Source organism: Malus sylvestris, chromosome 5, assembly GCF_916048215.2.
Source record: "Malus sylvestris chromosome 5, drMalSylv7.2, whole genome shotgun sequence".
NCBI classification, from domain to species: domain Eukaryota; kingdom Viridiplantae; phylum Streptophyta; class Magnoliopsida; order Rosales; family Rosaceae; genus Malus; species Malus sylvestris.
Window position 1 is genome coordinate 32625359 of NC_062264.1, and position 144179 is coordinate 32769537.

Here is a 144179-nt window from a genome sequence, read left to right on the forward strand (position 1 = left end):
TAAATGTTGTCTAAAATCTAATGAGTGAAGGGAACAAGAGGTATCAAGCAATTGAGTGTAATAATTAAATGAATTGAAGCATGAAATTAGAAATTATGTAGGGGACAAGAGTGATCAAGCATGGCATGGAATCCAAAGGGAATTCTATGTGGTTTGCATGGCAAGGAATGCAAGTTGGGGTGACAGATTTTTGGGCTGTTTTCTTCATCTTTTGGACCATAATTCTTCATATTCTTGGCCTCTTTAGTTCTCAAATTCGTCCATCCACTTGGCCCATGCATTTGCTATCCATTCCAAGCCCGAAACATGCTCCAAAGGCCTCCAAAATGCATCTTCTTGCATACTTTGTACTTAGAGTCTGAAAACACACGAAAATTACTTTAAACATTAAAATAACTAAGGAAACACGACATAAATGCACAAGAACAAGCCAACTAAGTCGCATAAATATGCTCCTATCAATACCTTCATTTCTAAAATAATAAAGTATAATTATGATAGCAGAATTAAAACCAAAATCAGAATGGTGCATAAGTATGCAATGCAAATGCCTTAATTATACCCGTTAATCCACATAACTAAACACCCAGACCTTGTACGTCCCATTCCGTACTTATACCATTTGATCCCGAGTGTTTAAATATATGAACTAACCCCCATCCCTAAACATCCCCGAACTCCCCTTTTTGTTAGTCATCTTGCCTAAACTCTTCGTCTCCAGTCCCGAATTACCCTTAAAGAATCTGTGCACTGTGGGCTCGCCTGAGACCTGGTACCTACTAAGAGTTTGGCTCAACTACACAAAACTAATAGTCACCACCTTAGATTCCCGAAGTTCTTTCCAACAATCCCACTTTACTCCCACATCATGGACCCAAATTTCATTTCGAACATTCATTATACTCAAATATCCAATAGAAACATGTATATCAAACTTGTATATATACTTAAGTAAGAAATATTTAAATTCATATATATATATATATATATATATATATATAGAAGGTTTCCCAGAACCCCCTACCTTGAATTCGATTAATTTTGCTTCTCTGAAGAACCCTTCAAATCTCTGAATCCTTCCTTCACAATCACGTTCTCTAACTCTCAATTTCTCTACCCCTTTTTGATTTCTGATGCTTTCCCACTTCTCTGCAACCCCTTTTATAGTTTCTCTAATCCTACTAACTCCTATCAGAGTCCTGATAAAAACCTAGCTTCCTAGGTCGTCCACCTCCTGCTTATAGACCTCTGTGTCTCTTCTCCGTTCACCCTCCGCTGAACACACTCCTTGGTGAAATAGGAGATGAACAACTATCTATGACACACTCCTTTGATCAATCAAAGGTCGACCTATCACAAGGTGTCCTAATCTCTATCTGATTTTTGGATATGAAGAAAGAAGATTTTTTTTTTCCTAAAGGTATGGAAGGCCACCTCCTCCCTACTTCCTTGTTTCCATCGTACAGAAAGGAAAGGTATGAAAGGATGGTCCTTTCCTTTCTTTTGTAGAATATTATTTTATTATTATTATCATTATTATTATTTTTTTTTTAAACAATAATAGGAAATCTAATAAATAAAAAGTATATTATTAAAAGCTATTAAACAAAATAAACACTAAGTAGACTAAAATTTTGTATAAAAACAATTATAATCACACTTCACTCTTAATTTAAACGAGGGATATTACAATGCATGCAGTGGAACCTAGAGGGATTGGTGGTGGTTTGTGCTTGTTTTGGAAAGATGATTCACAAGTGCTTTTGGTGAAATACGCGGACTTTGTGATTGACGTTAAAATATGTGATTGACGTTAAAATATGAAATGATAGTAAACAATGTTATTGGTGTTTATTTGCTATTTATGCTAGTACTAATGAGAAAAAACGGCGGGACCAATGGATGATGCTAAGTAAACAGACAGAGAATGAAAGTGATAGGTACCTCCTGAGAGAGGATTTTAATGACATACTGAGCAACAAAGAAAAATAAGGTGGGAACTACATAACAGCGGCTAGTATAAGGGACTTTAAAGAGTTTGTGGCACAGAACGAACTTATAGACCTGGGCTACGAAGGTTATCCGTTTACTTGGAGGAATAATAGAGAGTCTAAGCCAATTGAACAAAGGCTCGATCGTGGGTTGGCGAGCATCGGGTGGCATGATCTTTATCTGGGTACTAAAATCCTGCATGTGGTGTTAGAAGGATCCGATCACGCAATGCTTGTTCTTTCCACGGAGAAGATGAGGGCTTGGAGGGAAAGAAGATTCACGTATGATGCATGATGGGGAAAGCTAGTTGAATGTCGTGACTTGGTGGTTGGGGAATGACGTGACAATTATGGTGGTTAACATGCTTTTCGGTTTTGCGAAAAACTGAAAACTCTTAGGCGGAGTCTTAAGGTTTGGTATAAAGGGAGAAGCAGGAACTAGAAAGCTATTGACCAATTGAAATGAGAGATTAGGATGGCATATAAGTCAAATGGATTTGCCATGAATGAGGTGCACCTAAAGGAGATGGAGCTTAGGAAAGCGCATAAGGAAGAAGAGACTTTTTGGCGAGTGACGTCGAGGGTGTTAGCATAAACACAACACCATGATCATGCAAAGCAAGTTACCGTGATTAAAACACAGAACCATAAACCATAAAGCAATGCACAGAGAGAAAACATACCTGCAGAAGAGTTCGAAGCTACTGCCATGTCTGATTTCTGCAGCAAAGTCGTGGTGCATCTTCTCCTCTCTTCAGTGAACGAGACTCTCAACTAGTAATAGGTCTTACTCTTATATTGAGTACACACTGCAAGAGCAGAGGCCACCATATATATACTATACAATCTTAGCCAAATTCTATAAGGATTCCCCTATTAAAATCTATATAGAATACTAATTTATCCTAAATAGCAGTCCAGTTACAACATGGATTTACAAATCCATTCCCAACAAGACTTCCTACTCAATCTCTAATCCTACAACCAAGTTTACCAATTCATACTCATGCTCATATTCTAACAGAGGATCCAAAGGTACAATGAGGGAGACAATAATACAAAGTTTTTTCATGCGCAAACAATGAAATGGCAGAGGTTTAACCAGATCTAGGGGTTGAAGGATTCGCATGGGGTGTGGCGTGAGAGTGAAACCAAAATATGTTCGATTGAGGTGTCCTATTTTTCATACTTATTTCAGTCTAGTTGGCCGATTCAAATTGAGGAGATTATGAGTTGTTTGGATAATCGGGTGACACACGAGGACAATATGTTTCTGACGGCTCCAGTGACGGATAGAGAAATACAGGAGGCGGCATTTCAAATTCCTCCTACGATAGCTCCAAGACTAGATGGGTTCTCCGGTAGCTTTTATCAGGACCATTGGGAGGTGGTGGGGAAGGATATGGTGAATATTGTCAAGGCTTTCTGGCATTCCGACATGGTTTTACAGAAACTAAATCATACAGATTTGGTACTCATTCCAAAGGTGACATGTCCGAAGAACATGACGCGGTATCGGCCTAGTGCTTTATGCAACACAAGCTATAAGGTCCTCGCTAAGTTTCTTACAAATAGATTTAAAAGTTTGATGCCGAAGGTGATAAGTGACAATCAATCGGCTTTTGTGGTTGGGAAGCATATTCAGGATAATATCCTAGTTGTGCATGAGATCTTGCATTCCCTTATGCATCAAACAAAGGAGGACCAGACGGGTATGGCAATAAAATTGGATATGACGAAGGCATATGATCCTGTAGAATGGGAGTTCCTATTAGCTATGATGGCTAAATTGGGTTTTGTGCTGATGTTTTGTAGGTGGGTAAAGGAATGCACTTCCACTGCTTCCTTTAGTATTTTAGTGAATGGAAACCTAATGGGGTATATTTTGCCGAAGAGGGGGCTGAGGCAGGGGGATCCATTATCTCCGTACTTATTTCTTCTCTGTACCGAAGGGTTCTCTTCTTGACTTCAGAATGGTATGGAGAGATGAGCTCTACATGGATTCAGGGTGACACCTAATGGGGTGCCGATATAATTTTTTTTTTTTGGCGGATGACTCAAAGTTGTTTTGTAATGCAACAGTTGAGGAAGCGCAAGGTGTGGTGGATGTGTTGAAGGTTTATGCATCCGGGTCAGGTCAGGAAATTAATATGTTAAAAAGCTCGATTTTCTTTGGTTCCAAGGCTACGAAACGAAATAAGAAAAAAATTGAACGAACTTTGAATATTCAAAGAAATGAAGGCTTTGGGAAGTACTTAGGACTACAAGCAGATTTTGATCATTAAAAAAAAAAGTCTTTAAGGAGGTGCATGAAAGGATTGAGACATGTGTGGCGGGGATAGGCAGAGCAGCTCCTATCTCAAGTGGGGAAGGAAATCCTTATAAAGGCAGTGGCCATGGCTATGCCAAATCATGCCATGGGATGTTTCAAGTTACCTATTGGGGTATGCAGAGACATAGAGAAAGCTAATAGGAATTATTGGTGTAGGGGAAACGATTATTGGAAGGGTGTTCACTGGGTTTCTTGGGAACAGTTAATGAAGCAAAAGCGATATGGTGGTTTGGGTTTTAAAGATATTCAATGCTTTAATCTTGCCCTTCTGCCAAAGATCAGGTGGTGACTGATCCATAACCTGGAGTTTCTCCTAGCTAGAGTGTTGAGAGACAAATATTTTCCAGGAAAGACATTTAAGGAGGCGAGTGGTGGGAGGATAACGTCTTGGGGTTGGAAGGGTATCGTTGAAGCACGTAAGGTGCTAGATTATGGTATTCGGTGGCGGGTTGGTAATGGAACTTGTATCAATATTAGAGAGGACCCGTGGTTTCCTAAACCCACTACTTTCAAAGTACGGCCTTGGGAGGGCCTGCTGATAAGAGATCCAACGGCTAGAATGGCATGATAGATCAAGTCAGTTTTTCAATGGTTAGATAGCTGCCAGCTCAAATAGAAAGTCAGTTAGTTAGTTAGTGAGATAGCTTCCTAGCTAAGATGAGATCCCGTGTATAAAGTCTGAAATACAACACAGTTTGTAATAATTCATTCTCTCTCTAAAGATCAATACACAGAATATTTTTCATTCTTTCTCTCTCTCTTTTCGCATTCATTCTTCAGTTTGTTGTTCTTCATAGAACCATTCCTTAGTTCTGTTAACATGGTATCAATCGCTCAGGACGATCTGTTTGGTGTTTTCCGCTGAAGCTGCATACTCTGAGGGCGTTGTTACAACTAAGATTTCGGGGTTCTTGCTGATGAATTCATTTTCATTTCTGGGTTGCTGGTATTCTCGATCTTTGATTCATATTGGTGCTTGAAATTTGTTGCATATGATGTGTTTGATATATTGCCTCAGTGAAATGTACAAGTGATATGAAGGCCGATGCCAATTGTTTGAATCTGATAGTTGTTTGCTTAAGAAAGTTTGATGTTCGAAGTCTGATTGTTTGATAAAGATTGGAAGGTTGATACATTGAAAAGTTGAAAGATTGTAATTGTGTCACTTCATAGAAAGGCCAAAGCCATTAGTATACTATTTTGTTCTTTGATAATCAAGTTTCAGAAGTAGTTTTTTGTCTATTACTCCGTGCGTTACAATGGCTGCAAATTTTGTCAAGATTGAAGGGTTACTTGGACTGATTACTGTAAAGTTGCAAGAAGATAATTTTGTCAAATGGAGCTATCAATTCTCATCTGTTTTAAAGGGTTATGATTTGTTTGATTTCTTCAATGGAGAGTCACAGTGTCCGCCAAAATATTGTATTACATCTGAAGGTGGGGTTACAAATGAGATCTCAATGGCCTACAAACAGTGGGTTCAAAAAGATTTGGCTTTGCTCAGTTTACTTGTTGCTACATTAAGTGATGAGGTTATGGATCATGTAATCGGATGCAAGACTGCTCAAGAAGCATGGGAAAATTTGCAGGAAAGATTTGCTTCTGTTTCTGTTGTGCGAATAAATCAGTTGAAAACTGAATTTCATACTGCACAGAAAGGGAATGATTCTGTTGACAAGTTTCTGTTAAGGCTGAAGGTGATCAAAGATCAACTAATTTCTGCAGGGGAGAGAATTACTGAGAATGATTTAATGATTGCTGTTTTGTCAGGTCTACCATCAGAGTTTGAAGTTATCAAGACTGTAATTCTTGCAAGAGATACTTTCATTTCTCTAAAAGATTTTCGAGCTCAGTTGATGGGTGTTGAAGCTGCACTTGAAACAAAGATGAATACTCTTGCTGGAACAATGTCAGCAATGTATATGAATGGTGAATCGTCAAATGCAAGAGGACCTCAAGGTAGTTTTCAGAATTTCGAGCAAGGAGAAAGTTCTAATTCACAAAGATATCAAGGAGGTTTTAATGGTGGTTCTGGTTTTGCTGGGAATGGAGGTAGATCTTTTCAACAGAGATCTGGTTTTAATAATAACAGAAGGTTTAATGGAAATAACAACAGCAGCAATTCAAGATCTTATTCCAACTTTGGTAACAAATCTTATGGCTCTAATGGTTTGACTGATAACAACAAGGGATCTCAGAATTACTATAGTGGTTCAAACAACTTTTCTGGTGAAAATGGTTTCAAGCAAGGAAGTGGATGGACTGGTAACACAAACTACAAGTCTGCTGTGTCTCCAGAGTGTCAAATATGTTCTAGAAGAGGGCATACTGCACCAAATTGTTACTACAGGACTGATAATGGTCAAGCTAATCCTAGAGGGCCAATCTTTTGTCAAATCTGTGGCAAGAAAGGTCACACTGCACTCCAATGCTATCACAGGAACAACTACTCGTATCAAGGACCTCCTCCACCTCAAACCTTGAATCAATCACCTATGGGAATGTCTGCTCAGACTTCAACTACAATGCAAGAGGCTCAAAGTGTCCATGGGTTTTCAAATGCAGATACATGGGTGGTGGACACAGGTGCAACTCATCACATGACAGCCAATCTTGATCACATCAATCATGTCACTCCTTATAATGGTGAAGCTAAAATCACTATAGGCAATGGAGCAGGTTTGAGTGTCAAGAATATTGGTGCATCTAAACTCATTACTGATACACATACATTTTTGTTGAATAATGTGTTGCATGTCCCACTAATTACAATGAATCTGTTATCAGTTAAGAAGCTATGTAGAGATAATGGATGCTGGTTTATTTGTGATGATTTGGTATTTTTTATACAGGACAAGGCAACTCGGGTGATTCTGTACCAAGGAAAGAGTGATGATGGAGAATTATTCAAGATACCAGTCTCAGTTTTCAGAAGTTCCTTTGCTGCAAAATTAGAGAATTGTGCTGCATTTCTTGGGAAGAAAGTAAGGATTTCAGTGTGGCATAGAAGGCTGGGACATCCATCTGAGGAAGTGTTGTCTACAATGTTGAAGCATGCAGGAATATTAATGAATAATGATTCTTCTCAATCTCTTTGTTCAGCTTGTATTTCTGGAAAAATGTGTCAGTTACCATTTTCTGTAAAACAAGTTAGAACTACTTCTATGTTTGAAAAGATACACTCTGATGTTTGGGGTCCATCTCCTCATAAGTCCATAGAAGGGTATAGATATTATGTGAGTTTTATAGATGATTACTCAAGGTTTGTATGGATTTTTCCTATGATGAATAAATCAGATGTGTTCCAAATCTTTGTCAAATTTCATGCCTTTGTTCATACTCAGTTTCATAGTTCAATCAAATGCTTACAAACAGATGGTGGTGGAGAATATGTGAATAGAATGATGAAGAGTTTCTTAGATCAAAAAGGTGTTATACATCAGGTGTCATGTCCTTATACACCTCAACAGAATGGCATTGCTGAGAGGAAACATAGGCACTTGGTTGAAACAGCCTTAAGCTTAATGACAGATGCTTCCATTCCGGCTAGTTTTTGGTATCATGCTTGTTCATATGCTGCATTCTTAATCAACAGAATGTCATGTAAAAGTCTTGACAATAGATCACCTTATCAACTGCTTTTTGGTGAAAATCCTACAATTCACAATCTTAAAATATTTGGAACTGCAGTATATCCATATCTAAGACCTTACAATGCAAATAAGCTGCAGAATAGATCAAGTCAGTTTGTTTTTCTTGGTTTTGCAGTAGGATATAAAGGAGTGATTTGCTATGATATACATACTGGGAAATTTATAATATCAAGGCATGTTATACATGATGAAGATACATATCCTTTCAAACGACAGTCTGTCAACAAGGATATTGATCATAGTCGTTCTCAACAGTCCACTCAAGGTCATGTAGTTATTCAGGTTCCTATTCCCAGTTCTAGACATCTTGATGTACATGATGGTGAATATAGAATACAAGAAGAAAACACAGTGTTATCAGATTCTCAAAGTACTGAAAGTCAGTCTACAATTCCAAGTTTGTCTACATCACACAGATATAGTGATAGTACAGATCAGTCAAGGGAATCACATGACAATTCACAGCAAAACACAGTACCCAGTTCAACAGTTCCAAATTCTCCTCATCATCACTCTGGTACATCATCAATGTTGCCTGTCCAATCAGCTTCTCAACTTCAGGTAACTTTACCAATATCATCACAAATTGAAACAAATGTTCATACTGACAATTCTACTGGTGTGAATAATTCTTGTTCGATGCATCAAATGGTTACAAGATTGAAGAGTGGCACCATTCAAAGACGGAATTATAATGCTTTTATAGCATCATTTCCTGAGTTACAAACTCTGCAAATAACTACAGAAGATCAGTTCGTGGGAGGCTATAGTTTTTTGTCTACAATAGCTGATGTATCAGAACCAACTACATTTCGGAAAGCTGCTTCAATGCCTCAATGGCAACAAGCGATGCAAGATGAGTATGACTCTCTTAGGAGTCAAGGCACATGGATTTTGGTACCTCCTCCCAATGACAGATCCATTGTTGGTAGCAAGTGGGTGTATAAAGTGAAGAAAAATTCAAATGGAAGTGTTTCAAGATACAAGGCCAGACTGGTGGCTCAAGGATATTCTCAAGAGCAAGGTGTGGATTACTTAGAGACTTTTAGTCCCGTAGTGAGACACACTACTGTGAGGATAGTATTAGCCTTAGCTGCAACCAATAATTGGAAGCTTAGGCAACTTGACATCAAAAATGCTTTTCTGCATGGTGACTTACAAGAAGACATTTATATGAAGCAACCACAGGGATTTGTTGATGCATCTCATCCTACATATGTGTGTAAACTAATCAAGTCCCTGTACGGATTAAAGCAGGCCCCAAGAGCATGGAATTCGAAGTTCACTTCCTATCTGGCAGCAATGAATTTTCAGCCTTCTGCTTCTGATACAAGCCTATTCACTAAGAAAGATGGCAATGATATTGTCATTCTTCTCCTATATGTCGATGATATAATCCTTACAGGCTCAAATTCTCTTAACGTACAGAAAGTGATTGATGAATTGTCTGAAGTATTTGAGCTCAAGGACATGGGACAATTGACATATTTTCTGGGATTGCAGATTGCTTACAAGTCAAATGGGGACATTTTTGTGAATCAAGCCAAATATATAAAGGATTTGATTCATAAGGCAGGTATGGACTCATGTAAGCCTGCTAATACTCCCTGTAAACCACATGATCAAATGCTTATTTCAGATGGTCTTCTCATGACCGATCCCTCTCTTTATAGAAGTCTTGTTGGTTCATTACAATACCTGACCTTCACTAGGCCAGATATTGCATATGCTGTTAACACAGTATGTCAATTCATGAATTCCCCTACAGAAATGCACTATGGAGCAGTGAAACGCATACTAAGATACCTACAAGGGACTTTGACTTATGGAATACTATATTCTGCTGACACAGTGACAACATTAACTGCATTTTCAGATGCAGATTGGGCAGCAGATCTTAACACTCGCCGTTCAATCACAGGTTATGTGGTATATTTGGGCAATAATCCTGTGTCTTGGCAATCCAAGAAGCAAAGTTCAGTGTCAAGAAGCTCCACGGAAGCAGAATATAAGGCCCTTGCTCACACTGCCGCTGATGTTGCTTGGGTGAGGGGAATATTGAAGGATTTGGAAGTATTTTTGCCATTGCCACCTACGATTTATTGTGATAATTTGTCCACCATTGCACTCAGTGCAAATCCAGTGTTTCATTCTCGAATTAAACATCTTGACACGGATTTTCACTTTATAAGGGAGAGAGTTCAACAAGGGGATTTGGAGGTTGTTTACATCCCAACAGAAGATCAAACAGCCGATGTACTTACAAAAGGCCTGCATAGTCCAACATTTCTCAAACATTGTTACAATCTTAGGCTTGGTGCCCAAGCCACGATTGAGGGGGAATGATAAGAGATCCAACGGCTAGAATGGCATGATAGATCAAGTCAGTTTTTCAATGGTTAGATAGCTGCCAGCTCAAATAGAAAGTCAGTTAGTTAGTTAGTGAGATAGCTTCCTAGCTAAGATGAGATCCCGTGTATAAAGTCTGAAATACAACACAGTTTGTAATAATTCATTCTCTCTCTAAAGATCAATACACAGAATATTTTTCATTCTTTCTCTCTCTCTTTTCGCATTCATTCTTCAGTTTGTTGTTCTTCATAGAACCATTCCTTAGTTCTGTTAACACCTGCAAGCAACAATGGCGAGTGAACTGATTGATTCGAACTCAAAGACTTGGAATGCAGACGTGATCTTGGCGGGCTTTAATCAGGACGATGTGGCACCGATTTTAAGCATTCCGTTTAAGCAGGAAATGTTGTAGTGACAGGTTGGTGTGGCACCACACTACGAATGGGGTGTACACGGTTAAATCCGGCTAGGGGGTGGCGTTGGGTCTTATGGAAAATGGAGCACTGTGGAGGAAAGGGCCGGGATCGGCGAGAAAACAAATCACAATCAGGTGTGGAATAGGATATGGAGTTTGGAGGTCCCTAATAAAATGAAATTTTTTGTATGGAGGTGTTGCAAAAATGCTTTGGCGGTTAGACAAAATCTGCAGAGACGACATATGAAGACTGATAATGTATGCGGGGTGTGTAGCCTATGTGATGAAACGGAAAACCATTTGGTTTTCCACTGCGAACTCAGCCACCTATTTTGGTTATGTTCGCCGCTTCAACTTAATTCCTTTGATTTGGAATGCGCTGACTTCTTAGAAAGCTAGGAGAAATTCTGTAACCGTGTTAAGGGAATGGAAAATGCAGCTGAGATCATGCAAGAATTTGTCTTCGGGTTATGGAGACTATGGAAAAACAGAAATGAGGTGGTTTTAAATGGAGTGCACTGATGGCCTTTAGAGGTTTTGGAGGTATGGAAGAGGAACATCTCTGAATTCAGAGATGCGAAGGCACATGGGGTAGCGGGAGTGAGTCCAAATACGGGGACGACGACCTTGGCATTGAAACGACAGAACGAACAATGGCAGAAATTGGGGTTTGGGACAATTAAGATTAATACCGATGCGGCTTGGTGCAAGTATACGTTGCGTGCGAGAGTGGGCTGGGTTGTTCGAGATTTTGCAGGTTTGCTGCAAGCAGCGGGAGGCTTGGGAGTTATGCATTGTCATAATGCAGCAGAGGCTGAAGCTACAACAATCTGTGAAGCTTTGGAGTTTTGCATTGAGCTGGAGTTGACAACTTGATTATTGAATCCGATGAAAAGGTGATTATTCAAATGACTGACTCATGATTATAGCCTTGAATGTATCCTTGGTGACATTGAGACTCTAGCGCAAAGTTTGAGGTCGGTAACGTTTGACTTTGTGTCTAGAGAGAGTAACCGTGCTGCTCACTCGGTGGTTAAGTTTGTGTTTAAGGAGGGTCATTCCTTTGTATGAGATTGTATTGGTCATGAGTTCTTGTTTAATATTAATTAGTGCAAGATATTAACTTTTCTATTCGATTATAATAAATTCTATATTTTGGAAAGAAAAAAAAATTGAACTCATAATCTTCTCCAAAAAAAAAAGGGAAATCTAGAGCCGCTAACCCAGAGCTCTTAAAAGAAACCAAACTAGGGAAGATTGTTTAGAGAATTGGCTAGAGTTGTTGCTTTTTTATTTATGAGTCGAGCGACAATGTTAGTAAATTAAATGTTAGATTAGCTACCAACGAGGTTTGAATTTATGTCATCATGTAAGGGCACAACACTTTCCACTACTGTGGTAAAGGGCTAAAATTTTAATAATAGATAATTAGGTGAATGATTTTCTGATTACTCTATGTCAACAATAACATATACACACACACACACACATACAAATTCAACATCCAATTACGCCTATTTCTAAGGCTAGGAATCCGTGATCCACCTTTGATCTAGACTAAAACAGGAAATTAAGGTAAATCTTGCAAATATATTACAAAGATAATTCTCAACACAAAACGATAATGAGCAAAGAAAGTGTAATAAATATTGTTGTAGAAAAATTAAGAGAAGGTGCTGTATTTAGTAACCCATACACGAAAATTTTGGTAGAAATAATTCGACCCCAAAAGAAACTTTGAAATAGGAATTGAGGAGTAGTGCTACAAATAGCACAAGAAAGTTTGAATGTTTGTAGTATTTGGGTATGCAAACCTTTACACGACCTTATCTATACTCAAAAAGTTGAATTATGTATTATGTATTATATGGAGAGTAACTTAGTGTCTTGAAGAATATAAATTATGGTTTAAAAAGTCCTCGTTGTAAATTTTGAAAATTTGTTGGATATGATCACATGTAGTTACAATTCAAGTGTTGTCTTCTTTTTTTATTTTTATTTTTTTGTCAAAGCTTGAGGTATCTCACATCCCAAAAGGTAGACTAATTTTTAGTGGAGCTTGGAAAGGCTAACAGTCCAGCCTATCCCTGGCCACAATTAAATACCACATTTCCTCCCAAGATTTTTAATCAGATAATCACTTGTATTTTTGCCAACTTTGTGCCTACCACAGAGCATACTGAACTTGAAATTCTAACGTGTTTCTACTGCACCACTTGCAGTGGTTATTGTTTATACTATCAAGAGGACAGACTTTGTCATAATTTTTGTGAAAATACCATTTATGTCCACACATCTTTTTATCCTTAGTTGCGATAAATAACCTTTATATAATAAGATTAAAATAGGAATTTTGTGGATTTAAATTATTAAATTAAATTAGAGTTCTTCCACGTTTTTCTCCATCTTTTTTCAATATGTTTCTCCCACGTGCATAGAACGATTGAATGTTTGTAATATGCGAACCTTTTACACGACGTGACTTATACTCGGACAAAAAAATTGAATTTTATCGTTGGCCGCTAAAGTCCCATTTGACCTTGACATAATTTATCATGCATTATTTGGAGAGAGAATAAAGTGTCTTTAACGAATATAAATTATGATTAATAAATCCTCGTTGTAAAATTTCAAAAATCATAAGGTATTACTAATATAAGTGTTGTATATACTATTATTTTATTTTTTTTGTCAAATCTGGAGGTATCTCACATCCCGAAGAATAAGATTAATTCTCAGTGAGGCCTGTCAAGGCTAAGGCATTACACCTAGGCCTGACAATTCCTGACACGACTCGATAATCCAACACGACACGACACGAAATTAACAAGTGTTCGGGTCGACACGATAACGAAACGGGTCGTTATCGGGTAACCCGATAAGCACCTGTTAAGATAACGCGTTGGTTCGGGTATACACGTGGGTAACACGATACACGATAAGCAGAATATTAATTTAATAATTTTATAACCCTAAAAAACTATTATAATAATTATATATATTAATTTAACAATTTTATACCCCTAAAAACTATAATAATTATATATATATATATATATATTAAATTAACTATAATAATTATACCCCAAAAATATTAACTATAATAGTTATATATATATATATATATATTAAATTTTATACCCCCTAAAAACTATAATAATTATACATACAAAATAAATAGATTTAAATCTACTTAATAAATAAATAAATATATATATACATACACACACCATTGAAGTTCATGGGATACGAATTATACGAAACTAATTTCAACGATCTAACCGTCAAACTTGTTTGTATATGCTTCGAGATTGCATCAGCAAAAAATTACAAAAAAAAAACATTCACAGATCAAGTAACGAGACAAAACTTTCCGACAGTTATAAACGAAAAAATCACGATTTAACGGTTATTTTAACTCCGATTTTGATGATTTTTTACAGCTACACTCCTTGACCCTATATGAATACAATGAATAAATTTGATCTTCAATTTAAAATATTTACACTAGTGGATACCACAAAATCTTATGTTATATTTGATGAAAGTATGAATAAACTCTTAAGTGTTAGTGAATCAATTGTTTTGATGGGATACGCATTCTACGAAACTAGTTTCAACGATCCAACCGTCAAACATGTTTGTATATACTTCGAGATCACATACGCCAAAAATTGCAAAAAAAAAAAAACATTCAGAGATCAAGTAACGAGACAAAACTTTTCGACGGTTATAAACGAAAAATCACGATTTAACGGTTATTTTAACTCCAATTTTGATAATTGTTTACAGCTACACTCCTTGACCCTATATGAATACAATGAATGAATTCGATCTTCAATTTAAAATATTTACACTAGTGGATACCACAAAATCTTATGTTATACTTAATGAAAATATGAATAAACTCTTAAGCGTTAGTGAATCTATTGTTTTGATGAGATACGCATTTTGCGAAACTAGTTTCAACGATCCAACTGTCAAACTTGTTTGTATATGCTTCGAGATCGCATACGCCAAAAATTGCAAAAAACAAACATTCAGAGATCAAGTAACGGGACAAAACTTTTCAACGGTTATAAACGAAAAATCACGATTTAACGGTTATTTGAACTTCGATTTTGATGATTTTTTACATCTACACTCCTTGACCCTATATGAATACAATGAATGAATTCGATCTTCAATTTAAAATATTCACACTAGTGGATACCACAAAATCTTATGTTATACTTGTTAAAAGTATGAATAAACTCTTAAGTGTTAGTGAATCTATTGTTTTGATGGGATACACATTCTACGAAACTAGTTTCAACGATCTAACCGTCAAACATGTTTGTATATACTTCGAGATCGCATACGCCAAAAATTGCAATAAAAACAAACATTCAGAGATCAAGTAATAGGACAAAACTTTTTTACGGTTATAAACAAAAAATCACAATTTAACGGTTATTTTAACTCCGATTTTGAAACTTTTTTACAGCTACACTCCTTGACCCTATATGAATACAATGAATGAATTCGATCTTCAATTTAAAATATTTACACTAGTGGATACCATAAAATCTTATGTTATACTTAGCGAAAATATGAATAAACTCTTTAGTGTTAGTGAATCTATTGTTTTGATGAGATACGCATTTTGCGAAACTAGTTTCAACGATCCAACCGTCAAACTTGTTTGTATATGCTTCGAAATCGCATATGCCAAAAATTGCAAAAAATAAACATTCAGAGATCAAGTAACGGGACAAAACTTTTCGACGGTTATAAACGAAAAATCACGATTTAACGGTTATTTTGACTCCGATTTTGATGATTTTTTACAGCTACACTCCCTGACCCTATATAAATACAATGAATGAATTCGATCTTCAATTTAAAATATTTACACTAGTGCATACCACAAAATCTTATATTATACTTGAAAGTATGAATAAACTCTTAAGTGTTAGTGAATCTATTGTTTTGATGGGATACGCATTCTACGAAACTAGTTTCAACGATCCAACCGTCAAACATGTTTGTATATACTTCAAGATTGCATATGCCAAAAATTGCAAAAAACAAACATTCAGAGATCAAGTAACGAGACAAAACTTTTCGACGATTATAAACGAAAAATCACGATTTAACGGTTATTTTAACTCCGATTTTGATGATTTTTTACAGCTACATTCATTGACTCTATATGAATACAATGAATGAATTCGATCTTCAATTTAAAATATTTACACTAGTGGATACCACAAAATCTTATGTTATACTTAATGAAAGTAAGAATAAACTTTTAAGTGTTAGTGAATCTATTGTTTTGATGGGATACACATTCTACAAAACTAGTTTCAACGATCTAACCGTCATACTTGTTTGTATATGCTTCGAGATCGCATACGCCAAAAATTGCAAAAAACAAACATTTAAAGATTAAGTAACGGGACAAAACTTTTAGACGGTTATAAACGAAAAATCACAATTTAACTGTTATTTTAACTCCAATTTTGATAATTTTTTACAACTACACTCCTTGACCCTATATGAATACAATGATTGAATTCGATCTTCAATTTAAAATATTTACACTAGTGGATACCACAAAATCTTATGTTATACTTAATGAAAGTACGAATAAACACACTAGTGGGTCACTTTCATTAAGCTTTGAGTTCCATTGGCAAGGTTTAAATTTTTGAGAAAGGCTTCACAACCTTGAAAACAAAAACGCTTTCATTTTGCATATCCTTGCACATTTAATATTTGTAATAGATTAGTAGTGTATTTTTTATGAGGCTCTTATTTTCGAGTGTAGATGTAGTACTGAAGCGAAAAATGTGTTTTAATGTTTTGAAGTAATATTTATGTGACAATGTGTGGTATGTGCAAATTTAAGAAGAAAAAAAATATTTTTCTTAATGGGTCATAACGGGTCGGGTCACTTTACCCATTGGGTAAAGTGACCCGACCTGTTCAGGACCCGTTAAGATAACAGGTGTGACACGACACGACCCGTTAAGATAACAGGTGTTACATAAAAACGACACGAACACGACTGACACGACCTGTTTGCCAGGCCTAATTACACTCCACTTTTGGCTATGGTCAAATGGCACACATCTTCTTAAAACTTTCAACTAAAAAATCATATGTATTTTTGCCAACTTCGTACCTCGAACTCAAAGGCCACAAAGTATACATGGTTTGGAATTTTACTGCATTTCTACTAGACCATTTACCGTGATTGTTGTCTATAATATTATTTAGAGAACACACTCTCTCTGACTTTTCTTCAAATACCATTTATGTCCCCACAGGTCCCCTTTTTTATCCTTAGTTGCAATAAATAACCTTAATATAATAAGATTAAAATAGACTTTTATTTAAAATTCTTCCACATTTTTCTCCAGCTTCTCTTTCGATATGTTTCTCCTACATGCATAGCATGTGTGAGATTGCTATTATAACAAAAGAGTTGATTAATAATACATATCAGGTGATGATATTACAACTTACACTTAAAGAGTTTCTCAATAATTTCGGGTAATATATTGTGACAACTTTTTTTTAAATGAAAATAATAATATACTACTCTAAGTTTACGTACACTTAGAAAAGGAAAAGAGTTTAATCCGTAACACAATAAATTGAAGAGAAAGACTCTATTCACCAAAGCAAATCCATCACTTGCATTGTGACATCTTTCTGACATGCAACTTTTCTTTAGGGGTGTGATATCCACACACCCCATTTTACTTCTCACACACCTTTTTAATTTTCGGCTGTCAGATCGGATGAATTGAAGAAGATCAACAGACAGAAATTATCAAGGGGTGTGTGAGAAGTAAAATGAGGTGTGTGGATAGCACACCCCTTTCTTTATTTCATTACATATCATATCTTTTGCATGTAAATTTTCTTGATGATTTCCAAATTTTAAAACGATGCAAAACAACATTAATTAGTTTAAACTCAAACTAGCTCAATGGGGAGGAGTATATGAATTGAATTCAATTAGTGCACGCCAAGTGTTTGATATATATTTTGATGCTCCAGAGTCCACAGGCATATCGTTCATGATATTGCATGCCATTGTAAAAAGAAAACGTTCATTATTACATGACTCACGTCAATGCATATTAATTTAGATATCACGTATAATTAAAAAGGTTTTACTATACCGATTGAGTCATTTTTTCGATGTGACAGTTACATTGTCATGTGATGTTTGTGGATGCAAATTCTTTTGCTCCTTGTTCTTGGACAAAATTACATCTACAAAACAAATAACACCTTAGGTCAAGGCCAAAAGCCTCACGCGCCCACAATGAATGGGGGGGGCTTTGGCCGAAGAACCTCTGATGTCAAAGTTAGAATTTAGAGAGAAAAGTGTTTGGAGAGTTTTTGGAAGTTTTGCAAGAGTGTCGAACCTAGGTTTTTAGAGAAAATGGGGTGATATATATAGGGCATGGCCGGTCCCCTTTGGAGAAAAGGTGGCCGGCCCTTTGGGGTATTTTTGTGTGAGATGGGTGATTTAATTGGCAATTAATAGATTAATTAGGTAATAAATCCATTAATTAGCCAATTAACTCAATTTATATGGAATTTGAAGATTATGGAACAAATACCTCATGGAGAATATAGGATGAAGATAGATGAAATAATTTTGAATTTGTTACCTATTTTGGGCACTTTTGGCTTGATTGAAGAATGGTTGTCCACTGCTCGATCGTAGGAAATCCGGTGTGCCTCAAGGGTAAGTTTGTCCTTTTCATCAAAAATTCACGTGTCACCTTATGATTAGTTTTGGCTCCACAATATTATTTATCCATCAAATTATAACGTGCGAAGTACTAACACCAAGTGACAGTGGAGCCGTCTCAATCCAAGGTTGGCATCAAAGGTGCCTTTTAAACCAGATGTAGAGTCCTCACTATGCACACACACATATATATGGTATAATAGGCATCTCTGCAAACATTGTCAGAGGTTTTGTGGAGCAGGTAATAAATTTTCGCAATTCTGCAGTTTAACTTCTTGTCAATAAAATGGCAGTTGCTCTTAAACTCACTGTTAAATTAAGGATGGTGCTATATACACATCATTTTTTTTACCTCTCACACATTTTTCTTAATTTTAGCCATCAGATTGAATGAATTAAAAAAATTAATAGACAAAATTACCAATGATGTGTTAGAGGTAAAAAGAGGTGTGTGAATAGCACTACCTTAAATTAGAAGAAAACTAATGAAAAGAGCTTGAAAACTTTGAGTTTTAACGATAAGGACAAAATAAAGGGTAAAGTAAATAGTACCAGGTTTGACTTTTTAGTGTAAAAATGTGGTTTTTCGTTAAGGTAAACAGTACCGTGGGCTTTTTGTTAAAACTTCATAAATTAAAAGGTAAATAAACTCATGCTAGAGCTAAAGATGCATACATGCCCAAAAAGAAATAGTAAATAAAGAATTTATTCTATACTTCGTCATATTCAGTCAACTTCTTCATATACATTGTAAAGCTAATACACTTTAATTTTACATGTAAGGAAAAAAAAAACCTAGACTGCAGGCATTTTCCTGTGCTTATTCACTGCTAGGAAAATATATAAAATGTTTAATTTGATTTAAAATTAATTCTGCTAATGCTTTTCGTTGATGGTTGCACTTCGATGTAGAATCTTTGGAATTGGTACTACTTCAAGGTGTGGTCGGATTTGGACCTCCGGAAGGGGTAGTGCTCCTAAGTATTTGCCTGATCAAAGGGAAGAAGGGACGATCCATCTGATGCATAAACTTTTCTTCCCCATGCAACACTCTGCAGGCCTCGGACGATTGCATGTTCATAAGAAAAACCATTAAAAACACTGCCACCAAAAATATTTTTAGAAACTTCATTTTGTTGGGCAAACAAAGACTATTTTGCATCTAATTTTCTGCGGAAGAAGAAATGAAGGAATGAATGAAGATAAAGTTAAAGGTTTGTTGCGAAAACAAAGATTTTGCTTCTTTTATCTGTCTGTGAAAAACAGAAAGGATTGAAGGAATTAAGGAATGAATGAATAGATGGGGAACATGGGGCTTTTTACATGCATCAATTAAGACCAACTTTCATATGACTTTGATTTTTTAATATAAATCTATTTGTTTCGTTGTTTTGACTATTAAATGATGATTATATGCTAAGGACTTAGAATTGAATGGGTAGTCATATCCGCAAGGGTTTTGGTTTTAGGGTTTCACTGTATTGTGGACCTGTAAAAAATCAAAGCTAATTAATTATAGGCTTAGATGTCAAAATTGTCCTTGTGTTATAACTATATATGGTCAATTTAGTCCACATGTTTTCGATTTGGCTAATTTAGTCCTTATGTTAGTCTCCTTTAGTCAATTAAGGACATTTTATTCAGTCTTGTTAAAAAAAATCATAAGAAAAATTATAAGATATATGATTACCCTTTCTCTTTACAGAAAAATGCAAATCAATGAGAAATAACACATATAAGAGATAAAACTTCCAATCTGAAAAATGATTAAGGTTGTGACATAGAAAATAGAGCGGGTAACGTTAGGAAGGAGACTTCGGGGAGTTGGGAGGACATTAATTTTTCTTTTAATTTTTAATTTTTATTTCATTTTAAAATCAAATAAATAATTTTATAATAATTATAATTTTTTGTAATAATTTAATAATTAAGTTATAATAGTTTATACAGAAATTAGATGGAAATATCCTTAATTGGCTAAAGGAGATAAACACAAGGACCAAATTGGTCAAATTAAAAACATATGGACTAAATTGACTTAATGACTAAAACACATGGATCTTTTTAACATTTAAGCCTTAATTATATAATAACACAATCCTTTCTTGATGCCCAAAAATAGCACATTTTTTCTACTCTTAAGTTCCTGCAAGAAACATTTTACGCCTAATTTAAGTTGAGCTGCCACTCAGTACTATGGTCTAGTGGTATTCCTCTTCACTTGAATGTGGCTGGACGATCGTCCGACGCCCCAAAAAATTGGGGGCACCAAAATTATTAAAGTGTTATGTTATATTGATATATATTTTTTATAAGAGTATAGATTTTAATTTGGTTAATTGACAAAGAAATTTAACTATAATTGGTGGTTTTTTTTTTTTGTTAAAATTAATGAGGAGGTCTTGGGTTCAAAGCACCATGTGTGTTTATTTTATTTTCAATTTTTACAAATTTCTTTTCATATGAGTATAAATGTATAAAATTTGGTAAGTAGTTGTTTATTTTATTTAAAATAAACAAGGAGGTCCCGGGTTCAAAACAATATATGTCTCTTTTACTTTTCAACTTTTACGAATTTCTTTTCATGGGTTTAAAGTTATGAAAATTGGCTAAATGATCTAGAGGTTAATCAAAAGTAATGGTTTTTGTTGCTAAAATTAATGAGAGATCTTGAGTTCGAAATGTTGTGTGCATGTTTGTTCTTTTCAATTTTTACGAGTTTCTATTTGGTTGTTAATTTCTTTTTAATTATTAGCTATTAGATATGTGGGTTGCAATTTTAAAACATTTGTGTCAATTCAAGTCTAAATTTAAACAAAGAGTAATGCATAGACCAAATTTGCAAATCATATGATGTGTCACCAATAAGTTTAATTTAGTATCATTTATTCCTTATACATATCAATTAAAGACTCGAAAGCATCATTATTTTTATAGACCCATATTGACAAGATTAGTAAATAAGAAAAAACACATCACGATTTATATAAAAACTTTCAGGTAGAAAAACAAGACTCATCATCCATCTACTTGTAAGCCCGAGGTTTTTTCGTTCCTGTACAAAAGAAATTAATTTTTCCGTGCTTCTAAATTATTGAGCTTGAAGTGCTTTTGTAAGTAATAACTTTATTGAAGTTTTACGTGCGAAAACAATAATTTTCTTATATAAAGTTAGGTCACATTTTTTTGGGTCGCCCAGGGCCTTAAAAATCTCAAGACCGACCCTGCTTTAAGCAGGTTATTACTTAATAAAGGTGCAGCTAAAAAAATAGTATTATTGTTTACTTAGTTATCCTCAATAAAAATTGTATAGATACAAAGAACTATTGACCAAAAAAAAAAAAAAGATAAGAAGAACTATTAGTGGAGTACGTTGGTTTCCAAGATGTAAAATCTGAAAAAAAAAAAAAATACACTCAACCTTTAAAATCTATTGCATATATGTACGTATGTAGTACTTTCTTTAAGTTAAATGCCTATCTATAAACATGCTTGTGAAGCTAAAAACAGTATGGCTTCAACAATAAATTGTTCATATTGACGAGGTATTACGTACTCGTAAGTTCAAAGGCGTGATATTAACTCTAAAAAATAAAATATTGTCTCAAATAATTATAGAGAAATATTTTAGTTCATCTTAAATGTTTACTTGTGACATTGCATATTTTTGTACTTATGGACAATTATTATTATATGGAGGTGATTTTCCTTAATACGGGACATATGACAATTATAACTTATTACAATGTAGAGTTTATTTATATACATAACTAGCTCCAATTTTTGACCATAAATTTTTATGACTATAAAGAAGGTTATTCTTAAATAGAGCATTCTTATAAAGATGTTTTACTATATATTTTTAGGCCTATTTTTTTATTAAGTTGTCCTGATTCAATTATGTTTTCTTTTAGTTTTATTAACAATTACTAATACTATAGAGGTAATTTGACCAACTCTTGTAGAGTTTTTGTTACTACTAGCAATTGAGGCCCGCGCGATGCTGTGGGTTTCAAAATGATCTTAAACGTGTACAAAGTAGGGCTTATATACATGAGAAAATATGTGCCAAAGTAAGGGATATACATATATTACATTCTTATATTACACGACAAAAATTGGGATGGTCGTACGCCATAGCCAGAGAGTTCTATTTACATTTATATATTACATGCAAAAAGTTGAGGATGTTAGTATATCATCCTCAGAGATTGTTTTTCAAAAGCTATGGTCCTATCCCAGGGAGACTTTTACATCTAAAACTGTACACAACTCAAAAAGTAAGATTTGTTTCACTAAAGACACCCATATACGTAACTCCTCACGTTAATGGTGCCTCCTCCATCTTGCATGACAACGATGAACTGAAGAAAAAAAAACATTGACATAAGAATTGAATGACTCTAAATTGCATATATTTTGCAGCCATAATAAATAAACTCTCTAGATTTTCCAGTTGGTCTCATCGACAACCCAAATAAAATATTTATATCTATATTATGCAATATTTATAAGATATAGTTCTGTGTTAGAGAAACTACTCATTGAAGATGGGAAAAAAAATTGTTAAGAAAATTGATTTATGAGTGTTGGGATCCATACTCTATTCACTGGGAGTTATATCTGTGTTTGCTACATTCTCGTCATCGGTCTCTTCAAATGCATAGGTCTCTTCACTGTATCCACTTGTGGTATCACTTGGATCATGTAAAATGAAGAGAGATTAAAGCATCAGTGCACATCTAGTAATGGAAAAAAGGTTTATGTCAATTATTTATTTTTTTATAAAGACTAACCTTTTAGATTTTTTTTGTTGGTGTAGAGGTGAAAAGACTCTTTTTGACTGGCTCCCTTTGTCGTTTCTTTGAACTTGAACTGCTCTCAGTTGGAGATGAAGGTAGAGATTTCTTGAGTGAGAGTGGTGGTGTGCATGGTAACATTTCATGAACCATATGTTTCTTCCCAAGGTTACTTATTGCTTCATCATCTTTGTTGTTGTTTGAAGGGTGAATTTGTGCTTGATCCTTGAAAACAGTTTGGATGAGCAAGTCATTTCTGCTTGTGTCACTTTTAACTTTCCCAAGTCTGAGTTGGAAAAGTTTGATTTGACCTTTTACTCGGAGTATTTGTTGTGGTAATTCCTTTTGGTCACAGAAACTTTTGTTGATTACTAATTCTTCACATGTGATTCCAAATAGTTCTTCGGCTGATTTACCTATAATGATGGCATTGGTTTCGTCATTGGCATCTTCAAGAATTAAACTAACTTTGAACCTGCGTTGAAATTGATGTGATTATTTATAAAGAAGTATAATTAAGTTTATGTTTTATATAGTAATAGATTCAGAGTAATTTTGTATTACCAAGCAATAGGGTTTTGAATATCATCAGTTGGACAAACCAGCATGTCACTTTGAGGCTTTGGTTTTAGTTGTTTGAAGCAGATTAGACATGCCTTGTACCACCAGCCGTTACTCAAATCAAACCGTGCAACTGCTGCTCTGCACAGAAATGGAGTGTTCTGCAATATTTGTTAAAGAATGATGAGTATAATTTGAACAGACACGAACCTACATTCTTATACTCTTCATCCAGTTTTCAGGAAATGTTTTAGACATCAATGAAAACTGTATGTGCAATCAAAACAGAATTTCTATTATACTAATTGCATGGATACAAAAGCTGACAACCCAGAAAAACGAATTTTGAGACCAATATAACACTGTTAAATATACAACATTGTTAAATTTGGAATGCATTCCATTTTACCTGATAAAGATTTAGATCCAAGATATTCAATTGCCCTACTGATAGTTTTTCAGCGGCATCCAATTGATCTGGTGTCATTAGTTGTGCTGAGGTTGGAATCATTTTCAAAGCATGACTGGAACTGGCAAAGTTTTTGCACATTTTTGTGTTAAGTGGTAACACAATGAGATTGAATTTTAATATTATTTGAGTGATATATATATATATATATATATTGTTCAGAAAATGGTAAAAAAAACTTACATTGATTTGTAATTTGCTGCTTCTGGTATTTTTGGGTTTATGAAAAACAAAGTGCATCCGGTACTGCTAAGCATTGTGTTTCCTGTGGGTTTGCAGATATGGAAGCATGTTATTTTTTGTAATACAATGTAAACATTGGAAAGAAGTAAAGTTAAGTTGTATACCTAGGAACCGTTTTACTTTGAGACTTGTGAACACAGCCACAATTGGTGATGGTTGTTGTGTTACAACTTCAATATCAAAGGTCCTGGCGCAGTCTCCCCAAAGTGTAACTCTCACTTCTTCGTTTCTGACCAAAGAAGTTAGAGCAAAATATTACGAAACATTTCCAACTCGTTTACTTTTGGAGTCCATATATGTGTGTGTGAAAACCATTTTGCAGAACACTCCATTTCTGTGCACAGCATTTCCAACTTGTTTACTTTCAGATTTTCACCAACCTAGCAACCTTCAGTTCTTCGACAATCAACATTCACATATCAAAAGAAGAAAAAATTAAAAACAGAACTTGATTACTCATTAATGAAATCACCTTAAATTGCATATGGATCACCATAGGTTCAGGTTCCTGCATCAATAGTTTTTGTATTCCACCCATCTAAATACAATTGCCTATTCTTTCCCATAATGTCAGTCATGTTATAGTTGAATATACGCTTGACACGTATTCAATGTCTAATGAACGATTACCACATGATAAAATGATTACCTGGTGTTTTGAAGGTGAACGTCACATTTTGTTTCCAGTCTTTCTTTGTTAACCATTCTGTCTTCCAATGGTTGCACTGATGTGATATGTCCCATAACATCTTGCAATTTGGCAATCCAATATCCTAAGATTATAGCATGAAAAAATGTTGACAAACAAAAATGGCATATAGATGTAGGTTTATAAATGTATTTAATTACCTGTGAGAATTTCAACTTTATCTACACGGGATAACAATTCACTGCAATCCACTAAATAAAAGCGGTGCTCAGGAATGTGTGGAGGTCTTTCTGGTATTTGTTTGAAAGTTGTTTTCCCATTGAAGTATAGTTGTACAGTGTGTGGTACGACCTTGTACGTTTGTTTACTGGAACGGCTATGCAACCGTGTGATCTCATATATACAACCAAATTTAATTTTTGGAGCTACTATCTCATAGTCTGCTTCTAAGACCGAGGCTTCAATGGCATCATTCTGCATTACAAAAATTATAAAGAGTTATTTATAGCTTTCTCTTCTTTTTGAAATTATAGTTTTAACTATATTACATTTAAACAAAATGGTTTTCTCACCAGTTCATCAACCAGTACACATTGTAAGCCATTGAATTGGTTTTGGCGTCCAAACATTTTGGGTCTCCACAACCGGCATATTCTAACTTTGATCTTCATATCGTTTCTAAAAGGCTTTAATTCACAGATTGGTACGATGCTCATTGTTTTGTAAGTCTGCAGACAAAGTATATATATTGTTAGAAAGAAAGTGTGTTTATATATCAAAATCTATGTTGGCAATATGTAAATGTTTACAAACTTGCAGTGAAAAAAAATTACACAAAAGCTATCAAAAGCTATCAAAATGATACATCGAAGCACACCATCTGCCCAACCTTGGATACAGTGGAAAAAGAGAATTCATAAGATTTGCTATGGTATAAGATTCACAAATTTGCAATAATAAAGTAAGTATTAAAAGAATATGCAACATGCTATCTAATAATGCTTTAAAATAGTAACAAACATAACATGTGTAATGCATATATCCTATCAGTACACAAATTATTACATACATTTACATATCAATATGCTTGTGAGCAAGATAAAGAACAAAAGGACCTCCAGCAATTTACAATGGTAAGGCAAACACATTCGAAATAAGAACTCATCAAACATTGTTCCAAAAGGATGGTCATCAAGTTAGAGGAGGGAAGCGGTGGAATTATTTTCCTTATGTTAACATCTATCTGACTTCCTAATTTTCTTTGTATCCAAGCACTAAGTTTTGTTTTTCATTCTTTTTAAGGTATCATAAACGATCATGCCCCCCAGCTGTTGATTACAATCTTCATTGTCTCTATTTCTCTTGTTTCTTCATTAAAAAGGTTTTTGTAATAGTTGATGCCTATTGTAGGCAACATCTCACCTCCTCAACAATAAAATGTATCTAAAGACCCAATTAATGAAATTACAAACGAAGAACAACCCAATTGATAAATTGATGAATTCGTACTTACACAGACAACAAACAGAGGAACGGGGAAAATATATATATACAACAGACTGGTTCGAACAATTCAACAATTAGCATGAAGAGAACAGTGCTTCCACCGAAAATTAAAGGGGAAAATGGTGATAATTCTGAGCACCATTTAAAAAAAAATTAACCATTATGCACTTGATAATCACAAATGAGATCATAAGGTCCAAAAAATTAACCGCTCAACTCCAAACTATGAAATACCAAATTAAACACAGAAATATCACAACCCCAAACCCAAACAGAACCCCAAATCAATTAAAAAAAAAGCCTCAACCCGTATTAAAAAAAAAATGCTCCAATCCATGTCTCTCTCATTTTTCCCTTCCCTTGCTCTATACTCTTTGCCAGGAAAATCCTAACAGAGGACCTGTTAACCATTTTTTTCCCCAAAATAAAAAATAAAAATAAAAACCTTCAAAACACCCCATACGATCCCAAATTCTCAAATCCGTTCAAAGATACTTAGCATGAAATCACAGCAACTTCACAAATCCTCTTCATATCTGCATCAAAAATAACGAAAAAGAAGTGCAATCAACCCAAGAAACAAAAGATCAGTAGAAGTCGAGATGTTTCGTAGAAAAATTATCCATCAGCATTTCTCCTTTTTACCTGAGGACTCGAGCTGGGCTCTGAGAGAGAAGTCGAGATGTTTCGTAGTTTCTCCAAAATAGAGCTTGTGGTTGCTGCGCGAGAGAGAGCTCGTTGTTTCTGGAAGCAAATGGATAAAGGTCGGCTTTTCCGCCTTCTTCTTTCAAGATTACGAACACGTGTACATTACCAACAACACGTGTAAATCAGGAGTGGCGCCAAAGACGGGCACCAACTGCGATTTTGGCAGAAAGGAAATAAAAGAACCAAAGCAAGGGCAAAATCGTCAGTGCACTGTGCTATGAACAGTGTTTTAGGCTTTTTTCTCTTTTAGTATATACTAGCAACGGTGCCCGCGCGATGCTGCGGGTTCAAAACTGTATAAAACATGTAGAAAGTTATAAATACACACGATATGCAATAATATGTAATATTTACATATATGTTCAAATCTATTTACAACTATATGGCTTGATGGTTCTATCACCATTGTTAATATTCATATCTTTTACAAATTGATGTCCTAACTGTCTTTAACTAAAAGAAAAGATAAAAGTTTATTTCTTACCGAAATCTACCAATTTGAATCAAATCTACCAAAGAATAGATTGTAGCATACCTTGTCATTTCTGCAAACTGGACACCTGTAATAACAATAGCGATATAATTTCTTCCAAAGCCATTGGAAAAACCAAATTTGAACAGAACTTCCTCCCCCCTCCTCTGACCAAATAAATAAAAAGTTATGTTTCTCTTTTAGAACCTCGAATCACATGAAACTCCAATCACATGACACAAAACCATATAGAACAGAAATTAGAAAAAATGAAACTAAACACATTAACTCTTGACAAAAACTTATTACCCATTCTTAAAATCACTGAAAATACGAATCACCAATGAAGAAATGAGGAAACAGATCAGTAACCTAACTTATATACCATTAGGATGAACAAATCAGTAACCTAACTTATATAGCATTAGGATGAACCATGCTAATTTGTTCATATAACAGACCTGTCTCCCTACATTTCCTTTTTTCTCAGCGAACAAAAAGACCTATCCTCCTTTTTTAAAACTTGCAACTACTTAGAATATTATAACAGAATGATCAAACAAAACAAATTATCTCTTTGAGCACACATTAACTCTCGAGCATGGAAAGACTTTGGTTTATTGCAAAAGAAAAAATGGATAATAAAATAAGAAACCCATTGGAAAACTTGGCGATAGATTGGTTAAAGAACAATTTAAAATACTTTTTGTACCACTTGGTGATGATAAATACTATTTGTTTCCGGATGACATTAAGCATCGTGAAGAAACAAAACAAATAAACTTTAGATAAAAGTTCATATCACCTGCCCCAAATCAGCTGAAGAATTCATAATAGAATTTATACCTTGCAACACTACACAGTAACACAATAAATATAATCAGTCTCATAATTATTAATCTGCGAAACAATAAGAAATTAATATAAATCAAAAAATGACAAACCTATTACTTTGCATTCTCATTATTGCAGATATCTGATAATTCCCATCACCAGAAACTCTTACTTTGTATAAACCATATGTATGTAACCAGCAAGAAAGTAGTAAGAAAATAACTAAACTATCACTCGAAAAGAAGTTAGACAAAAGTGTGGAGAATAAAAAACAGATATCTACTTCCAATCTATCAAGATGTTAAAGTTTAGAGTTGCATCATCTTCAATGCCTAAACGAAGAGTAGAAATAAATTCATCCACGAAATAAGATGTTATTTATAAGAATCATAACACAAATGTAATGTGCACAACTGTCAACCCAATCTACCCATCCTGGTATAACTCCAATACCGCCAGAAGCATGTTAATAAAATATTAGTCCCAATACATCATATTTTCTCCTATCATTTTCAGAAGTCATGTGGTTTTCCACAAATTGTAAAGCATGTATATACAATGTGAGGTTTGCCTAACTCCAGCTATTTCCGAGTGTGCACTGGTGTGTTTTTTCCTCTGAAAGATGAACCGCTATTATTCCCACCATAACCAAAAAGGAAGGAAAATTTGACAAAAGAAGCTATCTTAATACCTTTCAGGAAAATTGTGAACCACAAAATAAGCATTGCATTTCAAGTACCATTTGCACTTCGAGCTTATGAAAAGAAGAATAACCCAAAATATATTCACCCAAAATATATTCACGATTATTATCTGAAGCTTTCTAGCTTTCTCTAATAGCTTTCTCTAAAGCTTTCTGCTTTGTCAATTCCTTTTCTGTTGCTAGCCTAAATACAAAAAAAAAAATTAAATCAATTTCTTTCGAAAATTCAAAAATTCATTTAATTATGTAAAAGAGCATCTGATTATTTTGAAAGCAGTTAAGGTGGGTTCCATACCAAGGTATAACTTGATAAATTATTACCTGAAGCTTTCTAGCTTTCACTGAAGCTTTCTAGCTTTCACTAAAGCTTTCTGCTTTGTCAATTTCTTTTCTCTCGCCTGCCTAAATATAAAAAAAATATAAAAATTAAAAATTAAATCAATTTCTTTTGAAATTTCAATAATTCAAAGGAATATCTGATTATTTTGAAAGCAGTTGAGGTGGATTCTATACCAAGGAATAACTTGAAGCATATCAAAGTTAATAAGCTTTAAGAGGGGTGAAAAAACTTTGCAAAGAGAGAAGGTATTGAATGATCAATGATAAGAATTTGGTCACCTTATTTGATCAATGCCAATGATTCTGAAGTAAGTATCAAGTGCATTAAAATTTGAATATAACAAAGCTTGAAAAGCACACATCTGTAAATGATAAAAATAATGCTAAGTATTGATACGTAACTGAAACAACTCAAACTACGGGATCAAAATGATTGTTTCCACATAAAATAAATTCAATTGTTAGAAGGTCTTACAATTAGACAAAAGAAGAACAAAATGACAGACCACCACCCTCCAATGCCAACACAACACACATACAAACAGTAAATGATGAACATGAAAATGAAGTTGAAATGAAAGAAAAGTAGAGCCTAAGCTAAAATGAATTCAAAGGAAGATTTTTGCACCAGAAGAACAACATCATTACCATTCAAATACAAACATATAACACAATAACATATGTTTTAACTCTTCTTCCAGCCTTGAAATAGATTTAGCAAGCAAACCATTTGCATGACTAAGAACTCCTACTCTCAAGCCTTTGGTGCTACTAAAGAACCATATATTTCTTCCTAGATGATCAATTGAAACACCCCAGACATCAATTAATTCTAATCATAATTAAATTCTAATAGTGGTTTAAAAGAGTAAGGGCGTGTTATATGTATAGATGAACAAACAGATTCAACCTATCATATATACGGGATGTCAACTTGTTTAGTCATAGATTCAGAACAGATAGAAAAAATATTCATAGATCAGATACCTTAATGGTGTTCACGTTAATATGTCATATTTTGCCTTTTTCTGGATAACTCTTCTCATGTATTGGATTGCAAACTTCACCTAAATAAGCTAAAAAATAAAAATAAATAAAAAATAAATAAAAAGGTGAAGGTTAGAGGTTATAGCAGTCATGACTTAGTATGCCACTACAACTGATAAACAAAAAATAATAATTGCCCAATATAGGCGAGTATTGGTAGCAACCATCAGAAAAGCTCTAATTAAAAGCAATCTATTCGCCAATATGCACCAAAAAACAGTTACAATATCCCAGACAATCAGACATATAGGATATGCTTACACTGAACTTCAACTAATTTTGTAGGTGTCCACCAATTCTGTCATTAAATCAACCAAATGAGAGAATATAGGAACTAACATTGGGTGTCAAGAATTCGTACCGTGGGTGTAAAGAATTTGTACCCGTATTGCGCCGATTCATAACGATGAACTGGAACCGCGGTTGAGTATTCCTTAACAATACAACAATAATAAGATTAGGTATATTAAGCAAGCTTGAGAGGTAAGTAAGAGAACAACAATGTCGCACTGGAGTAATCTGAAGCAATAACGTATAACTATTCAAGATGACACATAAAAGCCTAACTTTGTGGATGAAAAAAGTTCAAATGGTGGTTTGATTATGAAATACTGAGAGTGTTACCTTAACTATAGCTACATTGAAGAATGCCAAGTAAAATTGCATACGACAGAGAGACTAAAACATGAGCAAGCCCACGTTCTCACCCAGACGTTAACAATTCTCTGTCTAAGCAGAGATACAATCAAAACATACTGATGTGCCAACAAAATGACACATTATTAAGAATACTCCACTTAAGACAAAATTTAGAGCTGTAATTGGCATTTAGAAAACTAATTAGTAATATTGTTATTCGAAAACTACCTGAGTGTTATTCAAAAACTGAGCCGTATACTATTGACACTAAGTTGTATACTGTTGAAACAAATTATTTCCTCCTTGCCTGATGCAAAACAACAATTAAATCGGAAAATTATGTAAGTTTTAGTTATATTATGACACTGTTTACGTAAAAATGCTTCAGACCTAACTTTCCCTATCTAAAACTAAACAAAAATCGAGATGGATTCCATTTCAAGGGACATTCAGTCATCCCATATTTCCGACTGTACACTAAAAACATTTTCGATAAAATTTTCTCTGCCTTTGAAACTACTTTACCTCATCCTCACTAAATCTGCCAGCACTGATTATTCTCTCGAAGAGTTCTCCCCCAGTTACTCCATCACAATGGCTAGATGAGTTGGTGTCAGCAGGACCTGCAAGAAAGAGACCCCACTACTCTCAAGTCTTAAACACAAACCTCCTAACAGAGGACAACAACTAATCCAAAACAAAATTATTAGAACTTCATCCAAATTAACAAAAACACAGAACCAAAAGTGAAACACAACAGTTATGAAATATACCTCAGTTGTAATAAATTTATTCTCCAACGATCTAAAGACAGTCGTCGCTTAACAACCGAAAGGCAGCCGTCGTTCAAACAGAGAAAAAAAACAGGGAACAGATCCGGCCAAAATTCGTCAATCGCAGATGAAAACAAACGCAAAAACACCAAAATCTTCAACCCCCAATCACAACTCCACAAATCTGGCAAACCTCGAAACCGATTTCCTTCCAAGTCTATTACCAAAATTGCATGCTTGGATAAGCAAGCTAGAAAATTCTCAAACTCAAAACATAATCTAATTAAAATTTCACCCAAGAAAACTCCCCACCTCTCGCATTAAATCAAAACTCCCAAACCAAGTCAATGGTTGATCACAACCCATAACACAATCTAATTAAAAATTTTACCCAAAAACTATTCAATTTTTAACACTTCAAATTGAACAAAACAAAATCGATAGATTTGGTTAAAAAAGCTCCCAGATGCAAGATTCGAATAACTCACCGAAAAACTATCCAGTCTGAGAGCGAGTGAGACCGAGAAAGAAGATAGCGACACAGAGCCACGGACAGCAAAACCGAAAACAATGAAAGAGCAGTTCGAGACAAAACAATGAAAAGCAATAGAAGCATGAAGAGGATGCAGCAATGGCTAACACCTGGAAAGCAAGGGTATAAGCGTCATTTCAGTGTAGAAAAGCTGAAACAAAGCGCAAAGAGGAAAAAATTTGGAGGGGCAAAATCGTCCCACCACTGGTCATCCACAGTACCACCCTGATTGGGTTTTAGTATATAAAGATATAATTTTCTTGCATCGCAATTTTTAACTGAGATTGGAGTTTGGCATGCAAGTAAAAGCGTGTATAAGACCTTTGAAGTTTGAACGTTGACTATTTTAATTGAAGTTTTAGTACGCTGAGGTATAGTATCGGTGTGTGCTAACCTTTTACACGACATGAATACTTTAACACACATACACACACAAAAATTGAATCATATTGTGATGACTCAAGTCTTATTTGACTTGAAATGTGTCCAAGCGTGTTTATTAAATTAACTAAGACAACTCAAAACTAATTAAGACCTCTCTAATCCACTAGCCAGACCTTAGTATTGTTTTTTCTTATTTTTATAGGATAAATTGAATAAGAATAAGTCATGATGTCTAGAAAGGTTGTCTAAAATGATTCCCTGTGAAATTTGAACTTATAATCTTCTTCGAAAAAATGAAAATCAGGTGTCGCTAATCCAAAACGATAATAAGCGAACAAAGTGTATTAAAATATTATTGGAGGAAAATGAAGAGAATGTGTTGTACTTAATTAAACGTGCAAGAAAATTTTGGTAGAAATTAGTTAATTTGACCTCAAAAGAAACGTTGAAAGAGGAATTGAGGAATAGTTTGGATCAAATGATATCATTGCTGACAACTTTGGATCATATTCTCTATTTTGTCTTTCTCTTTCTATATAAAATCAATCTAATATATGTTGACGTGGCTTAACCGTAACTGTTCAAATAGGAGGGAAGGGAAGGAGAGGGAAAAAAAGAGGGGAGATACACACACACACACACACTTAAATTTAACCCTTAAGCTCACAAGACATATGCTCAAATTGTCATTCAAAGTGTTTGGGGTTAAAGTGTATACGCTCAAAAGATCATTATATGAATGCTCTACCATAAGCATGCAGATTGATCTCATCTCCACACATAAAAAATTACCTTCTTTGGATCAAGTAGGTCTTTGTGAAGGGTTGTAAAGGCGCTTCAATGACTTGGTTAATCAAATGAAGCATATGGGAAACACAAAGTCTAAGAAACTAATAGAGTAGTTGGAAATGAAACCGAGAGAGACGTGCGACAATTAACCAAGGCAATAAATTGAGCAGTTTGATGAACGACACATAACTGCACAATGAATATCTGATGATGGCAGCTCACTTGTGACTCATAATGATTTATTTTCCTCTTTTCTTCTTTTGTTCTTCATTAGTAGTTGGGCTTTCTTTATAAAATTTTCATCTTCAACTTTTAATAACCTTGAACTCTCTCTCCTTTTAAAAAACGTACTCTACTAGCTTCTTAGTAGGGTAGGGAATTTTTAATATAAGAGGCTAGGTAAGGAAAATGTAGGTTTAAGAACAAAAGGCTTACATATAGGCTCATAAGAACTGAATAGGGGAAAAACATATATAAGGCCTTGGCATATATGGCAATGGTGGTAAAGTTCTAATACCTACTATCGTCTCCAAAATAAAGTAATATATGATACAAAGTTTTGAGAGATCTCAAGGCAAATTCTAGAGATGCAAAACACTTTAGATCGCACACATGAATTAAAAAGAGTATAAAAAATGCATACACTATATTTAGGCACAAAAGCTCACATGGGTGCGGGTTTTACTCAAGCTAAACATGTTCAACTCATTAACATTCATATATTATCAATAAGAGGCTATTGTCCACAACAGGTCAAACATATCATGCTAGGGTCATGCTATCAAGTGAACAAAGCTAGAACTCATATGAAATCATACTTTTCCATTTTACCTCATATATATATATTTTTTTAACAAGAAGACAGAAAAATGCAGTATCAATGCTATATGAACATGCAAGCATACATAAATGAAAGCATTTGCAAAGAGAGAGCTCAGTCAATATAAACAATTTGAAGGTGGAGAGGAATTGACAAATACACCACTTTGATTCTCTTTTATTCTCCAAACTTGTTGCACTTTTGGAACAACCGTACTCGGAACATATATAATTCTTGCAATCCGATTAATCTCTTTCAAATAAGTCACAAATTGTTTCTTAAGATTTGCTTTTTTAGAGTTCATTGAAACATTTTTCTTGAGAAAAATTTTTCTTCCTAAGCTTATTGCACTTAGGCCGGATGTGACCAGGAATCCCACAAAAATGACATATAGGAATGAACTTCCTAGATTGTTTGGGTTTGTTAGGATTAACTGAAGTCTTGGTAGGATTTGACACATTTGCAAAGATTGTAGAAGTTTCAGAAGTAAGACCTAAAACTTGATTGACAGCTACTTTCAAGCTAGGAAATATCAAACGCTTCGACAAATCTTGTGATGGAAGAATAACTAATAGTCTTTTCAAACTCAAATCCTAAACCTTTTTTATCTCCAAAATTCTTTCCATAGCTAAGCATCTTGTCAAATTTTCCCGAACATGCTTAATTCCTGAACTTTGTTTTTTATCTCAACTAGTTCATCCTAAAGAACTTTCTTATCAAACGTGAGAGTGCTTTTTGTGGTTTGAAGAATATGTATCTTCTCTAACAATGACTCTCACAGTTTCTCTCTATTGTCTAACTAAGATTGATGCTCAACTTTAGCTTCCTTCTTTTCACTTTCAGCTAATGCAAGTTTCTTTTTCGAGTTAGAGTTATCCTTCTTTTCTTTACTTGCACACTGATGTCTTAAAGATTAGAATATTTTCTCAAGACTTCTTTCAAGTCAGGTTCTTCAACAAATGAACCTTCTGTGTCATATCCATCAATAGTTCCTATAAAGGCAGTTGTATCCTTCTCATTTTCAGAGGAAGATGCATCTCCTGAATCATTATCTCTCCAAGTAACATTCATTGCCTTATTCTTCTTCTCCTTCTTCTTGATAGTAATTGCACACTCATAAGCAATATGTCCATACCCTTGGCATTCATGACATTGCGCTCTATTGTTAGAACTCTTACACTTACTAGTTCTAGAAGATTTAGATGCTTTGTCATGTGAGACATCTAGAGAACGAAAGTTTCTAGAGTTTGAACCTAAGTTAGTTCGTTGCTCATGACCCTTGGAATTCTGAGAGTTGAGAAACCTTCTAATTTGCATGGTTAATGCAACCAATTCATCTTCGAACAAGTCATCCATTGAGCCATCGCTTTCTTCTTCTTTGATAGCTTTGAGAGCAATGTTTTTCATCTTATTGGAATTAGGAAACTCTAATTCATGTTTGCAGAGGGCCAATCAGTTGTTCGAGCTTGTAGGTGTTTAGATCTTTCGATTCCTCAATTGTAGTCCTTTTAATATGAAACCTCTAGGAAGTGATCTTAAGATCTTTTTCACAATTCTATATTCTGGAATACTGTCACCAAGATTGTGGCAGCCATTGACAATTACGCTAAGCTTAGCATATAAGTCAAAGAAACTCTCATCATCAAACATTGTGATATTTTCAAATTTTGTGATGAGATGTTGAAACTTGGATTCTTTAATAGTTTAGTAACTTCAAGAATGTCCCAAACTTCTTTCGCCATTGTACACTTGCTTATGTAATCGAATTGTTCAGGCGAAACGGCTGTGAATAAAGTATTCAAAGCCTTTTGGCTAAAAGTGCTAGAGCTACGCTCATCATTGCTCCATTCTTTCCTAGGCTTGAGCTTAGATATAGAATCAAAGGACTTTCCTTCACCTTTTGTTTCTTTGATCGTCAGAGGTTCCCAACCTTCTTCAACAGCAAGCCACACCTTGTCATCTTGCGCCCACAAATATGATTTCATTTTTGCCTTCCATGCAGCATAGTTGTCACCATCAAAGTGTGGTGGATGAGAAATTGAACCCATAGCATGATTCATCCTAGACTACCCATGAATCTCACTAAGTATTTTTAGTGACCTGCTCTGGTACCAAATGAAAGTTTCTAGGATGGTACTAGTTTAACCTAGAGGGGGGGTGATTAGGTTCCAATTTAAAAAATTCAATTTAATTTTCAATTCTCAAATTAATTCCACATTCACATTACATATAAATTATCCTACACATGTGCAATTATAAAGATAAATAAAATGTGCACACATGATGTAGGATTTAACGAGGCAAAACCCACCATTGGGAAAATCCTCGGGCTCCCAAGCCAGGACAAGCACTTAGAGAAATGAGTACAAAAAGACTTACAAAACTCATCAACTAGACACGCATGCTAGTATGAAGTTTTGTCTCCGCGCTTTGCTACTCGATCTCTCTTCTACCTTCTAGTGGAAGTGGCACGATGCTAACGCGGTCGTCAATCACCTTATCCTCGAACTTTGCAGGATACTATAACGCGATCATGCAGAATGAATATATGATAAAATAATTTTTGAAAAACAATAAATTACGAAAATCACAATGTACATTTTCATAATTGATCTCAATTTAAAGCACAATGAAACATCAGTGATTAAAACTAAATAAACTTTCTCCTTAAAAACACTTGGCAATAAAGCTACTGATTTTTCTGGAATGAAAATAGCTCTCTGTGCACTTGGGGCTGCTAACATACTTTTGATCTCCGATGATATTTCATGCAGCGATACAGAGTATACTACAAATATCAATGCTTACGGTAGCAAAAACCAAAACCAAAAGCATGTTCTAATACATGCAGCAGCAAAAATTATGATAGATGATGACTTGTAAAAAACCTAACGCATGGAGCAATACTCTAAAAAAACAATGAAGAAAATATGGTTTTCTTTTCTTCCTAATGCATGGCTGCAGACCAACATATAAAGGATGCTGCAAAAATCTCTTTTACCAATGCATGTATATGACCGCAATTGAAAAGCAGAATCTGTATATTAAACGCATGCGGCAGCAGCAGCCAAAGCCCTAATCTAATGCATCTATAAATAGGCTGCAGTAAGAGAAGTCAACATGACTTAAAACTCCACGAGATTAAGATGAAAAAGGAAGAAATATGACTATCAAACTAATTCCAGATTATCAACACGTTTTTCTCAGCAAGTGATAAACATCAAATAAGGTCCGAGTTTTCATCAGATAAAACCTATTCAGCTAACAATATCTCCCAATTAGCCACAACAACTAAATGGGCTGTTAGTTAAGTCCAAACTAAAATAACCAAATTAATCAGTTCGTATGCAGCCAAAAACTAAATGAAATTGAACCAAAACAAACCTAACTATATGTAATGTATCTGCATGACAAACTTACTTGAGTGGATATCTCTAAAACGCTTATTATTTTTGTGATCAAAAGCATGAGAGACATACTTAGACTAAAGCAATTACAATTGAGACATGCGCTAGTCCAAGACATTACAGACTTAGGCGTTTTGTTTAGGAATAGCAAATTTTACCCTAACACAGTCTCTGGAACCGGCAAACTGCTTTCCCTTGTTTACCATCTGCTTTTCAGTTTCCATGACTCTGATCTTCATCTGGAGATCGGTGATATAGGTAATGGCATCACCAAGAAGAGAGGCTTTATCCATCTTCGATATGTTAGGAACAACAGCTCTTAGTGGATAGAATCTCTGGTTAAGCTTCTTGCGCCTTTGCCGCTCTGCTTCCACATTATTTAATGGTTCTTCTCTCCCATTGTCAGGTTTTCTCCCTCTCTTTCTGGGTTTCCGCTCATCAATTTGTGTGGAGGACTCATCTTTGAGCAGCTCCGAACTTGAAACTCTTGTCTGGACATTGAAACCATCAACCATTATTTGGTTCATTTGAGGAAACAGTTTTACTTCACTATCCTCACTTCGACATCCATTTGAAGTGCCTATCAGGGCCGGTCTAGAGATTTTTGAAGCCTGAGGCGACGCCAACAAATGTGTCCTCACTTTATATAATAAAATTATTTGTTTTCATACGTAAAACATCGATAAAATTATACTTAGAAAAACACTTTAAACTTAATAATTTATAAACACGGAAAAACTAATTTATTTTGTATCGTGAGAAGGCAACAAAAAAACTCCGGGTTAGAAGTAGATAGATTTGAGTTTTGTTTTGTATTTGAACTTTTAAAGTGTTTTTGTATAAATCGTGAGGTGTTTTTTTCTTATTTACTAACCTTGTCAATATGGGACTAAAAAATAATGATGTTATTGAGTCTTTAATTGATATGTATAGTAATAAATGGGTACTAAAATTTGGTCAACGCATAACTCTTTGTTGAAGATTGGACTTGAATTGGAACAAATGTTTAAAAATAATAACCCACATAGCTACTAGCTACTAATTAAAAATAAATGAACAACCAAACAAAATTCGTAAAAATTGAAAATAATAAACTAGCACTTAGCATTTTGAACTTATGACCTCTCGTTAATTTTAAACAACAAAAACCATTGATTCTAATTAAACTTCTTGATTATTTAGTCAAATCTTATATATTTATACTCTTACGATGAAAAGAAAATTGTAAAAATTGAAAAATAAATAAGCACACATGGTGTTTTGAATCCAAGACATCCTCATTAATTTCAAACAACAAAACCACCAGTTATAGTTCAATTTCTTTGTCATTGAACCAAATTTTATAAATTTATACTCTTATGAAAACATATATAAATATATTACCCTAATAATTTTAGTGCCCCCAATTATTTTGGGTCCTGGACGGTCGCCCTGCCAGCACTGGGCCTGAGCCGGCCCTGGTGCCTATTGATTGTAATTCAAACGATTCCAGCGACTGGATTTGATCAGCCACCTCTGTGTCTATGTGGAGACATGATGTGCCGAGAAAATTCCCTGACCTGAAGATTTCGACCTTCCCCGTAAAGATCATTTTTTGGCACCTTCGTCTTTACGTGAAGACATGTTTTGCTGAGAAAATTCCTTGACCAGAAGATTTTGACCTTCCTCGTAAAAACCATTTTCTGGCACCTCCGTCTCTACATGAAGACATGTTGTGCCGAGAAAATTCCTTGATGAGTAGATTTCGACTTTTCCCGTAAAGATCACTTTTCAGCACCTTCGTGTCTATGTAGAAACTTGTTGCGCCAAGAAGATTCTTGACGAGTAAATCCGAGCCACTGAAGATGAACAACTTGGAGGAGTTCTTCTTGGATTGATATACTTTGCAGAACGGCACAATCATCTTTTCCAAAGTTAACAACGATCCTCTTCTCAGGAAAATAGCGGCACCATTTTGGTGCACTTTGTGCATAAGTGCAGAAGTCTTATCCAACGCCGGCAACATTTTTTATGGTTAACTTGATTATAAGCAGTAATCATCTCTTTATCCTTTGCGTAAGCAGCAAAATGAAGCTCATAAATGGCCCGCTCAAGATCTTGAATATGAGGTATATAACTTCCAATCTCATTCTCTGCACTTTCATACTTAAATTGGATCGCATCAAGCCTAGTCTTCAAGTCAACGACTCTTGGCTAGTGGTCTCAAGTTACAGAGAAGTAAGGGCAGAGATATTAGACCCTTTCAAAGCGACAAGCTCAGACTCCAACTTTCTGATCTTCTTGGCAGAAGAATAAGCTTCAACTGCCATAGTCTTTGCTATCTCCTTGGTAGCCTTGGCATTCTCTTGGACAAGGAGCATAAACTCAGCTGCCAGAATCACCATTTACTGCATCATAGCAAGCAGAACAGTTCTTCTATATTGGGTCGTATGCTTCGCAAAGAAACTTAGGCAAATAACCTCTCTAACACCATCAATAAGCTTGGCACACATGTCTATTTGGCTTTAAAAGCGCACAGATCTCAGCAACCTCTCCAAAAATAGGTTTGGTGGATTTCTCACAACTGCCCACGCTAGCAATCTATTCTTTCTCAGCAGGCGAACCAGTATCAGTAGCAAGAGGAATAGGCCTTAACGCCACCTTATCGTTCTTTATAGTAGCAAACATCTCCAAAGGTGAAATAGACTTAGCTCTCAACGGACCTCTTGGTATAGACTTCGGCACTAGGGGCATGACAGAACCTCTATGTTGAGCAATCCTATCAGCAATCATACTAGCCATTTTCAGCATGGCAGACATCACAAGTTCAGATCTAGCAGCCTCATTTTTCTTCCCATTAGAAGAAGTCAAGTCAATCATAGGCCTCTCGACAGCAGGCAAACCCTTACAAGCAGCAAATGAAGTCTTCAGTTTTTCCTCAACCGGCATCTCTTGAGCAGGTGGGGAATATATCTTCTTTCCACCTTCATTCATAGTAAGCTCCACGACAACGATCAGACGAGCCAATGCATCTGCCTTGATCCTCTTTATCTCATTTGTCGGGAGCAGCCTACATTTTTCCTGGCGAAGAGGACTAAGCAGCCAACGTTATTCACGGTACTCAGCAGGGGAGCTCAACCCATACTGGCTTTTCCCTCATTTTTTTCTCTCGAACCAGTAGGCAGGAAGCCTACATGCTCAGCATTCCAGCAACCCATGAGGCCCGCGACCTCTTCAATTCTCTCAATAACCGACCTGGCCCGTGACCTCCTCAATTCTCTCAAAGGACATGAGCCATACAGCTCACCTAGCACTGCGCCCCAACACCTCAAGCCGAGGCCCCAGCCTCACAATTGACTTTGGCTTTAGCCAATTTGAGCAACCTAAGTAATGGTCCCTACCATAACACCTCATCGGCCCATGCCGAGCCAACTCCTGGCCCCTGCTAGCCGACGTGCCGCACCACCCCGACGGCTGCCCAACAACAGCACTATCCAAGAAGAAGACAAGGAAAATTAATTGTTTCTTAGCTCGGTGTGGCGCAGAGAATACGAAGAAAGTATCGAAAAACGGTCTTTTGCAAGAGCAAGTATAGAAGATTGATAGGGGACGGGGAACAAATATCCTTTAACTTTCTCTCTACTTAAGGTACATTTAAATAGACTTTGGGATAAATTTATTTCCCTTTCCTAGACGGACCTAATTTCCAATTAAATAGGGAATCTACATCAAAATAGGAAGCAATCCTATGTTTCCTAAAGCAAGAAGATTTCTACACCTGTTGCGATTTCCTACGAGCAGCCCAATAGGTGTGGAGGCATTTGTGGAGCAAAAAATAATCAAGAAAAATATGGAGGCGACACATGGATCTTTGGGTGAAAAAGACAAAATTACCCTCAAGGCACATCGGAACTCCCACGAGCAAGCAGTGGGTAATAACAGCTCAATCAAGATCCAAGGTGATCAAAATAGGTATTTATTCAAAACCTATTTCATCAATCCTCATCAAATCCTCCCCACAAGGTAACCCCTAATTATCCTTTTAAGTTTGGATTGATTACCAAAATTAATTGATTAATTTTCTAATTAATTTCCTAATTGATTGCAACATATTTTTTTGGCATAATATCTTGCAATTAGAGCCAAAAACCACCATAAGTGGCCAGATCCCTTTTCTCCAAAAAGGGCCGGCCACACCCCTATAAATAACCCTCATTTCTCCAAAAAACCTAAGTCCAATTCTCTTCTAAAATTCTCCAAAATTCTCAAACATTTTCCCCTCAAATTCTAACTTTGGCATCAGAGGTTCTTCAGACAAAACCCCTTCCATTCATCGTAGGCGTGTGAGACTCTTGGTCTTGACCTAAGGTGTTAATTGTTTTGCAAGTGCATTTTTGTCCAAGAAGAAGATAGAAATTTGCATCCACAGTTAGCATCCATCACCTTTTTTTCTTCTTCTTTTTGATCGGAGAGAGAATATTTCCAGCGACTAGATTTGATCAGCCACCTCCTTTTGACGGAAAACATAATTAAATTGGACATTTTTTGGATCTCACGAAATTATATATGATCATAGTAAACCGGGTGAGAAAAATGAGAATTGATCAATTCATTTGCTTGCTCCGCAAACTGATCGATCAGAACTGAGAAGTAAAGCATGGTGGGGAAGCGTTTATAAGGATCTTGAAAGTTTGAATGTTTGTGGTATTTGGGTATGCAAACACGACATGATCTATACTCGGACAAAAAGTTGAATTTTATCTTTGTTCACTAAAGTCCCATTTGACCTTGAAATAATGTATCATGCATTATTAGGAGAATAACTTAGTGCCGTAAAGAACATAAATTATGGTGTAAAAAGTCCTCGTTATAAATTTTGAAAATTTGTTAATATGATCTTAAGTAGTTACTAATTTTAGTGTTGTCTAATTTTTTTTTTGGCCAAAGCTTGAGATATCTCACATTCCAAAAGGTAGGACTAATTTTTACTGGAGCCCGAAAAGGCTAAAGGCAGTCCAACCTATCCCCCGTCACAGTTAAATACCATAGTTCCTCCCAAAGCTTTCAATTAATCAGAAAATCATTCGTGTTTTTTCCAACTTTGTGTCTTGAACCAGAGACCACAGAGCATACCTGACTTGGAATTCTACCGTGTTTCTACTAGACCACTTGCCGTGGTTGTTGTTTATACTATTATCAAGAGAACAAGCTTGGTCATAATTTTTTTTTTAAATACCATTTATGTCCCCACATTTTATTCTATTTTTCCTTATTGCGATAAATAACCTTTATATAACAAGACTAAAATAGGAATTTTGTGGATTTAAATTATTAAATTAAATTAGAATTCTTCCATGTTTTTCTCCATCTTTTTTCAATATGTATGTTTCTCCCATATGCATAGAACGTTTGAATGTTTGTAGTATGCAAACCTTTTTAAACGACATGACATATACTCAGACAAAAAAATTGAATCTTATCGTTGCTCACTAAAGTCCCATGTGACCTTAAAATAATTTATCATGCTTTATTAGGAGAGAGAATAAGGTGTCTTAATGAATATAAATTATGATTTAATAAATCCTCGTTGTAAAATTTGGAAAATCATAAGGTGTTACTAATTTAAGTGTTGTCTATACTTTTTTTTGTTTTTTTTGTCAAATTCAAAGGTATCTCACATCCTAAAGGATAAGATTAATCCTTAATGAGGCCCGTAAAGACTAAGGCATTTCACTTAACCTCTTACTTCAGTCAAATAGCACACATCGTCTTAAAGCTTTCAACCAAAAAATCATTTGTGTTTTTGCCAACTTCGTGCCTCAAACTCAAGACCGCGAAGTGTACATGGTTTTGAATTTTACGACGTTTCTACTAGACCATTGATCGTGATAGTTGTCTATACTATTATTTAGAGCACACGTTCTATAAGACTTTTTTTAAAATACCATTTATGTCCCCACAGTCCCATTTTTTATCCTTAGTTGCAATAAATAACCTTAATATAATAAGATTAAAATAGGATTTTATTTAAAATTCTTCCATATTTTTCTCCCACTTCTCTTTCGATATGTTTCTCCTACATGCATAGCATGTGTGAGATTGCTATTATAACAAAGAGTTGATTAGTAATTCATAACAGGTGGTGATATAACAGTTACACTAAAGAGTCTCAATAATTTCAAGTAATGTATTGTGACAACTTTTTTTTAAATGAAAATGATAATATACCACTTTAAGCTATGTACGCTTAGAAAAGGAAAAGAGTTTGACCTGAAACACAATGAATTGAAGAGAAAGATTATTCACCAAAGCAAATCCATCACTTGCATTGTTATAACTTTTCTGACACGCAAACTTTTCTTTATTTCATTACATATCATCTCTTTTCCATGTAAATTTTCTTAATGATTTCCAAATTTTAAAACGATGCAAAACAACATTAACTAGTTTAAACTCAAGCTAGCTCGATGGGGAGCAAGGGCAAAGCTACATAGGAGCAAGGAGGGGTGGCTGACCCCTCCCCTGGTCGGAAATCATGCCTAGAAACGGTGGTTCTACCCCTCTGGTCCCTTCAGAAGTTCTGGGTTCTTGTAGTTCTTCTGGTTCTGGGTTTTCCTTCCCTGATGCTGCGCAATTGGGGCGCAGCATATGAATTGTATTCGATTAGTGCATGCCAAATGTTTAATATATATTTTGATTGTCCACAGTCTACATGCTTATCGTTCATGATATTGCATGCCATTGTAAAAAGAAAACGTTCGCATGACTCACGTCGATGCATATTAATTTAGATATCATGCATAATTAAAGGGGTTTTACTATACCGAATGAGTCATTTTTTCGATGTGATGAAAGTTACATTGTCACGTGTGTTACTTATCCATCAAGTTATAACGTGCGACGTACTAACACCAAGCGACGGTGGAGCCATCTCACTCCAAGATTGGCCTCAAAGGTGCCTTTTAAACCAGATGCAGAATCTTCACTATGCGCACACACACACATATGGTATAATACGTATCTCTCTGCAAACATTGTTAGAGGTTTTTGCAGAGCAGGTAATATATTTTCGCAATTCTGCAGTTTAATTTTTTGTCATTAAAATAGCAAATTTTAAACTCACTGTTAAATTAAGGACAATGATATTCACACATTTTTTTACCTCTCTCACAAATCTTTTTTAATTCTGGCCGTCGGATTAAAATGAATTGAAGAAGATTAATGGACAAACAATAACAATGATGTGTTAGAGGTAAAAACGGTGTGTGAATAGCACTACCCTAAATTAAAAGGTAAATAAACTCATGCTAGAGCTACAGATGCATACATGCCCAAAAAAAAATTAGTAAATAAAGAATTTATTCAATACTTCGTATTATTCTGTCAACTTCATATGCATTGTGAAGCATACGCTTTATTTTTACATGTAAGGAAAAAAAAAAACCTATAGCTAGACTGCAGGCATTCTCCTACTTATTCACTGCTAAGAAAATATATAAAGTGTTTAATTTGATTTAAAGTTAATTCTGCTAGTGCTTTTCGTTGATGATTGCACTTCGATGTAGAATCTTTGGAATTGGTACTACGTACTTCAAGGTGTGAACGGATTAGGACCTCCGGACGGGGTACTGCCCTTAAGTATTTGCCTGATCAAAGGGAAGAAGGGACGATCGATCTGATGCAAAACATCATTCTTCATCTGATGCATAAACTTTTCTTCCCCATGCAACATTCTGCAGGCTTCGGAAGATTGCATGTTCATAAGAAAAACCACTAAAAACACTGCCACCAAAAATATTTTTAGAAACTTCATTTTGTTGGGCAAACAAAGATTATTTTGCTTCTTTTTAATTTCGGTAGAAGAAGGAAGGAATGAATGAATGAAGATACAGAAAAGGTTTTGTAAGGAAAGCAAAGATTTTGCTTCTTTTTTCTGTCTGTCAAAAACCGAAGGGATTGAAGGAATGAATGAATGAATAGATGGGGAATATGGGGCTTTTTATATGCATCAATTAAGATCAGCTTTCATATGACTGATTTTTCAATATAAATCTTTTTGTTTCGTTGTTTTGACTGTTAATTGATGATTATATGCTAAAGACTTGGAATTGAATGGGTCGTCATATCCGCAAGGGTTTTGGTTTTAGGGTTTCACTATATTGTGGACCAAATGTCATACAATGGTTCAACTCTTTTTCATCACTGTGTAAAAAGCCACTTGCCATCTATAGCTTTTTATTTTTATTTTTTATTTTTTAAGAAAATCTCAACGGTACGAGAGAAATTTATTGATATGAAAAAAAAAAGTTACACCTAGTCAGGGAGACAAAAACCTTACATCTCATAAAGCAAGAAAAACAAAATACAAGAAAACTAACCACTTGTTAGAGGTTATTCTAGTACAGTAAAACCCTTATATTGTCATAATGTTGGAACCAAATTGATTTTAAAACTTTAGGGAGGTTATTACTTACTAGAGGTGTAGCTATAAATATTATTATTTTTTACTTCGTTATCCTTAATAAAAAATGTGAGATAAAAAGAACTATTAGTGGAGTATGTCAATTTCCAAGGTGTAGCAATGGAAAAAAAAAAACACCCAATCTTTAAAATATAGTGCATGTATGTATGTAGTCTCTTTAAGTTTAATGTGTGGGGGCGTGAAGCTATAGAAACAAAAAGGCTACTTACTAGCTTTGCCTGCTTGGTTGTACACAGCTACTAAAGCAAAGCTATTTTGCTGTTCTACAGAAGGTAGAAAAATTAGGGCTTCAAGAAATTGTTCATGTTGACGAGTTATTACGTACTCGTAACCTCAAAAACGTGATATCAACTGTAAAAATCAAACATTGACTCAAACAATTATTGAGAAATATTTTAGTTCATCTTAAACTTTTATTTGTGGCGTTGCATATTTTTATACTTATTGAAAATTATTATGATAAGGAGGCAAGTTTCCTTAATACGAGACTTATAAAAATTATAATTTATTACAATCCGGAGTTTATTAATATACATAATTGGTCTCAAGTTGAGACTAAATTTTTTTTGAGTATAAGAAGGTTATTTCTATATAGAGTATTATTATAAGGAGGTTTTACTATATATTTTTTTAATTAAGTTGCCCTGATTCAATTTTTTGTTTTTCTTTTCTATTAACATTACAAATACTATAAAGGTATTTTGACCAATTCTTATCGAGTTTTTGTTACTATTTTTTTCATCGCAATTTTGAACTGAGATTTGGAGTTAGGCATGCAAGTAAAAGCGTGTACAAGGCCTTTGATGTTTGAACGTTGACTATTTTAATTGAAGTTTTAGTCGTAGCTATAGTATTTGTATCGGTGTGTGCTAACGTTTTACACGACATGAATACTTTGTCATACACACACACAATTGAACCATATTGTGATGACTCAAGTCTTATTTGACCTGAAATGTGTCCAACCGTGTTTGTTTAATTAACCAAAACATCTCAAAACTAATTAAGTCCTCTCTAATGCACTAGCCATGACCTAAGTATTGTTTTTCCTCTTAGTTTTACTGGACAAAATTGAATAAGAATAAGTCTTGATGTCTAGAAATAACTGTCTCTTTTATAAAAAATGATCGACTATAAAATTTGAACTTGTATCTTCTCCGAAAAAATGAAAATCAGGTTCCGCTAATCCAAAACGATAATGAGCAAACCAAGTGTATTAAAATGTTATTGGAGGAAAATGAAGAAGAGGTGTTGTACTCAGTACCACATGCTAGAAAATTTTGGTAGAAATTAGTTAATTCGGCCTCAAAAGAAACATTGAAATAGGAATTGAGGAATCACTGCTAACAACTTTTTATCATGCAGTAGTTTCAAAATCTTCAATAGTTTGAATCACCGTCCAGAGAGAGAGAGAGAGAGAGAGATATTAAGATGTTTTATCTTGCATTTTGTGTAGAGAATTAACTTCCCTGCTTACACCCAATCACGGGTGGACACGTGTCCAAGTTTTGATTAAAATTTGGACACGTGTCTATTGAACTAAACATGGTAAATACCAAAAATATATATGACAATATTTGAGAATTTCTTATATATTCATTAATCTCCAAAGTGGAGTATATATAGGAGTTACAATTGGTATTACATATGTACTTCACCAATGTGAGACAATAAACTACTATTTACACTCTAACTAATATATAACTCGCAACACTCTCTCTCAAGTTGGTGCAAAGATGTCACGCATGCCCAACTTGTCAAGCGAGTTGGAAAACACACTATGAGACATAGCCTTAGTAAGAGCATCAACAAGTTGATCTTCAGATCTCACAAACGGAAACATAATAATTTCAGCATCCAATTTTTCCTTAATGAAATGTCGATCAATCTTCACATGTTTTGTTCGATCATGTTGCACTGGAATATGAGCAATCTCAATAGCAGCCTTGTTATCACAATGAAGTTTCATAGCACCTTTAGGGTTAAACCCAAGATCTCTCAACAATTTTTTTCAACAACAACAACTCACATACACCATGCGACATACCACGACACTCAGCTTCTGCACTTGACCTAGCCACCACTTTTTGTTTCTTGCTTCTCCAAGTAACTAAATTACCACCCATAAACGTAAAGTATCCAGATGTAGATCGCCGATTAGTGATAGAACCTGCCCAATCTGCATCTGTATACCCTTCAACATTTAAATGACCATTCTTGGAGAAAAACAGGCATCTGCCAGGAGCCATCTTCAAGTACCTCAAAATACGGGTTACTGCATCCATATGAGCTTCACTAGGTAAGTACATAAACTGACTTACCACACTAACTGCATAAGCAATGTCAGGGCGAGTGTGAGACAAATAAATTAATCTCCCCGCAAGCCTCTGATACCGTTCCTTATGAGTAGGAACTTGATCTGGAAATAAGCCCAGACGATGATTCTGCTCAATCGGAGTATCAACAGGTTTGCAATCTAACATACTTGTTTCAGCTAACAAATCAAGAACATATTTCCGTTGAGACACAAAAATACTATGCTTGGATCGTGCAACCTCGATTCCAAGAAAATACTTAAATTCACCCAATTCTTTCATCTCAACCTCAGTAGCTAGGTATTTTTGAAGACGTTGTATCTCCTTCTGATCATCACCAGTCACTATCATGTCATCAACATAAATAATCAATGCAGTTAGCTTACCATTTTGTCGCTTTAGAAACAAAGTATGATTTGAATGACTCTGGATATACCCAAACTTCTTCATTGAACTTGTAAACCTCCCAAACCACGCTCTAGGAGATTGTTTCAAACCATACAAGGCCTTTCGTAACCTGCATACAACACCTTTTCCAGGAGATGTTCCAATACCAGGTGGGAGATCCATATACACTTCCTCCTTAAGATCACCATGAAGGAAAACATTCTTAACATCAAACTGCAACAGAGGCCAATCCTGGTTTGCTGCTAAGGACAGAAGAACACGCACAGTATTAAGTTTGGCAACATGAGCAAATGTCTCCTAATAGTCCACCCCATAGGTTTGAGTATAACTCTTAGCAACTAATCTAGCTTTATACCAGTCAATAGAACCATCCGCTTTGTGCTTAATAGTAAACACCCATCTACATCCAACGACTTTTTTTTCCGTTTGGTAAAGGAACCAAATCCCAAGTAGAATTCTTTTCCAAAGCTTCCATCTCAACTTGCATGGCATTAACCCACTTAGGGTCAGACAAAGCATCTTGCAATTTTGTTGGAATTAATACACTAGATAGCTGACATATGTAAGATGCATATGGTTTGGATAAACGATGAGTAGACACATAATTGTTGATAGGATATTTGGCTTTGGCATGCATATCAGGCTCATATTGTACTTTAGGTTTTCCACGATTAGCTCGTGGAGGCAACTGATAAGTAGAAGAATCGTTAAAATTTACCTTATGTATGCCACCATCTTGTACCAAACTGTTAGAAGAATCATCACTGGACGAACCATCATCAGGCAACTCGTTAGATATATCAGCAGCAGGCAACCGATCATTAGAAGGTAATTCGTCAGACATACTAACAGGCAACTCGCTGGGCATATCTGATCTATCGTCAGTAGAAATAGTTTTGGGAATAACAGTTGACCGATCACTATCTGTAGTCGACTGATCAGTATCACGCAACATAATAGGTTCTGTTCCCAACTCTACCTGTAACACATCATCCATACCATCTCTTCGAATCTGCACTTCACTCCCCCTCTCCCCCTGAAGTGGAGAGTCGGAAGAGGGCTTCACAAAATACGAAACTTCCTCATAGAAGGTGACATCCATGGTAATATAAGTTTTTTGAGTCGGAGGATGATAACACTTATAGCCTTTCTGATTGTTAGCATACCCAATAAAGACACACCAGAGAGCACATGCATCAAGTTTACTCCGCTGATGAGAGTAGACATGCACATACGCAATACACCCAAATACTTTCGGAGGAAGCTTTGATACATAAACAAGAGAAACATGGTTTTGTAGCACATTGAACGGTGTTTGAAAATCAAGAACCCTACTTGGAACACGATTGATCAAATACACAGCAGCCAAAACAGCATGACCCCATAAATGATTAGGAACACATTTATCCAACATCAAGGAGCGAGCAACTTCCATTATTTGACGATTCTTCCGTTTGGACACACCATTTTGTTGGGGTGTAAATGGAGTAGTCGTCTGGTGAATAATACCATGATCACGAAAAAAACATGCCAAAGTGTGATTCACATATTCTCCCCCGTTATCAGACCTGAAGACCATAACTTTGGTCTGAAACTGAGTAAACACCATTGTACAAAATTCTTGAAGAAGTAACGGAACATCACTCTTATTCTTCATCAAGAAGACCCAAGTTAACCGAGTACAACCATCAATAAAAGTAACAAACCAACAGAATCCATTAGAAGTAACTTTCGCTGGACCCCACACATCAGAATGTATCAAATCAAATGGCAAAGCAGCTTTAGAATCACTTACAGGAAATGAAGCACGATGACTCTTAGCCATGACACATGTTTCACACTTGAACTCTGAATCACTACAAGTGCGAAACAAAGAAGGAAATAGATGTTTCATATAACTGAATGATGGATGTCCCAATCGTCGATGCCACAACCAAATTTGATGTCTGTCATCCACTTTAGCACTTAAAACTTGATGATTATTTGAACCAGAAACAACAGTATCCTCCATAGTCAAGATGTACAAACCCTTTATTCTTTTACCATAACCAATTATCTTCTGAGTTTGAATATTTTGAAAATAACAATACGTATGGTAGAAGTGAGCAGAACAATATAAGGTATCAAGAAGTTTTCCTACCGACAAAAGATTGCACTTAAGATCAGTAACAAGTAAAGCACGGACCAATGATAAGGTTGGGGTCAGAGAGATAGTGTCTTCACCCTTCATAGGGGAATGTGCTCCATTTACACTAGTAACATACGGATCACGAACATAGTCACATAACTCATCAAACACTCTAGAGTCACTAGTCACATGATCAATGGCCCCAGTATCTATTATCCATTTATTTGTTCCACCAAGATGCATAACAACACTATGATTATATTGAGCCATTGAACAAAAATCACGAACAATAAAGGCACAAAAGATACGCAAACAATTTACCAGATACTGTAGTAACGCACTGTTCATGGCACTGTAGCAGAGCACTATTCACGGCAATGTAGCAAGCATTGTTTACGGCACTGTAGAGGACCACTATTCACAAAGCAGATCACTGTTCAGGCACTGTACTGTAGAGCGCCACTATTCACTTCTTTTTTTTTTTTTTTTTTTTTTACGAAGGAAATCACAAAAAATGTGAGCACAAAATTAAAGCACATAGGTCATCAAGAGCGAACTGCTCTGATGCCATATTGAACTAAACATGGTAAATACCAAAAATATATATGACAATATTTGAGAATTTTTTATACATTCATTAATCTCCAAAGTGGAGTATATATAGGAGTTACAATTGGTATTACATATATACTTCACCAATGTGGGACAATAAACTACTATTTACACTCTAACTAATATATAACTCGCAACAGTGTCCACCTGGGATTTGGTGTAAGCAGGGATTCCTGCTGAAATGTTCAGCAGGGAAGTCTTGTTATTTGTGTAGCAGATACAACATCACCAATCTGTGGGATTTTACTGTTTTAGCAGTTGATTTATAACATGACATTTAAAAACTGAGATTTGTTCATCCATCTCCTCAAAATAAATAAATAACAAATAAAATGAGTTCAATTAATATATAAAAAAAAGAACTTTAACGAAAAACTCTCGGTACTGTTTACGTTAACAAAAAACCACATTTTTATACCAAAAAGTCAATCATGGTACTATTCACTTTACCCTTTATTTTGTCCTTATCGTTAAAACTCAAAATTTTCAAGTCATTTTCATTAGTTTTTTCTAATAGTCTCCTGGGTTACAATTACAACCAAAACTTTTTAGCCAATTGACCAACAAAAATAATGAAAAAAAATAGGTTATTATACATGACTTGTACCGCAGGGATACTAAACTAGCTAAACAATATACACATTTTGAACTTTTTAACATCTGTTGCTCCCGTTTCTGAGTCTCAATAGCACCGGCCGGAACGTTAATTCTCGACATTAGTAGAGTGAGGAATGCATGGCTAAGAAGGCTTCATGCAGAGTGGTAAGCTACATTCATCTCATTCAGGTGCAAATACCCGAGCTGCGGCCGGGGATGTGGGTGCAGGGATTAGGGCCGGTTTGGGGGTGGGGGGGGGGGGGGCGGCGGCGACCCCTCTGGAGGTACTGAAACGCAAGTCAACACCATGGTTCTTAGCCCATTGCTCTGCCTTCAATTGCCTCATTTCTCCAACTTGAAGACAAGAAAACAGAACAACAACAACAAAAAGAGTTGAGAATAAAGTCCTCCTGTAACAGAACCTCATCTTAATTTGACACTCAAATGGAACTTTAGGTTCGAGCACGGAGCTAGAAATTTCTTCTAGTCGGGGCAACCCGAAAATCAACTAAGGAAACCTTATTATAGTATGGCTTATACCCAATATGATAATAGGGATGATTTCAAATGATGATGGATCACAATTCCAATATTACAAAAAATTCATTTAGTAGTGGAAAGTGGCAAAGTGATAAGAAAAATATTAATACATGATTATGCAGAAGAGAGGTTTTTCGGTCTAAATGACAGAACAAGAGCACTTTTCCTCATATAATATTTGATATGAAGTATATGCAGTATGAAGGTATGTTAGATATTAGTTACATATATTTTCTTCAAAGATAACGCGTGTATATTATATAATTGTAGTTTGCAACTTAACAAACGAATAACTTGAGTATGGGCATATGCTCCCTGTGAGCCTTCATTGGCTCCTTCCATGTTCATGTGGTAACGTTTTACAGACCCATTTTCGGGAAAATTGCTTTGGAAAGTGAAAATGAGTTTTCACAGTAGTTTGTAATAAGGAAATGAAATCTGAGATGAAGTGTGGTGGAGGTGAGACCTGTTATATACGGCCCTATAAATTTCAAATTGCTCATGCCCTTGACTAGTACATAAGCTATAATGTTAATTCGGAGCTTGAAATTGACTTGGGCCAATGGAACTTGAAGGTTCAACCATGGCATGCTGGTCCATATGTAATTAATCAATACACGCTAACTTGAATGCCAAACAGTGACACACTATAGTTTGGGTGCAAAGCAATAGTTTAAATTTTAATAGTCTTCTATGAGAAAGACGTGATGAGCTTTATACTCAGGTGGGGAAATACACCTGACAAGGACACGATGAGTGTTATACTCAGACAGGAATATATCATATAGCCGCCGTGACATATGCAAGAATCCGCCTTGAATTACAAGGCATATAGAAGAAGGATTAAAAAGTAAACTTTTTGGTGGTTGATGCAAGCCCTGAGGAAAGCATAACGCAGAGAGTCAAATTCAAACAATATTTTTAACACAGTAGGGGAATAGGTGTCACTCCTCAGCTGGTTTTAACACGACTGAACAAATTTCCTTTTTCTTGATTTTGATTGAGTCGTTTACGAGTCTTGACTGGCAGAGAAGCCATGACCAAAGGTTCCCAGCATCCCCCAAAAAAGGGGTACATATTTATCAGTCAAACTCAATACCCTTTAAATTATGGAGTTGGAATAAGCAAATCGTATGACCAGAAAAACTTGGGTGTAACTAGGATATATCCACATCACCGTGTAGCACTCATCACGTGGCCAAGTCACGTGTAGGAATCTCCCCTTACTTGAGGGCTGGCTCTGGCCAATTCATCTAAACATGCATGCATAAACTGTAAAACAGTAACTCATAGCATCCATTTTGGTTCCGAACATGTTCAAAATTACAAAGAGCTCTTTTTCATACATAAACTAAACAACTCGTACAATAATATCAATCTGAAGTTATATAACAAATCATCACGAGGTGAAGACACTCATCAGTTATGGAAACGTTAGACTCTTGAGCTACAATTTAATGTTCCCTAAGTGTTCTGAAGACTTCAGAAACCGGGTGAGAATCCAATGGGCAGTTCATCCTCACAACTGCATCCTCGAGGCGTTCCTGAAAATCAATCTCTGGAACCGGCAACTGCTTTCCCTTGTTGTTTACCATCTGCTTTTCAGTTTCCATGACTCTCATCTTCTTCTGGAGATCGGTGATATAGGTAATGGCATCACCAAGAAGAGAGGCTTTATCCATCTTCGATATGTTAGGAACAACAGCTCTTAGTGCATAGAACCTCTGGTTAAGCTTCTCGCGCCTCTGCCGTTCTGCTTCCACGTGATTCAATGGTTCTTCTCTCCCATTGGCAGGCTTTCTCCCTCTCTTTCTGGGTTTCCCCTCATCAATTTGTGCCGAGGACTCATCCTTGAGCAGCTCCGAACTTGAGACTCTTGTCTGAACATTGAAACCGTCAACCATCATTCGGTTCATTTGCGGAAACAGTTTTACTTCACTATCCTCACTTCGACATCTACTGATTGTAATTCAAACGATTCTGGAGGAGATGTAAAATTATATTATATATTTATATATACTAAAAGAGAAAATGAACCGAAACACTGTTAATAAGCACAGTGGATTTCCGATTTTACCCCCAATTATTTTATGGTATTCCGAGTTTGGCCTTTTGTCTTGTTGTCAAATTGGGATGAATTATGTGATACGTGGGACTCCCAGCTTCCTCCACCTTTTCCGTCGCTCACCGCTTTTTCCACCTTTCAAGTTTCAACCACCGCTACCCTCCCACGCCTCAGCTCTCTTTCCTATTCATACATCAACCCAACTTTGGTTCTTCTTCTTCTTCTTCTTCTTCTTCTTCTTCTTCTTCTTCTCTAAAAGTTTCCAATTTCCCCAAAACCCTCCCCTCCAAATCCCCCACTACCTTATTCTCCCTCGCAAAATCAGATTCCCCCAAATCCTTCCAACCCAACAGTCCAATTTTTCAATCTTTACTCCAAGAACTAGCCGTGAGCATCCATTTCCCATTTCGAATTTCGATCCTTTAGGTCAAGTTTTGAACCTTTACTTATTGTCATTGCTTAATGTAGTTGTAATTTAAAGTTTGATTTTTTTTCGGTTTTGTTATTTCCTGTGCAGGACAGCTTTGATCTTTCGGATGACTACTTGGCGCAGCTTCCGAATGATTTCCGTCTCGATGTGAGTTCATTTTTTCAATCTATGTTTACCCAATTGTTGAATTTGATAAAGAATGTGATTTTTAGATGGCAGAGTTATCTCAATAAGAAACAAAAGATAGGTTCATGTAGAATATATTACATAGCAAAAGTTGGGGATTAAGCTATTTGCGTTATTTGGTTAGGAAATTGCTCAATGTTGTGTTGTTTGTGTGATTGTGTTTATCCATTAGGTTTGCAAATATCATAGTTTCAATATTTCATATGATTTTGTTGTTGGGCAGTTCTTTCAAATAAGTTTTAGCTCTGTTATTCTGTAATTATTTTGGAATTTGATGGTGTTTAGTAATGTTGCAGGTGATTAACAAAAAATCTCTTTCAAGTGCACAGGTAGGTAATAGTACTTACTTCTTTGCTTTAAATCCTTACTAATTTATCATACGTAATGATTCAATTGAGTTGTGTATTCTGCAAGAGGATTTGTGCAGACTGATGGACTTGGTGTTGCTTAGGGAGCAACATGCTAGGACTTTACTTATTTGTAGGTGTGATCCAGTTTATAACATGGTGGAATAAATATTGGATGCCTGATGATCAAAATAAACAGAGGTATGTAATTGGTCTTTGTCCTCTTATCTTTTTACTATTTTGTTGATTTTTCATTGTGTGAATTTAGATATGAATATGCGTTTTTAAGTTATTCAAACATTACAAATTATAAATGTAGGATTAAAGCAGGTTTGGTTCTTCAAGACTCCAGCAAAGTGGGGAAATAACACGCCATTCTTAGGAAAATGGTTGGCTGGAAATTAAAATAAATGGATCTCCCATAACTCTTTAGATATGATAAGCCTATTGTAGGAGTATAAGTCCAGAAAATTAATGTAGACATGAAAAATTCACTTATTCAGATGATTGTTCGATGGAAGAAACATAAACACACACACAAATGAAGCGAGCAAGATATGGGAACTATAAATTTATAACTGCACAAAGATAAAGAAGTTCCCTTAGAGCAAATTAAACGAAACAGAAAGAAAGAAAGAAACACTATGTGAACATTTGAGATAACAGTGATAATGGTGGCTGGGGTGTTAGAAATTGCATATAACTTTCTGTTTTGATTGAAATGGTTCTTCAACCATTTCAAGAAAATATTCTATACATGCATACGTACTCATTTCTCTACAATTTTCGAAGATCTTATAAATCTTTTCCTATATTTATGCTTAATGTTTCTCTCAGTTTACAATTCGGCAGAAGGTGTATATTTCCGTCACCCTTTATTCATACTTGCATGCTGAGAATTGTGGTACAAGAGTTACTGGGGAGATGAGCAATTCAATAAGTCTACTTCTCATATGTTGCTCTTAACGTGTGTCGGTTTTAATTATTCATGAGCAATTGAAAATTTATTTTCACTGATGGTACACTTATATTCATAGATCAATATATGTTTGTTTTTAACGTATCTTATTAAATGCATTTGGAGAAAGTATTCAATTTTTTTAGCAATTAAGAACATTGCTCCCTCCTCAATAACTACACTTTCCTTCATTCATCTTTACTAAATGTCAAGATTTACAATAACAATCTTTTTTTTTTTTTCAATTTTGTTGAGGGGGCTTAATGTTACCATTGATGAAGTCTGTGAAGCACTTTTGGAAGGTAAGTGGTGATATTCAATTATTGCTTATTGCATTTTGTCCAATTTTATTGGAAAATTTCTGAATTAGGTGTGTGCTTTACCCGAAGAAGTCTCAGAATATTGCAATTCTTGCTTATTGCATTTTATCCAATTTGGAAGGTAAGTTGTGATTATGGAACAATGTATTGAAGAGCCATTTGTTTAGTTCGTTAGTGGAATTTCGTTGGTTATGTATTTCCGAAATACTTGATATAATTGATAATTAAGGTTTAAATATCATAAGGTTCCTTTTGTTTAGGATAAACAAATAAGAAGGAATTGAAGAAGTGGGTTTGGGTTAGTGTAGAGAACTGACACAGAATTGTACTTGCTATTGCAGGGAAATGAAACAGAATTGTATCTTCAACAAAATTATCGAGTGGTAGCAATTGGCGGATTGTCTAATCTTTTGAAGTAATTTCATTTCCAATTTTATTTGTCTTCCTGTAATTTCAAGTCAGATTACCGGGGAATGCCTAACTTTTTTGGCTGTCAATTTTTGTTTTTAGTCCATTTTCTTTGCTACTGCTGTGTTAGGATTTTAAACTCAACCGTGAAATTGAGTATAGGCCTTTTTGGTTGTACATAGGTTCTTATTGTGGAGTAGATACAAATATGCCATGTACATATTCTACTATTTAAGTAATGAACAAAACTATTCTCAATGTTTCTAGCTAATCATTTATCAACTTTAACGTTATTTTAAACCCGCTGCGAAGTGCGGGTATTCTTACTTGTCTTCTTCTATTTTTGGAGTAAAGGAAATGTTGACTGATTGTGATTTTGGACCCCCAAGACTTAGTTCCCGTCCAAATATCATTGGAAATGCCTTTGCCTGAATAGGACTAGATTCCCCAAATGCACTTCTGACCGTATCCACATAACTTTGTTCTTCCGGAGTTGATTTGACCGAACCGAGTTCCACAACTCCTGATTTCATTGGTACAAACACCACTGTCTGAAACCCAGCCAATCTTGCTAAAAATGACCTTGACTGGTAATGATGTAAACAACTACCGGCATCCGAAACCCATATCGATTTTCCAGACTTGTATGACTCCCCTGGACCACAGTGTGAGATCGAATCAAGTTGAAATGCATAACACATTGAAGTGAGATGAAACATCTCCACATCTAACACCCCATCCAACCTCCTTGCATAATTATCCCCATTCAAACCGCCAAAACACGCGTGGAGCTTCTCAAGCACCCACTTCTTCACCTCTTTTTTCTTCTGCATTGCCTCCAAACTACTATCCCGACTAGAATTCACGTCCCCAGCTCCACCGCCCTTGGTGTCTCTGCAATGCCCATCACCCCAAATCAAGGCAGGTCCACCAGATTTCGAGCTAACAGCCCGCCAGAAAATGGCATACTTCCAAGACCCACCTAGACAACCGCCTAAATTGTGACTCACTTAGACAGAAAATAGATAACTTTCATTTTGCATTTTATTTTTCTTAATAAATTACAAGAGACTTGTTAAATACTTATATGAACACACGTTATACGCTTGTTCCTCATTTTTTCATTATGTTTCAATACTTCATAATATATATGTCATTATATTTTGTAATTTATGATGAAATTATGTATATTTCAAGTATAAATAGACACTTATTTACACGAAATATAATGCATTTACTTAAATCCGCCTAGTTCGTCTTGTCACGCCCTGATCCCGACCTACATCCAGGATCGACGCGCGACAGTAGACTGTAGGGGGATGCCAGGAAATACAAACTGAAATACTGAACTGAAAACAACCATAATCACATCTGTTTAAGGAAAAGTATAGGGGTAACCTAACACTCCAAGCCCTTTGAACTCAGGTTGCTACCCCAAAGCTCCTCATATCTACTACCACCTGCACAATCGCCCCTACACCGTGGGAAATGGTGCATCGGGCAAACAACAACCCGGATAAGCCGCAAAGCTAATGTGAGTGACAATAATGCGACGTATGTGATGACGTTAAAAACCAACCATCGATTCAGTTTAGAAACGTTAAATATAATTTTTTTTTCCTCCTCTTGCGGCTAAAGTTTGTCTAAGCCACTACCCCCGATGTCAGCATTTGGCTTTGGAGTCGGCAGCAATCCTTCTTCATCTCGTCATTGTCTTTCTTTTCCTATTTTAGGTAGTGGTCGATCTCTCACTTTGTCGAGGAGAGTCTTGTGGTAATTGTGGTCACTTTGTCTTTCTGAGGAGGAGAGATTACGGTTCTATAGCAGTTATGATTTATTACACACCGGATCTTAAGGGAACAATTATTGTTCAAAGTTCTAAGGTGGTGACTTTGTTGTTTGTGTGCTTGGCAAGAATTATGCGGAGGAAACTCGGCATTTGTTGGAGTTGACTTGTAGCAACGTTTTTACTAACGATTACAAGATCATCAAAGGGTGACACTGTCTTGCCTTCGTGTGGTCATTTTAGTGGTTCAAAGGATTCACAATCAGGTTTTCTTGTCGTTACAAAGTCTTCAGGTGATGGTACAATGTTTAACTTATGTTTCTTGATAGTGTTATTACGTCCGGCTCATAAGGCTTAGACCTTGTGAGCTTATCTTTCCTGTTCGCTAGGAGCAGGTCTCTCATGATTGAGGAATCGTACTTCTGAAGAGTTTATTTTATGTTTTGACGGTTTTTTTTTTTGTTTGTTTTGGTTGTGGTCTCGTTGTTTGTACGCCTAACAAAGGACTATGACGACATTTTCGTGATGTCTCATAGCAAGGCATCTTTGCTGAAGGAGTGTCGTCTTTGTAAGTTCATAAAAAAAGATGCAAGGTTTTGTCGACGAGTGTTTCTTTCTATTTGGCTAGATGTGGTTATGTAGGGTAAGTTTTGTATAGTCTTTTTGTTGTGTTTGAAATTGTATTCCTAATGGATGATGTTCTTCGTTATATTTGATTAATGACCTTACCTTAAAAAAAACTTTATATTCCTTATTTAATTTACAAATATTACTGGCTAATTAGTACAACAACAACAACAACAACAACAAAGCCTTTTCCCACTAAGTGGGGTCGGCTATATGAATCCTAGAACGCCATTGCGCTCGGTTTTGTGTCATGTCCTCCGTTAGATCCAAGTACTCAAGTCTTTTCTTAGGGTCTCTTCCAAAGTTTTCCTAGGTCTTCCTCTACCCCTTTGGCCCTGAACCTCTGTCCCGTAGTCACATTTTCGAACCGGAGCGTCAGTAGGCCTTCTTTGCACATGTCCAAACCACCGAAACCGATTTTCTCTCATATTTCCTTCAATTTCGACTACTCCTACTTTACCTCGGATATCCTCATTCCCAATCTTATCCTTTCTCGTGTGCCCACACATCCCACGAAGCATCCTCATCTCCGCTACACCCATTTTGTGTACGTGTTGATGCTTCACCGCCCAACATTCTGTGCCATACAACATCGCTGGCCTTATTGCCGTCCTATAAAATTTTCCCTTGAGCTTAAGTGGCCTACGACGGTCACACAACACGCCGGATGCACTCTTACACTTCATCCATCCAGCTTGTATTCTATGGTTGAGATCTCCATCTAATTCTCCGTTCTCTTGCAAGATAGATCCTAGGTAGCGAAAACGGTCACTTTTTGTGATCTTCGCTAGATTGCTCCGGTCATTAGTGTGGATAAGTATATAAATGGATAGAGATAGGAAAGCAAACACAAGATGTACGTGGTTCACCCAGATTGGCTACGTCCACGGAATAGAGGAGTTCTCATTAATTGTGAAGGGTTTACACAAGTACATAGGTTCAAGCTCTCCTTTAGTGAGTACAAGTGAATGATTTAGTACAAATGACATTAGAAAATATTGTGGGAGAATGATCTCGTAATCACGAAACTTCTAAGTACCGGGGTGTGGTATCGTCTTGACTTGCCTTATTTGTCTCATATGTAGATGTGGCATCTTTTCTGGAAGTACTCTTCCTCCATCCAGGGGTGGTATCTTTAACTGGTGGAGATGCACAAGGTAATGTATCAATTTCACTTGAAGCTTACTTGTAGTTTCAGGCTTGGTCAAGCGCGATACAAACCATGTAGTAGGAGTCCCCCAAGTCGCCGAGCTAGGGGATCTGCTGAAAGAGGTGACAGACAAGGTAAGCAATCAGAGCTCCGGCTGATTGTTCACATTCTCCCTATCTTGCAGGCAGCATGAAGGACAAAGAGAAGAAAAATGAGAAGAGATGATATGGGATACTTTTGCTTTTGAAGAAGTAACTTTCCACAGGCTTATTCTTGAACTGGGCTGGAGGGTTTTCTGGTTTCCTCCAGAGTATAAGGCCGACTGAAGAATTTGAGGGTCAAAACAAGTCCATCAAATCTAGAGTACGTTTGACCCTGCTGATATGGGATACTTTTGCTTTTGACAGAGTAGTGGATGTATCGGCACGTGTGCTATTACGCTTGTCTCCACATGCTTCTTTGTATCCTTCTCACTTGCTCTATCTGTTCATCAGGCAGATGCGGTATCTTCCCTGGAAGCATAAGATGTTGAAGATGAGTACTTGAGAGCAATGCCAGGTAAGTACTCAGGTAAGGGGTTCCAGGCAGTCAGTTCCTGGCTGGAAGCTTGATTCCAAGTGCTGACTGATTGCTCTCTTTCTCCTTGTCTTGCAGGTAAGAACAAGGCCAAAGGAAAAGACAGGGAAAAAGCATGATATGGGATACTCTTGCTTTTAACCCTGATGATATGAGATATTCTTGCTCTAGTATAGCTTGTTTGCAGAGGTATTATCGGGGGGAAAGAAAGCTGAATATTTCGAAAGGCTTCGTTGGGAGTGCCCTCTCAGATAAGAGGAAGGGTTGAGCATTTTTGCAGGTCTGCCTGTCCGTTGGGGATGGAGGTCGACATATATAGGAGTCTCCCTAACATCAAGTAATAATGCTATTCCTTTACCCTGCTTGGTCATAGCACGGTAGTGGGAGCTGTCAGCTTCACATGTTTTAACTCTGTCAGAGCACTTTGAAAAAGTGGTCTGTGGTATCTGGAAAGCTGATGTTGTGTGTGAAGATTACAGACAAGCTTTATCCAAGGAGATCCAGCTTTTGAAGTTGGAAAAGTGGTGCCTCTTCGGTTTTCGAACAAGCAATCCTGTCGGGGATCTGGCTCTCGAGATTCAGAGAACGATGCCTCTTCGATTTTTGAGAAAACAATCCTGCTGGGGGTCTGGCTCTCGAGATTCGGAGAGCGGTGTCTCTTCGATTTTTTAGAAAGTAATCATGTTGGGAGTCTGGCTCTCGAGATTCGGAGGGCGGTGCCTCTTCGATTTTGGAGCAAGTAATCTTGTTGGGAGTGTTTTCTCGAATGTGAGTAAAGGTTGGGCATGTTTGCTAGTCTACATTGCCACGAAGCACAGAGGTTGACACACATGGACTTTCCAATTATCCAGCAGTGGTACTGTTCCTTTACCCTCTCTTCGATTTTTGAGAAAGTAATCATGTTGGGAGTCTGGCTCTCAAGATTCGGAGGGCGGTGCCTCTTCGATTTTGGAGCAAGCAATCTTGTTGGGAGTGTTTTCTCGAATGTGAGTAAAGGTTGGGCATGTTTGCTAGTCTACCTTGCCACGAAGCACAGAGGTTGACACACAGGGACTTTCCAATTATCCAGCAGTGGTACTGTTCCTTTACCCTCTCTTCGATTTTTGAGAAAGTAATCATGTTGGAAGTCTGGCTCTCGAGATTCGGAAGGCGGTGCCTCTTCGATTTTGGAGCAAGCAATCTTGTTGGGAGTGTTTTCTCGAATGTGAGTAAAGGTTGGGCATGTTTGCTAGTCTACTGTGCCACGAAGTACAGAGGTTGACACACCGGGACCTTCCAATTATCCAGCAGTGGTACTGTTCCTTTACCCTTGTGGGTAATAATATGGTAGCTAGACCTTCAAAATTTATGTGTCTAAACTTTGTTAGTGTTGTTTCTTTGCTATTCTTTTACCCTTCTTGGTCAGAGCGATGTAGTGGGAGCTGCAAGCTTCACGTGTCTCAACTTTGTCAGATAACTTTGGCAAAGTTATCTGTGGTACCCATGAGCTACTGTTGCGTGTGGGAAGTGGGTGATTGAACAGTACGATTCATGTGCTTTCTACTTTACCAGAAATCTTCGACAGAATGCCCATAATTTCCGCAGAGCTGAGTGTGCGTGTGACAGGTGCTGACAAGGCTGGAAAAGTATGTGCCTCTTCGATTTCTGAGATCGGCCCTCGTAGTCTCTGAGCAGCCCAGCTTTTGAGAAAGCAAGCCTCTTCGATTTCTGAGATAGGCCTTCGTGGTCTTTGAGCAGCCCAGCTTTTGAGAAAGCAAACGCCTCTTCGATTTCTGAGCAGGCGCCTCTTCGATTTCTGAAGCTTCGTCAAGTGCAGATTTTTATAGGGGCTGGCATTAAGTTCCAAAGGACACTTGAATCTCCACCAGTAGAAGCTCCATTCTTGCACTTCTAAGATCTTGATTTGTCTGACCTCTTCTCTCTTCAACACCTTTGAAAATGTCTGGCCCCTCCGACCGTCGTTTTGACTTGAACCTTGTTGAAGAGGCAGCCCCGCCTTCTCCAGACAACATATGGCGCCCATCCTTCGTCTCCCCTACTGGTTCTCTTACCGTTGAGGATTCCGTGATGAAGAATGATATGACCGCTGCGGTAGTGGCCAGGAACCTTCTCACTCCCATAGATAACAGACTACTTTCCAAACGGTCTGATGAGTTGGCTGTTAAGGATTCTCTGGCTCTCAGTGTTCAGTGTGCAGGTTCTGTGTCTAATATGGCCCAACGCCTATTTGCTCGAACCCGCCAAGTTGAATCATTGGCGGCTGAAGTGATGAGTCTCAAACAGGAGATTAGAGGACTCAAGCATGAGAATAAACAGTTGCACCGGCTCGCACATGACTATGCTACAAACATGAAGAGGAAGCTTGACCAGATGAAGGAATCTGATGGTCAGGTTTTACTTGATCATCAGAGATTTGTGGGTTTGTTCCAAAGGCATTTATTGCCTTCGTCTTCTGGGGCTGTACCGCGTAATGAAGCTCCAAATGATCAACCTCTGATGCCTCCTCCTTCTAGGGTTCTGTCCAGTACTGAGGCTCCGAATGATCCCCCTCCGATGCCTTCTCTTTCTGGGGCTCTACCGACTGCTGAGACTTCTCCTAAACAACCTTTGTGAAGGCTCCCTCTTGTTTGTTTATTTTGACTCATGTATATGTACATATTTGTAACTTATCAGGGCTATCAATAAATAAGTTTTCCTTCATTTCAACGTATTATGTTAAATACACCAAAGCCTTCTTCGCTAAGTTCTTTGAATTTTCTTTTGTTGAAGCTTGTATGTTGAAGCTTTGTGAGTGGAGCATGTAGGTTGAGGTAGTGTTCCCTTAATTTCCCGAGTGAGGAAAACTTCTCGGTTGGAGACTTGGAAAATCCAAGTCACTAAGTGGGATCGGCTATATGAATCTTAGAACGCCATTGTGTTCTGTCCTGTGTCATGTCCTCCGTTAGATCCAAGTACTCTAAGTCTTTTCTTAGGGTCTCTTCCAAAGTTTTCCTAGGTCTTCCTCTACCCCTTCGGCCCTGAACCTCTGTCCCATAGTCGCATCTTCTAATCGGAGCGTCAGTAGGCCTTCTTTGCACATGTCCAAACCATCGTAACCGATTTTATCTCATCTTTCCTTCAATTTCGGCTACTCCTACTTTACCTCGGATATCCTCATTCCTAATCTTATCCTTTCTCGTGTGCCCACACATCCAATGAAGCATCCTCATCTCTGCTACACCCATTTTGTGTACGTGTTGATGCTTCACCGCCCAACATTCTGTGCCATACAGCATCGCCGGCCTTATTGCCGTCCTATAAAATTTTCCCTTGAGCTTCAGTGGCATACGGCGGTCACACAATACGCCGGATGTACTCTTCCACTTCATCCATCCAGCTTGTATTCTATGGTTGAGATCTCCATCTAATTCTCCGTTCTTTTGCAAGATAGATCCTAGGTAACGAAAACGGTCGCTCTTTGGTATTTCTTGATCTCCGATCCTCACCCCTAACTCGTTTTGGCCTCCATTTGCACTGAACTTGCACTCCATATATTCTGTCTTTGATCGGCTTAGGCGAAGACCTTTAGATTCCAACACTTCTCTCCAAAGGTTAAGCTTTGCATTTACCCCTTCCTGAGTTTCATCTATCAACACTATATCGTCTGCGAAAAGCATACACCAAGGAATATCATCTTGAATATGTCCTGTTAACTCATCCATTACCAACGCAAAAAGGTAAGGACTTAAGGATGAGCCTTGATGTAATCCTACAGTTATGGGAAAGCTTTCGGTTTGTTCTTCATGAGTTCTTACGGCAGTCTTTGCTCCTTCATACATATCCTTTATAGCTTGGATATATGCTACTCGTACTCCTTTCTTCTCTAAAATCCTCCAAAGAATGTCTCTTGGGACCCTATCATACGCTTTTTCCAAATCTATAAAGACCATGTGTAAATCCTTTTTCCCATCTCTATATCTTTCCATCAATCTTCGTAAGAGATAGATTGCCTCCATGGTTGAGCGCCCTGGCATGAACCCGAATTGGTTGTCCGAAAAAAATATATATGCAATAAAATACATGTATACATCCAAAATACACATACACGGCCAAGCATACACCTATTTTTACTTGCCACACACCCCTTGTTAATTTCAGTTTTTACATCTTCTCCAGTTTATTGCATCCGATGGCTTAAAATTGAGAGGAGGGTATGAAAAGCAAAAGGAATAATGTGTGTGTGTGTGTGTGTGTGTATTATGCACATTTCATCGCTTGCTTGTGACTTTTTTAGAGTAGGTGCTTCAGATGATCTCTGAAGAGCTTCCACTCGTTGATTATAATCAGTTGCAATGGCCGTTGCCGCGTTCAGGGGATGCACGGATTGGGACCAGAAGGTGGCACTGAACCTCTAGCCTGTGGCAGAAGCGCCGTCTTTGGAACAAAAGTCTTCGGCTTCATCGTGCAGCCCAGAGGTCGAGCAGCAGCTGTTACATGATCAGAGGGTAATTTGGCGGTCAAAATGATCAAGAGAATAAGCATCAATAACTTCATAGCGTGCATGGTTTTATATGGTGACCGAAAAATGATGTCGAATGTGCTTTCTCTCTATGGAAAGATGGAAGATAAGGTGTGTGGAATAAGCTTTCTTGTGCTGAATTTATATAGAGATTGAGTTAAGAACTACAAGTGGGACATGAATTCAACTTCGAAACTGCTAAGAAAAGGGGGGCTGACCGCATGAAAGATACACAATTTGAGACATTCTTAACGAACAAGTTAAGGAAAAAGGAAAAATAAAAGGAAGCCAAATTACACAATTTATGAGGAAATTGTTGGAATAGGATCCTCTCCTGATCCTCTTTGTGGGGATCCGGATGATCAATCAATCGAGTTCGTTCATCGTACATCGTGCGTTTAGAAATTATTTTGAATTTTTAATTTTGAATTTAAAATTGAATATAAATAGTACTTAATGAAATTAACCGTACGATGTACGATGAACGGACATGATTGATTGATCCCTAGATCACCACAAACTGGATCTGAAGAGGATCCTCATCCGAAATTGTTTACATTTTTTTAGCCCGCCACTTTGGTCAAAAGAAACCAATTATATATATTATATTTGAGGATTTTAAGGTAAAAGAGTCTCACATTATGAAATGAAACAGATTGAACTACTTCTAATATTGCCAATTGATTTTATGGTGGAACCCTAACTTTCTTCATAGAATCAGAGCACGTGCTCCATGTCACCCAATTCTTGTTGTCCAAGTGTTTGACTTGAAAATTCGCTATACGTGAGGGGTCGTGTGAAGATGTGAAGGTAAAAGAGTCTCATATCAGTGAAAGGAGAAACATTATGAGGGTTTATAAGAAGTTAAATTACTCTCCATATTGCCAATTAGCTTTAAACTCCAACTTTCTTCAATATACATAAGTGTTACCACACACTAGGATTGTGTATCTAAGTATAGTGATAGATATGTGTTTATGTTGGATTTATCCAATATAAATCAACCTTTAAGTGGTCTACTACATGTAATAGGAATGTAATATTGGAGAATAATGTTAATTGTGATTTGATCTCTTAAAAATATCAATTCTATATAAGGTGTCTTATATTGGAAATATGATTGATGGAATCCTTAATAATATATGATTATGATATTTTACTTGAGAGCCAAGAAAGGAGAGTTTTAGCTTTCCCTTATGGATGGAATCTAAGACTTTTTGGCTAATATATAAACACTGGTCCCTGCTAACCCTAGACACGACAACTAAGGCTTCCCATAGAGCATTGTCATAAAGCTAGGAGTTTACAGAAGAGTTGGTGTTTTCTGTTTGTCACGGCAAACATAAAGATTGAAATTTTATCGATCACGTCTTGATTGCATGGCTGCTACATCTTCGACAACTGTCATTGGAATCAGGTCAGTCACTCATTTGTTTGTGTTTTAATTGTATAACCTTGTAAGGCTAACAATTGGTATCAGAGCCACTGGTTATATGATTAAAACCTATTAAGTTTGAAGTTTGATTATATAATATTTTCCTTTTTGGATTGCGGTTTTGATCTTAAAATTCAAATTGTGTTCCGGGTCGATGAGGACTTCTTGAATCAGACACATCTGCGGTCATGAACGAGATCTACGCCCTGCATTGGTTCAAGGACGTTCACGTGAGAACCGTCCGTGTATTGGTCGGTAACCTTATTCCAAACGTAGGCTTTTCTAATTGAAGCACCTAATGATGATATCAAATTAACTATAATAAAGGAAGATTGATATAGTTGATTCATTATTTTATGGAATTGTATAATTGGAATACCATGGTGCTTAACGTTTTCTATTTCACATATGCATCGCATATGAGATCTTGATGGAGGTGGGTTAAAGAGCGGATAAAGCGCCGAGGCATAAAAAAACACGGTCGTCAGTATCATGAACTCTGGCATCGCAGTACACACGGTCACATCTCCACTCTAATTGGTTCCAAACCCCAAAGGCTGGAGTAGGACCCCCACCAAATATCAACCTAGCTATTTGTGCATTGATGGTCTTAAACTTTAACTAACGGACGTTAAGTTACTTCCAAGACATGTGTAGCCTTGCAGGGAATCACATATTTTGCTATCGGATATATGAAACATAAATTGGTAAACTAATCATTGTTGAATGGTAGGTTTTCAAGCACTTCAAGCTTTCTTTCTTGTATTTAGTTCTCATAAAGAAAGATTGGAATCGTTTGCTCATCTTTACTGAATTAATTATGACTGGAAGAATATGGCATGTTTTAAACTTTCTATTTCGATATTCATGCCAATGTTTTTGGTTGAATTGATTTAGTGGTAGATACAACTATTTTGGCTAACGTTGTTGTCAATTTTGTAAGGATATACAAATATGTACTTCTGTAATAATGTTGTCAAGAAAGAATATGAAACATCTCAAGTTAGCAAGCTCGGTAAAGTCTCCTATCAAAGCAAACAATTTTGATCATTATATGTGTCAATTGCGAATTAATTAGTTGATCATGCATATGGTTAGTTTTGACTATTAAGTTTTAAACTTGGTTATCAAAACAAAGAGAAAATATATGTTTTGAACATGATTAATTCTTATATGCATATAAGTGGCATATAGAACGAGGGAAAAGTAGAATTTTTAAGACATGCCAAGATGCATGCATATAAAAGTGCAAATCTATCTTGTTTGTTTGCGGCTAATTTTGTTAGTGCCACATGAGAGCGAGCTTGCTGGAATCAAAATCTCCAACCGCAGGTTTAGGGCGGGTTATTACTGCCACACGCGAGAACACCTGTGTGAGGTGGGTCCTGGGTGGACAGGCGACAAGGGGACACTAACCACCCTTCAAATGCCTCACGGATTATTGCAGGTTCTGTTTTTGCATTACATGATTATGTGTAGTAAATATATATAGACTGAATTGGATAGCCATGTCATTGGTTGCTGTCGGAAATATCTAATATGGATTCAATTTTAAGTATGCAAGCATGGAGCAAAATTGACATATGGCGTGTTTTATTAAAAGGATTGGGTTGTCCTATATTGCTTTAAGCTTGAGATGATCTTATATAAAGACACAAATGTGTTGATTAGTAATGCAGTATGCTAGCACTTAAGTATGATGGGGGATTAATTCAAGTACGGTTTATAATGATATTAACTCCATACGGAATTTGCATGACTAATCAAATTAGTTTTGTCTACAATTTTGCTTTCCTATCTCAGTATAGTCATTTAATTGTACATGACTAATGCATAACTTATGGATTGACTGAGAATGACAGAAAGCATCCAATGACAAGAATGAGGGTATAATACAAGTGAATAAGGTTTGTAGTAATTATGTGACAATTCTCATTTGTATTTTTATCTATTCTTATATGAGAATTTTGGTTGGTCATGTGATTATATATATGTTTACAAAGAAGTGATGAACATATGAAGGCATGAGGTATGTAATCCATTCAAAGTATGTGGCTTAATTGATAAGCATGAATTTCCAAACATGTATTATTGTTTGTGGTTTTTCCTATGCCTAAAGAATTTAAACAGTGCTTTGATTAGTAAATTTTTATGTGTCATAAGGGGAGAAGAAAATAAACTTTTCAAGGCTAATGTAGGGCATATATTGGAGATGTTTTCTATGGAAGAAAAGAATTTTGGTTGTTCCTTTTATTTAATTTGGTATTTACAAAGCTAATGCATGATTTTAATGCTATGTTTAGTAGTTTTGTACTACGGAAAGAAATATATAAAAGGAAAGGAACCCATTTGATATATATTTGAGCGATTTAGCTTTTAAATTAAAGGAATGTATTGTTCTTTCCCATTACATAAATAATTTCTGTTTTAAGTAATTGACTCCATAATGATAAGTATTGACATTCGTGTGGTGGAATAAAACTTGTTCTATATGTGATTAATCTCTTTCAAGTATGCTGTCAGGTTTCTTGAGATTAATTTAATGTCAAAGGGAGTCCTGAAGGAATTAGTGCCATTTGTTGGCAAGACTTGACGCTCGAATCAGGTTATCATAATTTTGTCACTTACAGTTGATTAATTCATGTGACTTTTTGTATTGTTTCAGGGCGAAGTTGATAAATGTCTTTTCAACTAAAGCAAGCCACAACGACTTAGTTGATGATGAGACTGTGTTTTTGAGTTACTTCAGTCAACTTTGCATCTTAATTAGAATAAAAGGGATAATCTTCTTGCCTACAGGTGTGGATTATTTCTTTTAGTTTAATTAAGATGGCATAGTATGGGTTTTATTTTACAAAAGTTGTGAAAATCTTCATCTTGCCTACAGGTGTTGAAGTTTTTCATGAAGGTACTTTTGTGACATAAAATCTAGTACTAGAAACTAGTTAATTTTCTTGCCTACAGGTGTAAATTAATTTAGTTTCATGAAGTCTATTGGGGACAAAGTTCCATGCCATCAGTTAAAATATTTCCACTATGAGCCCATAATAGGTTGTGGTTTTAAGGCATGGAAATCGGTTGCATCATGACATATTTTATCTCTTCATGAGACTTGTTGATGCAAAGTATTGGACCCATGAAAGTTAATCAAGGATTGCTAAGGTACACATTTGTTTAAGTCTTATGCTTGTAAATCTTTTCAATTGAAACTATGATGTCGGTTTAGAGGATGAATTTTGACTACTAAAGTTTCTTTTGGACATCGAAATTGAAATGATATGAAATTGAATTTGTTATGGATGCATAAATTCATGATAGATGCACATAATTGTTTCTGGCAGATTGCGTGTCTTGAATTAAATCGGGTGAATGACACGTCTAATGGTCACCAAATGACCTGAATTTTGGATATGTTCAACATATAGATGTCTACTATTTGTCTGCAAATTTTCGTAATTTTCTGCCATCTATGTTAATTATGGTGAATTTACTACTAACCCATACTCGTATAGACAGTTTTTACTGACAGATTGTGTTGGTCTTTTTGAGACGTCACTTTAGACTACTATTTTGACCCAAAATAGCTCCATATTTTTATTTTATGAATATTAGTATGTCTATTTTGATCAGTATAAATTTGGTAGCAATCAAGCTTGTAAATTAATTATGATTAATTCTAAAGTGAGTGTACCTTGCTACTGAAATTCTGGTTGACAACTTTGTGTTGGTTGTAATGTCTATTTTATTGTGTCTAAAATATAAAGCAATTTTATTTAGGTACATTTTTGAAAGAGTGTTTGCCCAAGTGGGAGAATTAGTGAACGAAAATTGGGCTTCACACTCATTAACTTATTTGCAAGTATAAACTCCGAGAACTTAGTGGGAGTTATTCTAAAATTGTGAGCATTAAGTGGACTTGCATGAATCTATTAAAGCATTATTCTATCTTCATGAATTTGGGTTACTCGAATATCTATAATATGTTTAAGTTACATGCGTACATTTTTCTGTTACTTGCAATCATTTGGATTTCTCGGTTGATCATTTGTTTTGGGGCTCATAAGGACTTAGCATGAATGTGAACTTATTAATACATATAAGATGGTTGTTGGATGCATGTTTTGTGTAACAGCGGTGAATGCTTTCATTCTTTGTTGTACCTTTCATTGAGGTAATATGCATTCATTGACTAAGTAAGGCTATTCCCAAAGGCATATTTTCAAAAATATGATTTAAGTATTGATTTGCAAATTAAGTAATGATGTTGCAGATCAGTGGGAGTTTGAGTTTAGTAATGCCTTACATTTGCAGATGACCTATAAGGTATGTGTAGAATCCATGTATTCATTTTAATCTCCAGTTGGATTCATTAAGTCACATTTTTCGTGTGCTAGTCAATTATCTGATGAAATATATATCGGATATCAAGTTGTTATCAAATTGCATATTAAATGGCATGGCATGGTTTGTGCACTGCCTCAGTTGTGAGGATTTCCATCTTGCCCGCAGGTGTTGGAAATCACTATGAAAGTAACTGGTATGGTGCATAGATCAATGTCAAAAACATATTAATTCATCTTGCTCACAAGTGTTGAATTAATTTGTTTTATGAAGTTTTGGGATATTTTACTTGGACATGTGCCTATTTGGTATTTTCAGTTGTGTCCGTTGGCTACAAACATTGTTTGTATTGTTACTTATCTAATGAAAGTAACGCATGACTGTTTTGGAGATGTATTCACACCTGCAGGTTATGGTCGTTTCATTAGATGAAGGATATTTGCATTGGCAAACTAAAGGCTTTGAAGAAGCATAAAGTGTAACATGTGTGTTACAATAAGGTGGACCTGAGATGATATAAAGTAAGACATTTTGGTTAATTTAAAGTTTCATCTCTTGATCATAATTTGTGTTTCATGTAAATGTGGATCTTAGCATGAGTGATTATGAAGGTTCTGGGTTGTGTCAACCCTACAACCTTGTTAATTCCATGTTAAGAAATGCATTTGACAGAAGCTACATTAAGGACGAGATGTAATCACTGTTACATGGCCACTAAAGTGACATTAGTCTCCAATCTCAAGTATAAACGTGAATATTACATTTTGTAGACCAAGTGGGAGAATGTTGGATTTATCCAATATAAATCAACCTTTAAGTGGTCTACTACATGTAATAGGAATGTAATATTGGAGAATAATGTTAATTGTGATTTGATCTCTTAAAAATATCAATTCTATATAAGGTGTCTTATATTGGAAATATGATTGATGGAATCCTTAATAATATATGATTATGATATTTTACTTGAGAGCCAAGAAAGGAGAGTTTTAGCTTTCCCTTATGGATGGAATCTAAGACTTTTTGGCTAATATATAAACACTGGTCCCTGCTAACCCTAGACACGACAACTAAGGCTTCCCATAGAGCATTGTCATAAAGCTAGGAGTTTACAGAAGAGTTGGTGTTTTCTGTTTGTCACGGCAAACATAAAGATTGAAATTTTATCGATCACGTCTTGATTGCATGGCTGCTACATCTTCGACAACTGTCATTGGAATCAGGTCAGTCACTCATTTGTTTGTGTTTTAATTGTATAACCTTGTAAGGCTAACAGTTTAACCTTAATCTAGAGCGGTTGCTAGACAGAGTTTTCATGCGCACTTTCGACCTAGGAGAGTTTTGCAAAGTAATGTGAAGCAATAAGACAAAAAGGAAAACATAGGTCATACGCATATACCAAAACTCAGTACACATTGATATCTATTTCGTTTTTAAATTTGGGACTTTTGTAGATATGAAAAAATATATAAGGAAAAAGAATAATAGAGAAGAAGTGGTGAGAGAAAAGAATAAATAAAAATGGATAAATACGAAATCTTAAAAGTGAAAAAGCTTAAAATAGTTTTGAGTTTGAATCAGTTTTCTTCTTGTGTATGCTTCTAAAAATTCAAAGAAAAATGTATTTCTTCCACATTTTTGTACCCGTTGTTGTTCTACTATATTCCTCTCTATTTTTAACACAAAACTAAAAACTAAAAACTAAAAACGAAAAAACAGAATGTATTTCATGCTCTCTAGTTACAACTTCATACCAATACACGTGAAATTGAAATTCACCTGCAATGAGGTGTCGATTTTTGTTGTTTTGTATGATTGCCATTTTTCATAGCACGCAAAAATGTCAACCTACGTTTATACGCGTTATGAGCGCCGAATCAGTTTAATAGACGTGTGGCTTTTGTTTAATTATAATGAGTGCTAAAAAGTAAATTCGGACAAGTGGTCATCTACCACAGTGGTGGAAAAGAGCGTTACCCTTACATCACGATGTGAGTTCGAACTTTGTCAGCTTCTTTATCTAACATCTAATTTAACAAATTTATCGTCTGAAAAAAAAAAATTGTAAACTCGGTTATTTTTGTCGGGAAACCTTATCCTGTTCATGTTGACCTCACTGGCACAATGTTTTTTGTTTGTTTTAATTTGATTTTGGCATTTGGGCTTTTGATTCCCTCACACAAATGACACCCTTGCTATGCGCTTTATGATAATAGCGTGCGGGTTCGTTAAGAAGTTTTTTTAAAACGATCTTAGTGAGTATGTCTTGGAAATTCAAAAGTATTTGAAATATTTCTTTCAAGAAGCACCAATTATGTATTTCTTGCAAGAAGCACTGCAAGTGTTTTTCTAAAATTTATTTGCATTTTTACTTAATTGATTCCCTATTTTTACTAAAAATGTTTTCAGTTAATTTAAAAGTACTCAGAAAAGAGTCTTTGTTTTCTATGGTGACATAGTGATGAGCAAAGTGCTTACGCTGCAGATTGTGTGATGTTTTATACAGAAACGGACGGAGGTTGAAACTCCTGGGAAAAAGGGCGCTGACTCATTACACGAACCCAATTGTCAAGTCATAATTTTAGATAATTAGATGAAATAAAAACTCAATTTATGCAACTTCCTTGCAATTTGTTGGAAGTTTTTAACACTAGTTTGCAGGCCCCCGCTTTAAACGTTTTCCGTACATCTATATTTGTTCACACACACACACACATATATTATAAAAGAATGGAAATAACTTCTTCTCTTCCATTTTTTCTTCAATATACATCGATTTCTGTTTGGTTCTAGTTATATATAATTAGGTAAATTAAGAAACATAAATAAACAAAGTGTATAAAAAGATAGGTAAAAAAAATGTGCAAAAGTTATACTTAGATAAATGAGTTAATTAACTAGTGAGTGGTAGTTACGTAAGATTTTTCTATCCACAATATAATTTAACGAAATTGGGTTGAAATCTACGTTTCTATTATAACAAATAGTGATGACAAATCACTAAAATAACAACAATCAATTATAAAACAAACGAGGAAGAGGGAACGTAATTTTGTTCGTGTTTGTTTCTTTAAACATGGTTTTAGTAAAGCCAATTTTATGCCTGATTCGCTTGCTAATTTTGGTTATTCGCAAAACTATGATTGTATTGGGCTAGATTTTGTTCCTCCTTTTGCTAGCCAAGCTTTAATTTGGGACTCTCGTTGACGTAACATTTGCCCGGAGACTTTGTGTTTTAATTTAATTTTCGCACTTGAGGAAAACAAATGAGAAAAAGGGTACTCAAGTCAAAGCTCAGCGTGTTTATAGATATATATATTGTTGAAAATGCTGGTGGGTGGTGAATGCCCAGTGCATTTGGTAAAGTTTTTAATGCCCATGAAATTTGGAATAGACTTTGGCAATTAAGGATGTCATTTTTCAAAACATGCGATGTAAATTTTTCAAACTATATGAACTTGTTTGTATAGAGCTGCTCTATAAATAAAGCGCTCATACTATGGTTAAAGTAGATAGAAAAACATACAGCAGAAAACAGAAAGAAAGAAATCTTTTCCTCCATTTTTTATTTGTTATTCTCTTGTGCTATCATTTTCAGTGTGACATTTTACACCTGCTTCATTCCATTTACTAAAAGGTTATCTTTCTAACTTTGACATATTTATAACACGTTATCAGCACAAATCTCTAAAATATAACTATTTCTCATTCCTCTTCGCCGAATGCAAATCATTTCTCTTCGCCGAACAAAAGAAAAAAAAAAGTTTCCTCTAAGGTTTTTACTGTTCATCTTCTTTCTCTGCCTCAACTGCTCAGTATACCCTCGCAATGAACTGTTTGCTCCATGCCTGCTTCTAGTTCTCAACCTAACGGTTACATACATCTTTGATTTCTTGTTTGATATAGATATTGATTACTAACCCAGTATTTATTTATGTTGATTTTACTGCAATCCAAGATGGTGCGGTACAATCGCCCATCTTGAACTGCAAATTTAATCTTATTGCCATCCAAGATGGTGTGGTATCATCGCCTATCTTGGACTACAGATTTAATTTTACTGCAAATTTTAGGTGGAGCGGTATAATCGCTCACCCTACCCTGCATATTTAATTTGCCTGCAGTTTAATTTCATTGCAATTTTAGGTGGTGCGGTATAATCACCCACACTGCTATGCGTATTTAAATTTTTCTGCTACTTGAGTGGTGCGGTACAATCGCCCTCCTCATTCACCCTGAAAATCTCAATCCAGAAGTTTCAAGTGCTTATCATTTTGGCCTGAAGATCAAAATGAAAAATTTGTAAGAACTAGAAGTTATAACACTATATTCCTCCAGGAATACATATTATTGCAAGTTCTTACACATCTCATTTTCTTTCAGAAAAAAAGAAAATGGCGAACTTGGCGAAGCTTGATTATGCTACCCTGGACATTACCAGAAGAATTACCTTACCTGGGTACTGGATACCAAGATCCATGTGGAAGCAGGGAATCTTGGAGATACCATCAAGGAAGAGAGCAACTCATCCTCTTAAGAGCAGGCAAAGGCTATGATTTTTATTCGTCGCCATCTTGATAAGGTACTAAAGAGTGAGTACTTAACAGTTGAAAATCCGTTAACTCTTTGGAATGCATTGAGAAGCAGATACAATCACTAGACAACGGTGATTCTTCCAAGAGCTCGCTATGAATGGACTCACCTAAAGATCCAAGATTTCAAGTCAGGGGCAGAATACAATTCTGCGTTGTTCAGAATTACCTCTCAGCTGAAGCTCTGTGGGGATACTATTACTAAGGAAAATTTGCTGGAAAAGACTTTCAGCACATTTCATGCCTCTAAAGTGCTCATGTAGTAGCAGTATAGAGCACGAGGCTTCACTGAATACAACCAGCTCATATTTGTGCTCCTGGTAGCTGAACAGAATAATGAGCTCTAGATGAAAAACCATAATTCCTGACCTACTGGATTTGAACCATTCCCAGAAGTGAATGTTACTTCCCTCGAACTGAACGCCACATCCTCTGGTGGCTATAATCATAAACGAGGACGTGGCCACAAACAAGGTTGGTGGAACAGGAAAAGAAAGAACCATGGTGGTCAGTTTCACAACTAGGTTCCGAGGCATAATTCAGGCCCGAGCTTTAAAAATGTGAATCGCCACAAAGGCAAAGCTCACATGAACAATGCTCCCAGGAACTCCAAAGGAGCCTGCCATAGGTGTGGTGGCAATGGGCATTGGACGCATACTTTTTATACCCCAAACATCTGGTGGATCTGTATCAAGCCTCCCTCAAGGAGAAGGGTGTCGAAACCAATTTTCTCGACCAGGCTAAACCAATGGATATACCTGATCAAGTGTGTGACTTATCAAGACAGTTGAACACAACCCACCTAGATGTTTCAGACTTCATTATGGAAAGGGGGAATGAAGTATACCGGTCCGACTGAATCGTTTATGTTTGATGTACTTTTGTTATGCTGAACTTGTAGTTTAAAATTGGCATTTCAGATTCAATAAAAGTGGCATGTAAATTTCTTGTTATAACTTGCTTTTAACTCTGATTTCTTTACTCAGAAGGCATGGATAAAAACTATGGTCATTCTCAAAACATGAGAAATGGCGGAGACATTTGTCTTGCAGACTGCGCAACTACGCATACAATACTTCGTGATCGAAAGTATTTCTTAAGCTTGATACTTACAAGAATAAGGGTAACAACAATATCAGGCAAATAAGATGTAATTGAAGGCTCAGGGAAAGCCCAGATTATGTTACCAAATGGAACAATATTGTCCATACAGAATGCGTTGTATGCTACTCGATCTACTCAAAATTTGTTGAGTTTCAAAGACATACGTTTAAATGGATACCACATTGAAACGAAAAGTGTAGAAAATGTGGAGTATCTATGTATTACCTCCAATGATACCCAGAAGCGTATATTGGAGAAGTTGCGTGGTTTGTTGAGTGGATTGTATTATACATACATAAAGACAATTGAATCACATACTGTCATGAACCAGAAGTTCATTGATTCAAAAGTTTACATGCTTTGGCATGACCGTCTGGGTCACCCAGGATCTACCATGATGCGTAGAATCATTACCAACTCTAATGGACATCCATTATTGAGTAGGGACATTGCTATCACAAATGATAACCCTTGCAAAGCTTGTTCTCAAGGGAAGTTGGTAATCAGACCATCACAACTAAAGGTTGATATTGAATCCCCATCATTTCTGCAAAGAGTACAAGGGGATATTTGTGAACCTATTCAACCATCTTGTGTTTGGTTGATGCATCTACCATATGGTCACATGTTTGTCTATTGTCTACTCGAAATGTAGCTTTTGAGAGACTTCTTGCTCAGATAACTAAGTTACGAGCACAGTTCCCAGATTATCCCATTAAGTCAATCCGACTTGATAACGCTGGTGAATTTACGTCTTAAACTTTTGATGATTATTGCATGACATTGGGCATTGATGTTGAACACCCTATTCCTCATGTCCATACTCAAAATGGTTTGGTAGAAGCATTGCTCAAGCGACTTCAGTAATAGCTCGCACTCTACTTATGAAAACCACATTACCAGTTTCTGCATTGGGACATGCCATCCTACATGCTGCATCATTGGTTTGATTGAGACCTATAGCCAACCACCAATACTCCTCAATACAACTCGTGTTTGGACATCAGCCAAACATTTCACATTTACGAGTTTTTGGTTGTGCTGTTTATGTGCCTATTGTACCCCCGCAACACACTAAAATTGGACCTCAGCATAGACTGGGAATTTATGTGGGTTTTGATTCATCATCTATCATTAGATATTTGGAACCCTTGACAGGTGATATGTTTACAACTCATTTTGCTGATTGTCACTTTGATGAGACGGTCTTCCCATAATCAGGGGGAGAAAAGACCGTTCCAGAAGAATGGAAAGAGTTGACATAGGTTGTTCCCACCTTGTCTCATTTTGATCCTCGAAGCAAATAGAATCGTTCATCTTCAAAGCATTTCCAATCAAATGCCAGATGCATTTAATGATGCTATGAAAGTGACAAAATCACATATACCAGCTGCAAATGCACCTGCCAGAATTGATGTCCCTATTGGACAAAATAAAGTGGTAGCGAATGATTCATCTGGTGCACGCTTGAAGCATGGTAGACCTCAAGGTTCAAAAGATTCAGCCTCTCGAAAGAGAAAGACAAGGGCACAGCTGAATCCAAATGAAATCATTCAGGAAGAGAGAATGAATGACAAATCTACAATTCATGATTTTGGACTTCCAGAAGAAGAAAATATCCTTGATGAGACACATGTCCCTGAAGAGACAGCAGTACATGAGAGCAAAGAAATCTCTATAAATTATGCATGTACTAATGAATTGTGGGATCAGAATGAAATAATCATCGACGATATGTTCGCATTCTCAGTAGCCACTGAAATCATATTAAGTGATGATCTTGAGCCCCGCTCTGTTGATGAGTGCAAACAGAGACAAGATTGGCCTAAGTGGAAAGATACAATCCAGTCAGAATTAAATTCTTTGGAAAGGCAAAGTGTTTTTCAACCAGTAGTCCAAACCTCGCCTAGTGTAAACCCCGTGGGTTACAAATGGGTATTTACAAGGAAACGCAATTAGAAAAATGAGATTGCAAGATATAAAGCACGACTCGTTGCACAAGGTTTTTCACAAATACCTGGAATTACTTATGAGGAGACGTACTCTTCTGTAATGGACGCAATTACGTGGTATAATCGTCTCAGCGAGTATTTGATCAAAGAATGATACATCAACAATGTCATTTGCCCTTGTGTGTTCATTAAGAAATCCAATTCTAGATTTGCTATAGTGGCAGTTTACGTTGATGATATGAACCTAGTTGGAATTCCTGAAGAGCTCAATAAAACTGCTGAATATCTGAAAAGCGAATTTGAAATGAAAGACCTTGGAAAAACAAAATTTTGTCTCGGCCTGCAGATCGAGCATTGTGCTAGTGGAATTTTGGTCCACCAATCAGCTTACATTGAAAAAATTCTGAAGCGATTTGGTATGGACAAAGCTTATCCACTAAGCACGCCAATGGTCATTCGTTCTTTGGACGTTAAGAAAGATCCATTCCATCCAAAAAAAGATGATGAACTGGTCCTTGGTCCAGAAGTACCATATCTGAGTGCAATAGGTGCTTTGTTGTATTTAGCACTGCGAAATCTCGTTTTTGGATTTCACTGTTATAATCTACGTATTTGCATTATTGAAATTTTATATTATTTTTCGAAAATTTATATTAATTTATTGAATTTAGATTTCAATTAAATTAGTTACCAAGAGTGAAGTTTAGAAAATAATTATTTAAAATTTGTTGACCTTTCGAGGTCACAAGTAACGTTTTCGAATAGATCTTAACCACGAACGCATAGGCGAAAGCCGTTTGCGAGTCCGGATTATAATGGTATAGTTATGGCCATTTGAAATCATTTACTAAACTATAGTTTCAATTAATTAAAATCCCACTTTGTGGGAAAGAGGCCCAATCATGTAAGATTTAAGGTGGACCAATTAGAAAAGAAAAAAAAAGGTGGACTTTGAGGGTAGCACAGGAGGAAGAAAAGAAAAAGGGGGCGGAAGAAAAAAAAAGAAAAGAAAAGGGGGACTTAGAGGACAGCACGGGAGGAAGAAAAGAAAAAGGAGGGAAGAAGAAAAAAAAAGGGAAGAGAGAAGGAAAAAGGGAGTTGCGAAAGAGAAGGGGAAAAGAACGTTCTTCCACGTTCTTCCGGGCTTTGCGAGGAAAGAAAAAGAAACAGGGAGGAGGTGGCTCTTCCATAGCTGTTGAAAGAAAATCCTTCTTTCTTCAGGCAAAAATCAGAGAGATAGGAGTTAGAGAACGTGATTATGAAGGAAGGATTCAAAGATTTAAAGGGTAAATTCCTTGTTACTTCATTATCTTGATTTTCGAATTTAACTTTCTTAAGTTGAATTGAAACTGCCATGATATATTGGAGTTCTTAATTCTATTTAGGGTTTCTATCATTCAATGAACTAGTCTAAACATGAATTAAAGTTGGGTATTTTGGATTGGGCGTGTAGATCAAATTTCTTGATTAAGGGTTTGGTTCAAAAGGTCAATTTCTTGTTAATTTTGAGTCATGTTAGTTTTGGATGTTGTATACATGACTTCTGGACTACCTGTAAATTTCTTTGCAAAGAAAACTCAAGTTTCGAGTAGCCTTCTTTGGCTCTTAATTTCTAGGCCTTTATGTGCTCCTTTGGAGAAAATTTTTAGTTTGTTGAAAGTACATATGTTCATGGTCGTAACCCAATTGTTTTCACTCAGATATGTTGAGTTTTGGTTGATCAAAACCTTATTTAAACTTGGGTCGCGAGCTGCCAAACAGCAGCATAAAATTGGGTGTCCAGTTTCAAGACTCTGTTTTACTTTTGGCATAACTTCCAATTTAGAGCTCCGTTTTCTACAAACTTTGTATGCTTTTAAAGTACAGAACACAAGCTTCAAAACCCATATAATATTACATGATTTGGTTTAGTTTTGAATGTTCCAAAGGGAGCCTAAACTTGGTCCAATGGTGCTGTTTTCTGCAGATTTTGTGGAGAAGCAGAGTACTGTTTTTGCCACACCTAGTTTCTTTCCAGATTCCTATCTAATCTTATTTACTACTAATTTAGTGATGGTATTAATATCATTTGTGGATATGACATGGTTTTATAAATGTGTTTTCTATTAAATGTGATTCTTTTATAATTGGCCATCGATCTATTTTTATTAAATGTGATTCGAATTGCATATTGAAATGTGAATTATATATATATGCCATAGACCCATGTTAATTAAATGTGAATTCTATTGAAGTGTTATTTTATTTTTTGTCATTGATCTATTTTCATTAAGTATGATTTGACTTATGCATTGGAAATATGGTTTGTATTGTATGATTGGATTGATGTGATGAAATGCAAGGGCTAGTAGTGGACCATTAACCATTGTTATGGGGTTTGTTGCCTTCGAAACATGTTTCAACCCTCGTGTCATTATTCATCCTCGTTTCGTTGAGTCTTTGTACATTGAGTAACTTGATCCATGTCTTGTTTTATTGATTGGTGTTACACATTCTACTCCGCGATTCTGTTGAATGATGATCCAGAATCGTATTCTGGTTTGGATTCCGTTAAGTGATGGTCCGGAATCCCTTCTACTCCACGATTCCGTTGAGTGATGATCCGGAATTGTATCCTGGTTTGGATTCCATTGAGTGATGGTCGGGAATCCCTTCTACTCTGCAATTCTGTTGAGTGATAGTCTGGAATCCCTTCTACTCCGTGATTCCGTTGAGTGATGTTTCGGAATCGTATCTAACTTGGGTTTCATTTAGTGGTGGTTATGCATTGTCCTCCGCGATTCCGTTGAGTGATGGTCCGGAATCATATCTACTTGGATTCCGTTAAGGGCTAGTCCGGAATCCCTCAGACTTCGTGATTCTGTTAAGAGCTAGTTCGGAATCCTTCATACTTCGTGATTCCACTGAGAGATGGTTCGGGATCGTGTTCACCTTGGATTTTATTGAGTTTGGATCGAGATAGCTTCAGAGATGTAGGCTTCGGCCGAACTGTGTCGCTCTAGCCCTACTTTTCATGGTGTTGTATGATATTATGATTATGAGCTGTTGTGATTTGATCCAGACGAACCGTTGGATGTCTAGGTGACTCCTTCGGAGTTGTTAGAGTTCCTTGGTTAAATTTGTGAAATGATATGTTACTGCATTCATTGATTAAACAATTAAATGCTAAGATCATGTATCTTTGATTCATGATTAATTAATTGATGTGATTGTGGAATGACATTGGGTATGATTGAGATTATTATGATTAGAGTAATTGATTAATGTGACTTGAGAATAACATTGTGCTTCGTTGGTTCTTTGATATGTTACATACTATGATTTGCGGTAGTATGTGAAACAGAGTGATTTATATGATGGATGAATTGGAAAGTATCTGTGTGAGAATGGGTTACATGCGTGTATGAAATATGATAATTGTTGTTAACGTATGGTTGATGTGTAATATGGTATGGTGCCTTATGATTTTCTGTTAGAAGTATTTTATGGAAAGATTAGAGTTAACGATTGTGGAACTACGAATGGCTTGATCCCTATTGAGTGTACGTAGGCAGTCTAACGAGGAGGTTAGATGCAGCCATAAAGTAAACGAAAAATTACTTTGCAATTTGATTCTCGAGTTGTGATTTGCCATATTCCGAAGATGGGGTATGTAAGTTATATGAGTAATTGGAGACGTTACGTGTCGATCCTGGACGTATGTCGAGATCGGGGCTTGACAAGCACAATGTACTAGACCAGATATAGCCTTTTCAGTCAACTTGTTAGCCAGGTATAGCTCTGCTCCAACAATCCGTCATTGGAATGGTGTCAAAGATGTATTGCGATACCTTCGTGGGACAACAGACATGGGTCTCTTCTACTTAAAGAACTCCACAAATGACCAAGTCCTTATTGGATATGCAGATGCTGGTTTCCTCTCTGATCTGCATAAAGCCCGCTCACAAACTGGATATGTGTTCAAGAATGGAGATACATCAATCTCATGGCGCTCGACAAAGCAAACATTAGTTGCTACATCTTCAAATCATTCAGAAATATTTGCTTTACATGAAGCAAGTCGTGAATGTTCTTGGTTAAGAACAATGATCCATCATATTCGGAATTCATGTGGTCTACCTTCAAAGACAGACACTCCAACTGTCATTCATGAAGATAATGCAGCCTGTGTTGCCTAAATGAAGGAAGGATTCATCAAGGGCGATAAAACTAAACATATATCTCCAAAGTTTTTCAGTGCACATAAGCTTCAGAAGGCTAAAGTTATTGAAGTCAGACAAATCCTATCTAATGAAAATCTAGCAGACTTGTTCACCAAGTCCCTACCAAAATGCACGTTTAAGAAGTTAGTGCAAAGTATCGGATTACGTCGACTTACCAAATAGCTAAATTTGGAGAATACGAAATCAGGGGGAGCATCCATAATACATGCATGTTGTACTCTTTTTCCTTCGATTAGGATTTTTTCCCACTGGGTTTTTCCTATCAAGGTTTTAACGAGGCAACATAAGCATACTTAACACTATATCAACAATCCAGGTAAAGTTGTACTCTTTTCCCTTCGCTATGGTTTTTTCTCATTGGGGTTTTCCAAGCAAGGTTCTAATGAGGCAACTGATGTTGATATGTGGGCATCCAAGGGGGAGTGTTGAAAATGCTGGTGGGTAGTGAATGCCCACAATGCATTTGGTAAAGTTTTCAATGCCCATGAAATTTGGAATAGACTTTGGCAATGAAGGATGTCATTTTTCAAAACATGCGATGTAAATTTTTCAAACTGTATGAACTTGTTTGTATGGAGCCGCTCTATAAATAGAGCGCTCCTACTACGGTTAAAGTAGATAGAAAAACATACAGCAGAAAACAGAAAGAAAGAAATCTCTTCCTCCATCTTTTATTTGTTATTCTCTTGTGCTATCATTTTCAGTGTGACATTTTACACCTGCTTCATTCCATTCACTAAAAGGTTATCTTTCTAACTTTGACATATTTATAACATATATATATATATATGTAATGGAGTATAATTCTCTCTCCTCTTTTTTTCCCTTCCCTTCCTTTTTATTTGAACAGTTATATATATATATATATGTAATGGAGTATAATTCTCTCTCCTCTTTTTTTCCCTTCCCTTCCTTTTTATTTGAACAGTTACGGTTAAGCCATGTCAACATCTTATATTAATTTTTTATAGCAAGAGATAGATACTTCTGATTCTGATCCTGAACAACGACTCAAACCTAAGCGGGCAGCCCCAACCAGGAAAAGTACAAGTGCCCAAACCTCCAAGTCTTCCAAAGCTACTTCTGCTTCAAAGACCTCTATTGCTGCCGTGGGTAAGAAAAAACAAAAAGCCCTCAGTAAGTATCTTTTCCCTCAATCTTTCATCCATACCTTACGCTTGGGAACCAACGGTTTGGTCCTTTTTGTAATCAAGACCTTCGGTATCCAAATAACCCTCTTTGGTTTTAAAGGACGCTCCATTGGATGTAGAAAAGCAGCGAAGGGCCAAAGATTACCAGGATGTGGTTCTTGGAGAATTAGAGGTATAGACTGCCCCTATTTTCTTAGAATTCTTCCCTCTTTTTCTTTTTCTGATATCTCTTTCACCCGATTATCTGTATCAGGAGATTCGGGCAGAAAAGATCTCTCCGCCCGAAACCTTTTCTCCTTCCGCCCGATCAAGGCATGCCCCTTTTTTCCAAGCAAAACCCACTTCGTTAGAGTTGACTCCGATCTTTCAATTTGATCATTCAACCGGGCAGATGATGCACTATGTGGAAGATGACAGTGATTCAGTGAGTTTTTGTTCCTATCATCCCATGTTTAAAACTCTTTTTCTGTACTTACTATCCTTCATTTCTTTCAGCCTACCCTGGTACAAGAATTTCAGCACGTACCAACTTCTACTTTTAGAGAGCCAATAGTTCCTGAGATCCATGTAGTGTCTGAGGTGACTAATCCACAGGTTTCTCAGGCACTCTTTACTAATCCGCCCAAGGTTCCTGAGTTACATGTTTCTCAACCTCAATTTCCTCCACAAGTATATTTGTGAACTTCCCGTTTTTTCTCTTCTTTAGCTACTGGCCTTCACTTCTTCTTTTACTTTTGCAGGCTTCTGTTGAAGTCTTGGGTACTTCATCTCCTACCCCAGTAGGTGAAGATAACCCCCTCTAACAATCACAAGAAATTACTCCATCTCCACCTCTTTCTAGAGCTCCGGGTTTATTTCAGGTATATTGACTTTTTGTATTTTATCTTTTCCTGGCTTGGACAACCTCTCTCTTATCATTTATGTCTTGTTTGCAATAGGATTCCGGAGAGGGCTCGGGCAAGTCTCATCCACGCTTGGTGCGTAAATGAGATCTTCCACACCCTCATTCGATCTTCGAAGTTACAGATGCTTCTATCTCTAGGCCTGAACAGCGAGCCAAGACTATTGTAGCAACTTCTTCCACTTCTGCTCCTGCTTCTTAGGACCATCCCACTCCACCTCCTAAAGTTGTCCCTACTGTTATGACTGAAAGTGTTAGAGATTTGCCCCCGACTTCATCAACAACATCGTTGCCCGATCTAATGAAGAAGTTCGGTCAGACCAAAAACAAACTACAATCTTCTCCAACATCTTCTGAGCTTCCTTCATTTCAGCGTGCTCGCAATCTTTTCAAGGACTAGACAAAAAGAGGGTTCACAGCTTCTTTTAATCTTAAGGTCCTTTATGATGCAGAAAAAGCCATTTCTGAACTTCACCAAGCTGAGTTACTGCCCCCAGCTCAATACAAGTCTTTTATGAGTTTCTTCGAGAATTTACGAGCATTAATGGATTAGCATCTTAAGGCAGAGCGAGCATCTAATAGAGTAAACTGCTTTCAAGAAAAGCATGTGAAGAGTACAATCGTGCTCCGACAATTGGTAGAGAATGAATCAACAATGGAAACAAGGATTTTAGTGGTTGATTCTGAAATTCAGAGTTTGGAGGAACAACTTTCATTATTCAAGCTGAAAAGATGACATTCACCAACCAATTCTCCCAGAAAGTAGAGGAGATGGAGAAAGCCTCTTAAGAGGTTGAGGACTCTGAGAATCAACTAGTAAATAGCAATATGTACTTAGGAGAGCCAGATATAATTTTTGCTGTTATGCCAACTTACTTCTCTAGAATAGTTGCTCTAGCCGAAGATGTAAATTTGTTGGGTTAAGATTTCTGTAATCCCCTTATGAAATGGAATCTTCTTTAATCCGCATCCCTATTTTTGATTTTCAATAGCAGAAGTTTCTTTCCTCCTTTCTAATTTTTGATCAACTTCTAGATCAATTATGGTTTCTGTTGGGGATACCTCTATCTCATGTCTCTGTTGGTATTGATTTGTACAAACATCCACCCCTTTATTACAGCTGTTTTGGACTTGTCGGGTAGTTAGAGAGCTCCCTCCATAGGATTATTCATCCTACTTTTGTCTCCCAAGTGGCTTTTTGCTTCTCCCTTCTGGCCCATGTTAAGCTGATCACGTTGAATAGGGCTTTTGGGAAAAGATCTGTGTCAATCATCATGTTGGTATGAGGTTTCTCTAATAGCAACTTCCCTTTAACCATGAGATCTTGTATCCAATCTCTGAACTGGACACAATTGGTGATAGAGTGGTTGAAGGTGTGGTGCAACTTACAATACTTTTTCCCCTTTAACTCCTCGTGTTTAGGTAGATTCTTAGTACTGTCGGGCACAATCACTCTTGCTCTTACTAGCTCCTCATATATTTCTGCAGCTTTGGTTAAGTCAAAGGAATAACTCTGGTATTTTGGAGGTTTCATGGGGATAAATCCTCCATCATTCATCACTACCTTCTGATCTTTAACCGGTTGGACCAATCCTTTTACCATCAAGGGTTTAAAGGGAGTGGTCATCTCTGCCGCATACATGTCTATTGCTTCTCTAAGTTCTCTCCCATGACCATCGTTTTCTTCTGGTCGTTCCTCAAACTCTACTTGGTGAATGGCAGCTTTATTTCGATAGAAAGGTGGTGCTTTAGAGGAGTGTTTCAGTTGTTGGTCTTCAAGCAACAATTTCTCATATTTGGTAGCAGCGATCACCAACTCTTGCAGTTCATTAAACTATACATCATAAAACTTCTTTCTCAAGGGTAGACTTAAGGCTTTCTGAGCAATAGCTATAAGTTGGATATGGTTAATGGGAAACTAGCATCTCATCCTTATCCTTATAAACCTCATAATGAAATCTTCTATAGATTCATGCTCATATTGTTTCACTTCGACTAGATCGTTAATGGTCATTTCTGGCTCCATCCTGTAAAACTGCTCATGGAAAGTCATCTCTATTTGCCCCCACTTAGCGATGGAATTTGGGGGTAACAAAGAGTCCTATTGAGATGCTAAGCCTACGAACGAATTCCCAAATAACCTCATCTTATAATTGGGATTGTCTTCGAACGCCACACAATGGTTGGAGAATTTAAAGATGTGATCCCTGGATGACACATTATTGTCCTTTCCACTGAACGTTGGGAATGCGGGCATTTTGAAGTTAAGAGGAAAGGGATTTTGTTCATCAATGACCTCTGGGTAGGGCTTTTGATAAGCAATTCTAAATAGTGGGCGAGCTTGTGGTTCGGCATTCCTTACTACCATTCTTCTTAATTCATCTAACTCATCTCTAAGTTGTTGATTGGTTGTATTATTAGGCGGAGTATGAGGACGTGGTTCCCACTTCGGGCTACAATCATTGCCCGAGGTATTCTCTTTCCTTGTGTCAGGCCTCCTCCATTTAGGTTCTCCTCCCTTATCAGTCATTGGCGGCGGTCTATAAGGAAGTGGTTTGTCTACCTTGGCGGGTTCTCCCTTCCTACTAGATTCCCCAATCAACTGAGGCATCCCATATTTTGCTCTCTCTTGCCCGACCTGCCCCCTATTATTTAGTGAAAACAGGGGGTCGGGTAATTCTGTTACCAGAATTTCTTCCAAAACCAGATGACTCGCTCTGGATTCTTCCTTGTTCTTCCCTTTATCCTTCTTTTCCTCAAATATAGGAAATAGAGGAATAATTGGCTCCTTCACGAGACTGGCTTCATTTGTCATTGTCCTAGCATGATCATTTTCTAAAGTAGGGTATTCCAGATCTAGCCTTTTTTGAAAATTTCCTGTTAAGGAATAGAGTCTGCTTATGTCTTCCCTTGTCTTTCGGGAGTTTCCCTCCATGCTCTGAGAGCTTCTTTCCATGCTTTGGGAGTTTCTCTCCATGCTTTTTATAACAGCCATCATGGTGGCTTATAGGTCTTTCTTTGTAACTTTTCTTTCTGACTTCTCAGAATAAGTCGGGCTTTCTATTAAGACGAGTCCTTGCAAGTCTTCGGGGAGATTTTCCATGCTGGATCTTGGTGTGTAGTGGGGTGATTTCTGTTTTGCTCCCCACCTGAAGGTTTGATCCTTCCTTCGCCTTATTGGCATATAAGATGAGATCCCACCGGGCATGCCAAAACTATGTTCGGGCAGGAATATCACTGGTGGGCGTTCCTGGTTCGAGCACACAGCTCCCTGAGGAGTTGGCACTTTGGTTGATTGTCGGTCTCCTGCTCGTTACAATGCTGCAAAAGGAGAACAAAGTTAGTTTCAAAAATGTGCCTATGCAAAGCCTTAGGTATAGGCTTTGGAGGTTCACAATCAAAACTAACATTAAGTTCTTACGCGTGCCACTACCATCTTTGTATGGCAGATGTAAAACAAGTGTATTTAAGCTGATTACTTGCGCCCCAAGTTACTCTGACTTCTTGTTATCAAATGATTATCGTAGATGGGTTAAGTCTACATTAAGTTCTGTTTTATGCCTTGAGGTCAAGGACTTTTGTTCATCTTGTATGCTTTAAAGAGTGAATATCCAGATATGGCTGAATTGTTTTATTTCAATAGTAATGCCTAAATGATACGCTTTGAACCACTAAAAGACTGGAAATAACTTGGATATATATCGAATGATGCATGATAATACTAGATCTATTAGGTAAGGAACAAAACAAAGGGAATCGAGCTAGATTTAACCTTGTCGGGCAAGGTTGAATCTTGTACACCGTCACTTCTTTGTAAGTACAAAGGTTTGGGGAGAAAAGGGAGTGAATGATGAGCAGGGTGAACATAAGAGAATCAATACTACTATGGTTGAAAAAGTAGCAGAGCTATTAAATTAGACAAAAGATGGCTTTTGTGAGGGCTGATCCTGAAAATGATTGAGGTTGGGGGCTGACTACAACTTCGTAGGCAAATCTGGCTTAAGCAGAGTTTGTGTAGTTGTTTGTTTGATTGGTTGAGTGTCCTTGTCTCTGGGCCTTCTTCCTCCTTTTATAGCCGAATTATCCTGACTGCTTGCAACTTGGCTCCTGCCCGAAAGCAACTGAGGGGTAGTGACTCATCAGTAATTTACGTACTCTGCCATTCAGAAAATGCTTTTGGGCTGAGAGTAGGCTAATTTCCATCAAATGTCATTTCTTTCAAGCTACTAGCCTTTGCATTTAATGTGGAATCATCATTTTGCCTTAGGCTGGGCGAATGGATATGATGCTTGTCCTTCGGGCAGAGTCATGTCTTCTGGGCTTCCTTTTGGGCTTCTCTTCCTCCAACCCAAAATTCAAATATTAACCCAAACAATAAGCACTTGAAGTGCTTTTGAAACCACTAAACATTTTCTTTAAAAACGTTTACAATTAAAAAAACCCTATATTACAACTTCATCCGATACAAACTCTTAATATATTGTATATATTCTACTTTCGTTGATAGTGAGAGTAATCAAATGCCTCTCTTTTTTTTCTTTTTTTCTTTTTTTTGCTACAAACATATGGTTTGCTACTCCCCTATTAGTGATGATACACATCTCTCTCAAAGAGATACGGTTAACTAAAAGCTTACGTCGTACTAGAATTAGATCAAGTGACTGCACAAACGAAACTTGAATATTGCAAGGTGTACCTCTAGTTAATGTTCTTAACAATTTATAAACTTCTTGTAAACCAAGATCAAATTTTACGGTGGTAAAGTTGTAGCAATTCATTCATGAACATTAAAGTACATGGAACACCATCGCATAGTATCGTGGCAGATATTATTGAATATTATAACACTTGTTAACCCTAATAGCTCTCCTAACCAACACGAGGAACCTTAGTGACGACTCCGCGTTCATTAATCCAGACCCAGACCTTATCGCACCCTCTGTCCCTGGTGGTCGCAGACCCTTCCAGTTACACGATTGCCCGAACACCGTGATTCTCTTGCTCTATCTTTGCCGCCGCATCTTTCCCATTTTTTCCCACCAGCTCTGGCCATGACTTACCTGCACCCACACAGACACACACATATATAACAAAACAAATAAATAAACTCATGATGAAGTACCAGTAATCCCACAATTATAGTAGTTTTACCTGGACACTCTGCCATTCTAGCTTTTTTCTCACACACTGATATATTTTGTGTTATCAAACTTTTATGGGTTGGTATTTATAGATAGATTGGAGGGCTTCAAGTTTGGTTCTAAAAGTTTCAAGCATGCACGCAGTCGTGTCAATGTATATATGCCGATGTGTTCGAATGATGACAATAGCTAGATCTAGATGTCAATCAATTGTGCGAGGTATGTTCATATGCCTTTCGTTCGTGCATGTAATGTTGTTGTGATTTGTGCATGTTTGTGTTAAATAGCTCCATATCCACATGCAAGCTCATCCAAAATCAAATCAAAAGGTATCAAATTGATATTTACATCTAATTTGAGCGGCTCCGTTTGGATTCTTCCCCATCATTTCTTTGGACTTTATATAGTTCAAGAATTTTCGGGGGTTTATTGCCACGCGCTGTTAGTGATCTACATCAATGTTATGAATTTACTTAAATTTAACATTAATAATATAACTTGGATTCATAAAATATTAATTTTGTTGTTCATTATATTATAACATTTTATTATTACTATTTTTTTAAGGAAATGACATATATATTTGATCCAATGTAAAGGGGATGATATAAAATTCACATATATGAATAACATGACTCTTATATGGGTACTATCTAAAAATTAAAAATGATAATCTCTAATGTTGTAAGACTTACCATGTAACACATTCTGTGAAAAATATGAAATTAAAAACAACCTTAAATCACATTAACAACATTAGAACTCTGAAAAATCTCATAAATTTAAGAATCGCATTAACAACACTAGAACTCGACAAATCTGAGAAATAATTTAGACTTACCCATGTAGCATATCCTGAGCAAGCTTCCATAGTTCATCACTGTTCTAAAAATCTCCGCCTAACATCGCCTAGACTTTGCCTAGGCGTTAAGTAGTTGGCCACTGTCCCGATTAATCCTTAGGTGTTTGAAAATTAAGAAAGTGCACATAGACCTACTTAGGCACCCACCTAGACCACGTAGGCGCTCGCCTAGCCTGTCCAGAATCGCCTAGGTTGCGACTCTCACATAGACAGAAAATAGATAACTTTCATTTTGCTTTTATTGTTTTAAGTAAATGTTTTTAATGAACACACATTATTGTTGCCGTGAGTAGTATTAAAAAGGGCATGTAATTATATTGTAAATATTAGAATCCTTTATTAGGAAGGTTAGTTGTGTGTCTTTTTGTGTTTTCCTTATAAAACAAGGATTGTATCTTGTATATATAGTCTATTTTGCAATACAATGAAAATTAAGCCGTAAAATTCAATTTGGCATCAGAGCCAAGCGTAACCCTAAAGTTCCCACCGTGCCGCTGCTACCGTAAAACCAGAAGAAAAAAAATCTCTGCAAATCTGTGATCTCTGCTGCAACTTTGTAGCGAGTCAAGATTGCCCGTGTGTGTATTGTTGCTATCGTGGGAAACAAGAATCACAGCAGGTTTAGTTTTTTTGTCGCTGCCTACCTGCATCAAGACCAGTTATCGTGTAGTGTGTGTGCGCGCGTCGTGCAGTGTGCTTGTCGTGCAGTGTGTGTTTGTTCTGCAATTGCTGGGATATATGTCGTGTAAGAGCTACAGACATGGAAGCTTTCTACTGCTGTCGTGAGTAAGTCAAACTGTGCAGCCGTGTGGTTTTTTGCTGCGATTTCCTCTGCAGAAAAAAAAGGCTGATGTGGTGTGGTGTTATGATTGTCGTGTATTACTGTCTCGTGAGTTATTATAATGACGAATGCAGGTTGGATTCTAGACTCGGGTGCAACCGATCATATGACTTTTGATAAGAATTTATTTACTAGTATGACAACCAGTTCATGAAAGTGTATTGCAACTGCTACCGGAACAATAACACCAGTTTTGGGGGCCGGCACTGTGAACCTCACGCTAGCCCTTCCCCTCCATCACTGCCTACTTGTTCCCTCATTGTCTCATAATTTGTTATCTATTCCTCAAGTTACTGAGCAATTAGACTGTGTTGTACATATGTATCCACTGTTTTGTTTGCTTTAGGATATTCAGACCAAGGAGATAATTGGGCATGACACTAAGAGAGAGGGGTTATATTATGTGGAGGACGTCGTTCCTGGCAGAGCTAATGCAGTTTGAGCATCCCGTACCAGTAATTTACATGAAGTTTGGTTATTGCATCGTCGGTTAGGACATGCTTCGTTTGGGTATTTAAGGCGTATGTTGCCTAGTTTATTTCATGAAATAAAAGAATCAGACTTACATTGTGAGGTATGTATTCTCGCGAAAAGTCATCGCATTTCGTTTCCTCCTAGTATGAATAAAAGATTGTTTCCTTTTGAACTTGTGCACTCTGATGTCTGGGGTCCCTCTCGTGTTAGTACTTTGTCTGGAATTAAATGGTTTGTTACCTTCGTTGATGATTGCACTCGTGTGACTTGGATTTATGTGATGAAGAATAAAAGTGATGTGGGTATGGTGTTTCGATCATTCTCTCAAATGGTTGCAACACAATATTCCTCTGTTATTAAGGTTTTCCGCTCTGATAATGGAGGTGAGTATATTGGTTCCGAGTTGTCCGGCTTTCTTCGGGATCAAGGAATTCTACATGAGACTACTTGCCCTCATACCCTACAACAAAATGGGGTTGCTGAAAGAAAGAACCGTCATATCTTGGAAATTGCTCGTGCCTTGCTCATTGGTGCATCTGTACCTAAACAGTTCTGGCCTGAAGTTGTCACCTATGCCGTGTTTGTGATTAACCGTATGCCATCCCGGGTTGTGGATTTTCGTACACCTCTCCAAGTATTGACAGAATTTGTTCCAGTAGTGTCAACTAATACTCTTTCTCCTCATGTATTTGGGTGTGTAGCCTATGTTCATATTCATAAGATTCATCGTAGTAAGCTCGATGTTTTTCTGGGATTTGCTCCTCAACAGAAAGGGTATAAGTGCTACCACCCTGAAACTCGTCATATATATGTAACTATGGATGTTACCTTTTCCGAATTTGAGTTCTTTTATGCTTCGACTCCATCACCTTCCGATCACCCGGGGGAGAATATGAGTGGTGATCTTGGGTGGTTGGAAATATGTAGCTCAGGGGGAGTATTTATTGACAAAAAAAACTATGAAAGCTCTCGGCAAGACACTATCGAGAATGAAGACAGTGAATTTCGACAAGACACTGCCGAGAATGTGAGTATCATTCAGCCAAGTAGCACCGAACCAGTTGAGTCTTCTCGGCAATGTGCTACAGAGTGTGATGGAGAGTGTCAGTAGGAAGCTGCCGAACCAGTTTCACTGCTCCAGCAACCATTAGCTACCGAACCCCCAACCCCCTCTCTCTCAAGCTCAATAGTGCCACCCAATATGTCTTCTTTAAATATTCCTGAGGTAAGTACTACTAATACTTATGTAACTAATCCAGATAATGTTATGAGTACATATAAGTTGCCTCCAAGGAAAAATTGTGGTGTTCCTCCTGACAGGTTTTCTCCTGAAGGAAAAGTGAAGTATCCAATAGCTAATTATGTGTCATGCTCAAACCTTGCACCAGAACGTCAAGCCTGGGTATATAAGGTGGAAGCAATCAAAGCACCAACCCGAGTTGAGGAAGCCTTGAAGGATCCTAAATGGGCTGCTGCGATGGATGAGGAAATGATGGCACTATATAAGAATGATACATGGGAGGTAACGGAGCTACCTAAAGGAAAGAAACCAGTTGGGTGTAGATGGGTCTTTACGATCAAATACAAGGCAGACGGATCGGTAGACAGGTATAAAGCAAGGTTAGTAGCAAAAGGTTATACTCAAACTTATGGTGTTGATTATCAGGGGATTTTTTCTCCAGTAGCGAAGATGAATACAGTACGAGTTCTGTCTTTAGCTGCAAATTTGAATTGGCCACTAAAACAGTTTGATGTAAAAAATGCTTTTCTTCATGGGCACTTGGAAGAATAGGTATATATGGATTTTCCTCCAGGGTACTATGCCGAAGGGAAAACCGGAGTATGTAGGTTGCGAAAATTACTCTGTAGACTTAAGCAATCGCCTTGTGCGTGGTTTGGTAGATTTACCCAAGTTATGAGGCAGATTGGGTATTATCAAAGTCACTCGGATCATACACTATTTGTGAAACGGAGAAGTGGTAAAGTGACAGCCTTAATTATTTATGTAGATGATATGATAATAACAGGTGATGATTCAGATGAAATGGTCAAACTGGAGAAGGATCTTTCTGCCGAGTTTGAGATGAAGAGTTTAGGTGACTTGAAATATTTCCTTAGTTGCTCGTTCGTCCAGAGGTATTTTCTTGTCTCAACGGAAATATGTTCTGGATTTATTGAAGGAAATAGGGATGCTTGGGTGTAAACCCGTGGATACTCCCTTTGTGGAGAAACATTACTTGGGAATTTATCCGGATCAAGAACCAGTGGATAAAGGCAGATATCAGAGACTGGTAGGAAGACTAATTTACTTAGCACATACCTGTCCGGATATAGCCTATGCAGTAAGTGTGGTGAGTCAATTTATGCATTCACCAAGTGTGGATCATATGGCAGTTGTTATGCGGATTTTAGCTTATTTGAAGTCGGCTCCAGGAAAAGGAATTCTGTATAAAAATTCTGGTCATCTGAGGATTGAAGGATTTACTGATGTTGATTGGGCAGGTGATGTAACTGATAGACAATCTACTTCTTGATATTTTACGTTTGTTGGTGGAAATCTGGTTACTTGGAGGAGCAAAAAGCAAAACGTGGTGTCAAGATCGTCAGCTGAGTCCGAATTCAGAGGAATGGCACATGGAATATGTGAAGTCCTTTGGTTACGTAAGTTACTTGATGGTCTAGGTTTCAAAGTAAAGGAGGCGACAAGTTTGTATTGTGATAATAAATCTGCACGGGAGATTGCAGAGAACCCGGTACAACATGACAAAACAAAGCATGTGGAGGTTAATCGTCATTTCATTAAGGAGAAGCTGGAGAAAAACATTGTTTCAATACCATTTGTGAACTCGGAAGAGCAACTTGCGGATATCCTCACTCATGCTGTTTGTAGTAGATCTTTTGGTGACTCACTTGTTAAGTTGGGCATGTATGATATCTATGCTCCAACTTGAGGAGGAGTGTTGCCGTGAGTAGTATTAAAAAAGGACATGTAATTATATTGTAAATATTAGAATCCTTTATTAGGAAGGTTAGTTGTGTGTCTTTTTGTGTTTTCCTTATAGAACAATGATTGTATCTTGTATATATAGTCTATTTTGCAATACAATGAAAATGAAGCCATAAAATTCAATTATTATATGGTTGTTCCCCATATTTTCATGAAATTATGTATTTTTAAGTATAAGCAAACATTTCATTTATACGATATATAATAAATTTATTTACATCCACTTAGGTCTTGCCGCCACCTAAGCGCCAAGCCCCCATCTGTCGTCAAACTAGTGCCTAGCGTACTTAATAAACTTTCACTTTATTGCTACATTAAAGCTAAAGAAATTTTTGGAACCACAAATTTGGCTCAGTAAAACTTTAAAATCCAGGCAGAGACCAATATCAGAGATCCAATTATTTGAAAAGAGATATAGGCTTGTAGCTGAAAAAAAGGTTCTAAATACTTGGGTTGAGATCCTTTTCGAATTCGTCTGTACCCTTTAATCTTAGCCATTCACATAGATAATGTGGCCAGGAATTTGTTTTAATATTTTTTTAGGGTGTGGCCTTTACACACTTATTTTAATTCACTCACACACTAAACTATTATTAAACAATCAAAAAATACATGAGAGGTAAAAGTGGGTGGTAAAAATCACCAATTTTTTTAAGTTTTCCATGCAAAACGAGGGACCCCTTAGTCTATTTTCTGACATCAGAATGAACTAGCGCCTTCTTTTGGCCCATGCATTTCTCTTCATCTTTCACTCTTTGGGGCAAGAATTTTTCTATGTACCCAAAGAATGAGCTGATATACAATGTGTTATAAACATAGTGGAGGGACACTAAAAAGTATATTCATCCCTGTATCATGACATATAGTATACCAACTCATGTTCCGGACACACTAAAAAATCTCTCTTTTTGTGCAATGTGCAAAGACAACTTTGCTTCCATTAAATTAAAGGGTTAATTGCATTTTACACCACAAGGTTTGTAGTCATTTGCAAAATGAGTCACGAGATTTCAATCATCGCATATTACACCATGTGGTTACTGAATTAGATCAATTTAACCTCTTCGTCAATTTCATCATCTAATTGGATATTTAATGTTGATGTGTGATAGTATGGGCTCGCCTTTGAAGCACATGTTGACCATCAATTTCATCGTTTAGTACTTTACTCTTTTAATCTTGTATGAAAATGAAGGTCAACATGTGGAGCGTCAGCATTTGGATTTGTTGTATTGAATGGAGAGTCGCATGTAATAACCCTTTTGAAGGCAGCTAAAACAGCAGAAATCCGAAGGTCGCAACTGCATAAGAGAGCGGGAACACCCTACATCCAAATCTACCATCCTAAGAAGAAGACATGGAGATCTCTCATAACAAAGTCACCTTTCCATTACAGCTTGGATTTCAATACTGCAGCAATGAGCACCATTCGCTTGTGAATCTTGATTCTTATTGCTTGTACTTGTGTTGTATTGATAATTGTACCGATTGATGTGCAGCGCTGTCTATATTGGTTCATCGGGGTCATTGCTGCTAGCATATTTGTATAGTCTTGAATGTACAGCTAGCAGACCGATACAAATACCTCACCTGTTAGTAAAGCGGTAATTAGATAAGGTTGAATACATTTGAGTTTCATATATTGTATCAGTTCTTTTTCCAGAGAACAGATAAGTATGTGTGTGTGTGTGTGTGTGTGTGTGTGTGTGTGTGTGTGTAATTAAGTCCTGTTGAATACCTTTGTTGCTTGTGCACCAATCAATCTTTCCCCTTTTCGTGTTACATCTATAGTTGATCTGTTTATTATGATTTCCAAGTCCGGTTTCTGGGTTTGTAGCTTCATCGAGTATTTACTCCTCCGTACTTGATACTTTACAACCAAGGACAGAATCAGACTCTCATTTTCCCCTCCCTTTTGATAAGAGTAAGTAAAACGGTTTGTGTTAGAAACTCTAGCCGTTTTCCCATCAAATGAAGTCTTTTTGGAAATTTCAACCAAAAAAAAAAAAAAAAAAAAGAATGTCGTGTAATAAGTGAAGTCTTTTCAGAAGTTCCGACCAACTAAAAGAAAGGTGTAAAAGAGATGCGCGGGCAAAACTTGAGACTAAAATGCAGAAAATCCAAGTAAAGAAACGTTTCCACCAATTTTGATGAGTTCCCCAATTTTGTAATACATGACGAAGCGACTAGTGCGGCTAAAGAAGAACCGACTGGCCGTGAAGAATGGGGCATAAGTCCAAACTCAAACCAGATACAGCGTTAAACCTCAACATGTATCGCAAGTTTCACTTTTATACATCTATGGCTTCAAACTTGAGATATAGTAAATTCAAGTCCTAACATACAATCACCAAGTCAACCCAAAATATTTTATTAACATTTCGGTCAAACGTTCGGGAGAAAAAGGAGAGAATCTGCTTTCTTGCCGGAGATACATTCCTTTGTATTAGTCGCACTCATCATGTAACATGTAGACATAAAAAGATATATCTCTACAACACTCATCACGTGACCTGTAAACATAAGGAGATATCTATGTTGTAGGTCTCGAAGTGAAGGCATTGCAAGGTCCATAGTAAGTGCAAAGAAGCATACATTGTGGGTCTGATTTTGATTTCTTTGTGCCCCAAAGTGCATGCCAATAATATAATGAAAAATTATTTGCAAGACTTGTGCTAATACATGTAAGGAGAGATTCCTACTTAAGAAATTTGAAAATTTTGCTTTGAATACTACTATCATAGATCAAACTCATTTCTTCTGTTCTGACTCCTGATCCATTTAAATTTTAATGCTTTCCACAATAGAAAAAGAGCACATTCGTGCATATAAATACCCATATATCTAACCCTCCACATAACACATCCTTCATATTTTTAAGCTAGCTATCTTTGTTTAATATCTATAAGTATAAGATCAATAGATCACTATGAGGTTTCTTAATGTTATATTCACAGTTACAACAGTTGTATTTCTCATGAGCATGAACTTGCATGAGGCTAGTGCGGGCAGCGTGCTGCCTGATGTGAACGGAAACTCAGTAAGGATGATGACGACGATGAGCAAAGACATCATGCTGATGGAGTCGAAGCAGAGGGCCGACCATCCTCCTCCCGGTGGATCTAATCCGAAGGTCCCTGCTATGTCGAATGATCTTGATGGTGCAACGATCAACCAGAGGAACTTTGCAGGCCACACAACTACTCCGCCTTCTCCACATGATGCATACCCTCATAATGCCGTGGCTAGATCACCACTCGGCGTGGCTACAGATCATAAATCATTTAGTTGATTCACAATATCTACAGAAATCCCATCCTAATAAGATACATCAAATGTGATAGAAAATAAACGAATAAGTAGAGGGGAAAAACCTAGTTTAATTTTCACATTTGTTTTCATTATACCTTTCCTTTATCTGTGTTTCTTCTTGAATAAAAAAAATAGACGAATTCTCATACAACTATCTTATTTCTTCTTTATGCAGTATGAGTGTCGAGACTATATGATAAAAAAAAATTTGGTGGGAATAAGACATTTTATTCAAACACCATGAGATGGTCCAATTAACAGTTTAAAATACTCCATTTGAAAGTTAACATAAGCGTTCGGAACAAAAGCATTTTCAAAAGATTCACTGCCCGAGCACTATCATGGGGCAAAACAAAGAAATAAACAAAAACACATACAAGTGTTTACAATCATATCGTGGAAATGTCAAGTTACACTTGATACACTGCTGCAGTGAGCCTCGGTAAAAAACCACCACATGAGACAAATACACCTATCCATCTTTAGACTCATCCAGTTAGGAAAATACAGGTATCTATCTTTACACATGAGACGAGAAACAAGTATAGCGCAAGCTTTAGACTCATCCAGACTAGGAAAAGGAACCTGAGACCTCTTCAATCCTATCTATCTACCAGTGTAGCTTCTTGAACGATCATAAAACATGTAATGCTTTGCCGACCTCTCATCTGCATCCCACTGAAATCCGATGGAGTCCACCATCACAACCATTTTAACTTTCCCGCGTCCGCCTTAGGCAACTAACGAGATTCATAACACTCATTTAATGTTTACTGTGAAAAGGCAAATGTTCGTCCAAGTATAGAATTGTTCGTGACAACCCAAAATAACCTTGGTGCAACAACATTCCGGTTATATACATGATCTGGGTGGAGCAGAAGGCAGTGATCAAACCTATACAATTCAGAAGATACTTAAGGCTAGCTAGGAATTTGGGTTTTAAATTTTTTCAGGTAAATTATTAAGAAGTCAAATTAAATACTCTTCCTTGATCAAGTAACCTTTGCTTCAAATTTTCAATTACCATGTTATGTGTCGTCCGATTAATGTTTTTTTGAGAGACTTTAGGCAACGAAATATTTTTTTACGGGCAAAGTAACCTTAGTTGGGCAAAGGTTGCGCACCAAGGGGGAAAATTGGCACATATTATGCCACATTTTGCGCGACGAAAATTTGTTTGTTGGCAAACATATTCTCATCTTCAATTCCTTCGATGAATTTCGCAGTTTGCAAAATTGACTTCAACAATTCAACCATCAATGTAGTTGGTAGGTCTATACTCATGAGATATCATATGCCAACATCAGCCAAATGCAAGTTTCCGGGATTAGGTTAGGAAACGAAAAACGTATTGTAACACCCCACCCCCATTTTATTTAAAAATGGTTTTTAATTCTTAATTGGTGTGCCCAAGGGGCCCACCTTCTGTTTTTGTGTCCCCCATTCCCGTCACTCTTCCATCTCTCTCAGCCCTCTTCGTTCTCTCACTCTCCCTCTCTCTCTCGACCTCACTCTTCCATCCTCATCGTCAAACCCACACACACACCCACCACCACAACCACCTAGCTACGACACCACCATCACCTCTGGAACTTTCTTCTCTCTCTCCCCCGTCTCGGCGAAGCTCCAGGACACCCAGAGAACACCCAAGTCTCCCCCGACGACTCTGGCTACTTTCGAGGCAATTTCCGCCAAACCACGGTGAGTTGGCCAGTGTACAAGGTATCAATCTTTTCGTCTCGTTGAGTACTACAACTTTCCTTTTTGTTTCACCCAATTTCGTTGAGTATTGAAGAAGTTATACTCATTTGAATCTTACCTAGTTTCTGGCAACCTCCGCGGCGTTCGAGGCGTTTTCCAGCCAAACCACTGCGAGTTAGATGTCTTGCGAGGTACCATTATCTTCGTCTCTTCGATAACTACAACTTTTGTTTTTGTCTCACTTGATTTCGTTGAGTTTTGACAAAGTTATGGCCATTTAAAGTTTGTGTAAATTCTGGCCGAATCCGGCCTTCTATTTCGAATGGGTCCGGCGACCCACATTCTAGAAAACCCAAGCCTTTTAGGCCATTTAGAACTGGGGCTTTAGGCCCGTTAGATCTGAGCCCAACCTAAACCCATTTTCCTTTTATTTTGTTTTAATTTTAATTGTTTAATTATAAAGGCCTTTGGGCCATGTTTAAATTAGGGCCTTCGGCCCGTTCCCTTGTTGAACCCAGAAACCCTTAGGCTAAAAGCCTTTGGGCCTTTTGAACCAGGGCTTTAAGCCATTTCCTCTTTAAGCCCTAAAACCTAGGGCCCTAACCCAATAACCCTTTTAGTTAAAAAACTTAAGCCCAAACTACCTAAACCTAAACCTAACCCAAGTCCTAACCTTAAACCCTAGTCTGCCCAAAACCCTTTATGGAGAATATTCCGTTAGGGAATATTCTATTAGGGAATATTCTATTGACGTTTAAGAAATTTATCCGGGACCCTTCTTAAGGTAATTCAACGTCCTAAACCCGTTTCCGACGTCCGTTTTCCCAAATTCAATTGTTATAATAGGGTTTTATTAATTGGACCCCTTATGTGCTTAGGGGCAATTATTGTGGCGTTTCCATCTTCGCTAGTTTGCGTGGCTCTTCAGCGATGAAGTATCTGTGAGTGGACCCTTTCTAAAAATGCATGTTTTAATAATAGAAATGCATACATGGAAAAGCATGATTTAACAATTATGTTCTATGAGACGCTTCGAGATAACATGCTTATTGAGGTTAGTTTGAATTATTACTATTTTTCCTATAACTTATGTTCTTATAGAGTATTCGATGGATGATGATATGATATTTAGAACATGTTTCGAACACCTCTTTATAGTATAGATGATGGATGACTTTATACTATGAAGTTGTTTTTTAATATATATATGTTTAATGGTTTTGTACTTACCTAGTGGTCATTTCCGCTACGAGACATAGGGATAGATTCCGGTCCGTCTCGGGCGATGGTTTAGTGTTGGCATAGGGCCTGGAGTGTGTTTCCTCTGGCTATTAGCACAGAGACGGGGAGCCAGCATGGGGCCTGAATTGTATTTTCCTTTGACTATCTGCTTAGAGACGGGGAGCCAGCATAGGGCATGGGGGTTATCGGATAATTCACTAGTGATTATTATATATACAAGTTATGATTTGAAACATTGCACGGCATGCTAGGTTTCAGAAAACCAATGTTTATCATGATATATGTGTTTTCATAAAACCTGGGGGTTAGTACGTTGATAACTGTTTTACTATTTATATATCAAATTGGTCCACTCATGTTTGTTTTGCACCCCCTTCAGGACTTAGAATTGAGGCATACAATCCCAGCATCCAGGCACTTCCGCATCGGTATCTTCGAGTCCTTTCGATGTAAGATCCACTCTTGTGTTCATTCAATTTTTATATTAATTCTTTTAGTGTTCTAGATTAGATGTGTGCTCTGAACACGTTCCTTAAATGTATATTCCTTATTATTTTGCATTTATAAGTATTATCTATCCCTTGTTTTTAGCATTTGCACTCAATAAATGGCTTTCGTCACCCTCGGATGTCGGCCAGCACGTGCATATCCTGGTATTCGGGGAATATCGGGGTTGGTGTGTGTCACGTATCATTATGATTTAACGGTTATTTTGGCTCTGATTTTGATGATTGTTACAACTACCAGCCAGGAAGTAGGTTAAAGTGCAGAGAGTCTACAGAGGCTTGGCCTCGAATCGGATCAACCGCGTAATGCAAAACAAGATCGTGATTGTTTACGACTCATGACATTGTCGAGCGGGCCTCAAAGTCAATAACCAGTTGACTCACAACATTAGAGTCATCCTCCACTCCAAGCGCCCTATAGTGGGCGCTTCATGGAATAAACTTCGCTCCTAGGTGTAGAAGGAGATGATGAGACAGATCTCGGTATGTGTGGATTTTTTTTACTTTATTAATTTTACTTATTCAATGTATTTTTTAAATTAATACACTTTTTTTTTCTATTTCATGTCAACTTCACCATCAACATGGAGTACCCGATATGTTTGAGTACTTAAACCGAGTGTGGACTGAACGATACAAGGAGTGGAAATACAAGTTACATGTGTACTACAACACTTGTGCATCTCTTATTGAACCTCCTACCTCCATTCTCGAGGTTTGCGGAGAGGTTAGCTGAGTAATTAAGAATTTATATAATTAAGAATTTAAAAAAAAAATTATTTCTAATTTTCTGTTTTTTCAAATTTAATTTATTTTTTATTTAATTTATTTTTTAAATTCACATTGGAAATCGGCGACAAATAAGTCTAACCGAGAAGTGAAGCAGTACTTTTATCACTCTGGTGCTCGAGCCCTCACTTTCTGGGTTGAGGAACAGCAAGAGAAGGGTTCGTGTTTTCCAGAAGTTTAGGCTTGGGGAAAATGCATGCCAATTATGGAAACCAAGTGACTCACAACATTTATGCAAGTATTCCATTCAAAATTTTAATTTCAACATTCATTACACTTAAAATTTTTAAATTCATGATCAATAGTCTTAGTTTATGCTTTTTTTTTGTAGGCTTCTATGTCGTAGAAGAAGGATAAGTATCTCACCAACCTCTCGTAACAACAACCAGATGAGTTGACACCTGATCAAAAGGTGTCTATATAGTTGCTGATGAACAAAGTTAGGCAACAGAAAGGCAAAGAGATACGTGGGCTAGGAGTGGGTTGAGTTCAAGACCTTCAGGGGTCGATCTTCTACATCTAGGTCTCGGACCCCATACAAGACATCTTCCAGACTACAACATATAAAGATGGAGTTAGTGGCCCTGTGCCAGCTAGGAAAGAAGAATGATAGCAAAAAGAAGTTGTGCATTTGCAGGAAGAAGCTCGGGAAGAAACGGCACGCCATCGAGGGGAAGAGTTTCGGCGATACATTGTGAGGATGTCCTAGGCAATGACAGCCCTTTACATTCGCCTCCCCAATCCTCCGAGCGACCTTCAGGCGCCATCCCCACCAGCCAATATAATTAAACTAATTAATTATACCAAGACAAGCCCTATGCGACTCAGCATTTGGATTTGTTGTATTGGATGGAGAGTTGCATATAATAACCCTTTTGAAGGTAGTTGAATTAGCAAAAAACCACAAGTCTCGACTGCATAAGAGAGCAGAAACACTTCACATCCAAATCTACTATCCAGAAAAGAAGACATGGAGATCTCTCATAACAAAGTCACATTTCCATTACAACTTGGATTTTAATACTACAGTTATGAGCACCATTCGCTTATGAATCTTGATTCTTATTGCTTGTACTTGTGTTGATTGATAAACTCCCACTGACACTAGTACAAAAATATGTTTGCGCGACATCAACTTGCACAACGAAACAAATTTCGTCATGCAAAGTATGTTTGCGCAACGTAAAACACAAAACGTCGCCCAAACAGCCTTTGCGCAACGACACTTTGCACGACGAAGGCTAGCGTCGCGCAAAACAGCTTTGCTCGACGCTAGCCTTCGTCCCACAAAGTGCCGTTATGCAAAGGCTGTTTGCATGACGTTTTGTACGTCGCGCAAGATTTTAACTCCAAACCAAGAATGCTTTACCCTTTTTTCCCAACTTTGCGTGACGAAGGTGTGCATTCGTCATGCAAAACAGCTTTGCGTGATGAAGACTACCGTCGCGCAAAGTTGTTTTGCACGACGAATGTACACCTTCGTCGCGCAAAGTCAATGACTTTGTGGTATAACATAAGATTTTGTGGTATCCACTTGTGTAAATATTTTAAATTGACGATCGAATTAGTTCATTGTATTCATATAAGATCAAGGAGTGTAGCTGTAAAAAAATCATCAAAATCGGAGTTAAAACTACCGTTAAATCATGATTTTTTGTTTATAACAGTTGAAAAGGTTTGTCCCGTTACTTGATATCTAAATGTTTGTTTTTTGCGATTTTTAGCGTATGCGATCTCGAAGCATTTACAAACAATTTTTGATGGTTCGATCGTTTGAACTAGTTTCGTAGAAAACGTATCCCATCAAAACAATAGATTCACTAACACTTGGAGTTTATTTATACTTTCATTAAGTATAACATAAAGATTTTTTGGTATCCATTAGTGTAAATATTTTAAATTGAAGATCGAATTAATTCATTGTATTCATATAGGGTCAAGGAGTGTAACTATAAAAAATCATCAAAATCAGAGTTAAAACTACCTTTAAATCGTGATTTTTTGTTTATAACTGTGGAAAAGTTTTGCCTGTTACTTGATCTCTGAATTTTTATTTTTTGTGATTTTTGGCTTATGCGATCTCAACAGATATACAAACAAGTTTGACAGTTGTATCGTTTAAACTAGCTTCGTAGAATGCGTATCTCATCAAAATGATAATTTCACTAAAACTTGAGTTTATTTATACTTTCATTAAGTATAACGGAAAGATTTTGTGGTATCTACAAGTGTAAATATTTTAAATTGAAGATCAAATTCATTTGTTGTATTCATATAGGGTCAAGAAGTGTATCTGTAAAAAAATCATCAAAATCAGAGTTAAAATAACCGTTAAATCGTGATTATTCATTTATAACCATCGAAAAGTTTTGTCCCATTACTTGATCTCTAAATATTTGTTTTTTGGGATTTTTTGCGTATGCAATCTCGAAATATATACAAACAAGTTTGACGGTTTGATCGTTGAAACTAATTTCGTACAATGTGTTTCCCATCAAGTTCAATGGTATATATATTTACTAAGTAGATTTTAATTTATTTATTTTGTACTCATAAGCAAAAGGGAAAAAAAAAGAAATTTGCACAACGTAGGTGAACCTGTGTCATGCAAAGTTGTTTTGCACGACGCAGGTGCACCTACGTCGCGCAAAGTTTTTTTTTTTGTTTTTTTTGTTTTTGGCCTTTTGCTTTTCTTTTGGGGTTCTTACATTTCCTTTTTCTTTTGTGGTATTCACATGTGTAAATGTTTTAAATTGACAATCGAATTAGTTCATTGTATTCAAATAGGGTTAAAAAGTATAACTGTATAAAATCATTAATATCGGAGTAAAATAACCGTTAAATCTTGATTTTTGGTTTATAACCGTCGAAAAGTTTTGTCCTATTACTTGATCTCTGAATGTTTGTTTTTTGCAATTTTTAGCGCATGCGATCTCGAAATATATACAAACTAGGGGTGGGTTGGAAAAACCGAAAACTGAAAAAAACCGGACCGAAAACCGAACCGAAAAAAAAATTGAACCGAATCTGGTTGGTTCGATTTCGGTTTCTGGGGTTCGAAAACTGAACCGAACCGAACATCTTCAAAACGACGTCGTTTTATAATATTTTATTAATTAATAACCCTAAGTCTAAAACGGCACCGTTTTATTCCTAAACTAAAACTGGTTCCCGAAAGTAAACCAACCCTAGCCCTCCTCCTCTCTCGTTCTCTCTCTTGTTTTTCCCAATCCCCTACCCTCCCCAAATCGCAGTCGCACTTCGCACTTCGCACTTCGCACGCAGCCTCGCAGCAACCTCCTTCATATGTCTCTCTCTCTTAGCAGCAGCCCTCTCTTTGTCTCTCTCATTCCCCCTTGCAGCAGCCTCACCTCATATGTCTCTCTCGCAGCAGCATCCTCTCTGTCTGTCTTAGAGATTCGCAGCAGCATCCTCTCAATCACAGCAAAAGGTTAGTTTCACTTTTAATTTTCAATTCTACTTATACAGTTTTAGAGATTTGATTTGTATTTTAGTGAATATATTGATTGAGTTGTAATAACAGATTGGGTATTTTTATGCTTCATAAAGTAATTGAATTGAGTTCCCACGATTGATTGTGCTTCAGATTGGGTATTTTTATGCTTCGGAATGTCACTGGGGCACATAGGTCAGAAATTAAGTGAGCAAACTGTACCGTGTAGGCTTTATGGTTTTTTTTAACTCATAAAGTTGCAACTGCTGCAGAGGTATCAATTGAGTTCTAAAGTGAGGTAAATGTGAATTAAACCAAGGATTTGAAGGCAACCTATGAACCCAAGAAATTAATTATTAATTACTCACAAGAAAAATAATAAAGAAATTAAGAGAAAAGAAGAACATATTTGTATTGCTGAAAATTTGTATTTTTTTTTTTTTTGGAGGTGAATTAATTTGATCTAAGACATGTTAACATGCACACTAGCATTCTTGCTTCTTGGAACCCCTGTAGGCTTTAGCTAAAGCTATAGATATATAACAGACATAGGTCAGAAATGAAGTCTAGAATTCCCAAAACTAACATTTAGTCAAGGTGTGAATTTGAGAGCTGGTATCAACCAGATTGCGCTTCTAAGCATTGCTGTTGGCCTCCCGGTTTGTTCTCCCTCTCTCTCTCTCTCTCACACACACACCCACACACACACGTGCGCACATAGCTGAAGCATTTTGACTGAGTTTTTATTATATATATATATATATATATATATAATGGCTGCAGGTTGTGTATGTGTGATTCAGTTTTTATTATATATATATATATATATATATATATATATATCATGGTTGTAGGTTGTATATATATAATGGCTGCAAGTTGTTTATGTGTGTGTTTGAAACAATATCCCTAATGAAGGGAGTTTGGCTACAGGTTATATATATTGTGAAGGGAGTTTGATTCTTGCCTTCCATATTTTGTCGTGATTTTGTATCATTGGCCTTTCATATTTTAATTAACATTTACTTTTGTATAAGTTTGTAGTACTTACTATCCTCTTATTATTTTGTTTGAATTAGATGAAGTCAAAGGTGTCAAAGGTCTCAAGGGCCTCAAGCTCAAGTTCAAACTCAATGAGATCAAAATCAACTAGCCCTCATCATCAAACGAACTCATCTTCGAGTATACCATCGGAAGTAAGTACTAAGTAGTCATATCTTTCTATTACCTTAGCCCTTATGTTTAATAATTAATTCATTAATTGTAATGATAAGAGTGAGTAACCAACCATAGCAAAAACCTACCATACCCATCTTATTTGAATAATTAATTGTATGATTCTCTTATTTTAGATGGACATTGTTGGTGAATCAACTCCGCCTCAAAACGCCGTGATGGCACCTCGACAAACCCCTACTTCTCTTGGTGGATCCGGAAATCCCTCCGATGCAACTCCAAAAGAAGGTGACGCAAGTGACCAAGTAAGTAAAGAAGAAGCTCTTTTGGAATCATTAAAAAGTCATGAAAGGTCTTTAGTTTGGGAGCACTTTGATAGAAAAATTGAGGGTGGTAGAGTTAAGGGGTTGTGCAAGTATTGTGCCCAATCATATATGGCCGATCCGGATAAAAATTGTACAACTAATTTAAGAAACCATTTAGCAAGATGTAGAAGCTACGGTCCTAATAAGGAAATATTTGCCACAAATAGGCAAAATATCTTAACCTTTGCCAGCACGAAAGATAAGTTAGAAGCTATAGGTTTTTCTCAAGAGGAAGTAACTAAGGCTTGTGTTGAGATGATAATTATAGATGAGTTGCCTTTTACTTTTGTTGAGGGAGAAGGTTTTCGCCATTTTTGCATGCAAGCATGTCCTATATGGAGAGTGCCTAGTCGTAAGACAATTGCTAAGAATGTACTTAGCTTGTTTTATTCCGAAAGGGATAAATTGAAGAGTCAATTGAAGACATTTAGGGTGTGTCTAACAACGGATACATGGACTTCTATTCAACAAACCAATTACATGGTTCTCACCGCCCATTTTATTAATGATGATTGGATATTACATAAAAAGATTTTGAACTTTTGTGTCATTCCAAATCATAAAGGAGAGTCCATTGCTCAACTTTTGGAGGAATGTTCAGTGGAGTAGGGTATAGAGAAAGTGTTAACTATTACAGTTGACAATGCTTCCGCAAATGATTCCAGTTTAAGGGACTTGGTGCACCGAATAAGGGGGTGGGGGATTCCTAATGCACTCTTGCATGATGGAAAATATTTGCATATGAGGTGTGTTGCTCATATCCTCAATTTGGTTGTGAATGATGGCATAAAATTGTTGAATACGGCTATACAAAGTATTCGTAATGCGGTTAGGTATGTAAGATCTTCCCCTCCAAGGTTAGAAAGCTTTAAAAGGTGTGTTCAGAAAGTGAGAATAGATAGCAAAGGGCTTGTAATTTTGGATATCCCTACTAGATGGAATTCCACATTTTTAATGTTGGAATCGGCTTTAAAGTTTAAGATGGCTTTTGATAGATTAAAAGTAGATGATGGTCATTACCTTCCATACTTTGTTAAAGACAATCATGATAGTACGAGGGAGGGGCCACCTTCGATGGATGATTGGAGTGAGGCGGGGATATTTGCAATCTTTTTTAGACCTTTTTATGAAGTCACTTTAAAAGTATGTTGTTCTAATACTCCAACCGTTCATACTACTTTTGGTGATTTGTTTAAGATCAAAAGTCTCTTGCATGAAAGGAAAAATGATGAACTTTTATCTATGATCTCCATGTTGATGCAAGAAAAATATGACAAGTATTGGGGTTCAATTGAGGACATGAATCAATATCTTTTTATTGCACTTGTGCTTGATCCTCGCCACAAATTAGAGAAAGTTGTTGATTATTTTGAGATACAATTTGGTGAGGATGAAGAAAAAATTGAAAGTGCCACAAATGCGGTGAAGGACTTATTGATTGATCTTTACAAGATTCATGAAGATATGTCTTTTAGTACACAACAAAATATAAGTAGTAGTGGTAGTTCTCAAACAACAAGTGGAGACTCTTCATCAAGCATGACCGAAATAGAAAGAAAGTTGAAAGAAAAAAGTGAAATGAGAAAAGTAAAGAGAGCTCGGGTTGTGCATAATGATGTCGACAAGTATCTTTCTGATCCTAATGAAGGAGAAGAAGAGGAGAACTTTGATAAATTGAATTGGTGGAGGGTGAATGGGGTTTCTAAGTACCCTATTTTGGCACGTGTTGCAAGAGATATCTTAGCTATTTCCGTATCAACCATTGCTTCGGAATCTTCCTTTAGCACAAGTGGACGGATAATTGATCCATATCGTAGTTCTTTAAGTCCAAAAATGGTGGAGGCTTTGATATGTACTCAAAATTGGCTTAGGTCTATTCACGTTGCATTACATCATGAGCCAACCATTGAGGAGATGGAGTTTTGTGAAGAAATTGAGAAAGGTAATTTTATTTATTGCATTTGATTTTGTTAGATTATTTTAAATAACATTTTAATTAGTATCATTTGTTTTATTATTTGTATGTAGAAATGGCAAGTGAAAGTTCAAAAAAAGGTGTTATGTTACCCCCTAGGCCGCCCAACCGTTAGTAAGCAAATTAGCATTCAAACTCGAAATGGTTAAGCGTTGATCTTAAGAACTTGAAGAAGTATGTGCAAGGATGGAACTTTAGATGTTTATTGAATTTATAATCTTAGTTGTAATGTTTATTTAGGTGTGGAAGACTTCTTGAACTTTGCAATGTTTATTTTAGGTGTGGAAAACTTGAACTTTGATGTGTATTTTAAGTTTGGACTTTGATTTGAACTTTGATGTTTATTTAACTTGGACTTTGGAAGGCTTGATTATAATTGAACTTTGAATGGAATGTTTATTTTCATTATCTTTGTTAGTTTGTTTGATGATTCTATTAGAAATTTGGAATGCTTATGTTGAAATGAGACTTTGATTTTATTTATACTCCTTTAAAAGATGTATTACAAAATGGCTGCAAGTTGTTTTCTTAGAAACTTTTTTTTTTTTGCTGCTGAAAAAAAAAAAATCGAACCGGGCTGAAACCGAACCGAACAGTAATTTCGGTTCGGTTTCCGGTTTTGGCAAAATACCGAACCGAACGGAACCGAACCCACCCCTAATACAAACCAGTTTGACGGTTGGATCGTTGAAACTAATTTTGTACAATGCGTTTCCCATCAAGTTCAATGGTATATATATTTACTAAGTAGATTTTTATTTATTTATTTTGTACTCATAAGCAAAAAAAATAAAAAATAAAAAATAAAAAAAAAAAACTTTGCTCGACGTAAGTCTTTGTCGCACAAAGATGTTTTGCGCGGCACATGTGTACCTACGGCGTGCAAAGTTTTTTTTTCCTTTTACTTTTCTTTTGGGGTTCTTGCATTGCATTTTTCTTTTGTGGTATCCACTTGTGTGAATGTTTGTTCTTGCATCAAAATCGGAGTTAATATAACCGTTAAATCGTGATTATTCGTTTATAACCATCTAAAAGGTTTGTCCCGTTATTTGATATCTGAATGTTTGTTTTTTGCGATTTTTGGCGTATGCAATCTTGAAGCATATACAAACAAGTTTGATGGTTGGATCGTTGAAACTAGTTTCGTAGAATGCGTATCCCATCAAAACAATAGATTCACTAATACTAAGAGTTTATTTATACTTTCACTCAGTATAACATAAGATTTTGTGATATCCACTAGCGTAAATATTTTAAATTGACGATCGAATTAGTTCATTGTATTCATATAGGATGAAGGAGTGTAGTTGTAAAAAATCATTAAAATCAAAGTTAAAACTACCGTTAAATCATAATTTTTCATTTATAGCCGTTGAAAATGTTTGTCCCGTTACTTGATATCTGAATGTTTGTTTTTTGCTATTTTTGGCGTATGCGATCTCGAAGCATATACAAACAAGTGTGACAGTTGGATCGTTGAAATTAGTTTCGTACAATGCGTTTCCCATCAAAACGATAGATTCACTAACACTAAGAGTTTATTTATACTTTCATTAAGTATAACATAAGATTTTGTGGTATCCACTTGTGTAAATATTTTAAATTGACGATCGAATTAGTTCATTGAATTCATATAGGGTTAAAGAGTGTAGCTGTAAAAAATCATCAAAATCGGAGTTAAAATAACTGTTAAATCGTAATTTTTCGTTTATAACCGTCGAAAAGTTTTGTCCCGTTACTTGATCTCTGCATGTTTGTTTTTTGCAATTTTTCGCGTATGCGATCTCGAAGTATATATAAACAAGTTTGACGGTTGGATAGTTGAAATTAGTTATATAGAATGCGTATCCCATCAAAAACAATAGATGCACTAACACTTGGTGTATATTTATACTTTCATTAAGTATAACATAAGATTTTGTAGTATCCACTTGTGTAATTATTTTAAATCGACGATTGAATTAGTTCATTGTATTCATATAGGGTCAAGGAGTGTAGCTATAAAATATCATCAAAATCAGAGTTAAAATAACCGTTAAATTTTGATTTTTCGTTTATAATCGTCGAAAAGTTTTGTCCCGTTACTTAATCTCTGAATGTTTGTTTTTTGCGATTTTTGCTGTATGCGATCTCAAAGTATATACAAGCAAGTTTGATGGTTTGATCGTTGAAACTAGTTTCGTAGAATGCGTATCCCATCAAGTTGAATGATGTGTGTGTGTATATATATATATATATATTTATTTATTTATTAAGTAACTTTAAATTTATTTATTTTGTATTATAATATTTAAGAAATTGAATGAAATGAATATTTATTAAATAGCTTTAAATTTATTATTGTAGTTCGGATTGGATTTTTTGTCAGAAAAATATATTATTGTGGGTTTTATGTAAAAAAATTGAATTTGAAAGGAATAAGGTCACATTTTCAGTAAATTTTATAATAATATATTTTTTTTAAATATAACTTAGCGCAACGTCAAGATGGATCGTTTGGGCAAACCAACTTTGCGCGACGCCTGAATGTACACAAATGTGTTAAAATTTTTGGCGGTTTAATTGTAAAAAATAGGCGCTTTCTTTAAATTTCCCAAATTTGGACAAAATGGAGGTGCAAGCCGTGCAATTGGAAAACAGTCGGTCTCTCTTCCCTCTCTCTCACTCGGTCTCTCCCTCTGTCGCAGAATCGAAGAGGCCGAACGAAACCCTAAAAACCAGGTAAGTCGTCCTCTCCTTCCACCTCCCCAAGCTATCTCGCACGGCCTCTCACCAGTCACCGCTCACCAAGTGGCCAATCACCATCTTTTTCCCCTTCCATTCGCGTCCTCCACCACCAAACTCCCATTCGCGTCGTCCTCCATCGGTTTTCTTTCTCTCACCATCGTCTTCCACCACTAGCTGCTAAGTGCTCACTTCGCCACCCCAATCTTAAGGTAAGACAATTTGTTGAATTTTTTTTTGCATTTTATAAATTAGGGTTTTGGATTTTGAATTTGCAGTTAGGGTTTTGCTTGATACATGATGTGATTCTGTAATCAATTATTCAAATTCTGTAAATGGCCGCCATATATATAGGATTTTTGTTTTAAATAAAATAATATTTTTAAAGAACATTTGATAGGCAGAACCAGGCTGGCATCCATGGAAAAGGGTTTTGCTTTGGTGAAACACTGTGTTTCCTTTAGGATGAGTTTTGCTTGGTTGCTAAGGTGAATTTGGCTCTTTTTAATTTATTTTTAATTTTGAGAAAATAAAAATTTCACATCTGATATTTGAAGCCTCGCATCACAATACACAAAATCCTGGGTCTCTCTGCCCATTTCTATTTGGTTTTGCTTTATGTCCTAACTTTAATTTTCACTTTCCTAACTTCGTATTAGTCAGATGAAAAACTAATTAAACTTATTCCTATTTTTGAATTAGAGGAGCAGCTAGATTTTCCTGTGCTGTATGCTTCTGCTAAAGAAGGATGGGCTTCCACCACTTTCACCAAAGATCCTCCTGCTGATGCAAGAAACATGTCACGGCTGCTTGATGCCATTATAAGTCATGTTCCTCCACCAACAGCCAATCTTGATGCAACTTTTCAAATGCTCCCCTGTATGCTCTCCTCTTCCCCTTTAAACTGGAAATATGCAGGTTGAGTCAATATTAATTATGAAGTGCTTTCACTTGAGATTTCCATGTGCACATTTCAAATTCGATAGAAGCCGTTGTTCTTGATTCTTCGTAGAGAATAAAAAAGTTCTAAACAAAGGCTGTGTTCTTACTTTCCTATATTTTGTTCACTATGCACTGCATCTTTTTGTCTTTTGTGTCAAATGCAGTTAAGTTTGTGAACGTTTTGGCGTACTTTCATTTGTAGTAGTCTATAATTCTGTGACTGTAAAACCTGTGTCATCTGCACTGGCCTGGTAAAACAAACTGGCCAAACAATTTTATTATTTTTTTTTAAAACTCAACGGATAAATGACTAATTTTTGTATTTTCCTCTCGTTCATTTTATTGTTCATAGTACTGGCAAAATTAAAATAGCATTTATTGATGTTTTTGTAAGGTTTCTATGATGGAACGAGACTTCTACCTTGGACAAATATTGACTGGATGAGTTTCTTCTGGCACCATTCGCATTGGTGACAGAGTTCATGGGCTTCGTCACAAAGATTCTGGAGTTGAGAAAATTGAAGAAGGGAAGGTTTGTGGTTCTATATTTGCCTCATGGTTGTTAAAAATCAAGAAGTTTTCTTTTGCACTGGACAATGTTTGATTCTTTATGATAGTGAGATTTTACCCATGTTGGGTTAAAGCTCTTGTAGCGCTCACCAAGCTCTTGTAGCGCTCGCCATCAGTTTAAATTTGATTAATTAGATTATTGAGGCTTCTAGCTTTATTTTCTCTGACTAAGAATCTGATATGAAAAAACAACCTCTGAAGCATCTTCGTCTCTCAGAGAACAATGAAAAGTTTGATATATGTGATCAAGTGCTGCAGCTTTTTACGTTATTGAAAGGCTCAACTTCAGATTGAAATGTTAAAATATTAAAATATTAAAATACTAATTTTTTTTTTTTTTACTTCCATCTTCTACAGGTTGTGAAGCTGATGAAAAAGAAGGGAACACATATGGTCGTAATTGAATGTGCTGGAGCTGGTGACATAGTGTCAATGGCGGGGTTAACAAGCCGCCCTTCTATTGGCCATACAGTTGCAAGCGTTGAGGTATATTAATGCAATCTTGGTTTTAGACTTTACTTTTAGTTTGTCCGCAATTCCTTTTCATTTTATTTTTCTCCTATTTATTTTAGTAAATATGAATTATAGCTTCGTTGTATATTTTCCTGTATCCATTGTACTTCTGTTCCTACCTTGAGAAGGCTCGATACTGGGGCTCTCACTAAGTTGTCATCTCCCCTTGTTGTAGGTAGCCTATATCCATTGTGTTTTGTCTGTCAAATTAGTTGCTTTGATAACTTTAGCTACTTTTGTCTCAAGAAGATGGAAAACATTATGATCTGTATTTCTTATTTTGCCATAGTATTTTAGCATCATTCCAGGGATTTTAACTTTTTATCCGTTGCTTTTGAGAAACTTTGTATCTTTTTATAACATGTCATGGTGGTACATTCTATGCAAAACGGACTTATGGTTACATCTAATAGACTATGACTGCATTGCCCACAGTTGTGTTGGATCCACCAACTATTTCCATGACTTTTGGTGTCAATGACTCTCCCTTAGCTGGTCGTGACGGTACCCATGTAAGTCATAATTTTTTCCTGTTTGCAATCAGTTATTAACTTATTATACTGCTCTACATTTTATCATCAATGTCCGTATTTTTCACTGAGCTGTTTTCTTGTTATAGTGGAAAACACATGCACTTTATTTCCTCACTTTGGTTTAAAATCATTGATTTATGAATTATCTGTACTTGATGCACGCCTCGGATAAAGTGACGGAAATTATATGGACAATGTATATGGGAAGAGTAGAGATTTGACAGTTTGTATCATAATTCATTCTTATCATCTTTTTGTTTTCCTAAATTTGACGTGAGTAGGGTTTGATTTACATGTCCTAAATTTAAGTTTTTTTCAGTGTATGGGGAAGGTGCGGGTTCGTGAGACGGGTGCTTCCTCTCTCAGATCGACCACAAGACAGGCAAGCCCTGACGGAGGAAGTGGCAACCCTAAAAGGTCAGCTTGCGGCCCAAGAAGCAGCTCGGGAAGCCGAGATTGCAGCCCAGTTATTGGCCCAGGACGATAAGATGAGTATGATCTTACGAGCCTTACAGATGTCCGGCCTTCAAATCTCGATGCTAGCACCTGATTTTGCTCCACCTTTGACCTCCCAGCCAGTTTGCCCTGCGATACCCAGTAGCCTGATGCATTAAACCGAGACGACTGATTGTAGTTTTTTCTTTTATGTTCGGACATCTTTTATGTACATTTTCATATATTTTATAAATAAATGTTTTTTCTTGGTTTATTAATTATTGTTTATAATTTAGGCTTAAATGTCAACATGGTCTCTGTGTTTTACTTTATTGGTCAATTTAGTTCCTATGTTTTCAATTTGGCCAAATTAGTCCTTGTGTTTATATCCGTTAGTCAATTCAAGACAATCCGTTAAATGATTGTTAAAATTGACACGTGCTAGGCACGTGAGAGGGCAAAAATGTAATTTTATTGTACACCCACTAAACTAATACAATGCATATCTTTAAGAATTGATGCTTTGTTTCACCCAATTGAATACTATGTGATTTAGGGTTCATCCATTAGGTCAGAATTTGTGGGGTTGTCGATTGAGATTTGGGTGACTACTCTAAAGAAGATGCCAAGTAGACGAATTGAACCAAACAACCAAGGTGATGATCGTCATCGGCTTTCATTATTATTGGGGTCTAGGGTTTGATTTGTTGGATTTGTTGTGTGCTTTTATAATCAATTGAGATGGCTTGGTAGATTGGGTAGGAAAATAAGGATATCACTTTACTTGGTTTTTATTGGTTGCAACTTGTCTTATGAAACCATGACTACCAAAGTTAGCTCCTTTGAATTTAGATGCTTTTTTCTAATAACCATAGCATTGTGTAATCGGCATATGCCTTTCTTTAATAATAATGCACTAGCCTCTCTGCACGCACTAACGTGCGTGCGAGAGGCATTTTTGCATACGCGCCTCTAAATGTATATTGTGTTAGTTTTTTTTCCATTGTAATTGTTAATGTATATGCTTTAGAAAGTACAGTACCAAGTATGGAGGTGAATGGTGAAATCTAGAAGATGGCTGCACATAATTGGAAGCAATAAATTTGAAGCTGTTTACGTAAAATTTTTATCACTTACCAAGTTTAACTGTTATTTTAATATTTTAATCTAGAAGATGGCTGCACATAATTGTAATTGTTTTTATATTTTTCCCTTGACTATTATAGTTGAACTGTTATTCCAAGTTTACATAAAAAATTTATCACTTACCGTTCCAGACATATTTCTTTCCTTTCTTTTTTTTGTTTTTTTTTTGTTTTTTTTTTGTTGGGGTACTTGTTAAAATGTTGGTCACTGTGGTAAATATATACAATCCGAATGTTGAAATTGTTATAGACATAACAGAATTATTAAGTGGATGTTTCCATTGGTAGTACGAAAGGCAATGACAATGTAAGATAACTATTCATTCAATCTTAATAGATGTGTCTTAATAATTTGTACAAAAATATTCATACAACGTATGAATTTACAAATATATAATTAATAGAGACAAAAAAATAAGAAATCATAGTTACCCACCGATGTTGGTCCTATGTCATCTTGGTTTACTTCCGTTTGATTTTGTACTATATTTACTGAGTTCAATCGTGTTTGATAATTGGCATGTCGTCGCATTAAAATTTGAGCCCGCTGTGATGAATTCATAGATTGTCGTCTTTGCCTTTGTTGATTGCTCCTATGATAACTTTGATTTGACTGTTGAGAATTTTGAACATTTGTTTGTCCGAAGTGAATTTCTTCATTGTCGACCGACATTGAGAAATTGCCAAAAAGAATGAATTTTATTTTATTTTTGAAAAAGAAGAAAAAATAGATCATCTCTACAGAAGAGGAATAATACAGATAAGGTAAGAACCTCTGACATATTGCGTCTATCAATTCCCTCCATAGTTGATATGTTGAAGTCCTCTGGAAATCTTAAAACTGAAATTTCAATTTGGATGATTCTTAATAAAGGTAAAATTGAAGGAAAATATGGAAACATAGCATTGAAATTCAACAATGGAAAATGATGCTTACACAAATTAGATCATAGTTAAAAGATTCATGAAATGTACACTATCGAATTGACAGAACACATGGGGATTTCGAAAAGGAAAAAACAGAATAACACAAACTAATAGGACGGAGCCGAACATATACCACCATAACCAAAATTAAGACAGTAGGCATTAACCCATTTGCAGATCCGATTGAGCTAATTTTCCTGAGCTTCAACCACGGACCCATTCATGAATCCCTAAATTTACCCAATCTTAACAACTTGAAGAATTTAGTACAAAAATTTAACCGAGCAGTAAACTTCGAAAGCAAAAAGAGTTACGAAAACAAATAGAAAACAGAATGGTTAACATACAACAAAATTTGTTGCCTCTAGATTTGCAAGGAAGCAAAATCTTCAGCTGATGCAAAACCTATGTCGTTTGGTTAATCACAAACGTTTCTTTTATTAGCAATCATCACAAACGCCGACAGAAAAAGACAACTAAAGGACATATTTCTCACCGCAACATATAAATTGAGAAACAAAATGGAACAAATATAAGTTAGAAAGAGTACAAAGCAAGAAATAATGAAGAGAAATACATGGAAGGCACTGGAAGAGCAGAAGAAGTAGGATTGCAGTGGCACCACCCACCCTCTCTCGCTCGCCGATTCCTATTCGGTTTAGTGTGCTCTAATAAGCCCAGAAATCTCAACACTCAGACAGAGACAAATTGTAGAAACATATAAGAAAGCAAATATAGGATCCCCAACATCTTACATGGAACTTGGTAGTATCAATGGGTGGACTTCTTCTTATCTGCATAATTTTCGTAAAAAAATAATCAAATTACTTAAACTGAAACGATAAAGAACAACTTTGAAACCAAAACGTACGGATGATTTCTTGCCGCTAGATTTCCAAGGAAGCAAAATCTTCAAACTGTCCTGGATATATAAAAAAAATAAAAAGAAGAAGAAGTGGAGTGGTTGTGTGTGCAGAGAGACGAAGAGGGTTAAAACTGATCCCAATCAGAACAACCTGTATGGGAAAAGAAGCAAACAGAGTTTCACCTTTCCCTCGCTAAAATGCTTCCTCTCTTTTCTCCTTCTCCTTCTCTCCAACCCAAAACTGTAAAACACTTCCAGTAAAATCAAATTAAAGAATCAAACCCAGGAACAAAATCACAAAAAAAATGAGAGAAATTCGAAAGGGTAATGGAACCCTAGTTTTTTAAATTGGGAAGTTGGGTACCTGGAGAAGATGGAAATGAAGGCGACGGTTTAAGTCACAAATAGCTTAATCGAAGCAAGATCCAGATGAACAACAAATGGGTAACTGAGATAGAGCGAGAGGAAGATCGGAGCTTACATGAAAGTTGCTGGTGCGGTTGGATGCTGCTCCCTTTTCAGAGCTTCGACTCTGGCAATTGAAATCAAATACAAATTATCATCTCTTTGGGTTATTTCTCCTATTAATACAATAAATACAAAAGCCTGTACTGATGAAACAAATAAAAATAAATAAAAAAATTGAAAAACCAAAAAGTGTATACCTCGGGATTAAATCGGTGGTGGTTTGGAGAGGATAGATAGTTAGATGGGAGGAGCTAGTGACAGGAGGTTCGGCTGGCGGTGGCCGCGGAGGAGGGAGAAAGAGAGGTGGCTGCGGAGGAGGGAGAGAGAGAGAGTTAGTGAGAGACGGATCCAGATTCCAGAAAACAGGATCCCGTAGTGGGTTTTAATTCTATCGGCATGGCAAGATAATGGGGTTTCAGTTCGCAAGATAATGGGTTTCAGTTTTTGCACGGAAGTTTTTTCCTTTTTTATTTTTCGTGTTTTTTTCCCTTTTTTTTCGAAAACTGCCGAACGTGGTTGAAGTTGTGTCTTCCACGTTTGTTGTTTTAAATTTTTTCTACTAAAATTTTATTTCTTAAAAAATGAAATATATTTTTTTTCTGACGAAATTAGCCTTGGGGTTTTTATATATATTTTTTCTATCAGTTTTGATTTTTTTTGTTTGAGGGGTTTTATAGTCCAATTGTTTTTTGTGAAGCCTTAAGACACCAAACTCTCCTTCTGGCTTTCTAATATTAAAGATATTTCGTTTTATGTGTGCAGATTTTCCTCAAGTTATTGAGGATTTAACCCAACCACCATTATCACAAGCTCAAATAAATTATGAAGAATCATTCAATGAATTCCCTACGGAATTGTTTAGTCAGGTTGATGAAAACATGTATTGCCGAAATGGTTTTAGCAATGAATTCTTATTTCAAGAAGAGAATTGCTTTGTATCATGGTGAGCCTCAATATTATTATGATGTACCGACACAAACTGAGGAGTGTGAATATGATGGTGATGGTGAGCAAAAATCTGATACAGAGAAATCCCTTTCTGAGGAAAGCGATAATGATGGTGACACTGGTGATTTTGATACAGACAGTTCCTTATATGATGAAGATAATGATGCAATGCTTGAAGATGACAATTTTGATTACAATTTCAATGACAATGCAGATACACCAAAGAGTTTCACTGGATGCAATAAGAAACAAAAAAAAAAAAAAATTGGGAAGCGGATATACAAGTTGAGGATTTGAACATGGATGAGAAGCAATATAACTCAGATGAATTACATTCACCACTGAACTCTGATGAAGAAGGACATGGTCGTAGATGCAAAGAGTTTAATGTTGACATTGATATGGAAAACTCACAATTCGGATGAAATTTCCAAGTAAAAAGGTGTTAAAGCAGGCTATACAAAATTATGGAGTCCCAGGGTCATATGAATGTAAGATATGGAATAATAATAGGATTAGGTTGTCTGCTAAGTGCAAGCAATGTTGCAGTTGGAGGTTGTTTGCTTTTGTGATGCAGGGTGAAAATACTTTTCAAATCAAGAGCTACATTCCTGGTCATTCATGTTCAAAGGTTTATGTAACAAAAACATAACTTCAACTTTTCTTTCTGAAAGACATGGGTAGGATTAAAGATGATCCTAAGATTAAGAAGACAACGCTTCAGTTAGAGATATATAGAGAAGTTATGGGAGTATTGCGAAGAGGTTAGAAAGACAAATATAGGCAGCACCATGATGATGAAGGTGGATCCTCCTTATTTTCAAAGACTTCATGTGTGCTTGGATGCATGTAAACAGGGGTTTGTATCTGGTTGTAGACCTTTGATAGGTGTAGATGGCTGCCACCTTAAGGGAACATTCCAAGGTAAATAATTACTTTTTAGTTTTATTTGACATCAACTCATGTAGATGTGGTATTAATTTAACATAACACCTATATATCTATACGTGCATATTAATTCAATACCTTGGCAGGGCAATTACGTGTGGCAGTGGGAATTGATGCAAATGATAATATGTATCCCATTGCTTATGCGGTTGCTGAATTGGAGACGAAAGAGTCATGGTGTTGGTTTCTTCAACTTTTGATTGAGGACCTTGGTCCAGTTAGTGAACATGGGTGGACCTTTATTTCAAATAAAAAAAGGTAATTATTTGCTTTAATTTCTTTGCTATATATTGAAATGTTAAGAAAAACTTTATATCATTTATTGGCGTTAAGAGTTGTATATATAAAGTTATATGAAAAACTTTTATGTTGCTTGATTGATTACCAATGTACAATGTATACCTTCTTATATATATATATAGGGATTTGAAAAGGCTTTTCAATCAGTGGTACCTGAAGCATCTCATAGATGATGTGTGAGGCATCTCTATGGAAATTTTAAGCAACTTTTTAAGGGTCAAGCACTGAAGGATAAACAGTGGAGTGCAGCCATGGCATCAAATGAAGTAGATTTTAATTGTGAGATGGAAAAATTGAAAGAGTTAGATGAAGAAGCTTATAAATGGTTGAAAAAGAGGGATCCAAATATGTGGGCTAGGCATAGGTTCAGTTTGAAGATCAAATGTGATATGTTGCTGAACAACTTGTGTGAGTGTTTCAATTCCTGGATTTTGGCTGCTAGGGATAAACCAATACTTACCATGCTTGAGATGATTAAGTGTAAAATACTGAGAAGGTTGCAAGTTAAGAGGGACTTGATTAGTAAATTTGAGGGTCCAGTTTGTCCCAAGATCCAAGGAAAGTTAGAGAAGAACAAAACTTTGTCTCGTAGATTCAAACCAGTGTATTGTGGCAGTGGAGTGTTCCAAGTGGGGGACTCATTGGTTGATCAACAATCGGTAAATTTGTGGATTAAAACTTGTAGTTGCAAGAGATGGGAGCTCAATGGAATACCATGTATGCACGCTATTTCTGCCATCTTCCACAATCGGCAACAAGGTGAAGAGTTTGTGGATGAATATTACACTCCATATGCTTATTTGAGGGCTTATTCCCCAGTCATATATCCTGTCAAGGGTATGAAGTATTGGCCACAAGTTAAACAAACACCTGTCCGACCTTCAATGGTTAAAAAGCAGCCTGGGAGACCTAAAAAAAGGAGAATAACAAGGGATCCTGAAATAGAAAAGAACAAAGATCCCACCAAATTGGATAAGAAGGGGAGTAGTAAAACATGTACAAAGTGTTGGGAGAAGGGACACAATAGAGTTGGATGCAAAAATCAACCTCGAGAAGCTCCACGTGGGGTTTATATAGACAAACGATGGGCTTATCAATTTCATCAAGATGGTAGTCATGGTAGGGGTGTGAACAACAATGAAGGTAATGAAGAAACTCATCCTACTCCTCCATATCAGTGCTCCAATGTCCAACAAAGTGGTGAAGTCTTTGTGCCTCAAGGGAATGTAACTGGAGAGTCATCTAGACATACTCTTAATAAGAAGTATGCAAGACCATCTAATTTACAAGTAAGGAATAATAGGCTTGACTTGTTACTTTTCAAATTAGAGGTAATATTTAATATTTTTGTTGTTAATTTTACTTGTGACAGGTGAAGAAAGTTACAAAAAAAAAAAAAATGGTACAACTCTACAGACTTCCCAACCAAGTACTTCAATCCTGCCAATGTAAGTTATCCTATTACATTCCTTGCTTCATTTTCTTAACACAACTACCAACCTACACATATATTATTAGATACAATTGTTTAATACTTACATTTGCAGTTTCATCCACCTCAAAATTTTGTTCAACCAACCATCACTAGAGGCCCTAGAGGGGGCACTTTGACTACACCAAATGTGTCAAGGACACCAATTACATGTCAAATATGGACAAGACCAATTGGAACCAAAACTTCTTCACAAGCAAACTGGCATCCAATGCCACAAACAGTCCTATGCTCAATATGTCTAGCCCTAGAGAAGGCACTTTCATTATACCAAATGTGACAAGGCCAAGTGCAACCCCAACTTCTTTGCAAGCTAGGCTTCCAATGTCGCAAACAGCCCCAGGCTCTAGCACGTACATGCCTAGCATATCCAGGCTAAGCATACAAACTACACCTTCAACTTCAAGTACGTCTGGAACTTCACATTCATGGAAACCACATGGCAAAAATGTTTATACAACGAACGCAACTACAAGTTCAAAGAAAAAGAATATTTGATTGTAGTTTGAGTTGTTTTAGTTTTTCTTTGGCAGTAAGGTATCTATGTGTGAGAAAGACCATGTAGTACTTGTTTTTGGTGGAGTTCAAAGCAACTTCATTTTATACTGTTTGGAATTAAAGCATGGGTTTTAATTTTTACGTTTACAAAAGCATGGAATTAGTTTTCTTTGTGATCTTGCTAGAGTTCACTTTGAAGTTGCTTTTTGTTTTCATTTGTACATATAGGAATATATTTGTGATCAAGTTCATGTGCAGATTTAATTGGAACAAATATAGTCTCATTTATACTGAAATCGAACAAGAAGTCAACAATAATCTCATAATTAAAATTTAAATCAATGACTTTATTTATTTATGTACTTGTGACCAAGTTTAGTGGGTGTACAATAAAATTATATTTTTGTCCTCTCATGTGCCAAGCACATGTCAATTTTAACAGTCTTGAATTGGCTAATGGATATAAACACAGGGACCAATTTGGCCAAATTGAAAACATAGCGACTAAATTGGCCGATAGAGTAAAACACATGGACCATGTTGACATTTTAGCCTATAATTTAATTACAATATTTATAAAAAATTAAATAAAAAATATTTTTGCCAAAAAAAAACAAGGGTTTGCGTGACGCATGAGTAACATGCGTCGTGCAAAGTGGCTTTGCGCGACACATGTTACTTTTGCATCGTGCAAACCCTATTGTCACTGCCTTTGCGCAACGGTTAGTGCACGATGAAGGTACCTATGTTGTGAAAAGTGTTTTTTCTACTAGTGTGACAAAAAGTAAAATAAGTTCGTTGTATTATTTTTTGTATCGCTCAAAAGATAACAAAGTTACAAACATAAGATTTGTACTTATACAATACGTGCGAAAATAAAATAACTGTCAAAGAAAAAAAGAATTTTTTTTCCTGTAATGTATTATTCTTTAGAAAGAATATATTCAATTAATTAAATGTTTGAAATGAAAATCTTCAATTCGTTAAGTTGGCTTTTTATCCAAAATGGTTTTTGAGATTTGCATTACTCATCACTTTGGTTCTTGATATTTGAAATCAATAGAAGGAGTCCCTGAGTTGTCCACCATCAATCATTTTGGTCATTCCTTATAAAAATATGTTAAATAAGGACTAAATGACAAAAATACCCTCAATTTAATAAACAAATGGCCAAAATGATTTGACAAAATTGAGGGTATTTTTGTCATTTTATCTTTATTTAATGGAGTTTTTTCAAGGAATGGCCAAAAAGATTGATGGTGGACAAACTCAGGGACCACTTCTATTGATTTCAAATCTCAGGGACCAAAGTGATGAATTATGCAGTGATGAATTATGCAAATCTCAGGGACCATTTTGGCTAAAAGGCCGGTTAAGTTTGATATGTAGATGCCCATGTTAGTATTGCACATCACTTGACCATGGCATGCATGAATACCTTGGTCATCTGTTCTGCATGCATTGTTGGAATCCCACATCGGTGGGTGAAAAGAAAACAATGGGGTTACATGTGATCCAAACCTCATAATCATTTTATTTTAAGAAGAACATGTAAATGGACTTCAAGTTTTCAAAGACGGGGAATGGATTGTTGTGAAGCCTCTTTCTGATGCACTTGTGATTAACATAGGCTATCAGCTACAGGTACATAAGTAGATTCAGTACCCTTCTTGACGCTAAAGATTATTTCGCTGGTTATTATTGATTCTAGGCCTCGTTTGGCAGCTCGGACTATACTGACTATTTTATCAGATAGGATAAATAGCCACCAGATAGTACTGACTAAATTAGTCGGACATTTGGTGCAGTATTGCATTAATGACCGTATTATTTATACTGTGTTTGGTATTGAACCAGATAGGACAAGAGAAAAAAAAATTAACAAATCTTTCTATGTTTGTTGAACTTTTCTCATATTTATACCTATTGAAAACCACACAAATTTTCAAATAACAGAGAAAAATAGTAAATTCCATACATCAAATGCCAAAATATAATCCAACCACATATTCAAGTTCATAAAATATACAAATGCAAGTTGGTTTCAGTAAGAAACAGTTTGTCCAAATAGCCAAAATATATGCATGTTGCTTTTAACAAAATATATGCATGCTGCAACTTTTAACAAAAGATATGCATGCTGCTTTTAACAAAATATATTGTTGTTGGTTTGAAATGTCAATTGCGGTTACTTTGTCCAAGTAACATGAATACAAAAGCTTTTTTCATTGCACCATCCAAAGACAAGAATGTCCTCTCATTATGTGGCTTTTCGAAAAGAATATTTAGTGCCTTGATTTGATCCTCAATAGATAAATCCATCTTTGACAATTCTGAAGCAATCTCAGGTTTTGGATCCACTCCTTTCCCAAAAGCAGCTTGTAAAACTTCACCCAACTTATCCACTGATTCAAAAAGCATTTCTTTAAATGGCACAACAAGATCATTATCATTAGCAGCTCTCTTCCTTTTCCGGGTACTTGAACTGCTAGACCGTCGAGCAACAGAAGGAGAACTAGTCTCCACCTCATCTTCATCTTCATTAATGTGCTCAGGGTCATTCATCATCTCAATAGGAGTTGCAGCTCATACTCCAGTTGCTCGGTCTTTCCCAAAAATAACATTCAATCTGTCATACAATGGAAACAATTTTCTTAGCCAGCCCTCTGCTTCTTTGTTAACCTGCAATGCGAAAACAAATCACATTATCCATAAAATACAAATAATCTTATTTTGTTCCGTTCAACCTGTCTTCATATAATCAAGCATCCATTAATTTAATTAACCTATCATAATGAATGGGGCTAGAGGATATGGTTTGGTAGACATAATCATACTATTAAATTGTATGTAAAGGAACATGTTAAGTAATCAAATATGTAAAGCTAAATTCTAGTATTAGGTTAGAGAATTACTTTCACATAGGACTGCCATATTTCAATGCTATCAACCTCAATACACTTTCGTACATCATTCCATGCAAAACCAGTTTTATTAACCATGTCATAAACTATTGCATAATTTTTTTTTCCACCTCCTCATTTTAGACTCAATATGTGGAACTGCCTTTATATTGGCATTAGGACATTTCAAATTAATAGCTGTTTCAAATTGAGCCATTGTTCTGGATTTGAAACAACCGTTATCACATCGCAAATTCTTAACAACTGCATCCTCAAGTATGGACCACAATGCATCTTTTCATGTTGTTTCCAAACCCTTATACTTCCTTTTGGTTGACTACTTTGTTCACTTTCCATTCCTATAATTACATACACAATAAGATATCATATAATCAACAATGCATATAATTAATAGTAAGTGATAAAAACCATAAGCAAATCATCACACTTTTTAAGTAAATACATAGCCAGGTCACACTTTGTTCAAATAAAGTATCATAACCAAATACATAAGAAATGAATATTTGTTCAAATAACAAACCATAACCAAATGACAACATGCATATGTAAGAAAATTTAATCAAATCACACTTGTGCATTCCACTCATTGTACATATTCATGGCCAAAGTATTTCTCCATGCAGTCCATTCTTGTGTAAGTTGAACAATCTCAATCATATCTTCATCATCATCACTACTTTCAGATTCGTCCAAGTTTAGGATTTCATTTTTTATTGGATCAGCTGACATATGCCTTCTAATAAGATTATGTAATATGCAGCAGGTTGTCATAATTCTAAGTTGTGTTTTAATTGGGAAAAATGATGGACCTCTTAAGATGCTCAAACGCATCTTAAGTAGTCCAAAACATCTCTCAATGACATTTCTAGCTTGAGCATGTTTCATATTGAAATACTCCTCATGATTAATTGGGAGTCTTCTATTTCTCCACTGAGAGATGGTAACGCACTCCCCTATACGGTGCAAGGTATCCTGGACCATTTGTGTACCCACCATCCACAAGGTAGTAACACCCTAACACATCAAAAAATGTATATTACTATATATAAGAAAATTGAGGATTCAAATTACTAATATAAACAAAAAATCTATTGTTACCTATGGGAACTTTTAATCCCGATGGTCTACATATCGCATCTCGGAGTACTCTAGAATCAAAGGCCGACCCTTCCTAACCTAGGTACACAAATATAAAATTCATGTCCAGATTACAAACTCCCAACATATTGGTCGCAATCTCTCCCTTCCTTGATCGGTATCTTGGTTTATCTCGCTCAGGGACATGAAAGTTAATGTAAGTCCCATCCAATGCCCCCAAGCAATTCTAAAAAAAATCATTAACATTAGTAAGCTCAATATATTTAATTACATTAATTTTAGAAGTAATTTTTATAAAATATGAAGAATACCTCAAACCAACTCCATTTAGGATCTGGGTAGGCATTAGGAATGGGTTCTGGCACTTTCAAAAGTCTACCTTGTAGCCTTAACACTCCATGTAGAATGGAATTGAAATACCTACTTATGATCTCCACCGATCGACAAAACCTACTCCCAATTGTACGATTCTTGACATGATGTGCAAGTATATGCAAAAACATGCAAACTTGTTCTTCATTGTCACTACACCATCCAATTTTACTCTACCGTGGTCACGAAGCATTTGACATAAATAATGGAATGTTCTTCTATCCATTCTAATTTGGTTCACACAATGAACATCATCATATCCTATTATGCTTTCTAAATAGGCTGACCCTACCATTCTCCTAACAAATGTGCGATTTCTAGGTGCAAGTTGCCGATTCCGCCTTCTAGCTGAATTATGATTCATCATGAACCACATCATCAACCAAGTCACAATATTCAAGTACCACAACTTAACAATGAAGCATGCCACAATCTTTCTTTCATCCATGTCTAGTCAAAATATAAAATAACATTATTAGATAGTGGCAAAAAATTAAGTAACTGGAGCATGAATGCATAATAACACTGAAAACGGAAGGAAGCATGTTAATAAGTCCTACCAAAAAATATGGTTGGAGCAAATATGGTCAACTTGGACATGGGGATTTTGAGGATCACCTTGTTCCTCACAAGCTAGAAGCCTTGAGTGACAAATTTATTTGTGAGGTGATCTCTTAGCTGTTAGACTCTAATATAATGCTTTATTGATTCATATAAAGATACAAGAAACTTTGGTACTAGTTTTGAGTTAAGTTTCCTGCCTTGTGTTTTGTTAATTTGATATTATTTTTTTCCATTCCTTTTTGGCATCTGTGGTTGTCACGTATGGTATCAGAGCTCTTATGACATGTGAAATCTATCTTCTCTACACCAGTATTATTTGTTAAATTGCAAACCACATGGGATTGATCTGTCTTTATTGGTCCATTCCCTAATTGCTTAAGCCTTTTAGGGTCCAATGATTGTCTGATAATCAATTAAATTCTATATTATTTGATCCTACTGCATGGAGCTTACTGAACAAATACACAATGGAGAGTAATGAAATGGTTTGGGTAGCAAAGAAGTCTAGTCTATGATGGCACTTTGTACGACCTCAAAGCATTATATATTCATCACCTCATGTTGCATCAAAATTGAGTGTCATATTGCATCAAAATTAAGCCGAAACATCAGAAGAGCAGCAACTCTCCCTTTCTTCTCTATTTCTCACTCACACTCTTTTTTTCTAGAAGGCAATTACTTTACAAAGTGGAATAAATACCAATTAACAATTCAACAACCCTAGTCCGAAATTATTCACACACACACACACACACACAGATATATATATCCAGATAAAAAGTAAAATTCACATAAAAATTAAAAAATGGATAAAAGCTGAGAGGGAGTGATGCAAAAACTGAGAAGAACAACAACTGGGATCTAATTTTCGGGCCATAGACGGTGATGGGGAGTGAGAGACAGAGAACAAGAGCGAAGAGAAATTGGCTTACCCAGTTGTCCGTATGGTTGCATTGCAGTTGCGAGACAGTAAGTGAAACGGGAGCTGCGCCAGAGACAAAGTTTTGTTTAGGTAAGTGAACCTGCACACTCCCACTCTACCCAATCATTAATTCTAATTAAAGTTCAACACCAACAACAAACCCTAAAATTCAAAAATTCTAATTAGAACACAAAATTACATAATCAATTGCATAATTAGAGAGAAAATAATAACTAGATTCAATCAATTGCAAGAAAAATAGGAGGAGGGGGAAGAATAGAGGGAGGGGCGGAATCCCAGAAGAAGAAAACTGAAAAGACGAATTGTGATTCAAACGAAGAAGAAGACTGTGAGAAGATGAACCTGGGATGAGAACAAGAGGGCGTTTGGAAAGGAAGAGAGAGCGCCTGGAGCGGAAGAATGTGTCTGGAGAGGAAGCGGAAGACTGCGTCTGGAGAGGAAGCGGAAGACTGCGTCTGGAGAGGAAGAGAGCCCGACTAAGTTATACCGTGTAAAAAAGGTGGGCCTGGATTATTTAATCCGGTGCCTATTTAATCCAAACAGCCACCAAACACCGTACACCGTATTATTAGTACTATCCGGTGCCTTATACAGTGTGCCAAACAGGGCCTATATTACTATCTATACTTGATTACATAGCGCTGTCAATATCATGTCGAAATAGGGGCCTGATGGTAGTTCCAAACTATGTTCCTCGATCTTCTCTTAATTACCATATGACAAACTATTTTTTTGGATGACATGGGATGTAGATAATCAGTAATGGGAAGTTGAAAAGTGCTTAACATCGGGCAGTGACGAGTTCAAGTAATGCCCGGACATCTGCTGCATTTTTCATCGCACCTTCAAACGATTACATTGTAGAACCTGCTGGAGATCTTATTAATGCAAGCAATCAACAACTCTTTAGACCCTTTCAATACAAAGAATTCATTATGAACTATGTTACGAAGCAGGGCAAAACTGGAGTTGTACTAGAACCCTTTAAGCTCCATGCTTAGTTAATTATGAAGCTGTGACTGGGGAAAACACAAATTTATTTGGGTGGCAATGGTCTCAAATTTATTTGGGTGGGTTAATAAATATTGTAAAATTTGTAAAATAGAGTACTTTTTATTGGAAGTACTTGTTAGAATTCATCTGTCCCACATCGACTAGAAGACTTGAGAACAAACCCTTTATATAGAATTACCCCACTCTAACTAATATCGAGGCATTTTGTATTAAAACCCCACACCTGACAGATTGAGCAGGTGGCCAAGTGGGGACAGTATCGGTGTTGTTGGAGTGGGCCTATGGCCCGTCTACCCGAAATTTAACATGGTATCAGAGCCAGGGAACGTGCCCATACATCCACGTGAATGAGTGAGTCCCCTTTGACCTCGCGCGAATGAGTGAGCCCCGACTTGGCTCCACGTAGGCCAAGAGATACCACGTGAATGGGTGGGTCCCCATTGGCCTCGCGCAAACGGGTGAGCCCCGGCTTGGCTCCACGTGGTATGATTGACATTAATTAATCATTAAGTTATTTAGACTTTGAATTCTTCCTTTGATCATCAAGTTACCATTGTTCAAGGACTTCTTTGAGTTGTCTGTATGCAGAAGAACGCTTACCAAATTGGTCGCAACAGCCAATTAGATATCGGTAAGAAGGAGCCGCCGGGCAGTACCATGGCACAGTACCACGACAACTAATTGAATTCCAACATATATTTGCAAAAATAATTTTAATCAACTCAAGAGTTTCTCTTGGATCTATAGATATGTCAAACCCATCACATAAAACAGCAAGTAAAATCTTTATTCAAAACTGTTATCAGTTTCTCTTACATACGTACCCATAACAAAAAAAAAAAAAAAAAAATTAAAAATTATTTCATAAGTAGGATATAACGAATCAAACTCCTAAGTTCTAAATAATCTCAACTTGAAACTCCATCCTTCTCTTGGTAGTCCTAATATTACTTCTTTTACTCAAATTGCTCCTTCATTATCTTTTATTCAAATCACGTTTTGGAGCTCTCTTAAGATCAACTCCATTATTGCAAGGTCGGTACTTTTTTGGTGCTTGCAGGCATGACACATTTTGTAGTCGCATTAATCTGCTTCTTTTAGTTGTTGGGATTGTTGAACTTACTTCATACAAATTGATAATTAAAAGAGATGTGATATCCACACACCTTTTTTTACTTCTCACACACCCTTCTCATTTTCAACCATCGGATCAAATGAATTGAAGAAGATCAACGGACAGAAATTAACAAAGAGTGTGTGAGAAGTAAAAAGGGATGTGTGGATAACACACCCCTAATTAAAATCGACTAAAGTGTACACTATTTCGCATCAATCAAACACAAGGCAAATTGAAGCCGGCTAAAGCCGAAAACTCAAGGAAAATTAAAGGTGGGTGTTTTGAGAAAAAATTAAATTAAATTGCTTTCCAAACCATAATAGCACAGCTTAATCCTACAGAGAAGAGAACGGCTCGACCAAAAAGTCCTACAGAGAAAGGGAGAAAAAGGAAAAGGGTAAGATGTAAAATACCTAAAGGTAAAGCGAAGCGCGAAAAGGAAAACTGTGCACCGTTTAACGCTTACTCTTTTAGATGTCACATTCCTTTTCTGTTAAAGGTGAAGATAAACTCCAAAACTTGATCAATCTCCCAGTGAGGACTGGCTTCTGAACATGTTGGAGCCAATCAGTGAAGGACTTCTTAATTAATTACTCTTCTTCAGGGCCGGTCCTGAGATTTTGGAGGCCTTGTGCGAGACTCAAACAGAGGCCCTTACAAGATTTAAATTTTGGTTGCTATATTTTCTTTTATATATATATATATATATATATATTTCTTGTGTATAAATTGATATAAACGCAAAAGAAAATAAATAAAAAAGAAGCATGGTTTGGTGGCTATGTATCTACATTCTTTATGTTTTTGGGTTTGAACTTACTTTTTAAATACAAAAAGCATGGTGTGGTGGATATGTACATATCATATCACCGTACATATATCATAATCAGAACAACTCATGTTCTTTATTATGAACTAGTTAAACAAATCACTGGTTATGATATTTGTAGCATCTTATAATGAGCTGTAAGTTTTTTTAATGCATTTTTTCTCACTCCCTAAAGTGAGAATGATTCTAACCCTCACTCGGTTGATTGTTGTTGGATTAGTTAGAATTTGAGATTCGTGTCTTAAATCAATTAAACCAAATTAATTTAACGGTAATCAATAGGGGGATGAGCATCACCTACTCACCTCCACTTTAGTGTTGTGAGCAAAGTTTTATTATATATGGATGACTAAATGGTTTTCAAATAGGATGAAAATTAGATGATCCTTAAAAGCTGACCAAAAGAATAAACGAACGATATGTATTTGACTAAATGATGTCATATATGAAAAGGGGGTTTTAAAGATTATATCTTCAAACTTTTTAAGGATTTTAATTAATTATGATATTCCTAATTATAGATTTATCATCAAAAGTTCTCTTTTATAATGATAGAAATTAAACTACAAATATTAAAGAGAAAAGAAAAAAAATTAATGTAGTTTAAAAAAAAGCCCAAAATGGTTCTACTGGGAGTCGAACCCGTGCAAACACAAACGCAAGTATCAGCGCTTGACGATTCCCCTAAGGAAACAATGTGAATTGTGTTCACATTGTTTTTATATGTAGTACATTACAAAAGTTATTAAAATTCAGGGGCCCCTAAAAATCGGGGGCCCTGTGCGGTCGCACGACTGGCACCCCCTCAGGGCCGGCCCTGCTCTTCTTAACTAATTTTCAATATGATCAACCAAATACAGTTTGAATAGGCCGGTTTTGGTGGTTCAGCTGGTTTGATGCACACAATATTATATTCTCCCTAGGCTAACCATTCATGCTTGACCTGAATGTTATATTCAGGTAGTTTTTCTCGTATATTTAGTTTTTGTGTTTTTTTTTTTTTGTTTAAGCTCGGGCTTGAAGTAACATTGTTTGTTCTGTTCTGCTAGTGACAATTGGTTCCAATTAGATTGAGATTGTTCATGATAATCTAATGTTACTGTCCGCATTAAATATCTATACAAAGCTTCAAGTTGAAGTGTCGTTGTTCTGCATTGTCGGTATCATTATTGGATCTGTTTGAATTGGATTTCAATTAAGTTCAGTTTAGTTGGTACGAGTTGGGACTAAATGTGTGATCTAGATAGGAAGTACTTGGTGCAGCCTCATATTCTGGGTGTATAGATGCTTATTACATTTTCTGAGACCTCACTGGTTGTGGAATTTATCTTTGTTGATTAACAGAATTTTGACCGAGAGGCGTGCTAAAAACTTGTCTTTTTGGATTTCCGTAATTGGGGATATAGGTTTAATGCTTGTGTTACTAGACCATGCGAATGAGGAGTGTCTGCTTTTCCGTAACTCGGAGAGGGAGGGAAATCAGCATGCAGAGTTGCTACAATGGTCTAGTCCAGAGCAAGTACCAACCGTGGGACCTTCCTGAAGAAGTTTGTTATAAATGTTGTGAAATCAGGGTATAAGAATTTGGATTGAGTATGGCCATTGTTTTCTTGCACCATGGGAAAAATATGTGTTGTATGTGTAAGTGTGTGTGAGAGAGAGTCGGAGAGAGAGAAATCTGACTGAAAGTATCAAGATTTTATTTGATTATGAAACCTAATGTGCTAATACAACTCTTAATGATTTTTTTGTAAGAATATCCGAGGCATTGTGGCTTGCTGGAAATCTTTAGGTGGCTTGGCCGTATGTGATATATGACACCACTTTAATACTGTGGATTTTTCCGGAAAGAAACAACTAAGAGAGGGTACGCACTTGAACTCATTCTGATTTGCTATGACTTCGTTTGTGTTTATACTTTTTCAGGATGAATGGTATCTCTATTTTTCACCACAAGGTGAATGCAGAAGACAGAGCTTGAAATCTTCATGTGTTCATTTATATTGAACTACGAAAAACTTATTATTTTGGTTACAGAAAAGTTCCAAAGTTTCACAATTTGAGGGATGCGTGATGACTTCATTTGGTTGGTTATGGCAATTTAAATTTATGACTTAAATGGCACAGGTTCTACCGAGACATAACGCAGTGATGTTTTAGTTTACTTTTTCTATTTGATTGATTGTGGTTCACACAAGCAAAAATCTTGTTTATCTTTCTTAAGTAATATATTAAAAATGTTGAGAAATGCATGGTTTTATGGGACTATCAGTAGTTTAGTAAAAGCAATTCTCTTATGGGATCACATTCTTTTATGTTCACTTTTGTGTATGCTTATTGATGTCTTTTTGGACGCATGCATCTGCCCCTAGTTTATGTCCTTTGAATTTCTTCCCCGTTGTTATTTATTTGATCTTTGAATGATAATTTTAGTTTTTGCTTATGTTGCCTCCACATAATAGTTGAAGTGTTGCTGTCTACTGCATTGCAGATATGACATGGCTTCAAACCGTTGGCGTAAGGAGTCAGGTATACCAAGACAGGTCCCATGCGACTCAGCATTTGGATTTGTTTTATTGAATGGAGAGTCGTATGAATAACCCTTTTGAAGGCAGCTGAATCAGCAGAAATCCAAAGGTCGCAACTGCATAAGAGAGTGGGAACACTTAACATCCAAATCTACCATCCTAAGAAGAAGACGTGGAGATCTCCCATAACAAAGTCACCTTTCCATTACAGCTGGGATTTCAATACTGCAGTTATGGGCACCATTCGCTTGTGAATCTCGATTCTTATTGCTTGTACTTGTGTTGTGTTGATAATTGTACCGATTGATGTGCAGCACTGTCTATATTGGTTCATTGGGGTCATTGCTGCTAGCATATTTGTATAGTCTTGAATATACAGCTAGCAGACCGATACAAATACCCCATCTGTTAGTAAAGCGGTAATTAGATAAGGTGGAATACATTTGAGCTTCATATATTGTATCAGTTCTTTTTCCAGAGAACAGATAAATATCTCTGTGTGTGTGTGTGTGTGTGTAATTAAGTCCTGTTGAACAGCTTTGTTGCTTGTGCACCAATCAATCTTTCCCCTTTCCGTGTTACATCTATAGTTGATCTGTTTATTATGATTTCCAAGTCCGGTTTCTGGGTTTGTAGCTTCATCGAGTATTTACTCCGCCGTACTTATGATACTTTACAACCAAGGACAGAATCGGACTCTCATTTCCCCCTCCCCTTTGAGAACAGTAAAATGGCTCGTGTTAGAAACTCTAGTCGTTTTCCCATCAAATGAAGTCTTTTCAGAAATTTCAACCAAAAAGAAAAAGAAAAAGAAAAAGAATGTCGTGTAACAAGTGAAGTCTTTTCGGAAGTTCTGACTAACTAAAAGAAAGGTGTAAAAGTGAAGCGTGGGCAAAAGTTGAGACTAAAATGCAGAAATTCCAAGTAAAGAAACGTTTCCACCAAGTTTGTTGAGTTCCCCAATTTTGTAATACATGACGAGAAGCGACTAGTGCGGCTAAAGAACTGACTGGCCGTGAAGATTGGGGTATAAGTCCAAACTCAAACCAGATACAGCGTTAAACCGCAACATGTATCGCAAGTTTCACATTTATACATCTATGACTTCAAACCTGAGATATAGTAAATTCAAAGTCCTAACATACAACCTCCAGTCAACCCAAAATATTTGATTAACATTTTGGTCAAACGTTCTGGAGAAAAAGGAGGGAATCTGCTTTCTTGCTAGAGATACATCCCTTTGTATTAGTCGCACTCATCATGTGACATGTAGACATAAAAAGATATATCTCTACAACACTCATCATGTAACCTGTAAACGTAAAGAGATATCTCTGTTGTAGGTCTCGAAGTGAAGGTGTTGCAAGGTCCATAGTAAGTGCGAAGAAGCATATATTGTGGGTCTGATTTTGATATCTTTGTGCCCCAAAATGCATGCCAATAATATAATGAAAACTTATTTGTAAGACTCGTGCTAATACATGTAAGGAGAGATTCAAACTTACGAAATTTGAAAATACTAAGTTTTTGAAATTTGGACAAGCTGTGGATTTCAGGTTTTGATATCTTTGTACACGAAATATGATACTGCATCCCATTCTGGAAAAAACGTTCTCTTTAGTTGCAAAACTTCCAATGTGTTATCACATTATTGGAGCAGAGGGTCTCATCTTTGTGACACGTATGCGTACTAATAGAGTATTTGAGGAAATCATAATAGAATGACCAAATTGATGTGCAGTGATAGATTTCAGGGACAACATTGATTGATTTGGAAATTGAGAGACCAAAAGGAGGAGCTTGATCAATTTTTTTCAGGTTACATAAATAGACTTCAAATTTTTCCCTTGATCATTAAGTTATACCTCGCTTCAACTTCCAATTAGTATGTTTTGTGCCATCTCTTAAAAACGAATGTTACATTAAGCAGGGAAAAAAACCCTGGAATATCAGAAAAATCTGTTCAAGAAGTTCTTTGAGTTGTCTGCATGCAGAAGAACGCTTACCAAATTAGTCTCAACAGCCAATTAGATATCGGTGTGTAGGAGCCGCCGGGCAGTACTACCTACTTCAGAATATTGCCGAACGAAATTCTACAGAGAAAGGCTCGACAAAAAAAATTCTACTGAAGATATTTTTATTCATGACTTCTTGTACCTACCATAAAACAATTATTAAATCCTAACAGTAACATATATAATAATACTTAAACTCTTAAATCCTAATTATTAACTTTAACTCGAATTCCATTCTTCTCTTGCGAGCTGTAAAATACTTCTTAACTCAATTAGCTCCTTCATTGAAGCTTTTATTCAAATCACGTTTTGGGACTTCCTTAGGCTCAACTATGTTATTGGGAGGTCGATATTTTTTTCGGTGATGGCAGGTTTGGCACATTTTCCGATCGCATTAATCAGCTTTTTTAAAGTTGGTGGAATTGTTGAACCTACTTTAGGCATTTTTATCACCGAAACAAGCTAAAACATACACTACTCCACAACAAACAAACACAAGGCAAATTAAAGACGTCTAAAAGCCAAGTACTCAAGAAAATTAAAGGTAGATGTTTTGAGAATACTAAGACCTTTATTTATACTATAGTGTGTTATAGGCTAGTTTTCTTTCCCAAAAGCAAAGGAACACTTAGGATAAGAAAAATTAAAGCTTTCCAAACCATAATAGGAATATAGCTTAATCCTAAAAAGGGGGGAGAGAACCTAAACACAAAGGATAAGTCCGGTAACGGAGAGATGGGCAAAAATACAAAAATACAAGACACATGATGTGTCACAACTTATCAATAAGAAATAAGCACGTTAATCAAGACTTAAATAAAAACCTAATCTTCAACAACCACGTTATATGGTTTACAACAGATAATTTAAATAGATGGTCTTGCTAACAATATTACCCAACCCATAATAAAACAAAGAATACCTTTTCTTTTCCTCAAGAACTTCTAGTCAACAAAAAGTCAATTGATTTCATTAAACTCCCCACTGATAGAAAGTGAAATAAGTTCTTTGTATTATTTTATCTGTCGCTCAAAAGATAACAAAGTCACAAACATAAGATTCGTACTCACACAATATGTGCGAAAATGACATAAACTATCAAAGAAAAATGGAATTTTATTCCTGTAATGTATTATTCATTAGAATAACATATTCATTAATTAAATGTTTGAAGTGAAAATCTTAGGTTGTTGATTAAACTTTGATATGTAGATGCCCGTATTAGTATTGCACATCACTTGACCATGGCATGCATGAATCCCTCGGCCTTCTGTTCTTAATAATTTGGTTGGTACAACTTCAAGGGCCGGTCGGATTTGGAGTACCGCTGGGCGGGGCAGGAGCCTTCTGCAGAACTTGCTTGATAATCTGATTCAAGTGGAAGTAATTGACGGTTGTGCCCCTACTCTGCAGAACATCCTTCTTCATCATCGTGGATTTCCCCTGCCCAGGCAAAATTCTGCAGGCCTCGTACAAGTGCATGTTCACAAGAAAAACCGCTACCATGGCCACCAAAAGCATATTCAGAAACTTCATGCTGTTACTCGTTTGGCAAATAATGATTTTTCTTTTTTCTTTTTTCTTTTTTCTATCTTTCTTTTTTCTTTCTATGTATGCAATGCAAACTAGAGATGGAACGAATGAATGAATAAATAACAGAGGACTATAGAGCTCTCTATTTATATGGACCAACTTATAGTCTGAGTTGAATTTTCCCATATATTTTATGTAGCTATTCTTTGTTTTGACTATTGTGTCAAAAGATCAAATATTGAATGAGTCATACAATTACGAGAAGAAAATGGGTTTCAAAAATATACATATAATCACCTCAGAAAATTCCATTTCATTTCGATCGTTATTATAGATTGTATTTATATATAGAGAGATGGAATGCCTCACAATATTATACAGTATATGGATTAGAGTAATTAAATTAACCGAGTGATAAAGTTGAGACTTGATCAATTCACTTGCTTGCTTCGCAAACTGAGAACCGAGAAGTAAAGCTTGGTGGGGAAGCATTAATAATGACCTTGAAATTAAGTTTGAATGTTTGGAGTATGGGAAGTGTGCTAACCTTTTACACGACATGGAATACTCTGACAAAAAAAAAAAAAAATTTGAATCTCATGGTATGACTGAAAGTCCTATTTGACTGGAATATATCATGCATGATATGTAGAATGACTGTGTCCTAATTAGGTTAAGTAATCTCTCTTTCTATGAACACTATTTTTTAGGAGATTTTTAATAAAAACAAGTTAAGCCCAGGAATCAGGACGCAGTAGAAATTTTTTTTTTTGGTGTAATTAAGGGTCATATACGTGTTATAATAGAAAGTGAACAACATAATTAATGTGTCATAGAGCTAGCATAATACAAGTGGATGGATAACACAATGACACAATGACGGTTGGGCAGTCACATCCTAAAATCTCCCCGAACTCAACCAAGGAAGAAAATATCGGTAATATCGGAAATATCGGTAGTCCGAAAACACAGAAATATCGATGGAAATATCGGGATAATATCGATATCGATAAAAATTACATGGAAACCACGGAAATTGTAAGAAAAACTTGGAAATTTTTATTGAAACTTTGCAGGATATTTATTTAGTCAATTATCTATTAGTTTATCACAAAAAATTGGAAGGAAATGCATTGCATGATGGATTTAACATTATCAAGTTGATTATATAGCGAGCTGACAAACATTGTGAGTGTAGAAAATATGTAGTAATTAATGAAATAAGTTTAAACACACCATAATCATTTATATATAATGAATTAGTACAATATTTTACACTTTATACATTGCATGGTAAGATACATGAGTAATTTAGTACCACATAGAGTTCCTATGAGGTTCAAAATTTTCACTATCTTCATCATCTCTATGTGTAGAGTAAGTGTATTTTAGCATATTTTCACAAAAACATAAGTGACATGGTGGTCAAGGTGTTGAAGGAGTAAAATGGGAGGGGTTCAAATCCCTTTGGTGTTTTTTTAAATATAGAAATTTATCCTAGATAATAAATATTAGCTTGCAAGCCTTGCAGACATCTTAACAACCATATAAATATTACAAGCTGAATATGTAATCATAAACACATCTGTAGCGAGTTGGATAAGATCCAGGTGCGTTGTTGACAAAGGGAGGGGTTCGAATCCCAACCTACATGCATAACATCATAAAATAAAATATTATTAAAAATATGGATGGAAAACACCTTGAATCATCAAAAGCTCCAAAGTAGTGCCTCTCTCCAAATTGATCCCTCCCCCCCCCCAAAAAAAAATTAAATCATACATTGTTCCCAAGGTGTGGAAAAAAAAAAGACAATCGAAAAGGAAATTAAAAAGCTAAACAAAACCTAAAGAAAGATAACAACAAGTAAAAGACAAAAAAAAAAATAAATAAATAATGAGAGAAAAGAAAAGAAAAGACCCACTGAAGGGCACCATGATGAACCATGCACTGGGTCATGAAAACCCAAGTAGAGTTTGGAAGAAATGCCCATGGAAGGGCACCATGATGACGGGAGAAGCCAAGTCTTGGAAGGAAAGCCCACGTAAGTGCACCATGAACCCTAGCAAAAAGGAGTATTAAACAAACAATTATCATGCACTCTCACCTCGAGCCCAGAGACAAACCACTGACATGTTTTTATTTCTCCAGACTCTTCCCATTGCTCCCAAGACTAACCCAAACCATTTCACCCATTTCTCTCTTCTCTTTGTAGCTCCATCGTGCAACTCCCTCTCTATTGGTCAGCTCTACCTGCAACCCTAAACCAAAGCAACCCACACCTCCATTCTGCAAATCTTGCCCTCTCACTTCGATTGGGCAAACAGCCCATAAACAGATCTAAGCCGATATAAGTGCACAAAGGTAAACAACCTCTTTTTTTGTTTAGTCATCACCGTTTCCAGTTTTCTTTTTGATAAGAAAAGGGAGGAAACTCTCATACATGTGTGCTTTCTGTGTAGAAATCCTGAAAGCCACGGTGATAGCACAGATGAAGAGTACGAATATCGCGATATTATCGGTAATATCGATAATATCGCGATATTTTGACGATAATTAAATGGATAAGTATGAAAATATCGTCTTCTCATAAAAATGATATTATCGGCGAAATATCGCCGATAATATCGATATTTTGTTCCTTGAACTCAACTAATAGCCGATACCAAGTTTTTGATATTTGGACAAGGCGTGGTTTTCAAGTTTTAATATCTTTGTACCCAAAATACACTACATCCCACTCTAGAAAAAAAGTTCTTTAGGAAAGGTTAAATGTTGTCCCGTCCAGAATTATATTATCTCCAACTGAAGGGGCTAAACATAGTCGTTCTAATAATTTACTAGTTTTAAGTTTATACTATAAATTTATTGGTTATTTAATTAAACTACCGTTGTATGTTTTCAAATATATCCGTTCAATTCGAATCAATTCTTGTAACTGAGAAACTGGGCTCCAAAAAAGGGGCTAAGAGGGGGCTTACATTTGGCTAGCCAGATGCCCCTTTGCTAAATAATGGTCAGGTGGGTTCCATAGAATTATAGCCTAGTCATCAGTTAGAGACGAATTTTTTGACAAATCAGGCCAAGTTTTTGACTTTTAGACCTTTAGCCCTCTTTATTGGAGATGGCCTTAGTTGGTTTAAATATCATGCATTAATAGACCATGTTATTTACCATATATAATTGAGCAAATACTCAAGGCTTGTGAGGAATTTGCTATTTTTTTAAGGTTACATATATAGAATTCAAATTATTCCCTTGATCGTTAAGTTCTACCTCGCTTTCAACTTAAAAAAAAAAAAAAAAAAAAAAAAAAAAAAAAAAAAACCTGGAATATCAAAACAATTTGTTCGAGGAGTTTTTTGAGTTGTCTGCATGCAGAAGAACGCTTACCGAATTAGTCTGAACAGCCAATTAGATATTTCAAGTAGAAACCATTCACAGAAATTAATTCCCTCCAACCAAATCCTTTTCCACCATAAATCCAGATCTATTTAGCTAGTCCTCTCCTTTAATTAGCTCAATGCTTTTTGTCATGTGTCCCTTTCCCCTGTCAGTTCATTCCTTTTGTGGGTCAGATCTAGGTCTGATATGCCGTCTGAGCTACCATTTGTAGGGATGGTAGGAAGTAGAGGGAGCGGGAATACACTTACTAAACATAAAGGCATGAGGAAAGTTAAGGAGGATGGTAGATCCAAAGTGCAGAGAAGGGGGTACAACCACAAAGTCAAACAACCAAACCTAGGTTTTAAAATGAGGCAAAAATTCCCTCGGATGCTATCTACATCAGCAGCGAAGGCCAACTACTCAGCAAACATTAAATTGGGCATTAATGACGAGGTATGTCTCAATAGAAGGATACAAACCTAGTTATTACGATTGTGGTCCTGGTGTACCTACAATTAGAATAAAAAAGCAGTGAGAACCAAAGGTGGGAAGAGGAAGAACAGAGAGAGGAACTGGGTAGAGGCTCAACTGTCATTCTTTTGTACATTTCGAATCAAACAGCCTGGGAATCAAATCAGAATCGGAGTCAAATGGTAGCAGCGGAAGTAGTGGAATTAGTGATTCATCTGGAAAGAAACATGGATCTATCCACTATGGAACAGGAATCAAACTAGTGGGTACTGCATTGGTTAACAAAACCCTAAACAAATGGGGCTTCCGTAATATCCTAAGATCCTTTTGGAAGGAGTGGGGGGAGATAGAAGTTAAGTGGGTTAAAGATAATACTTTCATTATCATTGTCCAAGATGAAAGCACTGCAACTTAGATCTTAAACCAGGTACCGTGTGTGGTCATGAAGCAGAACTTCTCAGTCGAAAGATGGGCACATAAGTTAGATTTGGAGGAAATCAACATGGAAGTAGTTTCGTTTTGGATACAAATCAGGGGTGTCCTGCCTTATCTCAACTCTGAAGAAAATGTGAGGCGTCTGGCTGCAAAGATAGGTGAGTTTTGGAACTTAAGGACCCAGCTAAAGCAAGAGGATTCTTGAGAGTAAAGGTAGCTGTTAATACCTCGAATCCACTGACCACAGGGTGCTAGCTTCCGAGGGACAGATGAGACATGGATTGAGTTTTGGTATGAAAGACTACATGACTTCTGTTACAAATGCGGAAGAATTAGACACCTAAACACTGAGTGTGCGTTTGAAGCTGTGAAGGGGGAGGTATGGCTGGGTATAGAGAATGGACAAAAGCAGCTCCAATTCGAGACTTAATTGAATCTCCAAGACCTCTGGCTCTATTATAAAAAAAATTATCATCTGTGAAACTTGAACTTATAATCTTTCCAAAAAA

General features: G+C 36.4%; 4 protein-coding genes, 2 long non-coding RNA genes and 2 pseudogenes across 39 annotated transcripts in view; 3 read left to right on the forward strand and 5 right to left on the reverse strand.

Moving 5' to 3' along the window:
- The window catches only part of LOC126621656 (uncharacterized), a 3390-nt gene extending 1988 nt beyond the window's left edge, over window positions 1-1402 (reverse strand). The window contains exon 1 of the long non-coding RNA XR_007623126.1: window positions 1025-1402. This is a non-coding gene — a long non-coding RNA (uncharacterized LOC126621656). The remainder of the gene's footprint in view (window positions 1-1024) is intronic.
- A 3468-nt stretch (window positions 1403-4870) lies between these two features.
- On the forward strand, window positions 4871-7348 carry LOC126621277 (uncharacterized). 2 transcript variants are annotated; one of them, XM_050289672.1, is made up of 2 exons: window positions 4871-7002; window positions 7176-7348. In XM_050289672.1, exons 1-2 carry the CDS (start codon window positions 5583-5585, stop codon window positions 7214-7216), a joined length of 1461 nt encoding a protein of 486 aa, XP_050145629.1. In that variant the 5' UTR covers window positions 4871-5582; the 3' UTR covers window positions 7217-7348. The 2 variants fall into 2 exon arrangements, with proteins under 2 accessions (XP_050145629.1, XP_050145630.1); XM_050289673.1 differs by having other exon boundaries at window positions 4871-6909.
- Window positions 7349-22532: 15184 nt separating this feature from the next.
- LOC126622059 (uncharacterized) lies at window positions 22533-32887 on the reverse strand. Of its 31 annotated transcripts, none has more exons than XR_007623307.1 (21): window positions 32733-32886; window positions 32245-32461; window positions 31997-32094; window positions 31194-31265; window positions 30773-30861; window positions 30065-30147; window positions 29768-29848; window positions 29435-29630; window positions 28715-28764; window positions 27973-27997; window positions 27375-27588; window positions 25796-27265; window positions 25424-25697; window positions 25224-25347; window positions 24679-24803; window positions 24515-24596; window positions 24272-24392; window positions 23866-24023; window positions 23299-23776; window positions 23105-23199; window positions 22533-22866 (listed from the first exon to the last, which is right to left on the reverse strand). XR_007623307.1 is itself a non-coding variant. In XM_050290713.1 (19 exons), exons 10-18 carry the CDS (start codon window positions 25937-25939, stop codon window positions 23106-23108), a joined length of 1599 nt encoding a protein of 532 aa, XP_050146670.1. In that variant the 5' UTR covers window positions 25940-27265; window positions 27375-27730; window positions 27973-29630; window positions 29768-29848; window positions 30065-30147; window positions 30773-30861; window positions 31194-31265; window positions 31997-32094; window positions 32245-32461; window positions 32733-32887; the 3' UTR covers window positions 22533-22866; window position 23105. The 31 variants fall into 31 exon arrangements, 1 of the variants encoding a protein (XP_050146670.1); XR_007623304.1 differs by having other exon boundaries at window positions 27375-27730; XR_007623300.1 differs by having other exon boundaries at window positions 27375-27730; window positions 27973-28076.
- Window positions 32888-45746: 12859 nt separating this feature from the next.
- LOC126622789 (uncharacterized) lies at window positions 45747-52059 on the reverse strand. The gene is made up of 10 exons (XM_050291511.1): window positions 52026-52059; window positions 51810-51902; window positions 51501-51697; window positions 50527-50570; window positions 50079-50235; window positions 49919-50048; window positions 49478-49599; window positions 49174-49378; window positions 48768-49056; window positions 45747-45888 (listed from the first exon to the last, which is right to left on the reverse strand). The coding sequence occupies exons 1-10, from the start codon at window positions 52057-52059 to the stop codon at window positions 45747-45749; spliced, it is 1413 nt and encodes a 470-aa protein (XP_050147468.1).
- Window positions 52060-54536: 2477 nt separating this feature from the next.
- On the reverse strand, window positions 54537-59068 carry LOC126622790 (transcription factor MTB3-like; annotated as a pseudogene).
- Window positions 59069-113728: 54660 nt separating this feature from the next.
- On the forward strand, window positions 113729-117123 carry LOC126623313 (uncharacterized). Of its 3 annotated transcripts, none has more exons than XR_007623732.1 (6): window positions 113729-114068; window positions 114559-114774; window positions 115193-115330; window positions 115726-115854; window positions 116317-116393; window positions 116734-117123. It is a non-coding gene; the product is annotated as an uncharacterized LOC126623313 (long non-coding RNA). The 3 variants fall into 3 exon arrangements; XR_007623733.1 differs by having other exon boundaries at window positions 113730-114068; window positions 114559-114735; window positions 116295-116393; XR_007623731.1 differs by having other exon boundaries at window positions 113731-114068; window positions 114559-114735.
- A 5456-nt stretch (window positions 117124-122579) lies between these two features.
- On the forward strand, window positions 122580-124038 carry LOC126622791 (uncharacterized). The gene is made up of 2 exons (XM_050291512.1): window positions 122580-123739; window positions 123823-124038. Exons 1-2 carry the CDS (start codon window positions 122702-122704, stop codon window positions 124036-124038), a joined length of 1254 nt encoding a protein of 417 aa, XP_050147469.1. The 5' UTR covers window positions 122580-122701.
- Window positions 124039-126485: 2447 nt separating this feature from the next.
- LOC126622792 (uncharacterized) lies at window positions 126486-128345 on the reverse strand (annotated as a pseudogene).
- Window positions 128346-144179: the final 15834 nt, after the last annotated feature.

What these genes read in the sequence shown, in the direction of transcription:
- LOC126621277 (XM_050289672.1), top strand. Translation starts at nt 5,583, where the DNA reads ATGGCTGCAAATTTTGTCAAGATTGAAGGGTTACTTGGACTGATTACT. An exon ending in CACTATAGGCAATGGAGCAG is followed by an intron (nt 7,003 to 7,175) that starts GTTTGAGTGTCA and finishes TTTTTTATACAG; the next exon opens with GACAAGGCAACTCGGGTGAT.
- LOC126622059 (XM_050290713.1), bottom strand. Translation starts at nt 25,939, where the DNA reads ATGAGCATCGTACCAATCTGTGAATTAAAGCCTTTTAGAAACGATATG. An exon ending in GTTCACCTTCAAAACACCAG is followed by an intron (nt 24,804 to 25,223) that starts GTAATCATTTTA and finishes TTCTTTGGTCAG; the next exon opens with AAACGAAGAAGTGAGAGTTA. An exon ending in ATTCAAAACCCTATTGCTTG is followed by an intron (nt 23,777 to 23,865) that starts GTAATACAAAAT and finishes ATTTCAACGCAG; the next exon opens with GTTCAAAGTTAGTTTAATTC.
- LOC126622789 (XM_050291511.1), bottom strand. Translation starts at nt 52,059, where the DNA reads ATGGCATCAGAGCAGTTCGCTCTTGATGACCTAT. An exon ending in GTGCGTTACTACAGTATCTG is followed by an intron (nt 51,698 to 51,809) that starts GTAAATTGTTTG and finishes AATGGATAATAG; the next exon opens with ATACTGGGGCCATTGATCAT. An exon ending in ACCATATGCATCTTACATAT is followed by an intron (nt 49,600 to 49,918) that starts GTCAGCTATCTA and finishes TGTCCTTAGCAG; the next exon opens with CAAACCAGGATTGGCCTCTG.
- LOC126622791 (XM_050291512.1), top strand. Translation starts at nt 122,702, where the DNA reads ATGGCATCAAATGAAGTAGATTTTAATTGTGAGATGGAAAAATTGAAA. An exon ending in CAAGACCATCTAATTTACAA is followed by an intron (nt 123,740 to 123,822) that starts GTAAGGAATAAT and finishes TACTTGTGACAG; the next exon opens with GTGAAGAAAGTTACAAAAAA.